This window comes from Telopea speciosissima, chromosome 8 (assembly GCF_018873765.1).
Source record: "Telopea speciosissima isolate NSW1024214 ecotype Mountain lineage chromosome 8, Tspe_v1, whole genome shotgun sequence".
Taxonomy (NCBI): Eukaryota; Viridiplantae; Streptophyta; class Magnoliopsida; order Proteales; family Proteaceae; genus Telopea; species Telopea speciosissima.
In genome coordinates this window covers 7,389,589-7,533,767 of record NC_057923.1, presented here as the reverse complement: position 1 = coordinate 7,533,767, position 144,179 = coordinate 7,389,589, and the positions used below count along the sequence as shown (strand labels likewise).

The 144,179-nt window shown below is 38.5% G+C and overlaps 9 protein-coding genes, 1 long non-coding RNA gene and 1 pseudogene across 18 annotated transcripts in view; 5 read left to right on the top strand and 6 right to left on the bottom strand.

Moving 5' to 3' along the window:
* LOC122670625 (plant cysteine oxidase 2-like) overlaps positions 1 to 122 on the top strand; it is a 3,670-nt gene extending 3,548 nt beyond the window's left edge. Inside the window, exon 5 of the mRNA XM_043867569.1 lies at positions 1 to 122. This exon is cut by the window's left edge and continues 143 nt beyond it. The gene's annotated coding sequence lies outside the window, so the exon portion shown is untranslated.
* Positions 123 to 1,066: 944 nt separating this feature from the next.
* LOC122670728 lies at positions 1,067 to 9,924 on the bottom strand (annotated as a pseudogene).
* A 17,815-nt stretch (positions 9,925 to 27,739) lies between these two features.
* On the top strand, positions 27,740 to 30,504 carry LOC122670766 (WRKY transcription factor 72A-like). Its single transcript, XM_043867746.1, has 4 exons — positions 27,740 to 27,838; positions 27,942 to 28,460; positions 28,554 to 28,667; positions 29,698 to 30,504. The coding sequence occupies exons 1-4, from the start codon at positions 27,794 to 27,796 to the stop codon at positions 30,463 to 30,465; spliced, it is 1,446 nt and encodes a 481-aa protein (XP_043723681.1). The 5' UTR covers positions 27,740 to 27,793; the 3' UTR covers positions 30,466 to 30,504.
* An 8,379-nt stretch (positions 30,505 to 38,883) lies between these two features.
* Positions 38,884 to 42,367, top strand: LOC122671247 (WRKY transcription factor 72A-like). The gene is made up of 4 exons (XM_043868372.1): positions 38,884 to 38,904; positions 39,005 to 39,457; positions 39,734 to 39,847; positions 41,726 to 42,367. The coding sequence occupies exons 2-4, from the start codon at positions 39,005 to 39,007 to the stop codon at positions 42,365 to 42,367; spliced, it is 1,209 nt and encodes a 402-aa protein (XP_043724307.1). The 5' UTR covers positions 38,884 to 38,904.
* Positions 42,368 to 47,641: 5,274 nt separating this feature from the next.
* Positions 47,642 to 50,101, bottom strand: LOC122671304 (pentatricopeptide repeat-containing protein At2g02750). Its single transcript, XM_043868436.1, has one exon. The coding sequence runs from the start codon at positions 50,078 to 50,080 to the stop codon at positions 48,239 to 48,241; it is 1,842 nt and encodes a 613-aa protein (XP_043724371.1). The 5' UTR covers positions 50,081 to 50,101; the 3' UTR covers positions 47,642 to 48,238.
* LOC122671307 (ubiquitin-conjugating enzyme E2 2-like) lies at positions 47,666 to 67,702 on the top strand. Of its 4 annotated transcripts, none has more exons than XM_043868438.1 (7): positions 51,474 to 51,671; positions 51,710 to 51,732; positions 53,082 to 53,212; positions 53,312 to 53,337; positions 54,095 to 54,184; positions 54,770 to 54,858; positions 67,431 to 67,702. In XM_043868438.1, exons 3-7 carry the CDS (start codon positions 53,088 to 53,090, stop codon positions 67,557 to 67,559), a joined length of 459 nt encoding a protein of 152 aa, XP_043724373.1. In that variant the 5' UTR covers positions 51,474 to 51,671; positions 51,710 to 51,732; positions 53,082 to 53,087; the 3' UTR covers positions 67,560 to 67,702. The 4 variants fall into 4 exon arrangements, with proteins under 4 accessions (XP_043724377.1, XP_043724373.1, XP_043724374.1 ...); XM_043868439.1 differs by having other exon boundaries at positions 51,475 to 51,671; positions 51,710 to 51,729; positions 53,087 to 53,212; XM_043868442.1 differs by lacking the exons at positions 51,474 to 51,671; positions 51,710 to 51,732 and adding an exon at positions 47,666 to 47,670 and having other exon boundaries at positions 53,079 to 53,212; positions 67,431 to 67,627.
* Positions 67,599 to 91,191, bottom strand: LOC122671308. The gene is made up of 3 exons (XR_006334333.1): positions 91,180 to 91,191; positions 89,674 to 89,686; positions 67,599 to 67,721 (listed from the first exon to the last, which is right to left on the bottom strand). It is a non-coding gene; the product is annotated as an uncharacterized LOC122671308 (long non-coding RNA).
* Positions 74,288 to 78,094, bottom strand: LOC122671306. The gene is made up of 6 exons (XM_043868437.1): positions 78,040 to 78,094; positions 77,850 to 77,955; positions 76,059 to 76,416; positions 75,361 to 75,838; positions 75,139 to 75,194; positions 74,288 to 74,350 (listed from the first exon to the last, which is right to left on the bottom strand). The coding sequence occupies exons 1-6, from the start codon at positions 78,068 to 78,070 to the stop codon at positions 74,315 to 74,317; spliced, it is 1,065 nt and encodes a 354-aa protein (XP_043724372.1). The 5' UTR covers positions 78,071 to 78,094; the 3' UTR covers positions 74,288 to 74,314.
* Positions 91,192 to 105,331: 14,140 nt separating the features above from the next.
* Positions 105,332 to 118,174, top strand: LOC122672356 (protein IQ-DOMAIN 31-like). 6 transcript variants are annotated; one of them, XM_043869845.1, is made up of 9 exons: positions 105,332 to 105,437; positions 105,605 to 105,644; positions 106,407 to 106,542; positions 108,179 to 108,469; positions 114,616 to 114,819; positions 115,368 to 115,448; positions 116,083 to 117,115; positions 117,838 to 117,914; positions 118,022 to 118,174. In XM_043869845.1, the coding sequence occupies exons 3-8, from the start codon at positions 106,453 to 106,455 to the stop codon at positions 117,867 to 117,869; spliced, it is 1,731 nt and encodes a 576-aa protein (XP_043725780.1). In that variant the 5' UTR covers positions 105,332 to 105,437; positions 105,605 to 105,644; positions 106,407 to 106,452; the 3' UTR covers positions 117,870 to 117,914; positions 118,022 to 118,174. The 6 variants fall into 6 exon arrangements, with proteins under 6 accessions (XP_043725780.1, XP_043725783.1, XP_043725782.1 ...); XM_043869848.1 differs by having other exon boundaries at positions 114,616 to 114,786; positions 117,838 to 118,174; XM_043869847.1 differs by having other exon boundaries at positions 114,616 to 114,786; positions 115,359 to 115,448; positions 117,838 to 118,174.
* A 5,203-nt stretch (positions 118,175 to 123,377) lies between these two features.
* LOC122672357 (U3 small nucleolar RNA-associated protein 18 homolog) lies at positions 123,378 to 125,549 on the bottom strand. The gene has a single exon (XM_043869849.1). The coding sequence runs from the start codon at positions 125,495 to 125,497 to the stop codon at positions 123,791 to 123,793; it is 1,707 nt and encodes a 568-aa protein (XP_043725784.1). The 5' UTR covers positions 125,498 to 125,549; the 3' UTR covers positions 123,378 to 123,790.
* A 4,702-nt stretch (positions 125,550 to 130,251) lies between these two features.
* On the bottom strand, positions 130,252 to 136,746 carry LOC122672355 (ABC transporter A family member 2-like; the record flags this gene model as incomplete). Its single annotated transcript, XM_043869841.1, has 16 exons — positions 130,252 to 130,583; positions 130,711 to 130,887; positions 131,351 to 131,431; positions 131,508 to 131,822; positions 131,906 to 132,049; positions 132,961 to 133,050; positions 133,178 to 133,254; positions 133,354 to 133,471; positions 134,030 to 134,256; positions 134,354 to 134,513; positions 134,662 to 134,862; positions 134,943 to 135,038; positions 135,175 to 135,360; positions 135,465 to 135,634; positions 135,726 to 135,957; positions 136,282 to 136,746. Coding segments are annotated over 16 exons (3,012 nt in total), but the record flags the coding sequence as incomplete, so codon positions are not given.
* Between the last annotated feature and the right edge of the window lie 7,433 nt (positions 136,747 to 144,179).

Below are 144,179 nucleotides of genomic sequence, written 5' to 3'. Positions count from 1 at the left end.
CCAATAGCTCATCCTCTTCCAATTTTTGTTTTTTCTTTTTCTTTTCCCCACTCCAATCCTGTGTTATCGGTAACTATTGTTTTTTCTCAACAGTTTCTTTGTACATAAATGGAAGAGGGAAACAAGAAAAGGAAAAAAAGAAAAGAAAAGAGTTGTTCTGAGTACCTTTGGATTTGTTTTACAAAACTGAATTTATCAAGGAAATATTCTGACTTTATAGCACTTAGCCACCCTTGTACAATCTCCATAGTAGCTCAAGCATTCTTGGACAATGTTCTTAAGCTTTCATGGCATGTCGGCTTTGATAATGTTGGCTCTGCAGCACACTTCACGATGGCTGATTACACTCCTTGGGCACTGAGCTCCCTGGAGAATAGCCGAATCCATAATCGCGAGAGTTCTCCCCCAGAAGGGGGGATTTTACAGGTTTACTTGACTTTCCTCTTCGCTGTAGGAGCAGGACGTTTCAGCTGATGTGAAACTAGAGGATTTGGGACTGAGAACTCAACACAAAAGTGTAGTTTGGGGCTGAGAGTTCAACACGCGGAAGATGTTAAAACCAACGGTTCCTAAGAACCAGCCTCTCAATTCAAGACGACTCGTTAATTTTTGGAAAGGAGGGGGGATATTCTTATTAATCTTATGACTCTTTAGATGTTGTTGATTCCAGTCCAACTTAAGAACCACTCTCTCAAGTAATAATAGAAATTCTTTCTCCATTCCCCAACTAAACCCAGGGAAGAGCTGTTTTTCTGCCATCCTCGTAAAATTTACAAGAGCAGAGCCAAGGAGACCAGCCTTCATTCCTAGGCCACTAGTTTGCCACCATTCAGAAACAGGGTGCTTCTGAGTTCTGAGTCCCCAGGGTTGCCCTATGGAGAATCTCTCTGTCTCTCTCTCTCTCTCTCTCTCTTGTATATACAGTATCGTTATCTTCTCTTCATAATTATTTCAAGCAAATTAGTTTAAAGAACTTCTTTCTGGAATTTAAATTGAACTGGGGAGGTGAAAGTATGAAAAATTCTATATACATCGTTGAAATATCACCAAAGGAAAAACAAAAAAGAAAAAAGATCAAACATATTACATCACCTAATGCCTAATTTATTACAAAAGTTGTGTTAGCAGCCTTAACACCTAGTTAGGTGGGTGGTGGGGTCTCCCAATTCTCAGGCAAGGGACCAAAATCATATATGATTTCTCTATGGCAAGACCAGACGAGCCTAATTGCACCAGGGGTCCCAATTCCTCCACCACGGGGGTCTCCAGCTAGTCCAAACCTGTAGCACACTCATCTCTCTGATTTCATATACCTGCAATTTTAATGCACCTGTGAAAAACATCAGTACCAACATTTGCTTACCAATGATTCTGTGGAGCTCCTGTGGTTCGTACCCGAAGTCCAGCATATGTAGTCCCATTCACAGTCTTCCCAATTACTTCCTGCAAAAGGAGTTTTCATGAGAATGTTGGAACTGGAAAAGAGGTACCCAAAACTTCAAAGCATTATGTCAAGGAGTTGCCAATAGCCACTGTGCTTCTATCTTCAAAATGATACCAGGGAAAATTTATTTCTTGCCATTATTTTTGTTCTACTCTTACCCAAATGTTTGTTGTTTAATGGCAAGTCCCACACCTATTTTGAGAATGTTTGATTGGCTTCTATTGATGAAAAATGCCACTCTATCAACAAAACTTGAATGGTTAAACCCAAGAGCCATGCCACAATGGATGCAAAGTCAAGGTAAAGGTTTGCATCAATAAACACTCTCCCAGTAGATGTCATATATGATCTATTTCAACAGTCTTGTTAAGGTCAGCTCCCTTCGAAAAGCTTCCAGACTTTCAGTGTAGGGATAAGTTGGTTTCAGTTGACATGCATGTGTCTAGGTATCTCTTAAATTGTGGTAAACGACACAGGTATTTGAGGATATTCAATGTATTTATATACACCATTTCCAATTAACTTGTGGTCAAGAGTAAAAGCCATGCAACTACTTATCACTACTTAACATAACTATGTTTAGAAACCAGAACCAAAGGCTGAACTGAAGATAAAGGATCATGATTATGGACTCTTGCCTGCAGAAACAAGGGATCATTTGAAACCACTGCAGCTGTTAAATGTGCATGCATCCTCTCAAGAACATCTAATACAATTGGGAGCTGATCCTGTTTATAGTCGGTAATAATCTGCAGCCAAGCACAAAACCATCAGTAGCAGATCTGTACTTCCCAGCCATGAAAAACAAAAAGAGATTTGAGGTACAATTAGGACAGAGAACTTCGCATTCAACAATTTTCCTTTATGTTTCAACAACAACCATTTGCCTTTTGTCGCCTTTTTTTTCTCCCCCAAGACACAACTACAGAGACAGCCTTTAAATTGTCCAGATGATTGAAAACTATCATTAATAATCTTTTCTCCTCTGAGATGTTTTTCCACTCTAGGAGTTTCAACTTCAAGAATCAAGAAATTTTTTTGTTACTTCATCTAACACAACATACAAAGGCCTAGATGGGCTCTGTCAACCAATAAAAAGTTTTAGTTCTTTTTTTAATAGGTAGAAAATATTTATTTAAGATCAAAATAACTACCAACAAGTACGGCCCAAGATTTAAATTTATCAAAACTATACTACAACTGTAAGTGGGTTTCTTCTCGCCAGGAAATCCTTCTAAAATGAGTGGCAGTTCATTTTATTGGATATCTCAACCAGATAAAATATCAGATATAGCTCTGATTGTTAACCAGGAATGGTCCAAAGATTTCTGTCGTGACAAGCTTATAGTTGTTGTACTACACTATTTCTTTAAGAGGAATATAAACAGCAGTTGGCTTTATAGCACCATAGAAATGTGGAATAGAATGGTTTTTTAAAGCTTCACCACCCAAGAGTAGCTTCGATCCTGGTATTTGGAGGAGTTTACTCGTGTGCTCTAGCATTGCTGCAGTTGTGAACAGCCAAAATAAAGAACAATAATTGAATGAGCATTCAAACTGAACCAATATTTAAGATAATCAACTGAAAGTTTAAGAGTATGTATAACAGAGATGTATCCCAAGGGGAATAAAATACCTAATTCAAAAACGTGACTTAAAAAATTAATTCCATAAAACAAGAGAACGTAAAGAAATACATCAGGAAGATCCTATCAAAACTCTCCTAACTGCGATTCAGCTACATATGGTGAACATGAAGCAGGACAGTTCACATCTGAAGATAAAACCTAAAAGGTTCAATACATAATTATTTCATAATACGGAGATTTAATAGCCCAGATGTTTGCCACCAATGAACTAAAGCAGTCACTAACCGGCCTGGAAACATGTTTCCTTGAATTATAGCAGAGAAGGATAATGAAGGATAACCACAAAAAAGTAACTTGCTTACAGTTAGAACAGGGCCAATGGTTAAATCCTCCAGCTTTCTTCTCACAGCAAGTTCTTTTATTTTAGAAATAAGTGAACTTTTACCCCAGTTCTGCCCAAAGATACAGGAACTATCAGCATAAGAAGATAAGGCACAAGATGTATTAAAAGTTTACTTCCTGGTAAAATATGAATGCATAATAGTATGCCCATAATAAATAACCACATTGGACAAGAGCAGGCAAAAAAACTAAAAAAAAAAACCATTTTTTATCTTGGATATCACAATGCATGAAGACAAGGTCAAAAGCGTAATTCCTGGTAAAATATGAATGCATAATACTATGTCCCTAAGAAATAATCACATTGGAGAAAAGTCGGAAAAAAACTTTATACTAACAGAAATCATTTTTACATTTTGGATATCATGATTTGTGAAGACAAGATCTGGCTAAATTGTGGAACAGATTTAGTCTCTCTCTCTCTCTATATATATATATATATATATATATATATATATATATATATATATATATATATATATAATCAGCAACAACAAGAAGAGAATATATTAGAAGAAAGTCCAATAGATGAGAAAAAACATAGGACTAGAATGATGGGCCCAACAGAAGGGGGAGCAGGATGAAACCTGCCCTCAAATCTCCCATCCATAGTTTGGAAATAATTTGGAAGGAGAAGAGTTCAAGTCTAACTCATTTTGCCGATTCAGAAATTCGGTCAAAAAAGCAGACCATTGACAAAATTTGGATTCAGAGTAATTCAGGAACCATTTTGTGTTTGAAAATTCCAGAACAAAAAATTTTGTCCATTTTATTGAACTTCTAAATGAAAATTTGAAAATATTCCAAAAAATTCATCGATTTTTTCTTTATTTTTATTAGAATTTGAAAAGATTCTGAATTTTTTCCAATGGGAAATATTCTCAATTAATTAATTCCGAATTATTCGCGAACTATAAAAAAAGTTGCGAATTTTTCCAAATTTTTTTTTTCAAACCAGTTCGGACTCGATCTGAATTTTGCCGAATTATTTGTGAATCGCTAACCATCTACAAAAAAAAAAAGTTTAACACTTGGAATCAGGCATCGGATCAGTCTCCATCAATTCCAATTCTAATATGCTAGGAATCGGCCAGAATTAGTCAAGATTCTGTCTAACTTGGTCAGAACACAGGTTTTAACAATCAGGGTAAATCGAAATGGAGGTGAGTTGATTCTGATTCTAATCACCCGGTTCCAGTGATTCCAATCCAATTCTTAAAACCTTGACCACCAAGCTCTAGAACCTGCATGACCACACTCAACACTTCAGTAATCAGACAGACTAGAACCAACAGACAAACTCTGACCCTTCTCCTAATTTATTTTATAAGTCTTTAGGCATCATGTAGTGGGGGTCCTTTTCTAATGAAAATCATGAAACTAACTCTTGACTTATTTTTTAAAATTCTGCCCATTTTACATAGAAACTTATGGAGCTTAAAGAGAAAAACTAAGACAAAACAAACAGAACAGGAAAAGATTGTCCATCCAGCCTGTGCTATATGCCTGGATATGAATGATTGTACAGAAATCACTAGGTCAAAACATCTGTTTAGAGTGTTATATTGATATAAGGAACATCTACCTCATGCATGAATAGAATTGATTGTGCTGAGCATTTTTGACCACTGCATGCGAATGCATCTTGATCACATACCCAAGCAACATAATCAACCTGCACTTCAAAAACCAATCTGATAAGTCACCTTTATCCAAAAACAAGTATTTGAATGTCTATTTTGTGATACAAGATATATATTATCTGAGATACCTCATGTACGTCTGGACCTAAAACCTTCCAGTCAAAACCTGCATCTTCCAATTTAATACGCCCCTTAAGATCCACAGCCAACTTATCTGCTACTCGAGAGCTTCCTGTAAAAAGAGTCATCCTTGGTTCTGCCTGTTAAAATGATTTAAGAGAAGAAAACAGAAGGGATGAAATAAAAAGGCAAGAATTATTGAAAAGAAACCATCAGATAACATGATCAATTTGAACAAATACTGGACATTTTAGTGCATAGAGGAGTCATGCTATCCTTCAAAAAAGAGTCGACCTCTAATAATAGCTTGTTCATTGTCTTCCCATCAGAGTTGATGAAGTCAACATCCTCCTTTGGCAAGCCACAATAATGAAGCAGCCGAAGCATTTGTTCCATCACAATGCTGACCTACATATACCCTTTAGCTAGTCAATACTACAAGTTGGGGAAAAGAAAAAAGGAAAAAGAAAAATACAATGAGTGATGATTCGAAATAGACTTGGCAATAGAAGTGGAAAATAACTCAAAACAATCATTTTTGAACTAATATATGTTTATGTTAACCTTCCTATACCTGAAGTCACAAATGGAGCTTCACTGATGGCTTACCCACCAATAGTGTAAATTTTAGCTTATTCACCAACAGTGTACGTTGAACCTACAATAAGTCCGATACAAATCCACGAAAATTCCCTTGTAGACGGGTAGTACAAAAAAATTCACTAATGCAATTTATCAACATATCAGCTCCCTTTTACAACTAAGGATTGATTGTGCCCTATGAACTATTTTATATGTAGATGTTGAGGTAAATGAAATTCTTACTTCCCAGTGAAGCCTACGTAGCTTCTACAAACATACCTTGCTATCAACTTTAACAGCAGGCTTATTGCCCATATACAGTGCACCCATCATTTGCAGTAGAGGGATCTCTAGAGGAAATTGAAGGGAGTGATAATTGCCACCTGCAAAAATAGCCCTCCAAATATGACTTTGCAAATATAGAAGGTAATAAATGGAAAAGGCAAAGGGTTATGAAAAACTTGCATCTCTAACACGTACACAGAGAGAGAGAGAGAGAGAGAGAGAGAGAGATGAGCATGCACGCAGATAGGTAGGCTCTGTGTGTATGAGTGGGTGTGTTGCATATGTTAATACTCTCAAATCAATTCAGCTCAATAAAGCCTGATCGTAATAGATGATTTGTAACTTGCATAACATTACAGAATACAACAGAACAAAATACATACTTATGATGAAATCATGCTAGTTCATCTACCTTCATTGAAGTATTCTAACGATACAAAAGAAGATACAAGATCATGCCAACTTTAAGAATTGTTGAAATGCTTATGACCAAACTACAGTACATTAAATAAATTTTAGATTTTTCACTTTGTAGAAATTTGAACATCAATTGCTCCTAGGATTGGTAAAGGAAGGTGGCGGGGGGCGGGGAGAGAAAAAAAGAGAGAATAAATAATTCAAGGTCTTGCAAAAGTGATGCTAGTAGATGAACTTGGTGCATGGTAATGCTTTTGGGCCCATTGCAGCTACTCTGGAAATAAGTACATAGAAAAATAGTGGTCTTACAGGACCATATGGCCAACGAAAACCATGACTTTGTTGTCCAAGATGATCCCCAGGTGCAGCAAAAGACCTTGCTAGGAAACGGACCTGCCAGTTGAGGCAAAAAAGGGGAAAAACATTACTTCAGAAGATCCATAAGAAAGGTTATCAAGAAAAGATGGTTATATAGTTTTCATTTTTCTGAATACCTCAACCAAGCTCATTACTTAGAAAAGAAAGATAGGAAACTATAAATCTTGGCGCATAAAGCTAAGGTGCCTATTTTGTGACCACAAATGTCAGACAATGCATACTTTGATGCATCCAAGTAACATCAATACAACCAAAAAGAATAATGGGAAGCTATAACAAGTTTTTGCAAGTCCATATCCATTATATGTTGTCAATTCTAAGCACTTACTGGTTGTGGTGTAAGTATTCTCTCTATGCAAGCATTCTCTATTTATGAAAACATGAAAAAGGGAGAAAGTTTGCCTCACCAAGGATTAAAAGGTGAGGAGATGGTACTTTATGACACTTTTGATCGATATGGCAGTTGCATCTGAACTCCAAAAGTACATATGCACTTTTATAGTGTAATTTTAAAAATTGACGATAAGAGATTGGTTAGGATTGATTGTTCACAGAATGAGTCATTGCAGTGCAAATGATTCAGAACTTCTCTCTTATCCTCCATACTATCTATGCGTGCAGTATCAATGCATTTATATAAATATCATCATAAAGATTTAAATATTATTTCATTACCTGATCACCACAGAAATTCTCTAAAAACTTGCGGCTGACATAAACTTCAGCTTGTGCCTGTTGATAACTCCTTGGAGAAACCCTTTGAATTAGCCTTGTGAAGAAATTTGAAACCTGAGAAAGGCAAGGTTATTGCAAACTAAGAACATGGAGATATCATGTGACATTAAATTGGTTATGGCTGCAGGCTTCAGAATATAAGAATAGGGAGGAGGGGGGAACATTAATGTTTCCCTTCCCTGGCACATTACCTCAGGCTGACAAAGCATCTGTGCAGCCCTCATAGATATGTCTCCAAACATAAGATACCTGAGACACAATCACTCAAGTGAAGTTCTGGTTGTGGAGCTTTTTTGGAGATGATTAAAATACCAAAATTAAATTAAACAGGAATCACACAATATAGAATGAATACACTGTCAAATATATCTCTTGATATAGTTGCATCATGGTGTAAACATGGAAGGCAGTTTGGATGATTTTTAAGATTTCATATTTGAGAGGAGAGAGATACTAAGAAGGCCAAACCTCTCTGGTGCTTTAAATGGATTATGAAGACCAGATTTTGGACACTTGGACAAGCTCTCCACAAAAGGCTACATAAAAAGTAAGTGGAAAACTAATTAGGGGCACATACCATATGAGAAGATTGACTTATGTATTGTTAATCCTTGTATTTAAAGGAAACTAGAGTGGAAATAAATGAGGCTTCAGTGAGCAGCCCATGTGAAGTATGACAAAAAATCAACATTTGATTGATCTTTTTGCAAAACCAAGAAACAGGAATACCATATAAGAAGATAGAAGAAACCCAGTGTTTCGTAAATGCATATATACCTCTAGCTTCTTTTCATCCACTTCAGCAACTTTAAGGAATGATTCTCCATTTAATGGATCCACAACTTTAACCCGAGTCGACGATTTTGTCCACCTACCCTGCACTAAAGGTACCAAAATCCCAAGTTCTAGTTATTTGAAAATTCATGGAGAATTGCCAAAAGAACAATGATCTAAGACCAGAACATCTCCCAAAGAACACCATCAATGAAGTAGGTTCCAATGACCAAGACATGGCAAAATGCATTGGGTTACTGTAAAATGTTGAGAAAACTAAACTAGGTTTTAATACCTAATATTAGTCAGATCCAATCCAGTAAACATACAACATTCTTTAATGTCTTATATCAAAAAAGGTTGCACAACATGAAAGGAAAATTTTATATTGAATTCAAAATAGAAATTAATAGAAATTATGATATAGCATGACCTGTGTTGTTCCGGGTAGAACTGCGATAAATGAGGGAAATATGCAGAGAGCTATATCTATATGTACTTAATAAATACAACCCCTCCTACACAAACAATATATAGAAGTCCTACAAAAGAATTGCATTTTCATTTTCTGCTTGCTTTGCAAAATTTGAAACTTTGGAGTCAAACCCTTCAAGTTGCTAGTTGCTAGTAATGCTTAGCATAGACAAGACATGCTACTATGGTTACGGTTGTGATACCTACCCAAGTTGTGCACCTCAGCAGGTTGAGATTCTGAGATTTTTTCAACATCAACTGTAGCAAAAGTCAGTGAATGTACAGATCTATAGTGATTAAAAGAAGAAAGTTGTTAGGAACAGAATCATGAGAATGAAAACAACCAAAATACGTATACAGAAATTTACATATTAAACACAAATAGGAAATATTGGTCCATTGAAGTTTGATAAATCTCTTAGGAAAGAAAATAAAATGGAAATTGATCCGAATCTGTTAATTTAGGTTTGCTCTGATTCTTAATACTGGTGAGGAAATGCAATAACACTGCTTCTACTGATTGCATAAGTAGCATGAGAAACACTGATAGGCAGAGCAGGTTGAGCAGGAACATATAAGAAATTCAGTAATCCAAATATTAATCTTGCATCAGACAAGAAACAGGCCATCCACTGAAAAAGTAGTGAATAACTGTATAGTGAAAAGTGAGACCAATCTGGAAACAAGAAGATTCCAGCACCTTATCAACTAAACCCCGGTTTGAAACTGATCAGCTCATATTTCCTTACATCAAAGAGAATAATTGAGAATAGCAGGAAGCCCAAATCATCTTCAGCCGATCATGATCTTAACAGTTAGAGGTAAACCATTAAAGTTATTGTCGATAACAAATAACCCATTAAAGGAAATCTAGTAAAGTTGCCAGAATCAAGTTGACACAACTTCATACCTGGAGAGATAAGATGAAGAGCTGAACCAATTAAAGGCCAATTTAGGAGCGCCCGCTCTCATCTCCCTACAAACTGCTAACTTATGCATGGCTTCAGTAGTTCGGAATTCAGAGTCACAGATAGAAACCCTTAAAACCCTTTTCTCCAAAGCTCAAACAAGAGGTGGATAAGCAAGAGTGAAGTGCTAGTTATTAGCAAGCCCCAGGGGATGGAAGTTGGAACTTCGTTGTGAGCTGTGTTTGGAATGACGACATTGTCAAGGAGGAGCTGCCGAGTAAGGTCCCGCCGATTAAAATCAAATGACAGTTGTGGGATATGCTGCCATCTCATGTTTGTTTTCACTTTTCATTAAAGCAAGCAAGAGCAGCTTTTACTTTAATGGGTCCTCGCATTTGTGCAGATCAAGTCCTTTGATCTTAATGTGGAGATTGATCAGATGGGGGATATCAACGGATACTGGCACTCGCGCTTTGGGTTCCCTAAATATTTTTTGTTCGATTCGGAGCATTTGATCTTGTTTCTTTATCAAATGATTGTTTGGAAAAATTGGCATGAAAGAGACGGATCTTTATCGTCTCGCCCAGTGCACCTACGTGGTGCATCCGGCGGTGCACAACACTTGAGAGGAGAAAAATCCATCATTCTCCTTGTGTGGTGTACCGTGAGATGTGCCACCTTGGTGCATTGGACAGTGCTAAAACCCCGACCCAATAAGTATATATATATATATATATATAACTTTATCCTAGATTTATTTCTAAGTAAAGTAAAGAAGCTCTAACTATATATCAATGTACTAGATTCTTAGTGTTTAAGTGTATTTTAAAGAGACTATCAACATAGAATCTAGTACCTTAATTGGGAGAATATCGAAGAAAAAGAGACTCCCTAGTACCTTAAAAATATCGAAGAAAAATAATGTTTGTAAATTGTTTTCAAAATTAATATTATTTATTAATAATTATTTTTACAAATATTTTTAAAAACATTTTAATGGTCCAATTGGAATTAAAAATTTGTGAAATTGCATTTTCATAGACTGAGGTTATGACAGTAAATTTATACATATCTTATAGCCTCCTATTATGTGATGTTGTATTGTAGAGGGACTAATGCGTAATTTTCTACTTAATTTGAGAGATTTTCGTTATATCTACTTGGTCTATGTACGAATTGATAAATACTACATTGAAAATGTGGCATTGACCTAACACATGGCATACTAGGTGAAATCCCAATGAGATCCTACCCCTTCCCATTTATTGTCTAACCTATTATGATAGCTTAATTTCTTCATTGACAACTAATATGGGAGTGTTCAGTAAGAATGAAATCATGAGGCATTGAATAAAGTTGCTATATCTCATATTAGGTAAGGGAGAAAGAAGCTAGGCAGTGAAAACTTGTCTCACTACTCTAATTAAAATTAATTTGAATTTATACCATATATGAGATGGTATCTCATAAGGCATGATATCAAGGATTTTCAATCGATTGCCATACTTAGGAAAGTATGAAAGTTGTCTATTGATAACTCAATATAATTCTATGGGAGAAAGAATGCCATCCGGTTGCGCCAGACACGTCGTCTTTGCGTCCTGACATAGGGGCACGTGACATGATCGCTGCATCTGTGGTCATTTTCGAGATTCCAAGAGGGTGCAACGGTCATTATGCTCGCCCTTGTCTAAAGACACAGGGGCGGCGTGCGTTATGCGATCGGGTGGTGTTCTCTTTCCCTTATTCTAATTAGTTAGAATATTGAGATATACATTTGGACAATAAAATCTCTCTCTCTCTCTCTCTCTCTCTCTCTCTCCCACCATATTTGCCTCTCCCTCCCCTCCATGTTTTGCTTGGTCTCTCCATCTCTCCTCTTATGTGTGAGTGTATGGGAGAGATATTGCTTAGTTTTGTTGTCAACTAAGCTTGTAGGACCAAAAAAGCAGAGTTCAGATCTGCTACCCACATGGGGACGGATGGGGACAGATCTGAACCCTCCATGTCCCACACCCCATGGAGGGGTCAGATCTGTCCCCACCCGTTCCCATGTGGGTAGCTGATCCGGATTCCCAAAAGCATGCCACAGTGATCTTAGCCTTTAGTGTGAAAAATGAAAGCCCATTTCCTTATGGACTGGGTGTAAAGGGCTAAGAATGACAACAACATTGAAACATGGAGGGCCAATTCTGGCTCATTGAACTCAATCATGTTTTCGTTCAAGAAAGAAGAACAATAGTTGTTCTCTATCCTCAACTGATCCCATTTTGGCCAAGTTTTTTTAACACAGCCAAGTTTTAGAAGTGAAGGGTTTTTGTTACATGAGTTCCATCGATCCTCTGCCGTACTGTACAGTGTGCGATGCACATCCTGCGGTACAACAGAGGCCACATGTGCCAACGTGGCACACATGGCCTTTGCTGTGCCACAGGATGTGCACCGCATACCTTGCAGTACGACGGAGGATTTTTATAAGATGTCAATTCTGTTACTTGGTTTATGAAATGTTAGAGCTCAAAATCATGGGCCAAAGGTTTTAATTAGGCCCAGCCTTTAGGAGGCAGAACTACTTTACAGCCCACCTCATAAATAATTGTTGCGATGCAAGAAAAATAAAAAGGAAGAGAAGTGAAATCAAATTAAAACTAAAATGGAAACTCTTGCAATCATAACCTAACTATGATTATATGACTGACTCCAAAACATTCAAAATCTATATCATTAAATGTTTTACCAAAAAAAAATATATCATTAAATGTAAAAAGAGAAAATAAAGATTCCATTTGTGAATATTAGTAAACTTTAAAAGAATTACACAATCATAATTACAAAAGTTTTCATTTTCATTTTTAAATCTGATTTCACTTCTCTTTCCTTGCAGCTAGGTGGAACCTGAATGATACAAGTCAAGCGCGTAGAGGACCTTGGGTTTATCTATTCACAAAATTTCTTTTGTTGTTTAAATTGTCACCCAATGCAAACAAGTTGGCCTGGTCATAGATTTCATAGTGGATGGGGGTCAAGAAAACTACAATTTGGCTTGTTCATGGATTTCATAGTTGATGGGGGTCAAGAAAACTACAAGTTGGCCTCTTCATGAACTGGAACTGAGCTGTTTGCTATTCTCAACGACCTTGATTGGGCTAAATCAAGAGATTTGAAGTTGAAAGAAGTTTGGTGCTCCAACACGGCGCTACCTAGACTTCTTCCAACTCCATCCCATTCTTCCTGGCCTTTCAAGTGTTGAAATATTTTTTGCAGATTTTGGATCAATCCAAAGATATTTTGTTCAAACCTTTGACGGATCCCCCTCTCCTAACTTGGTTTAGATCTTTAGCAAAACAACCTTCTACTAATGTACCCTGTGTCGTTGAACACTATACAACTTTACCATCTTTTTAATATATAATTTTCTGTTCTCATTAAAAAAAAAAAAAAAGTTGGCCTCTTCATAGATTTTATAATGGATGGGGGGTCAAGAAAACTATTCAATAGATAGAGAGAGAGAGAGAGATGAAAAGGAAATAGTTGGAAGGATTCAAGTAAAAAAAAACAAGAAATCTAACAACCATTCAAAATAAGCTTAATTAGAATCATTTAGCTTATTACATAGACCAATTAGTAGTTCAGCACATGTCCTGCCAGCCATTTAATTTTGTATGACCTCTTAGATATGTTCCCATGACTTACAAATGGACTTGCAAATATATGGGACAACTAAAAGAAAATAAAAATCCATAAGGACAGCTCATATATTCTTGGTGATGATAAGTTGTACAAAGTAACCAACCAGAATAAGCTTTTAGTTCCATAAAAAAGGAAAAAGAAAAAAGATTAAGCTTTTAGTTTGTTTCTTTTTCCTAATGAATATGATTTTTAAAAAGGGGAGTGAGGTTCTTATTGAAGTGATATTTTTTAACCATATGGTAGTGTTTGTTGAGACTTAAATTTGTGACCCGCCCTCAGGGCCATAACTCAGGGTAAAAAATTTTTAGTCCTGACCCGTCTTCAGGGCCAAATATCTTAACCCAGGCCCTATTCGGGCTCAGGGCAGGTTTGAGCCAACAGGATCAAACTTGCACCCCTAGCTTGTATATTGTAGTTTCATAAGTTTTAATTTTCTGAAATTAAAAAGGGAAGCTGTTTGGTAGAAATTGGCTTATCCACAAGTGAATTAATATTCTAAACAACACCTAACATATAATTTTTAGCTACCGTCGAAAGTAAGATATGACTTGCTGAGTTGGGATTATTTATAAATCATGCATTGGCTAAACATTTTGAATTTGTAATAACAACTAATTTGTTGTATTTTATTTAATATAATAACTGGTCTTCTAAATTTGGCCTTACCTTAAAATTTCTCTACGCAGATAATAAGTTAGATAAACTTACTTGTCTACCTAAGTTCGCAATATTTTAGGACCCAAACGTATTGAAGTAATTTAGCATTCTATTTTGTATTTAATTAAATACATAAATTGGTATATTTCATGTACATTTTTAATATACTTGTTACACTTGTCTACCAATAAATAAATAAATAAATAAACATGTTCTCTTTTTTTTGGTAAAAAATAAAGGAGGATGTTTCTTGCTTGGGAGCAGAGGGTGTGCTTGCACCTCCCACTCACTATCTCTCTCCTCGTCATAGGAATTGACCTTTTTGCCTTGAGGAGAGAGATAGAGAGCAAGACGTGCTAGCACACCCTCTGCTCTTGAACAGGAGACATTCTCCCAAAAAATAAATAGTACTCATTTTGCTCTTACTAGCTTAGCATCTTTGGGTCGCAAATAATGCTTAAAATGTAAATAATGTTGATGAACATCTCTAGATGTAGTCCTATACTATCTTAGCATCTTTGTGTCGAAATCGTGGTTAATGTGCAAATAGTGTTCATGAACCCCTCTGTCTCTCTCATCTACTATTCATGTTTTGGTCTCTCTATTAATACATTTGCTATTTTTAATTACATTTGCAGTAATCAAACATTAAAAGATATGGACTTGCAAGATAAATAAAGTTGACTTCTTGATAGTTGCAATATATATAAATATTAAATGATGTCATGTTATATAACTACTAAGAATATAGCTGGTTACAATTTTTTTTTTTTAAATAATAATAACATGCCCTAAGACAGTCTCATTTGAGGAATAAACTGAATCTTTATTTCCCACCAGAGAAAAAATCTTACTTTAAAATTGTTTATAATGCATTAAAAAAATTTAGAACTTACATCTCAACTATAACTACTCAATTCAAATCTAGATCAAAAGCATTGACCTAGTTCAATATATAAAATACAACTTGAGGTTATTTAATAAATCTAGAGAAAGTCTGAAGGTTGTGAGCTTTTTAAAAGTGCAAATGCCTTCTTAATCCACTACATCTGGGCCATCATATCTATTCATTCTTCATTTATGAATATTCATATACATATTTTTATATAATTGTATGGCATACTATAATGCAAGTACTTAATTAAGACCAATTGAGAAAAGAAAAATCTAGAGTAAACCAAAACAACACATTAAAATATACATACGTATTAGACTTAGTAGCATTTAACAATTTTTCTTTTTGGGTGAATAAATAATATGCATAAAAAAAAGAGAACAAAACCAAAAAGCAGGAAATAAGGCCAAATTAGCGAGAAGCTAAGAGGCACGACAAAGCCTTAGACATGGCGAAGGAAAAGGTTGTATGGGGCAAATCTTAGACGATGGATCCGTCTAGAATAGATGTCATAGCCATTTTCATCTTTTTTAGGACGCTTCGAAAATGTCATAGGGTCATACTGAAGGCAGGCTGAAGAAGGAGGGGTTGCTAATCAAGAACACGAAGAAAAGGAGATTCCAAGATTGGATCCACGATGGCATCACTCTGCATAGACTTTGAGAGCTCATCCAAAGAAGCGACAGATGAAGGTGCTTAACAAGTTAGGATAAAGTATTACAGGTATTGACCCATTTTTTTTTTATTAAACCAAGACAAGAAGATAAAGGTGCTTTGTTGCTCAAATGTATAAGAACCCAGATAAGCTAGCCTACAATAGATATGCAGTAACAAATTTGCTACAATATCATCAATACAAGATAGAAAGAGGTGCACCAATATCAAAGTTGAAGAGGATTAAGAACTTAAGGAATCAACAATCATAAATAAAAATATTGTTATTGTAATATTGCCCCGATATCAAAGTTGAACAAGCTTAATTAACTCATCAAGAACTTAATCAATAATAATGAATAAAAATATTGATACCTGATAAGGTATATGTTAGACATACATACGACATTTATTATATATGTATGTACCTCGTAAGTTGTTTAGTATCAATTATAATTATCCCAATCTACTTTGGACCGCACCCACATCGAATGTCTTGATTAGCCATACGAAGAAAGATGATCGTCGATAACTTAAATTAGTACATGAATATAGTTTTACATGTTGAAAAAAGAATTTGATTGGGAATTGGATTTCAATTCCTATTAGCAAAATCCGAGGCTAATTTGATAATATTCCATCACTTAGTACTAGGGTTTTACATTTTATCTCATAAATGTTCAATTCAATAGTAGAGGTTTTCTATCTTCGTCAGTGAATAAGTGCTCTCTCCGGCCTTCTCTATCATTCCATGATTAGGGTTTTTGTAAAAGCCTAATTGATTGTGGAGGAGATTGCATTCAAAAGAATGCAAAGCAGTACATGTGCATGAGACTCAATGTGAAAGGGCTAAGATCGCATGGAAACTTTACGTTTGTGAAGTTTTAGATAACGATCGAAACCCTAAGTTTCGTTATGAGATTGAATGATTTTTTCCATCGGTTGTAACGATTCGAAATCGCTTCCAATAAATCGTACCAGCAATTCTAACAATGCATATAGTTATGATTGATGTACCTCAGTTAAATAAAATGTTGCTTCTTGTCTTTGCAATGATTTTGGAACGTGAAAGGGGTCAAGTAACATATTTTTTTTTATTGGAAAAAGAAAGCTAACTAGTTGCGTGCTTCTTGTGCCAAACACAAGAGCACACGAAAAGATCGTTCAACCCCAATAAATTGAAAATTGTATCCAAACCAATGTCTTTGTGCATGCTCTCATTGACCCCTGCACTGATGCAGAGCCTACACGACCGGGTAATGTTCTCTTGCTTATTTTTTATTAATTAAAGAGCTTAACTAGCTACCTTCATCACGTTCTACATTAGCTTTAGAACTCTTAAATAAAAAAGGTTTGGGCAGACCAGCTGACCCTTTCCTCTACCCCTTCTCCTCCTTTTTTGTCTTTTTCAATGAGGACTGACTCTCTTTCTCTATCTCTCTCTCTCTCTTAATTAAGTCAAATCCATTCAGGATCTCCCTCAACATCTCATTTATTATTTTCAGTTAAAAAAAAAAATTAAAACTCATTTGTGATTTACTTGATAAAGCTTCACAGACATTTAGAATTAATAATCAAGAATTACCTCAAGAACCACCAAATTTTAGTTTTAAAATACCCATGGTGACCGAGTTTCTTTCTTCTTAATTTTTTTGGCAGATAGGGGCATAGGGAATTGATTTTTCAACCATTTGAAAATACCCAATTAACTAATCAACATTCATGTAGTGTATTTGATGGGTACAGACTTACATATGAAGGTTGAAATTTATAAAAACAAAAAAACCAAAAAACAAAAAAAACAAATGTTGAAGGCGTTGGGTTCCTTTGTAGCGCATATCCAACGGCCCTGTGTGCAGACCTGAATCTCAAGGAGAGTTGAAAAATGTTTAAGTTTGAATCGTTTACTAAGAAAGAAAACGTTTATGATAAGCATGGATAATGTTGAAGGCTTGATCTAAGGAAAATGACTCATAGAGGAGAGCCAAATCATCTATGATTTTACATGATTTCTTGATTGGAGGAGGAGAGGATGGTTAATATTCTTCCTTTGTTGTAGTAATGTTCTCTCATCCGATTTTTTTGATTATCCTTAAAAAAAAAAGTGAATATATCTTGTTGGAAGAGATGCATTTCTTCCATCTACAATGGAACACTGTACACTGAGCACACCGATATGTTGTTAGTGTAATTATCAAACCGGATACACTATAGATGCGTACGCAACTATAATGGTAATGACCTCTCAAATTAATAACAACTATTAGAGATTTTTATTACTATAATAAAAAGCTATATTTCATACAAGAATCACATTGCGAGAAAATCAATATTGCACATAAAATATTAATACAAATTAATAAACTCAATCTTTATTGAAATGGATTTGAATGATAAACATATAAATATATATCCAAAATCAGAAACATGAACCTGTTAAAAAAACAAGGAAGACAAGTAAAAGCACGAAACAGACCGGCATAAACTTGGGTTTTTATTTTTTATTTTTTTTTATAGGTCATATCAAATTTATTGAAAGAACGGAAAAGAAACTGTACAATGACGGATGGACCTATCACAACTTGGGTTCCTCGATCAATAATATATGTTCTAAGTCATTATTTTCGTCAAACTTTGAATGAGAAAAGGAAAGTAAAGAAAGACCACCTTCTTCATCAAACCTGGAAGCTTCAAATTTTCAACTCCTTCTAGACCTTGGGATATACTTATAAGAGTCAAAATTATTCTAGCTCCCTCAAGATTAATTCAATCGTCAAACTCTAAGACAACTTGAATCACATTTCATTGGTGGGTTTTTATTTTACTTTATAGTCTAAATTTTTTGCAAATTTTGCATCACAACATCCCTTTCTGCAAGTACCTATATATGATTTTTAAATATCACAAACAGTTCATGAATATTTCAATTTTTTTGCAATTACATAGATTTGAAATGTCATTTAGCTCTCTTTGTTTTAGTGACATATTGAAAATATTTTTCAAAATATGAGGAAGTAATGTCATTTTGAAATTGAATAACCATTATTTAAATAATTTTGAAGCGGTCGCACGTTCTGTGTCCGAGAGCGCATTTGGTCGCAGGTTGCACCCAAACACATGTGTCTAGGCATACCCTGCACTCTAGTGCAAAGAACTTTATCCTTTTTTAAGAAATTCTTCATTAAAAAACCTTTTATTTCAATTGTCTAAAATTAGGGAATAAGTTTAAATTTAGAAGCAATGGAGTTTTGCTCATCTCATCTCATCAGTGAGTCTGTGGAAGTCAAAATGGGTTCTGGATGCATTAATGTGGTCCAGGGGTGTGTTTACTTGACCTTGCAAGTGAATCAAAGGGTCCATGACAGATGAACAGTATTATAGAATAAGTCAAATTGGAATTCAATCAAGACAAGTTGGGGATCAATTAAAGATTGAAATCCATACAAGTATGCAATATTAAATCTTTAAATCTATAGCCCAATTGACGTGGTTTGAGGAATGGTTGAACAAGGAAGTCTCCATCTTTCTTCTCTCTCTCTCTCTCATCAATTTTTTTTAAGGGAAAAGGTAGTCTCAGCCGTACACTTCTTTTTCTATTTGTCTCTTTCCTTTAAATGACCTCAATGCCCTTCTATGTATAATATCGTTTTATCGCACTTTATTGGTGTACTCCTCTATATTGCTTGCTTAGATAACTCCCGTCCTCACTTAACATACTTGCGAACCATTTGATGGGTTTCTAGTAAACGTGGCTTCTAAAAATTTAGGACCCACATTTTTAAGAAACCAATCAAACGTTCAGCAAGTTAATTGCAAAGTTTGTATGGGAAGAGAAGTGGTAAAAGTCTAAACTTGGGAATGGAGCAACAGAGTAATATGTCCTAATATCACACATGAGATGGCATCATAGCAACAGTAAATAAGTATAATAATCTAACAGGAGATAATTTCAAACTTTGAATCACCAGAAAGCCAAAAAAATGGACTTCTTGATATAAGCTTTTTATTTATTTATTTATAGCGAGTTGAACTCATGATCTCTTAATTTTGAGTCGGTGACCCTTCTCAACCAAGGTTCATAATCTAGGTATCAAACTCAAGATTGGTCAAGGTTGATACCGATCTGATATCAATCCTGATCGGTCAAAGTTGTCCTAAGTCGGTCAAAAATGACTAAAATCCAGATTTTATCGGATCAATTATTGTATCGGTCAAAAAATATTAAAAAATTAAGAAAGATTAAAAAATCAAAAAACGATCATAAAAAAATGGTAATCACTTTTTTTACGTCTTTCCTAATCCCTAATTTTTTGATTGAGCTTATCTAATCCTATTTTGTGTTGAGCTTATCTTTTACGTCTCTTCAACTTCACCCACTACTGCCATTATCCAGGTTTAATTCTTAATTAAAAAGGGTAAGGACCCTCCAAACCTCTAAAGCACGGCGTGAAAGGCTGGAGAAGAACTGAAATTCCCTTCATATCGATTCCCCATTCAAAAACAGAAAGATCTCTTTTTTTTCTCGCGGATTTGAGAGTCTCAAATCTGTGAATCGCAAATTTAAAGGCTTGGGATGAAGAACCAAGGAAACAATATGGGTTTTAAAACCCTTCTTTGCAAGTCATACGAATCGGATCAGATCGTCTAATTCGATTGGGTTATCCATTCCAAGTACCGATTCACAAAACCTGGACAGGATCGATTTAATCCAAATGAAGATTTCAGACTTGAGATTATAGGCTGGCAATTGTAGTTTCAAAGCTTGAGCAAAAAACAAACCCATCCCAAATAGCTTCCACTTCCACTGCTAAATTCGAAACCCTAGGCTAAAAGAAACACTTTTAGCGATGAACTCCCCCGTGCAATCTGAATAACCACTCCTCTACGATGTGGAGACAGAAATTGGTGCCAAAACAGAACTTGGCTCAATAGTGTATCGAAACACCACCAGGGTACTGATCCGACACGAATCAAAATGGTTAAAGACGGTTTCTTATTTTCCAGATTTTCCATGAGAGTGACACCCAAATAAAATGCGAATAAAAAATGAAAATAGAGAAAGATGGCACAGAGATTTAACGTGGTTCACACACCAATATGGTGTACTATGTCTCCGGCGAAGATGTTTGACTATGTAAATCGGAGAAAGTTACAATAGATATCTCTCAAGAACACCCAAAAACGGCGTTGTTGTTTTCTCCCAAAAACCTTAAATCGAAAACCCCAAATCTCACTCACTTTACAACAAAGTGGATAAAAAATATAAATACTCTTCCATCGGATCGGGTTGAACCATCACAGATCTCAGAAAAAGTTCCATCCGGGACTCCACAAAAAATTTCGAAACAGGTCATTCTTCGAAACATAACAAACAAAATGGAAGTCTATGGAACTAGGAACCTCCAATGCAAGGTTGAAGAAAAAATCCATCAAATCAAAAAATGCAAGTGACAATACAAATGGACACCAAGACGAAGGGGTAATAAGCCAAAGTATTGGTGACCACTATTTTAATTAGAATTTCTTTGCCAACGGTAGAGAGAAGATTCCTTCTCCAACCCAAACATTTTGTTGAAGTCAAGCTCCAACATATTGGTAAAATAGAGCTCACTTTGTTCTTCAAAAGAAAGTTGGAAGACCAATGTATTGCAATATCAAGTTGAATGGCGTGAAGATTCTTCGGTTAAACACAATACTACATTTGCCAAAATTAACTTATTGTCCTAAAGAGTAGTTGTGTTGCGGCAGGAAATCGTTAGACCTTTTTTTCGAAAACGACTTGCATAGAAGAACAAATGAGAAGAGAGAGGTGGAATCGACTAGTGGGGGATTTTTCGATGCCTAAGTCAGATTCCATCGTAGAAGATAAGTTGCTTGAGAATAGAATGAATTTGATCCTTTTTGTTTTTTCTGGGACATACCTGGGTATTTATGGCCTATTGCAGTGGGTGAGACAGTTGTGGAGAGTCCCAATTTGGCAAGAGTTCCAGTTAGGTTATGACACGACACTGGGCCGCTGATTTGTTGAGCATGGGATTGGATTTGTTGAGTTGACAATCCAAGTATCTTAGAGTGTCATTAGGCGGTGGTTAGCTTTCAAATGCATCCAAGCAATTGATATCCGATTGAAACATAGAAACTATAGATTTGCGCCTCCTACTTGCTGAAAGCACAAATGGAATGGTTGATCATGAATTCTATGAAGTTTTTAAGACCTAACGAATCATTTATTGATGATCAGCTCGTCCAACGTCGATCTGATCTATAGAGGTCGACCTAGTCACTAAGGGGTCGACCTTATGAGATGACCCGTTTTCCTGTTCTCTGAGCTGGGGACAATATCGGAGGTCATCCTTACGGTTGGCCATTGGTGAGCTCCTAGACATCAGCTGATCATATTGGAAGGTCAGTTCAGTACCTAACCGTTCCCGATAGATCTGGTATTGTCCGATTATGTCTTTCTAACATGAGCCATAGGTTTATCTGACCTGTCCTTGGTCGGGTCATTCCATACCAGTCCTTCATCAATGCTCGACCGGCCTACCGTTGTGGTTCAACGATGGCTTGAGACGATTTGATTGTGCCACATGTTCATGCTTCATTGGATGGCAATAATTTGGTTCATCAAGTAAAACAAACATCAAATTGAGACTTGGGAGACTCTCATGTTTCCTTGCTCTAGAATATATGAGACAATCATCAACGAAAAGTAAATGTGAAACTCGGGGTCCTCTATATTGCGTACGTTAACAATTGCTTTAGTGGACTCCACATTCAAAAGAAGCCTAGATAAGAAGAAGTGCTTAGGGGACATTCGTGACAAAGCCCTCGTCTCGTAGAGGTGTTAGTAACACGTCACTAAATATACCTATTTAATGCAAATTGATCCAAATCTATTTCCACGTCACATAAATTGATGAGATTGAAATTTCTAAATTCCAAATATCTAACATCCAAGATGGAAAAGGTCTGAAATTCTAGATCAAAATTCATGTCAAATCTACCTCCAATTAACGTAAATGGTACGGACTTCCCAGTTGGCTGTCTACGTGTCAAATGGACTTTGTCCACGTATCAGACTCTTTGTCGTAAATGTTCTATGTCTTATTCAAATCTTGGGTGCAGGTCACTTGGTCCGCGTCTATTTTCCTTTAATAAATATAAGAAACTATTTTAAATTAGAGGAATGATTTAGCTGACGTGCATGGTGAGAAACGGATTGAAACCCAATATTTTGTGTGAAAATTATCTCTTTCGGTTCCCTTGTAATAAGGGGGGGTAGGCTCCACCTAGGCAAAGTGTTCGGACAGGGGTAAGGTGGTCATGCGGCCTTTCCTGCACTGGGGAACTGGTCGGGCAGGGATCTGAAGGGGACAAACATCCTATTTTATGTGTGTGTGTGTGTGAGAGAGAGGGAGAGACCCCTCGAGAATGGATCATTGCATGTGAATGAACGTACATGTAGAGGTAACCACTTGTTCTTTTTGTTTCCATTAATACCCCTCCTCCCCTTGTAAATGGAAAAAATGGGACAGGTGGTTACCTCACACACATAAGGAACTGGACTCAATTTCCTCTGATGCCTGTGTGCATTTTTGGGTGTTAGAGGGAGGGGTACGATATTACTAAAAACCCTGACAATATGGGGTATATGGGAATTTTAAAGAGGGGGTACTAAAAAAACACGTCGTGAGGATCTTTTTCACATATGTTAATCATTTCTTAAGTGAATTAGATGCAATGTTCCATATGGTTGACTAACTCAAGATCAGGGATTGAGTAATTGATATCGTGATCAGTATCGGTCTTGGATGATATCAATCTGGGTCAATCTAAATCGGACAAATTTACCCCTGATTTTTATTAAATATTGAATATTATAAATTTTTTACCTTTATACTGAATTGATATAAAAAATATGAATCGACCGATCCAGCTGATCCAATACCGATTCCTCAAACCATGGACCGGACCCTACACCAAACACTTAAGAATCATGGTTGACAAATCCATAAGGCCTCAGAGATGAGCTAGGCAGCTTACCCAATCAACCAACCCCCATTGCCAAACACAAGAATAAATATATATAGAGAGAGAGAGAGAGATGATGAGAACTAAGATAGACTTAAGACAAGTCAATTAAATATATTTTTAGATTGAATTTTTTTTAGATAAGTAGAGAGTGTGTGGGCAAATTGGCAATACAATATAGTTTTAATCAATGGGTCAACTTCTTGCATCATTTACATATTTTCTTATATTATTAATTTGTATCAATTTAATCCAAACAATTGAATATTTTTTCCTTTTTTTTTCCCCATAATTTTAGCTTAAATTTGCTTAAGGCTGCATAACGCCAGCCAGATTTCCAACTTTGCAACATGTCATGATAATTAGAAATCTAATTAACTTGCAATTTAAAATTGGAGCTCTCTCTTTCTCTTTAAGATGAATTAAGAAGGTATTTTTCTTCAACGAACAGAGGTTTTCCACGAAACCAGAGTGGGAAACCACACCAATGAGAAGGTGAAAAACGGTTTATTTAGTAAAAGACCCACATTTTATCTGAGGAGAGAAAGTATCGATGTAGACCCCATGACTCATAATGTGAGAGAGCATGGAAAAGAATCCCCCCTCCAGTATCTTGAGAATATTTTATATTGTTAATTTTATATATGATTCTACCAACTTATACAAAGAAGCTCAATAATGTTTTTATACTATCACTTGGGAGATACAATATATAGAGGTGGTATATGAAGCTAAGAGGGTGAGAAACTTAGGAACACCATTGGTCATGCCATAACCCTTCTTCATTCCTAAAACATGTTAAAAGTATTGGTCTATATCATGATATATTACCTTACAGGTCCAAATTGTCTTTCAATTTCAACAATCTTATATAAAATGTAAAGAGTTGCCCAAAAAGTGTATTACTACCCTATTGGTTATATCAGTTTTTTTTTTTTTTGTAAACATTGGTAATTATATCAGGTTATGAGTAATAGATTAAGTCATCTACGAGGGATGAACTTGAATCTTGAATCCATAAATTTGTAATGTTAGTTGTGATTGTTTGAGCAGGATCTTGGATGCTATTCTCTAGCGTGTCCATTTGTCATTCTCTTGTGTAAGCCTTTGAGCAGTTGTTTTCTGGAGAGTCCTTTAGGATCCTCCAATAGTTTCCGGAGTTAGATCTCCCTTCCCAGTATATTCTGTTTCTTCTTCTTAATAAAGGATCTTACTTATCAAAAAAAAAAAAAAAAAAAAACCTTGAATCCATAAATTAATAGGGAGAAAATTTTCATACACAGTCGTGTATGTGAGAGGGTGGGAGTTTCAAAGCATTAATTAATGGGTGGGTATTTATGAGTTTTATAATTCTTTGTGAGAGACCCACTCACATACACGGCTTACACAGCTGTGTATGAAAACTTTCCCCAATTAGTAGAGTCTGTATTCAATTCATTCAGGGCCCTCAAGCTCGAGTTAGTAGGTCTTTAATACAATAATTTTTTTTTCTGAGTTCAGTAGAGTATTTCATCAAGAGATATTATATTTCTACTCTTATATAGTAATTTAATATCCATTTAGTTTCTTTAATAAATAAAAATAACTAAAGATTCCTAAAAATAGGAGGAAATAGTATGATACTTATTAATTTAATAGTTATGGCTTCCCATTATGGAATTAAATGAATTAAAAAAATAAAAAAACAAGTGAACCTTTGTCTCTTGAAATAGTTGTTTATTGCATTAAATTTGAACCCATGATTTGCATATGGGTCACTTGAGATCCTCTGCTGCCACTCGCTTGGGCAGTCGGCGTACCTCTCACAGGCAAAGAATGAAATGATCGCCTTATCCACTGTCCGAGCACCCTGCCTGAATAGGATCCACGTAGGATCCACAAAGAAAGAGAGAGACACTATTATATTAATAATGGAATCAAGCAATTGGGTTTTGGGGTCATAAAGTAAGTCAACGATTGAAACACCAGCTTTGACCAGTACATTGTCATCATTAGTAAGTATGAAACAATGAAATACACCATTAGATTGGTAGCCTCTCTCTCTCTTAGATGAAGACAGAAAAGACCTCTGCGTGTAATCTATTACTCAAGCGTAGAAGTTGAAATCTTCTTCTCTCTTCTATTTCTTTGTTTTTATAAGGCAAAAAAATTTAATAAATTTAAAAAAAAATAAAAAAAAATGGGTCGGTTCACTCGGTTTGCTTCTTAGAGTGAACTTGGGTAGTTGACATTTTTTGGTTTTTTGGTAGGTGGATGTGTAATGGGAGAAAGAAAACCCAATTGGGTTTTGAATATTTTGAAAAATTAAAAGTCAAAAAATGATAGAGTGGACCAAGTTGAGCCAACCCTTATAAGTAAAACTAATAATGAAGAACTCTAAACAACAATAGTTAGAAGAGCAAAAGATATGATGGATTCTAAAAAATCTCTTGGCCTTGGAAACATGGTGGTTAAGGAAGGGAGAAGAAGAGTGGAATCTAATGATGATGCAAGCTCTGGAGAAACTGGAAAGGTAAAGCTTGTTTTGTTTCTTGATGAATTGAGGGAAAGAAAAGGGTTTTCTCTTTTTTTTTTTCTGTTTGGATCTTGCCAAGGATTTCGGATTTCCATGGTTTTCAGATTAAACTCTGATTTGAGCTTTCATTGATAGAAATTCTCGATCTCCTCAAGTTTCTTTACTAACACATTAATTTGTTTCAAGAGACATTTCAATCTTTTTTGAGAAATTTAGTCCATTGATGGATAAGAAAAATCTTGATCTTCTTCTAGTTCCTTCATTTCAAATTATTAGATTTCTATCTAGAGCACTTTCATTTTTAAAATTAAAACAAATTAAAATTCTCAATTCTCCAACCAATCATATTTTCATATCAATATAGTCAATGGGTCAATTAAATGTTTATATTTATTGCCCAACTGCTCAAGGATAGATGCTATATTTGTGTTTCAGGTCAGATATGGAAGACAAATCCAAGAGGACATTAGTTCAAAGCCATCCTCACCTAACCAAAAGGATACAACCGTGAGCAAACAGGTAATTAAACACCCAGGAATTTAGAGATAGAATGAAGAATTAAGCAATTTTATTTTAAGCAAGCAGCAAAGTCTGGAGTTTCGATTTCAGGGATTTTTTTTTGTCTCATATTTTGGATGAGTTGACGGCGGATGCCATGTCTAGGCCTAGATACAGATTTTCCTAGTTGCAGCTGGGTTCCTCTGCTGATGGCAAGGCCATAAGTGGAGATCCGGTTATTTCTGTTCTTGGTGTTTTTTGTTTATTCTTCTGGTTTCTTTTTTTTTTATGATATTATCCTTTAGCCCAAAAAAAAAAAAAAGCAATTTTATTTTGTTTAGTAATTTCTTTTTCAAGAAAAGTTCTCGATGCCTAGACATAGAGAGAGTGAAATAACCGTCACAAGCCCATTGATGACAACGCGGGCTCTCATTGGCCTTCACATGCGTAGAGGCCACGTTACCCCACAGAGAATACCGACCCTTTCTTTTTTCTTTAAAAACTAGTATTATTATCTCCACATCATGATTTCCTCTAGTCTCCAAATCCGTAATTTATTTATGGGAAAAGAATGGGCACACGGTTTGGGTGCTCAGCATGTTTCATTCTCTCTCTTCCCCTTTTGAAAAAGACCATGTTGCCCTCCTATGTCCAACCCTAGTGTATGCTGCTAACTTATTGAAAGCTGACGGCATACCCAACCCTTCTCATCAAATCTCATAAATTTCTTCCAGAAATTTGCAGACACAGAATGATGATGGAAATCATGTGGTCCAAAGTTCATGGTCATCAACCCTTTGGTATTGGTCCAAAATGACACCTTTTTTCCCTTCTTGTGGACCGAAAAGTTTGACTTTCAGCCATGGATCCTCCCACACAGGCCCACAAAGTCAATTTAGGTTTCCACCAATTATGCCACTTGAGTCCTTGACAGCCCTGAAACTTGCATGATTCTCAAATGAGGGATAAGCTAGCAATGATTTAAACCCTCTTCAGTGTTCATCTTGCTTCAATTCTTTACTGGGTTTTTTTGTTTTTTTAAATCCGAATCTCTCTGTTACATACACAGATTCCCACTTTGGCTTTGATTGCAAGAACATCAATGGATAGCACCTCTAGAGCATCATCTTCAACAAAAATGGATCAGGTAAGAAGCTTTGATTATTATTATAGTGGAAATTAAGTTATTAATATGTAATTAGTTTTTCGGTTTCTCATAAATTTGCTGGTTCTGTTTTTGTTTGATCTAGATGGATCAGCTTGAATCTGCTAGGGCTGAAATGGGTAAAGTGAAAGAAGAAAATGAAATATTGAAGATGACTTTATCAAAAATTATGAAGGAATACAGATCTCTCCAAATGCATCTCACCAACATGGTTCAGCAAGAAACCAAGAGATCTACAGATACAACTCCTACCAATCAAGAAATTGAAGAACCAGAAATTTCACTTAGCCTTGGAAGGATTTCAAGTGAACCCAAAAAGGAGAAGAGTAGCAACTCCAGTAATGATAACAAGGAAGATCAGCAATTAAAAGAAGGGTTGGCCCTTAGGTTGGATTGCAAGTTTGAAGAATCCTCTAACCCTTTGATGATCTCAAGCCCTGAAACTAGCTTTGAAGAACCGAAAAAAGAGGAACCGGTCGGAGAAACATGGCCACCCAGTAAAATTCTCAAGACTATGAGAAGTGCAGAAGATGATGAAGCTTCACAACAAACCCAAGTGAAGAAAGCTAGGGTTTCTGTGAGAGCAAGATGTGATACCCCCACGGTTAGTATTATTTCTTCATCTATAGGTTTGAGAACTTGGTTTTCTTTAAAGAAGATGAGGTTAATATATAAGTATCCTTCCATGTATCTACAGATGAATGATGGCTGCCAATGGAGGAAATACGGGCAGAAAATCGCGAAAGGCAACCCATGTCCTAGGGCTTACTACCGATGCACAGTTGCACCTGCATGCCCAGTAAGAAAGCAGGTATATATATCTCATCCTTTTTCTTTTTGTCAAATCTAAGTATAATTCTATTGAAATTTGAATTGAAAAACCCTGTCAAGAACCTCCAATAATTACTACAGATATGATTGTGAAGGACATCTAGGAAACCCAGCAAAAAACACTGATCTAGCCTCCTCTATCCTCCACTATTTAGTTTGCTTTGAAACACAAGGTACTCTCTTTAGACCTCTCTCATGTTATTGGTGAAGCCTGATCTCAGCTTAATCCAAGAAGTACCGTTGATTCTTCCCCAATAACGGCGGTCCAGCTCACCGATGAGTGAGTTGTGGGGGTTGCAAGGGGGACAGGCAGCCCCCTATATAGGTAATTTTGTATTGTCGGGAATTAGGGTTTCTTTATATTGTAACAAGGCAAAAATTCTATATATAGGGTGTTATCTCGTAAGGAGGTGCGCAATTAGGGTTTTATAATCTTTTCATCAAAATAGTGGAAGCTCTGGTTTATTGCTCGGCCGTGAACGTAGCCCATCTTGGATTTTTGTATTTTGTGTGTCTTGTGGCTCTTATACTTGATTAGTCCGCACACCCATAGCCAATGTGGGATTATTACCTCAATACTCCCCCTTATGTGCAGGCCTCTTCTGGGCAGAGGCCCAACGTACCTGCTCTGATACCTTATTAAGCTTCCATCTTAAAACCAATTGGTTCAAAGTGGAGTGGCATCTTATAGCTCTTATACTTGATAGTCAGAGCACCCACAGCTGATGTGGGATTATTACCTCAATACTTAACATCTCCTTTGTGTTATCTAGACACTAATCAGAGGTGGGAGATACAGCCTCCATGACCTATGGAAAACACAAAAGGTGCTGATCAGGCCAGCCATGATACTAGTGCAAATAAAATCTAAAGTAGTTGTGAATTAAAAACTCCATAATTTTAGTGTAGGGTAGGGAAATCACATTTGAGTTTGATAGCTAGGTCACTTAATATCATATACTTTAGTATTTCTTTCTCTTACCTCTCTATTGTTTATTTTGCAATTTCAGGTCCAAAGATGTGCAGAGGACATGTCTATCTTGATCACCACCTATGAAGGAAACCACAATCACCCCTTATCAGTTTCAGCCACAGCCATGGCTTCCACCACAACTGCAGCTGCTTCCATGCTCATGTCTGGCTCATCTAACTCTGGATCAACACTTGGGTTATCAGCAACCAACACTACCTCTGCTAATCTCCATGGTTTAAACTTCAATCTACCAGATAACACAAGATTAAGGCCACAATTCTACCTACCCAACTCATCAATCTCATCTTCACCCTCATACCCAACCATCACTCTTGACCTAACTGTACCACCACTACCATCACTAACCTCTTCATCTTCATCATCTTCTCAATTCAATAGATTAAATACAAGTTTCCATTCTACTCCAAGATATTCAACAAGTTTCAATTTTTCTTCTTCAGAATCCAATTCTTTGCCAACATCTTGGGGCAGTGGTTACCTAAACTATGGAACTCAATCTTACAATAGAAGCCAAGTTGGGTCATTAAGTAGTCTTGGAAAGCAACCTCAGGAACATTTCTACCAACCTTACATGCAAAAGAACAATCCAATTCCTCCTCCACAACAACAACCCATGTCTGATACTATTGCTGCTGCAACCAAAGCCATTACATCGGACCCTAGCTTCAGATCAGTTCTAGAAGCTGCAATTAATTCAATAGTAAACAAAGGTAGTAGTGGAGAGAATTTTGGGCAGAATTTGAAGTGGGGTGAGCACTTCACTTCCACTTCTCCCTACTCATGAACACCAAATGGGAATGGTTGTGTGTTGAGCTACTTGATGTTTCTCCAAGGTGAAGGTGATAGCAAGCAATGGAAGTTTATAAAATTTAGGGTTTTCTTTTTTCCTCTTATAGTTTTGTAATGATTATTTTATTATATTTGTGGATAATATGGGTTTAAAGAATAGGTTGAGTAGGCCATGAAGCCATATTTTGGAGGTTCTTATTGATCATTTGTTAAATGCATCAATGGAACTATGAAAGTGGTGCATATGTGGTAGTCCTGTGTATTTAAGGAGAATGAGAAGTTAGAGAATATAGACATTGAAGAGAATAAAGTCAAATGCTATCCAATTTTATCAATTATAATTTCCTGGTTTATTTCTTATATATCTATATTTTATCTCTTTTTTACTTTCTCTCTTCCCACCACCCTTGCATGCATCACAATTGATTTGCGGCTACACTTGTAGCTGAAATGTTCCTGCTATAAGACTAGCTCAGAAGGAAATGGAATAATTCACTTCCTCGGCCCTTTGGGCTTCGGGTTCATAAATACCTTCTTAGGTTTTAGTATTTTCTAAAATATCCTTTAAGATCGCATTTCCTTGGCTGCCAACATTGTAGTAGGAACAAGTGTAGCAGCAAAATTTCGCTCATTGGAGAGGATCTGGCCTCTTCCCCCAAATTACCCCAAAAAAATAAACTCATATCTCTAAATACCCAAATTACCCCTTCTTTTCCTTTTTTTATTTTTATTTTTATTCAACTCTTATCATTGCCATCTATTTTCGTTTAATAAACAAAATTGGAATCCACCTCTTCGATCTTCTTTCTCCCCAAAATGCAGGGACGAGGGAGCCATCCCCTACCGCTGCACCCCCTCACGTTGCCCCCCCCCCATTGCAACCCCTCACCTTGCACTGCAACCCCCTGCCCCTGCCATCACATACCATAAAGTAAGGGTGTTAAATGGTTCGTTTTCGGTGTAAACGGTTTGTTTCGGTTCAATGCAAGATTTTTTAGGTAAAACCAAAATTGAACCGTTTAGTAAACAATTTTGGTTTAAACGATCTCAGCTTTATTAGGAATTTTTTTTAAAAAAATTCAAACGGTTTCTTACTTTTTAAATTTTTTTTATTGAAATAGATGTGTAAACTTAGCATTGAGTTGAATTGGTTACGGTTTATCTTTAAGGGTGAAACAGGGCTGGGTTGCGGATTTTTTAAAACCCCAACCCAACCCTAAATCCTCTTAGCTCAGCCCAAGCCCAACCTTGCACTGAGGTCGGACTGAGATATCTCAACCAAAGCCCAACGCTGTCGGGCTTAGCCCAGCCCAACCTTGATTGGCCCTAATCGGGCTGGACTGAGTTGGCACTGATTGAACTTGATATTTGTCAAGATCGGGTTGGCCCTGATTGACCCTGATTCAATGCAATAAATAAAAAGAGATACATGCTTGACATCGCATCTCAAAAAAAAATAAAGCTTTGAGTCACAATTCTATTGAAAATGAAAGCCTTTGGTAAGAGGTCATCTTATAGTTCAACCCCAAAACTTAAAATGTTAATACTTTTGTCAAACTTCGTTCAATATACAATTACACTCTAAACAAAAATTGTAAAAGTTAAAGCATAATCTTACACAAGGACAGGCTCAAGCCAAGGCCTCAACCCTAGCCCAAGGCCAGAAAATTCAACCCTATCTTGCCCTCAGAGTTGAAAAATCCAGCCCAGTCCTTGCTCGGGCTCAGGGTGGGCTCCGGCCTACAGGACCAAACTTACACTCCTAGTTATCTTTTTCTTTTTTTTTTTAAATAATTGTAAGGTTATATGTTTTTTTTTATTCAAAATATTTGAATGTCTCTTAATTTTTTAGTAGGATTCGTTTTTTTCGTACCATAATTTTTTAACCATGAATGACTTAACTTACTATGTATATATTAATTAGTTTAAACGGACGATTTACTTAAATAAATGAATCTCTCTATTGTTTGGTAAACCTATCATTGAGGATATTAAATATCTATCCTCTCTTTTTGTTTGTTGATCTTTCACATGTATTCTAAAGGAGATTAATAGCGTTGTCGACTCTTTGGCTAGAAGGGCATACTGTCGTTAACATGTACAATTGTTTGGCCCAAATCACGATTTCATGATTTGGATGTACAAGACTCAATATTCCATTCTAATAAATGTTTTTGGTTTGATTTTGACACCCTTACATAGAACATCAGTTTTCAAGTACTCCACTTGCAGAACAAGTGACTAAACGATAAGTCCACACCGGCCGCCTTCTTGGGTTTTAGACTCGTCAGGAGCCACAGATTTGTTCTGCAAAGGTGTATATATCTTTGACTTTTGACTCATTAAAGAGTCCAAATGAGAAACAAAGAGATACAAAACGCAGGTGGGTTTGTCTGAATCTCCATCTGGTTGTTCTTCAGTGATGATTAAAAAGAACAATTTCTCTGAAACTTTCAGTCCCTATTCACGGAAGGACAAAAACAAAAAAGGAATAATTGGTTACAACCACTACTACTATTGTAGTAATAGTATTATGTTTTTGGCAAAAAGGTGGCAGCGCTCGAGGACTGTTATTGTTAATTATTAATAGTAACGTTCCATCAATCTTAATCGTTAAATTGTTATAATTTGATCTGAAGCATCCAATTATTAAATCACTTGACCTATTGTTTTTCCATTTAACTGGTGAACCACATAGTGTTTCGTCTCTTTCAAACACAATCCCCAATATCTTAATTTCTAACCCCCAACAACCAAAAAAAAAAAAAAAAAAAATTTCCCAAAGTCTCTTTCAAACACGATGCCCCAAATTCCCTTTCCCTTACTCTATATCTCACGAAGGATTCATCTTCTTGTTTCTTTGCTCTGCGTTTTCACCAACAATTCATCTTGTTCCTTTTCTCTGATGAGTGAAGCTGAAAACCTGCTGTGAACCTCTCTCACCTTGGGGGTTTTATATCTACATACCAGAACCATTCGATGGAGATCCAAAGCTGGTACTTGTAAACCGCCGATGGGTTTGCTGGGAAGAAGAGATCTGAGTGACTGAAATGGGTTTGTTTTGATGTGAATGAACCGGTTGATGGGTTTGTTTTAGGGTTTAAGGTGGTTCAAATAGATCTCTTTTGGTTTTCAAAATACATATGTTTATTCAGAGTTCTTCGAAACAATCATTCAATAGAATCATCCTTCATATTACCGGACTGATTAAATCGATTGAAATTGATCTACCCAAAAAAAGAAAAAATGATCAAACTCCTAATCATTTCGGTATTGGTTTTGATTTTCTAAAAACCTTTAGAAGACCAAAATCGGCCAATAATGGATACCTATAGGTTTTGATTTAATTTTTTTTAAACCAAACTTCGTATCGGCCCAAAACCGGATCGAACTGATATATGAAAAAAATTCAATCATTACCAAACCAAATTTTATGTTAAAAGCTGACCCCACTGCATGTGGTAAATAGATAAAAGGGAAAGATGGTATTAAAAAAAGAAGAAGAAAAGAATCATAAAATAATGCAATTAAGCCACTAAATAAACACCATGTAACCAAGACCTGCCTTCACTCGACAAATGTGATTTACTGTCAATCCATGTCTCTTAGTGGATCGAAGTCTCATAATGCTCATTTCATCATTCCTTAGATCGGATATGAATCGGATGTGATCGTCTCATAAATCTTATTTCATCCAATCTTAGAACTAGTTGAATCATCAAAAACCCCCTAATGATCGCGGTCAATGATTAATTTTTTATTATCACTATATTACCGGTTGAATTTTATTTTTCTTTCTTTTTTTTGGATTATTCATATTTTTTTCCCATATATTATTAAATAGATTGAGATATCCCTAAACGATGACGGATGCGAATCTTTAAATATCTACTTACGACGGTTGCTATACCATATAGAGCTATAAACGGATCAGATATGATTGGATCCGGATATTCTACGATCGAATATGGGTATCTCTAAATGGATACAGATGAGAAATTAACCAATATAGTGATTTTTTTGAATATTTTGACTTACATCCCTGATTTGTATAACCAAGACCTACTTCCACTCGACAAATTCGATTTACTGTCAATCCATGTCTCTTAGTGGATCGAACTCTCATAATGCTCATTTCACCATTCCTTAGATCGGATACAAATCGAATGTGATCGCCTCATAAATCTCATTTCATCCAACCTTAGAACTAGTTGAATCATCAAAAAACCCCTAATGATCGCGGTCAATGATTAATTTTTTATTATCACTATATTATCGGTTGAATTTTATTTTTCTTTCTTTTTTTTGGATTATTCATATTTTTTCCCCGGATATCCTGGCCGATCCCGTATCAGTGGGAATCTCTGAGACCAATGCAATCTAATACCTAACCGATGCAATCTAATACATATCGACCAATACCAACAAGGTTATCCTATGTTCTTAAAAAAATTACTTTTTTTTTTAAAATATATTTTTACCCTTGTCTATTATACTGACCCACCGATACAAGATCGATCAGAAATCGGTTTTGGTCTCAGCCGATATCGATCTAAATCGATCTATCAGTTATTCAATAACTCTTTTTCTTTTGTTCAAAAATGAGATTTTTTTTTCACATTTTGACCCTTGTCTGTACCAACCCACCGATAAGGGTTCGGCTAGGAACCGATATTGGTATTTGCTAAGATATTGGAGAGAGAGAAAGAGAGAGATCATAACCCTAATCGACAAATCGATTCACATCAGTATCTCTGAGACCGATGCAATCTAATATTAAAAAAAGTATAATACGTAACGGATGCAATCTAATACCTAACCGATGCAATCTAATACATATCGACCAATACCAACAAGGTTATCCTATGTTCTTAAAAAAATTACTTTTTTTTTTTAATATAGTTTTACCATTGTCTATACTGACCCACCGATACAAGATCGACCAGAAATCCGTTTTGGTGTCATCCGATATCGATCTAAATCGGTCTATCAGTTAGAAATAACTCTTTTTTTTTTTTTTATTCAAAAATTAGATTTTTTTTTCATATTTTGACCCTTGTCTGTACCAACCCACCAATAGGGGTTCGACTAGGAATCGATATTGGTATGTGCTAAGGAATTGGAGAGAGAGAGAGATCATGTAGAACAAAAATGCCCATCTTGGGATTTGGCTGAATTTGGCTGAATGATGTTCATTTCGGATACGGATATCGGATAGTAAATACGAATGTTCGATTGCCCGTTTGGTGAAGTCTAGTTTGTTTCTCGAGTCTCATTTCATCACCTGGCTGTTCACAACTTCAAAAGTTGAAGAGGATCGGATAACGTGGACTCTCTTGGGTTCCTTCACCATAGAGAGTGAAACGTGGACTTACAATGCACATACACCAAAGCTCTCAAATGCTGAAAATATGGAGTTTCAGGTGTACTCTCACTGCCCCTTTTACAATCTTACACGAAAATGGTGTGGGTGAATAGCTATTGCAGGTGATCTTCTCACAGTTGAACCCCACCCCTTTTAGAGACTTTGCTGTCCTAGAGACTTACATCAAAACAGTGAAGATGAATGGGTAAGACCATTTGCAGATTTGTGGTCTTTCATCTTTTAGGAAAGAAAAAGAGCAGGTGATCTTGCTGGTTCAACGAGAGAGAGAGAGAGAGAAATTCACACCAGGTGAGAGAGGTTCACACCAGGTTTTCAGCTTCGAATGGTTCTGGTATGCAGATAAAACCCCCAAGGTGTGAAAGGTTCACACCAGGTTTTCAGCTTCGTTCAGCAGAGAAAAGGAACAAGATGAATCGTTGGTGAAAACGCAGAGCAAAGGAACAAGAAGGTGAATCCTTCGTGAGACCGAGTAGGGAAAGGGGATTTGGGGCATCGCGTTTCAAAGGGACAGAGCGAAAGAGATTTTGGGAGTTTTTTATTTTATTTTTTATTTGGTATAAATCAGATTTTGGGATAGAGTTTGAAAGAGACACAACACTGCTATTATTAATGTAGTTCACCAGCTAAGTGGATAAACAGCAAGTAGAGTGGTATAATAAATTGGACGATCCAGATTAAATTTTAATAATTTAACGGTTAGGATTGATGGAGCACTGCTATTATCAATTTATAATAGCAGTGCTCGAGCGTTGCTACCGCTCGCCCTTTGTTTTTATAGGTGATATCAATTTATTTATAAAGGGTGGACCTTTGTGCAACCATAAGGTTGCTCCATTGTGATTAAGTGATCTTGGGTTCAAGTCTCGAAACAACTTCTCTACAAAAACAGGGCAAAGGCTGCATACATTATATCGCTCTCCAGACCCTGCAGTAGCGGGAGGTAAATCAATGTGGCATATGTATCATAGAAATACCAAATTGATCTATAAGTCCGTTATTACGGGGAGATTGTTGTTTCCTTGGAAGGTGATCGAATGATACTTGTTCAAAATGTCCAATTTAATGTCTCGGACAATGGTTGGCCTTGGTTTTGTTGTATTACCAGGCATATTGTTGGAGTTATAATTTTGTTATAATATGATCAAACAAAATAAAACATATGGTTACGATGATGATTAATTGATGCCCCCAACAACTCAAGTACATGACCGTCCAAATGGATTCCTCGGCTTGTCTCAATATCAGGGATTCTAATGCCAAAGTGATTGCTTCTTTTTTATCCTTCCTTGGTGTCTCTACCAACTTTGAAGCATAGTTTAGGGCTCTGCTCATAGGCCGGGTTGGATCATGCAAGAGAACTTTGTCTCCTTAAGGTTTGGATTGAGTGCAACTCAATTGCGGTGATAGTCTTGGTTTCTAAGTTGTTGTTGTCGTGATTTGTTCAGCAAGAGTGGTTGGGCCTCCAAGATTACATTGGGAGCATAGAATGGAAACTTTTCCATTGCTTTCGAGAAGCTAATCCAATGGCAGATTACCTTGCCAAGTCGACTGCTAACTTTGAATTATCTTCTCCTATTGATTCTTGACCAACTTCTGTTGAAGAAGATCTTAGGTTTGATTCTCAAGGAAGACCAAGATTCCGATGGCAATAGTTCTTTTCAGTTTTCTCTTTCTTAGACTGTTTTGCTTGTCTGTGGTTTGACCTCCTACTGATGGCAGTGCCGTAGGTGGGGCGTCAAATTGGCAGTTTTTGTGTTTGATGCATCTGGAGTTCTCTAGCCTTTGCTTGTATTTTTCTTTCATTCTTTAATATACGTGACCTTTGAGCGGGAAAAAAAAATTAAAACGCTACAAACTATCAACCAGAGTCGCCGAATGCGGCTTGAACCTCTCTCCTTGGGTGAAGACAGAAAATACATCCTTGTTAATCTATTTCTCAAGCTTTGAAGTTGAATTCTTCTTCTCTTTTTAATCTCTTTCTTTTATTTGGCAAATTTTTTAACTAAAATAAAAGATTGCTTCTCAAGGTGAACTTGGGCTGTTGACATTTTTTATGTGTGACAGTGTAATGGGCGAAAGATAATCAATTGGGTTTTGAATATGTTGTAAAATCAATTTGGGAAGCAGTTTTCTGTACAGGAGTGTGGCCTACGCCAGTACTCCCATGTGTCTATCTCTCTCCTTCTTCAAACAAGGGGGTAAATGTGTTTTTTCACATAGGGAGGAGAGAGAGAGACTCATGGGCAAAAGAAGATACACTACAAAAGATAGAGATTATGTTGAAAAAAAAGAGTCTGGTGACTCTTCATGTACGTGAGCGTACGTGAATGACTCACAATCGTTCAGATGGAATATTCTCACATATTGGATTCCATATGAACAACTCTGAGTCGTTCACGTACGCTTCTAAATTTAAACCCAACAACTTCCTACTATCTCAATCCTATAAACTTTTCGAGGGGGGTGAATGTTCTCAAACGTGAGCGTACGTGTGAACGACTCACAGCCGTTCAGATGGAACATTCCCACAGAATAGATTCCATCTAAACCGCTATGAGTTGTTCACGTATGCTCACGTACGTGAACATTCCCTGCACTCAAATTTTTCTACCCAACCAAAAAAACCCAATAAATTTCACCTTTCTAGAAATGATTTGCATGGAAGAATTTTGGCAGGAAGCAAGTGATTATGATAGATTGAAAAGTCCAAAAAATTGATTTAAAGGGGCCCCATCGTGGAAATCATGTGGTCCAAAACTTATGGTCATCAAACAACCTTTGGTATTAGTCTATAATGGCACCTCTTTCTTCTCTGTTGACCACAAAGTTTGACTTTCAGCCATAAATCCTCCCACACAGCTCCACAAAGTCTTATCCTTCGCTAGCTAGCTTGCATTAATATTCTCATGAAACAAGTAAACCCTCTTTTAGTTCATCTTGTTTCTTTGTTGGGTTCTTTTAAAATCTGAATTCACTTTGTCTCTAATTGAAAGAACATCAATGGACAGTACCTCAAGAGCATCATCATCTTCAATAAAAAAGGATCAAGTAAGAATACATCTCATTATAGGTGGAAACTTGAAAGTTATTAATTTTTCTTGGTCTCAGTTTCTCTTAAATTTGCTGCTTCTGTTTTTTGTTGATTTAGATGGATCAGTTTGAATCTGCAAGAGCTGAAATGGGTAAAGTGAAAGAAGAAAATGAAATATTGAAGATGACTCTATTGAAAAATATGAAGGAATATCAATCTCTCCAAATGTATCTCAAGAACATGGTTCAGCAAGAAGAAGCCAAGATACTTGCAGATACAGCTCCTACCAATCAAGAAATTGATGAGCAGGAAATTTCACTTAGTCTTGGAAGGATTTCAAGTGAGCCCATAAAGGAGAAGAGCAGCAACTCCAACAAGTTTGAAGGATCTTCTAAAACAAGACCTGAAACTAGCTTTGAAGAACAGAAGAAAGAGGAAGCAGGAGAAACATGGTCACCCAATAAAATTCTCAATATTATGAGAAGTGAAGATGATGATGATGAAGTTTCAATACAGACCCAAATGAAGAAAGTTAGGGTTTGTGTGAGAGCAAGATGTGATACCCCCACGGTTAGTGTATATTCTTCATCTACTAATTATCTTTGCTTACTTCAATAACTAAAGCTGTGTTTGGTATGCATTCTTCGAATGCATTGTAATCAATTTCTCATTCTCAGATGATAAAAATAATTGTTTTTATTGTCCGAGAATGCGAAATAAACCAAGAATGCATACCAAACACAGCTTAAGAGAGAGAGAGAGAGAGAGAGAGAGAGAGAGAGAGTAAGTAATCTATGGGTCTTGGAAGAAGATGAGGTTAATATGTAATTTTCCATGTATCTACAGATGATTGATGGCTGCCAATGGAGGAAATACGGGCAGAAAATTGCGAAAGGCAATCCATGCCCTAGGGCATACTACAGATGCACAGTTGCTCCTGCATGCCCAGTAAGAAAACGGGTATATATCATCCTCTTAATTCTCTTTCTCAAATCTTGTATAATTATAGATCACTTCGAAAAGTTGATGGAAGGGAAGCGCCTCTTGGTGTGGTGGTGACTGCCAGTGCAATAGGATGCTAGCCTAAATCCAAGGGAGAGGTCTCTGGTTTGACTCTCCCCCTACATACCCTAGCTGTCCTCTTGGGCTGTCACCCCTAGTGGCCAATGGCCAATGGGCTCTTGGTAAGATCTGATAAAAAAAATTAGGGGAAAGTTTTCATACACGGCTTACACAGCCGTGTATGTGAGAGGGTGAGAGTTTCAAGGCATTAATTAATGGGTGGGGGTTTATGATTTTTCCAACTCTTTATGAGAGGGGACACAACCGTGCATGCTTACACTGTCGTGTATGAAAACTTTCCCCAAAAAATTAATTGAATAATCTAAGTCAAGAACCTCAACATTAATTACCATAGAAAATAAGAAATGATTATGGAGGCCAGATCTACGCAATCCAACAAAAAACACTGATCTGAGCCTCCCGCTCTATCCTCCGCTGTTTAATTAGTCTTCTTTGATTGTCATTACACATCTCTCCTTTGTGTTATTTGGGGTACTAATCGAAGGTGGGAGACACAGCTGTCGAATCGTTATCACCTCCAATTCCTACCCGCTCCAATTCCCTCCAATCCCTTACATAGGAGCAGAAATGACCACCTTACCCACTGCCTGAACACACTGCTCAAGGTGGGGTAGGATAGTCATTTCTGCTCCTATGTGAGGGATTGGAGGAAATTGGAGGGGACAGCGAATTGGAGGTGATAAAAATTCCACAGCCGTCTTGACTTATAGAAATCACGAAAGGTGAATTAAGAGACCATCCAGCTGGATAGTTGTGTAAATAAAATAAAAAAGTGGTAGTGAAAACCTTACAGTTTTTGTGTAGCTAGGTAGAGAAATCACATTAGAGTTTGATAGTTATGTCCTTGCAAGAGAATATTTACCTTTTTTTCCGGTAAATGAAAAAAAATATTAGAAGAAGAAAACAATAGCCAAGCAGACTAACTATTAAGCTCCCACCATCAACAGAGGCTCAACGTACTCGCTTTGATCCCATATTAAGTTTCCATCTTAAAACTAATTGGTTCAAAGTGGGGTGGTCTCTTGTGGCTCTTATACTTGATAGTCAGAGCACCCACAACCGATGTGGGATTACCTCAATACTAGCCAAGATTGAGGAGTCTAATCAAAACAAACAAAACAACCATTGAAAGGAGCAAAGGTAACAATATAGACAAAGAATGATTCTATGGGAAACCAAGCATCAAGCTTTCTAGTATGTTGATCACAGATAGTACAGGAAGAACCTAATGCATGCAATGAGTCCGTCCCGCAGTAAAAACATTATGGTCTCTGAAATATCAACTTCTTCAGGAACAATCACACCAACCTTGGTGAGTAGCCAAAAGAGGAATGCCACCACTTATTGATATGGAGGAAAGAAAATTCCTCGGCTTGATCCACACTACCTTCATGTGGCAAATTAAAGTTTCTAGAAACTCTTCTGAAGAGGTGACAGAAGAGCTGTCAGCCTCTTCTTGTTTGGATCCACACTAGTTTTATGAGGCAAAGTTATGAGCGCAGATCGTGTCCTTATACAAGTACCATTCAAGGCTCTCCAAGGCCACTAACATGGAATCTACTGTTTTACCAAAAGAAAACATGGAATCCACTATAGGACCCACAGAAGGAGTGGATTCAAAATGTGATTGGAATTGGAGGGCCTTAGACGGTACCTGTATGGAGGGGATTTTTCTTTTTCATCGTTTACCTTTCATTACTTAATATCATGTACTTAGTATTCCTTTCCCTTTACATTGTTTATTTCGAATTTCAGGTCCAAAGATGTGCAGAGGACATGTCTCTCTTGATCACCACCTACGAAGGAAACCACAATCACCCCTTATCAGTTTCAGCTACAGCCATGGCTTCCACCACATCTGCAGCTGCTTCCATGCTCATGTCTGGTTCGACGAACTCTGAATCAGCACTTCGCATATCAACTACCAACACTTCCTCTACTGATCTCCATAGTCTAAACTTATCAAAACAGTTCTACCTACCAAACTCCTCAATCTCATCTTCACTCTCATTCCCAACCATTAATCTTGACCTAACTGTACCACCATCCTCTTCATCCTCATCATCTTCCCAATTCAATAGGTTAAATACAAACTTCCATTCCACCTCAAGATACCCAACAAGTTTCAATTTTTCTTCCTTAGAATCCAATGCCCTACCAACATCTTGGGGCAATGGGCACCTGAGCTATGGCACTCAGTCCTACAATAAAAGCCATATTGGATCATTAACTCTTGGAAAGCAACCTCAAGAACATTTCTATCAACCTTATTTGCAAAAGAACATCCCAACTCCTCCACAACCACCCATGTCTGAAACTATTGCGGCCGCAGCCAAGGCCATCACATCGGACCCAAGCTTCAGATCAGTTCTAGAGAGAATTTTGGGTAGAATTTGAACACCAAATGGAATGCTCTTTGTTTGGCTGCTTATGATGAAATTTCCGGCATGCTGAAGGTGATAGCTAGCACAATTTAGATTGTCTACAGCCCAGCTGCCTGGAGCGACCTGTGCGGTACAGACTGGGCCGAACACTCAAAGATCACCTTACCCCACTCGGGCAAGGTGGTCTTTGCACGCACAGCTCAGTCTACACTGCACAGACCGCTACAGACAACGCACCGTAAAGGATCTGGATCCTAGCTAACAAGGGATGTTTATTAAAGTTTCGGGTTTTACTTTACTATTCCTTTTCATGAAGTGTATGTGATGGTTATATGTAGAAAATGTGGGCTTTAACGAATAGGTTGACTAGATCATGAAGCCATACTTTGAAAGTTCTTTTTGATCATTGGTCTTATATTCAAAGGTATGATGAAGAATTTTTTGTACAAATGGAAAAGGACAAAATCAATTCATAGTTTTCATTTTTTTTATTTTCTTTAAAAGGGGGAAAAATGATGTACCCCCTGCTGAATTTGGATCCTCTACTGCCGAGTTGCCCGGCAGGACCGTGCTGCTCTGACACGGTACTGCATGCAATGTCCGCCTTATCCCTGTCCAAAGGCCTTGTCTGAGTGGGGGTAAGGCGGTAACTGTGCGCAGCCCCGTGTCTGGGCAGCACGGTCCTACCAGGCAGCTCGGCAGGAGAGGATCTGGATCCCACATTGTTAGGAGTGCACGTCATCTCATACTCTCTTTCTTTCGTGACACTTTCAGACACATTCTCTCCTCCATGATTATATGGGTCCTCTATATATAATTGTGAAGCACTTTCTCTCTTATGTCATTGACTTAGCATGGGAGATGCCAAAACATGTAGGCAACATTTAAATCATGGTTAGGGGTGAGGGTAGAGACTTACACAGAGGTAATTCAAAAGTTAAAATAGTTGTTCAAATCTTGACCGTAGGATCACACTAATTGTCACTCATTTAGGGAGGTACTGCTAGGGAACTTGTAGATTAGGAACTTGAGAGTATAAAAATCCGGGGAAAATAGTGGGGGCTTTTTTAACTATGGTAACGTGCCATTTATGTTTTTTTTTTTTTTCATTTTTTGGAATAGAAACTGCACAAAACATGTATGGTAGCACTGGTTCGTTTTTTATTTTATTTATTATTGAACAGGTAAAAAAAACAAATTTGGCACAGTCTTGAAAAATAACAAAAAGGAACTTCGAAAAAACAAACACATAAATTGAAAGCAAAAAAATGCATGATATAGACTTGATATTCACGAATCACTACCACCTCTACCACCACCACAGAATAGAAGAAATTCTTCTCTTAATATGGAATCCATACATGTTTTTTCTTCTTCTTTTTTTTTTTTTCCTAGTGCCAGAAACAAATTTTTTTTCTAATTTTACCATACAACATTTCTTGATACAGAATTACTCCAAAATCGTAGAAACACAACTTAGAAACAGTTTTTTGGAACCGAAATGTTGTCAAACAGAGCCTTAGTGTCGATGACTAAAACACTGCTAAATGCTATGTTTTTCATTTTATTTCATCCCCGTTAATCTATTTTAAAAATTAAATAAATACATTTAGTAATTGTAAAAAACTACTGCTATAGGTGTCACTTTTAGTGGTTGTACATTAAATTTCTGCCACTAAAAGATATATACACATGCAAAAACAAAAAATCGTAACATAGCAATAAATGTGACATATCTAGTAACAGGGACTTCCAACAATAAAATCTACAGAAAAACTTTAACGACAGCAAACGAAACCCTATCACTGTTAAGATGCCCAGCATGTATCATCCTCTCTCCTTCATCTTTAGAATAAATCCCTTGTCTTCCTATGTCCAACCCTATAATTGGTGTATGTCGTTAAATTATCAAAAACTAGAAGCATGCTCAACCCTCTCTCCCTTTGTTTATACACAAAGAGAGCAACTTCTACTCTATAATCTATAGAGCTCTAGAATGAGTAACTTATAATATATATAGCCCCATCTTAAAGGCCCAACCATCCAATTATCAACTGGCCACATGGATCCCTGCCCAAGAATCGTAAATATAGGTTTCATCAAAAAAAAAAAAAAAAATGAATCGTAAATATAGATCAAGTGAAACCCATGTGTGCGAGTCCTCTTCTTTAATGCATGGTCTTTTGTCTATTTCGGAATGCCGTTTCTGGACTCTGGACCAATGAGTCAACGACTCAGCTAACGGCCATAAATTCAGTTTCAATTTTTAGGTATATTTTATAGGACGGAGTTTTCCATACGGACGGTCAAAAGAGAATCCCTTACCTCCATCACCAACCAAATGCCGGCCTTCCATGCATCTTTTATATAGGAGGACCATGTCGTATGAACAAACTAACTTTTATTTTGAAGATTCAAGATAGACGATGTCTGAATGACTACTTTGTAGGCTGATTAAGAAATTATCACTTATCTAAATTATCACTTTTCTTTTAAGCATAGTTGGAAACTTGGGTTTTGACTGGGACTGAGTCATCTAAGTTGAGTCAAATTTTTTGAAATCTGGTCAAGAGTTGTGTAGACTAGATCAAAGTAAAAATTGATGAGACTGAGTCATAAATCGTCCAAATCAAATAAGACTTGATATTTTTTACTTGAGTCATGACAAACTCGATGAGTTTAGTTGTTTTTTGAAAAACCATAAAGTTAGTTCACCTAGAAATTGGGTTGAGTAAAATAGTAAATCTGTATTCTAAAACAGTAAGAAACCCTCAATTATTTGATGCTCTTCTCTTGTTCAATGGTATAAACTCAAAAAATGTATTGATATGTGAGTCCTTGATTTGTGTTTTTTTCTTTTGATTTTCCCATATTTTTCTATTTTTTTACTAATTTATACATATTTATTGCACTAAAAAAAAAAAACCCCATGACTCGCCTTGACCGGGATTAACAAGGCCGAGTCACTAAGTTTTTCTAAAAGATGAGTCGAGTCAGAAAACCATTTTCCAACTATGCTTTTAAGTGCCCTTGTCTTAGAATCCTTATCCCCTTCAATTCGTTGTCCCCTCCAATTCTTCACATGGGGGTGGAAATGACCACCCAACCCGCTACCCGAAAATACTGCCTAAGGTGGGGTCCACTCCCCCCTATTAGAGGAATTGGAGGTGCCTGCGAATTGGAGGTGATAATTATTCCCTTGTCTTACCCCTAAAGGATTTTCAAAAATAATTTAAAAGTAACATATCATTATGTTATTATCAAAAGATGTGTCACTATTAAACATTTGAAATGACACTACTATCATCATTAAAAAAATATTGTGCCATATCAAAAGGACAAAAAAATAATTAAAATAACAAATTATATGATCAATAAGAAAATCCCTTCAAGATATCATTAGGAAACAGCATGGATCGTTTATCTTTCCTTATATTTATAGCTAACATATTCATCAAGCAGAGTTTTAAAAGTCAGATAGGAATCAATGGAATCGATTGATTCGTCTTGGAATCAACCAATACATATTTGGATTAACCCCAAATTTTCGCCTACTCAATCTAATTGAGCTTGGTCTAGACATGCTGATTTCGGCCAAATCCAACCAATTTCAGGACAATTTGGATTTAATAGAATTATAATCAATGGAAACTAATCTCGTACCTAATTCAGAGATTTTAAACCTTATCACCAAAAGGGCACATTGCAGGTGAGCTACCAAGTTCAACCAATCAAATCAAATAGCACAAAAAAGGATCCAGGGTTATTTACATAAATTAATTATGGGGATAGATTTGTATACTTATTGACACCTCTATAAGTGTATTTAGAATTTGACATCATCTTTAAATTTCTTCTTGTTTTATTCTCAGAAGTTCTTTAAGTTAAGGATATAAAATGGATTTAAAAAATTATTTGAAAGTGATTTTCTTATGACTGCTAAAAATTTCAGTGAAGTTACTGCATATGCAAAATCATAAGTTTGGGGCATATGCGCTGCCTCTGTTGTTCAGGCCATCTCCTTCGTTCAGCCTCAGATTAATGAGAATTCAAAGCAAATAGAAAGATGACTGACATAGCTTCAATCTTTATGTTATGAGATTCATCTCACGTTCAATGGGAGGGGCTTAAAATATAGGGAGGGCTATGGCAAAGGCATATGTTGGGAGGGAAGCTTTGTCCACCTACAAATCCAGTTCTATAGGATGATACAGAATTTACTGGCTGAGTTTACTGCTTGTCTGCTATTAATATATTTTAGTGCTTTCCTCATTCATGTATGTCTGTGGACTGTAGGGAATGGATTTTTGTTCTTGCCAGTGAATAATTTTACCTTTGGTTTGACTGCTTGTTTCAGTTGAGGTCAATACTTCAATCCTTCCATTAGGTTCCTTTCTTCCATTGCAACTGAAGGTTCCATGTTGAGTGTGCTGTTGCTGCTATCAAAATATATAATGATTTTACCCGAAATTGAAACTGGCAAAAATGTCCATCAAGAACTTCAATACTCAAATGAGAAGATGATCAGTTGAACAGGGTTTTAAAGAGTAAGGGAATGGTTTGATTGCTTTTCTGCACCTCCAATCTCTGGTTTTGGATTTCCTTTCCTGTCCAATAATGAGGTGAGAATGCAATCTCTTGCACAGATAGTATGGAGTGTTCACCCCCCCCCCCCCCCCACCTCTTCCAAGCCCATGGTTTAAATGTAATGGTTAAATCTGCTACCATCTGTTAGTAAACCCAACAGTCTACATATTAAACAGACTCAAGCCCATTGCTTTAAATGTAATGGTTAATCTGCTACCATCTGTAAGTAAAACCCTCTTTTCTTGGGAGTATTTCTGTACCTATAACCTACTCATGGGCTATGTGTATTTCTCGTGTTATTTTGAACATCTTGAGAGACTTCTGTCTTTACAGAAGGCACATTGCATCACACAAACTTGCTCGTAGTCTTCTGATACTGAGGTTCACCCATTTTTCTTAAAGAGGGTTGGAGCAGACAATACCAACACCAGATGAACCATCTGTTGTGACGATGTAAAAAGGCAGGATAACAGTGCTGTAACAAAAACATGTTTTAGACTTCTAGCACTCACTGTAATGACAGAGGAACTCAGTTTATGTCAATTCTATTACAATCTTCATACTAAAAAGACTCAACAGTGATGAGCTGCTTCTGAAGGCTCGTAAGCGCATGAGAGAACCAAATTGGTGGACTTCCTGTTGTTGAGGGCCCTCGAAGGAAGATCATAGAGTAAGCATAGGAGACATCGGACAACTGTTTCTCAAACCTGGATTCTTCTCTAATTTCAGGTATTCTTTCATCCAAAAAGTTAAGACGTTTAACAAACATAATGAAAATTTATGGCTGTCACGCCCAAAGTAACCTCAGGTTCCAGTGAACAGTACAATTCAATCACAAAACTCGGATTGATGAAGAAATTTACTTATCACAGAAGTTAATATTGTGTAACCAATAGCAGCTATCTAAGATCACAAAGCATTAGTGTTCCAATTACCATTTCTAGGAGATCATTAGCTTGTTCACTACTTGCTGTTGTATTGGGTAAATTTTGATTACCCTTTTGCTTGTTTTTCATGCAGATAGCTCATTGCAAAGGACTTTGTAAATACCATCGCTTCAACATGGAAAGGATGTCAAACATTAATGTGCATGCCTGATGCCATTCACCGTGATGTGATTGAGACTCTTGTTTCCAATTCAGTTCACAGGGTTTATGTAGTGGCTGCCGAGGAAGATGAAGTTGTTGGTGTCATCCCTACTCTCGGAGAGGTGATTTCTTGCTTCATCTTTGAACCCCTAATAATCACTTCATTTGTTTCATGTGTGCTTTATCTGCATCGAGCTTAATTGCTTCACTCATAACAAACTATGACCTGGAAGTTTCCTCAACCCACGTTCCCTCATCATCTCTCTTACTCTTTCTACATCTGCAAACCTACCTTGTGTGGCATATATATTGGACAGAATAACGTAAGGAGTCGGGTTTGTGGGCTCTAATTCTGAAAGCTTTACAGCCATTTCTTCACCAAGTTTACTATCTGAGTGAAAAGAAGCAGCACCAAGCAGAGAGGAAAAAACTGAAGGAGGAGGTTCTGGCATTTCTTGAATCAAGTCCCTAGCCTCTTTGAGCAGCCCTGCTCGACCCAAGAGATCAACCATGCCACTAAAGTGTACGGTGGTCGGGCTCAAACCACAATCCCTACTCATCATCCTAAAGATTTCAAATCCCTCGTCAATACAACCGTTGTGGCTGCATGCTGATATAACACAAGTGAAAGTAACCAAATTTGGTTGTATTCCCTCTTTCTTCATCAGGTTGAATATTTCAAGTGCAGATTTGATTTCCCCATTCCTCCCATATCCAGAGATCATTGCATTCCATAATGCTGGATCATCAGAACTTTCAATCTGATCGAAAATATTGCGAGCCCAAGAAGAACATCCACATTTCATGTACAAATCAATGAGGGCAGTGCAGATCATTTCATCAGCATCTACACCAGTCCTGATTATGTACCCATGGATCTCCTTTCCACATAGGAGAGCAGACATGGTTGAACATGCCACTAAAAGACTAGTAATTGATTTTAAATTTGGGGTTACACCTGCTGATTGCATTTTATTAAAGAATGTATAAGCTTCATACCCTTTCCGTAGCTGTGCAAATCCACTAATCATTGAATTCCAAGTGGCTGAATCAGGCTCCAATCCATCAACTCCTAACTCTTCAAAAAGCTGAACGGCAGCATCACACTGATCATTCAACATTAGTCCTGAGATCATGGAATTCCACGTTATTAAGTTCCTACTGCTACCGAGCTCCTTGAAGATCTCATAGGCCGGGACCCAGCTCCCAAATTTGGAGTACATGTTTAGGAGTGCCGTTCCCACCATGACATCAGAACCAAACACATATTTCAAGGAGAGACAATGGACCTGCCTACCTAATCGGTGATCTGAAAGTTCTGAGCACGCTGAGAGAACGGAAGCAAAAGTAACTGGACTGGATTCCCTGCCCAAGGATTCCCTCATTTCGTTAAACAAATTAAGGACCAAACGAGTCAACCCATCCTGCAGGAAACCTGAGATCAAAGTATTGTAGCTCACAACATTCTTATTTGGAATCCCACAGAACATCCTCGTAGCAGAGACAGAGTCCTTACAATTCGAATACATTGTAACTGTTGCAGTGGCTACATAAACATCCACCTCAAATCCCAATTTAATCGCAAGGCAATGAATTTGCAAGCCGTGCTCTGTAATTTCACAGGCAGGTAGTACACTAGCAATGGTGACTGAATTTGGCCGCAACCCTGTAGCACAAACTTGTTTGAAGCCCCGCAAAGCTTCTCCCAAATACCCATTTCGCGAGAATCCGGATATCGTCGCGTTTAGAGAAGCCAAATTTCTCTCAGGCATTTCTTTGGACACCTTGATAGCATCTTCGAAGAGATGAAGCTTCATGTACATATCTGTGAGAGCTGTGCGAGTGTAAACATCGGCCAGGAAACCAGACTTCTGGACGTAGGCATGCATCTGGCAACCGAGGGAAGCATTGTGGAGCTTTCCACAGGCTTTGAGGATAAAAGGAAAGGTGAAATAGTCAGGGCGAAACCCAGTGGAGTGCAGTTGAGAGTATACAGACAGCGCTTCTCTGTTGAGTCCATCTGAAACCAGCTTTCTGATATCGCCTTTCATCAATTCATGGGATGCCTTGAGAATCCGAAGTAGCAGTCAGTTTCCCCCTAATCGTTGGGGAAGGGGATTTTACTTTTTTGTTTTTTGTAGGTAAAATTGGGATTCGGCCCGCGTGGCTCCTGCGCGGTGACACGCACAAAATTACCATGCTACCCCATAAATGGCAGAAATCCCACCCAAGGTGATGCGATGCTTGCGCATACACTTCAATTGACTAGCCCATATACAAACTCCAGAGGGCTAGACAGCAATCTCTCTCTTTTTTATTGGGTGTATCCATGTGTTATTGCAGTTTTCCCAGTATGGATATATCATAGTGAGAAAAGTATGCGTTGGGGTCCTCTACTGTAGAGCTGCCCCTACTGCCGTGTGCGCCCAGACACAGCAAGGTGGTGAAAAGACCGCCTTACCCCTACCTGAGCCCCTTTGCCCGAGCGGGGGTAAGGCGGTCTTTACCACCTTGTTGTGTCTGGGGCGCATGACAGTAGGGGCAGCTCGAAAGTAGAGGATCCGGATCCGATAAGTATTCCAACAAGAACGAAATTTTTCCAATCATCTGCCACAGATGAACATATTGAAATGCAAAACACTTCAAACCAAGGGTGGGCTTAACGGCTTACACAAGGTTTATGATGATCTAGAAGAAGTCACTTGTTCGTACACATGGAAGAGTAGGCTCACAATAATGACTTGACCATTTAAGGAACCATCGTTACAAATCATTAGGCATTTAGCACAACTTACAATTCAGTAGATCAGATTAGATATCACAAGTTTAAACAAACTTTTACCATAAACAACATTGTTTGTGATTACAAATACTAAGTGAATAAATCATATCTCAACCGCCACAACCTCCTCAACTGGTTAATCTTCAATCTAAATAAAACTCTCTATGTTATTATAAGAATTGGGTGAATGAATGTTACTCAGTCGCGCCATACACACCACCCTGTGCCTTGACACAGGAGCGTGTAAAATGATCATCGCATCCCCCTAGAACCTTGGAAATGACCATGGGTGCAGCAATCATTTCACATGCCAATCAGGGCACATGGGCGGTGTGTATGGCATGATCGAGTGGTGTTCTTTATACCCTAAGAATTAGAACATTTATTGAAAATATGACCAATGTTTGACCATGAGAATTGCAAAGAACATTTTTGAACCCTTTCTAACAGCTTGGTACGCCATGACAACTACATTAGGATCATAATGGTTTTGCTGGAGACCAAATAAAGCCATGCACTGATTTTCCTTAAATAATATTCTATCATATTATTAAGTAAGCAGATATTTACATATAAATACCCGGGAAACCGCGTCTGTGAGGGGAGGTGGGGGTGGATATGTCATCAACTTGCAAGGAAAAGGGCTAACAGAGGCAGTAGCCACTGAGTGCACGAGATTGGGACGGCTGACCCGTAAAGCATTACCAGTTTCCCATGAATTCCAAACCCTAACTATTCTCTCTCTCTCTCTGTAACCTCACGCGGTAGATCCATCTGTTTTCGGAGTTTTCCTCTGACTTCTCTCTTTGTATCTAACTGCTCTATGTGTTAAAATTTAGAGCTCAGAACCAGATTCCTCGCTCTTACAGCGACTGTGAAACCCTTGGAAACTGGGTTTCTCGCCGCGTCTACATACGGGTGAGACATCCGATCGATTTGTTTCTGCTGGGTTCTTTTTGTATTTTGGTCCCTTTCTGTGTTCTTAATTTCGGCATACCTTGCAGTAGGAGAAAAAAAGGAGATTTCTTTTTTTTTTTTTTTTCTGGTTTTCCATCTTTGGGCTCTGAGTTCTGATTTAGAAAAACGAAGGAATACGAAAAAGTTGTGTAACCATTAGATCTTTGAATTATTAGCCAATATTAGCTTTTGAACATTTTTGGTGGGAGTGGGGATGGAACCTTCATTAGTGATCTCAATTTCTGTGAGTTTGTTGCCAATCAAAAGAATAATCTTGCTCAAAGGCTTTTGAGCTGTGATGAGGTTTTGTGGTACCTGACGCCAATTAATATGTTTATTTTCCTTCAGATTTTAACATATTAGATTCTAAATGTTTGATCTTGCATGGATCTCACATGTTATAGTAACTTGACTTTTGGATTTTAGATCATTATCATATAATCAATTTGTCCTCCATAAATGTTTGTTATGGAGGGTTAGGAATAAAGAAAAGAGTTCATTTTTCTGCCATATTCCTATTTATTTTATTTGTTTTTGTTCCCACATATTCTGTTGTAATGGTCTAGATGCATGTCATGATCTCTAAGTATAAGGAAAGTAATAGTAATAAAGTAAATAGTAAATTTAAATTGTAAATAAAGAAGGAAAGTGGTATGGCCTATTCAATTGAGAGGCATTACTCTCTTATGGGCGACCGTATCCCACAGTATCCGCAAGCCGGTCATTGATTAATTTGGGTTAGCAGTACTTAATCCACCTTTTCAGTTTAGTAAATCCCCCGTCTGATCGCGGAGTTCAAAGTTCAGAAAAGGACATTCATTGTGACAAGTTGAACTTGGCCTTATGGGTTGCAATTATTTGTTCTAGGGCTTGGGTTGCAATGTTTTATGTTGTATTTTTTATGAATAAGCTTTATTAGTAGCCTCGGTGCAATGGTAAGGTTTCTCTATTGCAATCTGGTGGCCTTGAGTTCAAACAAGGAAATAGCTAGTCCATAAAAAGTGGGATAAGGAAGGCTGTGTAGATAAATGCCCCTCCCCAGACCCTGTAGTAGCAGGAACCTCATGCACTGGGTACGCCTTTTTTTAAGCTTTATTAGTAGCCACACTGAAATGAGAACCAGAGATTAGTTTGTTGTTTCTTACATTGGATCTTGGAGCCTTTGTGTTGGTGAAATTAATAGTTTGCACTGTTTCTTGAGTTTAGTTGGTGCAACTCTGTGGACTAAAGCTCAGTTTTGATTATTAGTATATCTGGAAAGACTATAATGAATTAATTCTGTTTTGATTGGTATCTGGTTGGATGTGTAGGCAGGAAGGATGTCAACTCCTGCAAGGAAGAGACTGATGAGGGATTTCAAGAGGTTGCAACAGGATCCTCCTGCAGGTATCAGTGGCGCACCCCAAGACAATAATATAATGCTTTGGAATGCTGTTATATTTGGGTAAGTTAAAGATTGTACATTTTTTTTCTGGTCTGCTTTGTTCTGGAATAGCATAGGCCAGGCCTGGTCTTAACACCCTTCTCTGGCTTTGTATTGCAGTCCTGATGACACTCCGTGGGATGGAGGTAAGCTAGTTCTTATATCCTGCGAGGTTGTTAAGTCATGTTCAAATTGTTCACTTATTTATGTTTACCTAATCACAAAGGGTGATTATTTACATCTGAATTGGTCTCATTTACAATTTATTCTTTTTCTGGTTTAGTGTATTCCGTATTTCATTATTTGTTCATAGTAGCCGTTGCTTGTGTTTTTTGATTCGGGTTAAATCTTTTCATACTTGAATAACACACATTATTGGTTCCCTACTTTTCACTGTTATGATACCTTTCAGTCCAGTCACTACACTCCATTTTCTTATGCGTATAATAGTGTCTAAGATGTTTGTACTATTCCATGTCTGGAGGTGCATTTGTTGCATGTGAAATTTTTCCTTACTGTGTGTTTCATGCATGAGGCGATCTTATGTTGTCTGTATCCATCATATATTTGATGCTTGCATGTTGAGATCAATCTATCGAATGATTTATGTATTGCATTCTTCATAGAAATGATACCATATTAATAGCTGTTCAAGTGTTCTGTTTATTTCATATTATACTTTTGAAACTCTGTGGTGACCAACTTTATATTCCAGATATAAGTGGCATTTTTTCCCCTACCTGTTGGCAAAAAATCTTTTGAAGTATATAATAGAGGTATCTGTGTTTCTTTTTTTTGGCAATGTGTATCACTCAAAATTTATTGCTTATTTTCTTTGTTTAATTTTACTTTTAGCATAATTTTTATACAGGCACATTCTGAATTTATGTTTGAGTCCTTCAGGTACGTTTAAGTTGACACTTCAGTTTGCCGAGGATTATCCGAATAAGCCACCAATAGTTCGGTTCGTTTCTCGAATGTTTCATCCAAATAGTAAGTTTCCATTTGCCACCAAAGTTGTAGTTTTGATAAGATTATATGGGAAACCTATTATATATATATATATATACATCCTGAAATAGTTTAAGAAGGCATTGTAAACCATTTTGTAATTTGGATAAAGCATATCTAACAAACCATTAAAGAGAAAACCTCTCTCACCTCTTTTTATAGCTCTCAGACCTTCAGAGCATAGAAAATGAAAAAAAAAAAAAAAAAAAAAGAAGGGGGGGGGGGGTATTCCCTAGAAAGACATCTAAATTGTGATTTTGGAGGCATCCCTTGCCATTTACATGATCTTACAGCTTAAGCAATGGGCTTTTGAATGGATTTGATAAAATCTTGAGTAGGGGAAGAGAAGGTGGTAGGAGGTAGGTGTGTTTTCTATTGGCTTGACAAGTATTAAAATTAGAAAATGGTTATCTTTTGGGTTTTATTCTTTTGTGAGGACCCTTATTATTAATATTTTTTTTGAAGATAGTTGGAACCCCTGCATAGTAGAATCAAAAGTTTTCTTTTTTGGTCTCTATTAGGAGCTTCCAACTTCTCACACCCTCCCCCCCTTTTGAACTCTGCCAGTTTATGCAGATGGAAGCATTTGCTTGGATATTCTACAGAACCAATGGAGTCCCATCTATGATGTGGCTGCTATACTTACGTCCATCCAGGTACGTGGCTTCTTCCAATTGTTACTTTTTTTTCCCCTAAAATTTTCTGTTCATATCTGATGTATTGGAAATTTAAGAGATTGAATAGATTAAGAATGATTTTCCCATTAAGTTCGAGCATTGCAACCTTACACCAACCAATAATTGTGCTGCTTTGGTGAGGAATAGAGTTTATTGCTGTGAGAACATAATATAAGATTTACTATGATAAACTTGGAATGCGGAGCATGTTTACCTGTGATCTATCTCTCACTGCTCGATTGTTAGACACTGATTTCTCCCAAACCAGATGGAAACATGACTGTCTTATGCAAACATATTAATCTAATCAATTATATATGTTAGCTAAACTGAGAATGAGAGAATGTGAGAATGACTTGACGGAGTTGTGACTCTCCTCAGCCCCTCTATATAGATTTCATTAATTAGGATAGAATTACAAGTATACCATCCATAGCCGACTATGATAGCTAACGAGAGAAATAAAGAAACAAAATAACAAAGGAAATGCCCAAAGCACCCTTATCGGGTTACATAACTTAACACTCCCCCTCAAGTTGGTGCATATATATCATGCATGCCCAACTTGACTAAACTAGGATGAAACAACTTTCCACTTAACCCTTTAGTGAAGACATCTGCTAGTTGATCTCCTGACTTCACAAAGAAATCTGACCTCGAACTTTGTGGTGATGACGGGGAAACAACATGTGATTAGCAGCTTTAACACTTCCTGGACAGAATTCTGGTGAGGCAGGAACATTAGGAATAAAGTCTTCAAGTCGTGGAGCCTTCTCTTCAAAGAACCAAGGTGGCATCACAAACTCTGTATCAATATCTAAAGGGTTTTCAATGTTAATAGCCTTCTCATCGAGCTCCACCTCTTCAAGAACAGCATCTTGAATGTCATTGCCTTCTTGTGGAATGCTCTCAACCACCTCTTCATCTTCTGCCACTTCATCCATCAAAACTTGAGTAATAACATGAACACCTCGAGCATCACCACCCAAATCGTCATAGTACCTAGCTAAGTCATCATCATCGGATGGGGGATAAGCAGATAAACCATGTTCATCATTATCATCTAAGGTTTCCTCTCTCTGCTTTTGCAGTCACATTAATAGGTTTATGCTTTTGTGGGCACTCCCTGGCATAGTGTCCAATCTCATTGTAGTGGAAACACTTGTGAGGATCACTATTGTCCATGGGGGCGTTACCCTTATGATCAGCACATGGAGGAGCTATAGGGCTGGGAGAACTACCAACAGAGTAGCCTGATCGAGTAGGACCAGCGGCAGAATTTCCAACTTGAGTGTGACCATTGGTAGTAGACTTGAATGCTGGAAAAGTTTTGTTGGTGTCTTCAGTAGAGGAATCAAATCTTCTATTTCTAGCCAATAATTCTTCAGCCTTCAATGCCTTCTCAAAACAGTCTCGTACATCTCTGACATCAGATACTCCAATACCTCTGACAATATCAGCCCTCAATCCCAATCGAAATCGAGATAACATCTGAGTAGTACTCTCTCTCGTGCCAGTGCGAGAAGAAAGAGCATCAAACTTTTGCATGTACTCAGATACAGTCATGGTCCCTTGGCGTAGGGAGTTGAATTGGTCTTGGACTTGTGATCTATAATGTCTGGGTAGATATTTCTCCCTCAAATCATAACTCATATCAGCCCATGTCGTGGGTGCATGGCCATCAAGCTCAATGTCCCTTTTTGCAATTCTCCACCATTCTCTGGCAGGGCCAACCAGCTTGGTATGTGCCAATCTCATCTTCCTTTCTTCAGGCAAGTCATACCAGTCAAAGTAACCATCAAGGGCAGCAAGCCAATCATAAAATACCTGAGGATCATGGTTCCCATCGAACTCCTTTAACTCGAGCTTCACCTTCTGAGTGTCATACCTTCGATTGGAAACTTCATCTGTAAAACAGGACCTCATGTATTCTTCAAAATTAGGCTTCCTAGACTCTTCTCTGTTTCTGTTCCTATCTTCTCTGGTCCCATCTCTGTCATTCTTGTCATATCTGCGTCTGTCTCTGTGATCTCTGTATCTTTCCCTGTGATCTCTGTGACCTTTGGAATGGTCTCTGTGAACTCTAGAGTGATCTCTGGAATAGTGTCTGTGAACTCTGGAGTGATCCCTTTCTCTTCCCAGAGTGCCATGTACTTTTGAATCCACTTGATATCTATCTTTTAATAGAGGACTATTGGTGTCCCTATTAGTAGTGTTTCTCTGCTCTTCTAATCGTGTCACTTTTTCATTCAATGTCTGCAGCGTCTCTATTATAGCAGCCATAGGATCAGGTGGGGGGTGGTAGTGCTGGATCCACAATTGGGTTGCCATGTTCATCCATGGCTTTGATACCACTTAATGTAGTCCTAGATAGGATAGGATCCTACTAGGAGCCAGGTGAACAGAAGTTCTGAAACTGCTTGCCGATTGGGACAGATTGGGGTATTTTAGGTCAAATCTAGGGTTATACTTGGGATAATGGAGTTGGGTTTTATTTGGTAAAACTAGGCAGGTTTTAAGGGTTTTAATGAACTAGGTTTGATTAGGTTTGAATGATATATTAAATTTCAGAAAATTTAGGTTTAGGGTTTAGGGTTTTGGAAAGAAGGGATGAGGTTTGTTTTAGGGTTTAGAGTTGGAATTTAAAGGAGGGGTTCTGATCGAGTGATATTAGCAGTGAGAGGGTAGTTCGAGTGTATTATGGTGTGGTTTTGATGGTGGGTTAGGTCTAGGCTGGTTTAAGGGCTGTAGGGCTTTATTAGGGTTTAAGGGGAATTATGGTTGCAATAGTGGAATGGGGCAGGGGCTGCTGTCGAGTATAGGGATGATGGTAATGGAGGTGTGGATGAAACTAGGTTGAAGTTAATGGAGGGAATTAGGTTTAATGGACAGTAGATGAAGCTAGGGTGTAGGGGATCGATTGGGGAATGTAGGTCTAGGTTAGAGGATAAGAAGAAGAAGGGTTATTTGCAGAATTCTGTAAATAACTTACTTGTAATGGAAGATCTTCAATGGCAGCAACCTTGAAGACAATTTTGAATACGAACCTCCCGATCTACAAGATGCAAGGAGTCGTAGGAGATCCACCTACTCTTCCACCTTGATATGACTCACAAGGTTGTCTTGATATAACTCACAAGACTCACTCTCAAAGGAGATAACCAGCACCAGCAGCAAAGAGATCGATTTTTTCAAAGCCTAAATTGTGGGGGAGCCTCCTACGTTTTCATTAATAAATAATATGGCCTAAGGCCCAATCGTATTACAAATCTAAAACCTCTCCCACTAAAAATCTTGGAGGGAGGACAAAACGTAACTTTAAAACAATTACTTAAAAGATGCTCTAAGAGCCATCAGGATTAAAACAAAACTAGCCAATAGAAAAGAGCCACTTAAATTGGACCGGTTCAATTTAAGAGCTCAAAAAAAAAAAAACTAAGTATAGAATGAACTAAAGCTAAAATAAACTAAGTATAAAACTAAACTAAGGCTCCAACTATGGCCCTATGGTTAGGGTAGCTTGTCTTCCTTACCGATGCTTGGATCTGCATCACATTGTAAATTTTGGGGTTGAAGCCTTGCCCTTTGGTATTTTTCTATTACCAAAGGAAAGCTTGATTTCTTACAATGAGAAAAGCCATACTTATAGGCTCAGAAACAAACCGTAGTTACAAACTATTACAACCTGAGTTACAAACCACAGTTACTTTAAGAACAAACCATAGTTACTTTAAGACTTTAGTCTGTCTCGGGCCCACTGTCACTTGAATAAGGGATGAAAAAGTCAAGGGCATGATCAACTTCAAATTCCACGTGTTCTCGCATAAGACGGTGGATGACTGGATGCTGGAGTTGATTGTTGACTTCCCAGGCAGTACTAGTGCTTTGGAGAAGACAGGCTAGCATAGTGCCAGGGTCGACATTATTGTGGGCGCACATGGTATTCATGAAAGCAAACCATTTTTCTTTGGTGGCTTCTGAGTCATCACGGTGGGTGAAGAGATCTTCTTGGCTGGTGCCATGGAGGAAGAAGATGGGGTCATAGGCCACAAGATGATGTTCTAGAACAGGAGGAGAGACAAGATCATGATGGATGAAGTCAGGGGGCGGTGAATGATGTAGGTGACGAAGGGGAGATCGTCAAGGCTTTCGAGCATAGATAGCCATTGGGGAATCGGGGCGAAGAGACGGAGGAAGCGGGCTAAACATTGAGGACGTTGAAGATGGAAATAGTAATTTCTTGCAGGGTTAGCAAAGACGGTGGAGACTGTGCTAAGATAGTGGTGGAGAGTTTGACGGTTAAAGGTAATTGCAATCCAATGGACTGCAAGTAAATGCCAGAAAAACACAACACAGTCTTTATCAAAGAGAGCTGGGTTAATGGTGAATGGGATGAGGAAAGGATAATCTGGATGACAGACAACCCAGTTATATTGAAGACCATTCTTGTGGACGATAGAAACAAGGACTGACTGATACGTGGAGATACTAATGGCTTGTAAGGTTCTGAGGGAGATTTCACATAGTAATGGTGGAGGGAGAGCTGGGAGTAAAGTGGTCAAGGGATCAACCGGAGGGGGAGTGGAGGAGGAAGATGCTCCGGGGGTTAAAGGCATGCACAAAATAGGGACGGAGGAGGAAACAGGAGGCTTTGTTCTTGAAAGGAAGTCAGCCAAAACATTGTCTTTACCCTTGATATGTTTGACCTTGAACGACCATTGAGAGAACCATTGTGCCCATCATAATAGTTGAGATTCGGGGAGGTGCTTCTGCTTGAATTGTAGCATTCGTGGGAAGGAGGTCATATCCATCTCGACCTAGAAAGTGTGTCCCACAAGGAAGAACTAGAACTTTTCTATTCCTCGACGTACTGCAAGGATTTCCTTAAACGTGGAGTGATGATGCTGTTCAAAAGGTTTAAAAGCACCACTTCGGTATCCACAAACTCTGCGGGTCTGATCCGGGGCTTCTTCAAGGAGAACTGCACCCCATTGGGTGTCGCTTGCATCAGACTGCAAGATGCGTAAACCTGTAGAGGGAATCTGCAAGGTAGGAAGAGCTTGAGCAAGTTGCTTCAGAGCCTGGACTGCTTTGGTGTGAACTTGAGACCAAGGAGGAGGGTCCTTTTTGAGTAGGCGATGAAGATGACTAGTAAACTAGATCTGGTGGGGAAGGAACTCCGTCATATAATTGACAATCCCGAGAAACTGCTGTAATTGCTGCCGAGTAAGAGGGCCATCTGAGAACTCAAGGAGAGAACGTCCGATATGAGGTTGAAGCTGGAAACTTCCATTGGTGATAGTGACACCAAGGAAATTTACAGTCTGGACCGTAACTTCCATCTTTGAAGGAGAGAGCATAACTTCGTGCTGCAAAGTAACGGAAAGGAACCTCTGGAGAAGCTCAGCATGGGCCTCTTTAGTCTCAGAGAAGAGGAGGATGTCATCAATGTAAATGAGAGCCTGGTCCTGAATGGACTCATAAACCTGGAGTATAGCCTGCTGGAACAGTGAAGGGGCGACCTTAAGTCTGAAAGGTAAGACGGTCCATTGGAAATGTCCACCGGTGTGAGACTCAGCACTGTATTGGGAGAGAAGTTGCTGCTTGACACCTGCAAGAGGAGACGTTAGGAATAAATTGGAGACAGTGGTCCAAGGGAGAAAACTTTTCTTATGGCTGAGACCATGGATACTCCATCGAAGATGGGGGAGACAGCAAAGTAGGTCAAAACCTATGAGGGCATCACGACCAGGGAGGGAGGAACCTAGAACAGGATGGGTAAGAGAAGGGAAAATCTTGAAACGGACAGGGCCTTCGGAAATAAGGTCCACCGAGAAAGTTTGGCCATCAGCAGCAGTGAAGTACTGCTTGTGGGGTTTCCAATACCAAGAGGGTAAGACATGAGGGGCTAAAATGGTCATTGAACATCCTGTGTCAAAGTACCCAATTATTTTAACAGGACGGTCCCAAGTCGTGGCAGAGATGTATAGAGGGGCCTGAGGCAGGGGTGTTTTGGTAAGTGCCAAGAGAGGTTGGGAGGAAGGAAGAACAGGCGGGTTTTGGAAAATAGCCGGGTAGATGGGGTCAAATTCATCGGACTCAGCTGAAGAACTACTGGAGAGGTCATCCCGATTTTCCAAAGCAAAGAGCAGATCAGGGGAGAAATCATCATCAACTGAGTAGAGGGATTCAACATCAGCATTTGGGTCATCTGCTATAGAGAACTGAGTGAGCATATGCATGAGCTTAGCCTTCTTTGTCTTGTCAGGGCAGTCCTTCACAAAGTGGCCAGATTTGCCACAAGCATTAACATTTGGTAGAAGTCTTGTTACGGAACTGCTTTCTTTTGAAGTACTTGTATTGCTGAGGATGCTTGGTCTTGAACCGCCGTTTAAAACGGTTAGACTTGTGAGACTTGAAGGGAGGTTTCGCAGGATGCGGATTGATCTTGGAGAAATGAGACTTCTTCTTTGAAGGGTAAGAGCAGTTTGACTCTTTGCACTTGATCTTGAGGTAAGAAGTGTCGCAAGCATCAGTGATTTTGTGAGTAGTCTTCTCCCACTGTTTAAAGAACTGCTGTTGATCACAAAGCTTTTGGAGAGCGCTGAGAATCTCTTGGTAAAGACGTCCAACTGGTGCCTGGTCTATGCGGAGACCGAGGTGTTGAAGGGATTTCAAAGCATCTTTTCCCAATGGTTCTGGGAAAGAATTGAGGAAGACCTGTTTCATGTTGGGGTCATCCAATCCGCCAAGGATGTAGAAACGGTCAAGCATTCTAGTATAGTGCTTTGCAAGATCAGCCTTCTGGAAAGAGCAACACTTCATCTGAAAGTATTCTTCTCTGGCTTTGATGCGGTTGTTTTCAATAGGGCCAATCATCTCATTGTAGAGTTGGGCAATGAAAACGTCAATTGGGACTTGAGTCCACTGAAGCTGGCGATATCCGCCAAGAGCCATAAACCATTCCCGCAAGGTACCATGGGTACGAGCGAGGAACTTGGTAAGAACAGTGTAGTCCGTCGAGCCTTCTTGTAACAGCTCAGCAGTGAGCCAGGCATGGAACTCAGAGATCCGTTCGGGCCACTTGTGGAATGGAAGACCATCAAAAGTGAACAATTGCTTGGGATCCTGATTCACAAAAGGGTGTGGAACAACCCTTGATGGGAACTGTTGTGGCTGTTGGGGGCCAGTAGAGCCATGGTCACTGTCACTGTGGACCAAAGGCTTAGTACCACCTTCAGTAGGATGTGAGGTTGGTGGGGGGTTAGTCTGGAAGACTGGGAGAGGTGTATCAGAAGAGTCGGTGTCGGAGAAGGATGATAACGAGGAGACCTTTAAAAGGGATAAAACCGGGATAGGACTAGGGTTGGACAAGGTTAACTGGGTGAGATAGGTACTCAAGGTATTAGGGTTTTGAGCTGTAGGGACGATGGTGTATGCAGATTCGGAAGTGGTTGGTTTAGTCATGGGAGGAACCCAAGGGACAAAACCAGGGGGTCCCTGTGGTGACTGACCTGGGAGTGGCTGGAAACTTGGCTGGACTGTTGGGGTAGGTGTTGATGTAAGGTAAGAAGGAAAAACTGGCTGAGGACTCACAAGAGGTGGTTGTGAAGGATGGAATCTTTTTGGTTTGGAAGATTTGGCCTTTTGGGCTGCTAAGCTTCTTTGTTGTTCCTGCAACTCTTTAAACATAGCAGTGGGGAAAGAGTGAGGAGCTGTGTGGGTATGATGGGTCGGAGTAGTAAAGGAATCAGAGAACAATGGGTAGTTATAGGAAGGGGGACTGGTAGATATGGGAGCCTGAGCATATCTGAGTTGATCCTCAAGGTGTTTCTTTTCTTTTTCCCGAACAGAGATAAGGACAGAGGCATAAGAAGAGTCCTTAACAGTCATAGCAATAGACATGAGTTCCTAATGGAGAGTCTTGATCCGAGTCTTGAGATAACGGATGTCAACCTCGTTCTGTTGGAGAGCAAGGGTATGGTGTTCCTGGTAGGAAATCAGTTTGTGCAGGTACTGATTCTGAACCATAGCATTTTCTGATTGCCAGTTAAGTTGAGCCTCAACAGAGGAGTTGATAGGCATCTGTCCTAAATTATCAATAATACTGGGAGGAGTCACTTTCCATTTATGGCAGCGGCGGTCCGAATCCTCATAATCAGCTGTAGGAGGAAAGTTCTTGCTAATACTATCGGAACCAGAAGCCATAAAACAGGGAATGGCCTGTTGAACCTGTGTCTGCCAGAGCATCAAAGGAGGAGATGCTGAAGGAGAAGGCGGCGCTGGTGAAGGGCCGGGCTTGCACTGTGCAGTCGGTGGAGAGTCGGTTGGCGACTGTGGGCTGGAGCAGGTGTAGAAGCACCTAGACCGTTGTAGCAGTCAAAACTGTGTAGCGTATTGGGGATAATACGAAACCTTGGTTAGTGTAATACCCCGCGGATGTAGGCATACTGCCGAACCACATATACTTGGCATCTTATGCTTGTGATTATTTTATTGTTATGGATATTGGAGTGTGTTTGCTGCAGAATGGGTGTGCACACCGAGTAGACCTTGCCACAGGAGTAGGTGATGTTTAGGCTTGTGGTTGAGAGGTAAGGTGTGTCACACGACTGTGTGTATGTGAGTGTTACTGTTTGTGCAGGTGACTAGTAAACTTGAGATTGCTCCAGCCAGTCAAATTTGTGCGTGAGACAGCCAATTGAGTGTGTCAGTGCTATTGCTGGGAGCCCAATGATTGTTGGGGTGTATACCAAAGTGAGGACAGTTCCAACCAATGTGAGTATGAAAGTCAGAGCCAAGAATATTATGTCTATGCCAATATTGCCTGATTCAGTTCACTTGCGTGTGTAAGCCTGTGAGGGTTGTGCAGTGTTGTTTGTGAGTTCCTGTTGACAATGTAGGGAGTGCTTGTGAGATAGTGCCAACAGTAGACTGTGGAATTGACAGCTAGGTACAGCTTGGGAAGAATTTTTAAAATACACTGATTCACCTCCCCTCAATGTCAACCTGGGAATAGCACAATCCAAGCACAAAGGAATGGGAGAAAGCTATCTATAAGATAGTTAAAGTGAGGTAAAGGAAGAGTAGAGATCTCGACCATGTTAGATGTATTAAAAGTGAAGATGGTAAAGTACTAATAAGGGATGAGGACATTAAGGAGAGATGGGAAGGTTATTTCAACTACCTACTAAATGAAGACACTTCGAGTAATAGTGTTCAAGGAGACTGCATTACTCATCAAGACACCACATGCAATAGATATACACAAAAAACTAAGGTGTCTGAAGTAATAGAAGCTTTAAAGAGGATGAAAGCAGGCAAAACACAAGGCTCAAATGAGGCCCCAATAGAAGTGTGGAAGAGCTTAGGAATCTGTGGTCTATCTTGGCTAACCAAGCTGTCTAATAAGATTATGAGCACAAGGAGAATGCCAAATGAGTAGAGGAGAAGCAGCGTGGTTCCGAAGTTTAAAAAATAAAGGTGATGTTCAGAGCTGCAATAACTATAGAGGCATAAAACCAATAAGTCATACTATGAAATTATGGGAGAGAGAGAGACCGAAACCCACTTGAGACAAGAAACTACTATTACGGAGAACCAATTTGGTTTTATGCTAGGATGATCTACGATAGAAGCTATTTACTTAGGAGAGACATGGAAAGATTTAGAGATTGCAAGAAGGATCTCCATATGATCTTTACTGACCTAGAAAAAGCTTATGACAGAGTCCCTAGAGAGTTAATCTGACAAGTACTAGAAAACAAAAGTGTCTCAAGTGAATGTGTGAACATAATTAAAGAAATATATGATGGTGCGGTGACAAGTGTAAGAACTTTAAGGGGCCAAAGTAGTGAATTTTCAATTACAATTGGGTTACATCAAAGATCAGCTTTAAGCCCATGTTTGTTTGCACTTATCATGGATGATTTAACCAGAGACATTCAAGATGAGGTTTCTTGGTGTATGTTTTTTGTTGACGATATTGTTTTGATGGATGAGACAAAAGTAGGGATTAATGCCAAGTTGGAGTTATGGAGATCAACCTTGGAATCAAAAGGTTTTAAGATAAGTAGAACGAAGACGGAGTATATGTTGTTTAACTTTGGTTACACTATGATAGATAATGAGGTGGTGAAAATTGATGAGCAAGATTCCACAAAGTGGTTATTTTAGGTATCTAGGCTCAATCATAAATAAAGAAGGTAATATAGAGGATGATGTTCCACAAAGAATTAAAATAAGATGGATGAAGTGGAGAGGTGCGTCCGGAGTGTTATGTGATCGGCGTATTCCTTTAAAATTTAATGGAAAATTTAATAGGACAATCATACGACTGGCTCTGATGTATGGTGTAGAATGTTGGGCAGTTAAGAACCATCGTATAGATAAACTCAGTGTAGCGGAGAAGAGGATGTTGAGATGGATGAGTGGCAAAACTAGGAAGGATAAAGTAAGGAATGATCGTATCAGAGCTGATTTGGGAGTAGCTCCGATACATAATAAGCTACGAGAAATTCGTTTGGGGGTGGCATGGCCATATTCAACGGAGGCCTTTGTATGTTCCAGTATGAAGGAGTGATTTGATTCAGATTGAAGGAACTAAAAGAGCTAGGGGCAGACCTAAAATGACCTTAGGAGAAGTGGTAAGGAAAGACATGCATAGCTTAGGCCTTGTATCAAGTATGACCTTGCATAAAACTAATTGGAGGGCAAGGATTCATGTAGCCAACCCCCTTTAATTGGGATAAGGCTGAGTAGTTTTCGTTATGAAAGACAGAGGATGAGTCAGAGATTGGGTTTCAGATTTGTGTTACATAGAAGTATAGAATAGAGTTAACGAGATTTTGGTTGCAATTGGAACTCTTGGTGGAGCATTTCTGTAAGGTTGGATAGCATGGTGTAACCGAGGAAACCATTTTTTATTTTAAAGAGTTTTACACTCCATATAAAATGCATGTTTCCATTACTATCCTGCATCTAGTGCTGAAAATATACAGTAAATGGTTTTGGAGATCTTATATGAAAGCATATGGACAAAAATGTGATAGGAGCCCCAAAAAAAATTAATTTTGGATGAATGAATAGGAACCAAAATTAAAATAGGGAAATTTCGGATTATTTGGTTGCCATTGGAATTGTTGCTTTCTTCTTTGGTAGCTCTTCCTTTGGTGGATTGAGGTTACTTTGGTTTATTTTAACTGCAAAGATGTTTACTAAGTGATATGAGGAGCAGAATTTATGAGTGTGTTGTGGTTTTACAGTGATTTTTATTCCTATAAATTGGGATGTAGTCTAACGTCAATATTTTGGTTCGTTGAAGGATATTCCATGGGAAGAATAGTTAATTGCAGGATGCATCGTTTTTATAGCACTTGTTACCTAGAATTTTATGATCATTGGTCTTATATGCCCACCCATTCATGTGAATCCCTTGTGCAAACACTTCTGCTAGGGAGCTTGTAGATCTTGGCCTCCAGGAGAATGAGATGTTCCATCCAGCCTCTGTGATTCACTTCCATTCCATGACATCCACTTGATTGCCAAAGCTGAGTCCTCCATTCAGTACCAAGTGACCATGATTGATTGGCATAATGATTAATTGCCTTTAGTTCCGCTGTATTCATATCCACCCTCTCTCTAGATCCAGAAAATGCCATCGGAATATTACCCAAATGGTCTTCAACACTCCTCCAATTCCTGTTGGTGCAAGATTTCCAAAGCTGCTTCGAACAAAATTTAGTTTAACTGAGTTGTCACTTGGCTGATTTCATCCCTGCCTTGCCACTTCCTTGCATGGGGTGGACATTGCCACCTGAGCCTATTCTCTAATTGCCCGGTCAAAAGGAATCCCTTGGAAACTATCTTGATTTGTGATCCAATGAGCCTGCCCAAAACTTAATTTTTCCCACATATCTTGTTGGGTGGCTTTCTTATATCCCTGAAGATCCGGTTATTTATCTCCCTTCCCATATTCTCCATAAGATCTCCATCAGCACTCATTAGTTAATAAGTTCTTGTTGTGTTTTTTATTATGAACGGTCAAATATTGGATGGTTTCATTTGTAACAATTAAAATATCAATGAGAACCAAATGGATTGTTGTGCTTCACTTCTCAAAGTTTTGGTATGAAGACAATGTTTTCATGTAGCGTCTGTCTGGGGAGGTAACAGTCGATCATGTGGTGGCCTGAATGATCTTAAATGAATCAAATAGTGTTCTTGTGAAGGAAAATTCCAAAATTATGATAATTCATTGAAAAGAACAATATTGGACGAAGTTAGGTCATGAGTAACTTATCAAGGTTTTCTAAATTGAGTTGTTGGATTGAATATGATTGAATATGTTTCCCTGCTATTATTAATATCAGATTACTTGTTCTCTCAGCAATTAGTTTTTATAGATCATCCGAGGTTGACCATCTTTATTGTTCCATATATGGATTATGAGTATTTCTTTGACGAGATTATTGTAGCTAAATAGAATCAGAAATATGTTCGTTACTGCATCAATAATAATGATGGTTCTATGTCACTATTTTTAATTGCAGTCGTTATTATGCGATCCAAACCCAAACTCACCTGCAAATTCCGAAGCAGCACGGATGTTTAGTGAGAATAAGCGTGAATACAACAGAAGAGTACGTGAAATTGTCGAGCAGAGCTGGACAGCAGACTAACTTATCATGGTAGGATGTCATGATATTTCTGGATGTTTTGAGGGCATGTTGGAGTAACGTTGCCACTTATAAACTATTGCATCATATACTACTTTAAACTAATCATATTATCTGTTTGCTTTCCTGGATGGATGCTACATTACTATCTATATTTGCCAACGGCTCGTGGCATTGCACATGTCCTTGTGTTCATGTACATACCAGTTAGACCTGAAAAAAAACACCTTATTTCTGCAACCTCGTATTGTGATTTTTCAATGTCTGATTGCAATAACACAAAATATCGGTGGTGAAATGGTAGTGAAGTTGCGCTACTAGCTACGAGAAGGATTTTGGGGCCTTGGACTACTTTAGCCACTCCCACTCCTTTGACTTGATAGTTGATATTTGCAGTGGATTCTTAGACACTCCTCCATTTTGAGCCATACAGATTTAGATAATGTTGCAATCCCAAGCATTAGATAGAGTGGACATTGTCTGTATAAGTCGTGTTAAATATCCGAACCCTATTTGATCAAATACCCTCTCTTGTATAAATTTCTGAACCCTATTTTGATCAAATTCCCTCTCTTGTATTAGCCAACGTACAATGAATCCAAATGCATGCCAAGAGTACTCTGGACACTATTTGCATTCTCTCATAGCCCTGGATTTTCTAAGTCTGTTTTATCACCTGGCAAACTCTTATTAGATTGAAACTTGACATTGAGCACGGGGCCTATGGGTCTCTACTTGTTCACATAATTTGGGTCTCATTTGATCTTCTACGTTACATGTTTAGGACTGCTTAGGGTGGGGGTGTTGGTTCGTATCTTTGTTTGGATTAGTAGGTTTTGTTTTTTTTTTTTTGTTTTTAACACAACACTATAATGATTTATTAAATCGGAAAATTCCAATAAGATGGTGAGTACAGTACAACAGGGATAGGAGGAGGGGGATTAACCACCAAACATTTAAAAGAAACAAATTTGAAGCTTGCACAACAAAATAATGAGTTTCAGGATTGAGCTTCCGGGGAATGTTACGGATTAGGAGGAGGTTGAGATGTTAATGGAAAACAATATGGGTATGGGTGAATGCCAGCTATAAAGCAGATCCAGTGGGAAGGTGACTGTCAAGGTTTTGGAAACCTTTTTTTTTCCCCTTGTGTGTGAGGCTCTACAGCATTTCTTGCCCTTCGTAGTACAGACCCGTAGTATCAAAGTATGTGTATGAGAGACGTGTGTTAAATACTCCATTACGAAGATTTAGCAGGTTACCTAACTTCCTATTTGAGATCACTCCTCTGGTTAGTATTTTAGCCAGTTTTGGTACTCCTTTAGTAATGTAAATTTATTTATTAAATCAGATTTCCTTGTCACATTTTTGCATCATCTGCCAATGTGCTACATGCAATTCATAAATCGTGTATAACCGCACTCGCAGTATTTTCTAATAGTGATCAGGCTTTCATATGACATGTCTTCCGTGATGAGAGGATTGGTCCCAATTCTAGGTTAAAGTTATCGGTATCAGCATCAAATTGTTATCTTCATCTGTTACAGCACGGTGTTGTACTGCTTCGTGTGGCGTTGCAGAGGTCATGTGGCACAGCGGGCCCCACATGGTGCACATGGCTTCTGCAACCACCGCACGATGCAATACAGCACCGTGCTGTAACAGGAGAGGATAAAAATGCTATCAGCACCTGTATCAGCAGAGTTGAATCAGTCTGTCTTGGTCCGATATGGCTGGTCTGAATCACTTTTTGGGTTGGCTATTGTATTGGCCGAAAAATGTTAAAAAGTTTAAAATTTTGAACCAAAAATAAAAAAGAAAAGTAAAAGTTTGGACACACCACTGGTGTACCATAAGCAGTGCCCACTATGGTTTTGGTAGATAGGAAACCCTAAAAATTGTGGGCTACTATGTTGTGTTTTTTTTCTTTCTCCTCGAGCTATGAATGTATAGAAACTAATCTCATAGAGTCTCATGTAGAGTGTGTCAGTTAAGTGGTGTGATCTTACAGGCTGTTTGTAAGTCCTTCCATTTTAACAACATTGCATAACGGATTTTTGGGTATGGAAAAAGATATCGTCAAAATCGTAATTCATCGTAACAACTAAAACAAAGAATCTCGACCATTGATTGAACATAAAATGCTTATAAAACCTATTGAAAGATAATTTTTTTAATAATAGTAATTTTAAAACAAATTACATAATTGCCACAAAGTTTGGAATTTCGTCGAATCGTTGTCCGATGTATGTATTAATCATTGATATACCAAGACAAATAAAGTATAATTGTAATGGTAGGGACCTCTCAGGTATATTGCATAAACAACTAACGATCATCCATACAAGACTCTCACTATGATCATGTGCTTATGTTTATTTAGAGACACATTTCAAAAACATACAATATAACAATCATATGAACATATTACCAACAACAAAAAAAAACATTATGAACAGTGTGCCCAATACTATCTCTAGTTTTGGGTATTTTATGATATGACCTTAGGACAACATATTGCACATAAAATAATGCAAATTAATATTAGGGAAAAAGAACATCGTCTGGTTGAATAACCTATGCACTAGTGTGAGGCTAATGAGAGGACATATAGGGGCATCGATCAAGGGGGATTTTTCATTTTTCAGGGGGCGAGGCAGTCAACTGTGTCTAGGTGCAAGTTGCATGCGACTAGGCAGTGCTCGTTTTCCCTTAAAATGATTTAACAAACTATAAATTGAGTTTGATGAACACCTGTATCCAAAAAGACCTATCAACAATGTAACAACAAAAGCTCTTGAGTTTGTGGGAAGCGTTGCACTTGTCTTGGGTAGTTTTTTTTATTTTTTTTGGGGGAGAGGGGGGGCGCTAAGGATCAGCGAAAGTGTAATATTAATTGGAGAAAAAATGGATGAATAAGGTTAATATCCAGACATACCCAGACGGCAAAAAAACAATGTATCTTAATGCTTCACCTTCGTAGAGCATAAGAAAACCACAAATTGGTTGCATTGATGTGCTTAAAATACATATAAAATTTCTACCCAAAAAAAAAAACATATAAAATTCGCAGGTCTCACATTTTCTCATTTCATAGTTTTGAACTTGTATCTTAAACTGTTTACTGAAAAAAGAAAACTTGTATCTTAAACTTAAGATTGCTCCTCAAACTCATAGCCAAGGTGACTGATTTGATTAGTAAAGCTTGCAAAAAACAAAAAAAAAACTGAGTTAAAGAGCTCATTATTGCATAAACCAATTAGGGAATCACCAAGGCCCCCACTTAATTTGGGATTTGGATCCTCTGTACTGCGACAGGGAGTGTAGCACACCATCCGATGGCCTGTAGTGCTTGGGCACGCAGCCCAACACATAGGCAGGGTGTTGGGTTACCTGCCCAAGCACTGTGGACCGTTGGATGTGCGCTACACTCCCTATCGCGCTATAGAGGAGCCCAACGCCCTATTTTGCTCTTGTCGCCAAACGGTAGCATTACTTAGCTTCCTAATCTTGGATTGGATCGGCCAATATTGACTGGGTTGGATCGGTATTAGTTGAGACTGATCTGATACATCGGTACGGACAAGAGTAAAAAGGTAATACGAACTATTTTTTATGAAAAAAACAAAGGCAAATGCATCTTATTTGACCCGATTCTATGTGATACACCGATCCGATCCCCATACCGAGATTACAAACCTTGGTCGGGGTGGGAGTTGGGGATAGGCGGCTAGAATCGTTATCCTCTCCTATTACAACACGGTGCCGTACTGCATTGTGCAGCGCTGCAGAGGTCATGTGGCATAGCGGGTCCCACATGGCCTCTGCAGCCACCGCACGATGCAGTACAGCACCGTGCTGTAACAGGAGAGGATAAAAATTCAGGCGGCTAGCTTTACTTAATGGTACAGCACTACATTCTTACATGAGGAAAATCCATTCTCCATGTCCGGCCATTTTGGGGAGGGGGTGTTCTATAAGTGATTTTTCCATCTTTGCAAAAAACAGGTGTTTTATTATTTTTAGGGGAGAGGTTTTGTGCATGATTGTGTATAGTGCACGACCATACATACAGTCGTCGGATAGGGGTGAGGGGTATAGTGTAGATCCTCATCCCATTCAATGGTCGTGTGTTTGATGCACGGCCGTGCGCAAAATCTTCACCCTAATTTTATTTTGAAAAAAAAAAAGGTATGCTTTATTTTAAGGGTAAGATTGCTCGACATCTTTGTTGGTGTCCTTTCTCTTTGACGTAGGTGTATATGTTTTGCGATTAGACTTTACCGAATAAGATTATCTTGGCTAATTCATTTGAGGTCTCAATAGAAGTGTGGAAGAGCTTAGGAATTTGTGGTTTATCTTGACCCATTTGTTTAATAAGATTACGAACACAAGGAAAATGTTAGATAAATGGGGGAGAAGTATTGTGATCTTGATTTATAAAAATAAAGATGATATTCATAGTTGCAATAACTATAGAGACATAAAATTAACCACATGAAACAAGAAAATACTATTACAAAGAATCAATATAGTTTTATGCTAGGAAGATCCACAACAGAAGCTATCTATGTAGGAGACTCATGGAAATGTTTAGAGATTGCAAGAAGAATCTTTATATGGTCTTTAATGACCTAGAAAAAGCTTATGACTGTCCTTAGATAGTTAATCTGACAAGTATTAGAAAAGAGAAGTGTTTCAACTAAAAATGAGACATAATTAAAAATATATATGATGGGACGGTTGACAAGTGTAAGAACTGTTGGGAGCCAATGTAGTGAATTTCTAATTATAATTGGATTACATCAAGAATCAGTTTTAAACACTTATTTTTTTTGCACTTATCAATTTGTGAAAATCGATGAAAGGGAGATTCTACAAAGTGATTATTTTAGGTATATAGGATCAATCATCAATAAAGAAGGTGATGTAGATGATGATGTTTCACAAAGAATTAAAATATAATGAATGAAGTGAAGAGGTACATCCGGAGTGTTGGGTGATCAACGTATTCTTTTAAAACTTAAAAGAAATTTTTATAGGACAATCATACGACCAACTATGATGTACGGTGTGAAATGTTTGGCATTTAAGAAGCATCATATGGATAAACTTAGCGTAACAGAGATTAAGGTGTTGAGATGGATGAGCGACAAAACTAAGAAGAATAAAACAAGGAATGATCATATTAAAACTAACACGGGAGTAACTCTGATACATGATAAACTACGAGAAAGTTGTTTAAGGTGCCATGGTCATGTTCAACGGAGGCCTTTGGATATCCCAATACAAAGGAGTGATTTGATTGAAATTGAAGGAACAAAAAAAGCCTAAAGGTAGACCTAAAATTACCTCAAGAAAAACGATGAGAAAAGACATGCATAGCTTAGGCCTTTTATCAAATATGACCTCGAATAGAGTTGATTGGAAGGCACGGATCTTTATAGCCAACCCCATTTAGTTGGAATAACGCTGAGTTGTTGTTATTGTTATTATTGTAAATAAATTGCAACCAATGTCCAAGAGTTTACTGAGGCAATGTTTGGTATGCATTCTATGTTGATTTAGCAGTCTCGGATGATAAAAATAATCATTTTTATTGTCCGAGAATGCAAAATCAACCTAGAATGCATACCAAACACAGCATAAGTAAACTGCAACTAATTTGAATCTTTAAAATAAAATGTTGAAAGAAATGAATAGGGTCAGGTTCAGAGGAGATAGACCTGACCTGATGGCAATCTTATTTTCAGCAATGTGTTACAACTTTAGTGCAACAATCACCTCATTTGGGGTGTTCTGAACGGGTGTGTTCAAGGAACACTTTCCCTCTTTATATTATGGCCGAATTTGGCTGTTGAGATCAATCCAAGGAGAGACAGAAATGCTCTCTTACCCCCATTTCTCTCAACATTCTCTCTTCCTTGTATATATCTCATTCCCTTGATGTTTCGTCATGTTTTATTAGAGATTGATAGATCACAATCCATTACCAAAAAAACCAAAAAAAGATCAACTATTTTGCTCAATCGGTGGGTGAAAGAAATCTAATCCCAAGTCACTAAGCAGGTAGCTAAAATCACTTCAATGGAGAAAGTTTCAAAACTAGTGAAAAAAAAACTCTAGTTTATTCTCAGTGCACAATCATCCAATGTGCAGAATTACCAGACATTGAGCCTCCAATAACTGGTATTACGGCCACAAGAACAGGAAGCATCTTGGCCCATCTAAAGATCTATTTTGCTTCTTGATGACATTATGCATTCAGAATTAATTGAATCTAAACAGAATACTCACCCGGAATAAATATTCCTCAGTATCACTCTGCTGAGAAGTGATTAAAATAGTGAAATGAGAAATATTTCAATAATCAACTTCATGACACAAGAAAAAACAGATCAGGCAATGATGCAAAGCTCTATATGATGGTTCAATAGCCCAACTAAGACCAATCATTTGAAAGTTATCTACAAAAGTAATAACCACACCCACAAAGATTATAAAAGTAAATAAATCCAGTTTGCCCAGAAACAGAAGGAAAAAGGGGGGAAAAGGGGGAGAAGAAACACACCCACAAAGATTATAAAAGTCACTGTCACACCAGGCTCAAACTCTTTACACTCCATCCATATCTCTACAAGCAAATTCCCACTGGAAAAAAAAAATAGCTATGAGAGAGAGTATGCACACATTTGAATCAACTTGATTTCATAATTTTCTTTTTCTTTTCGTTGTGCAAGATGCTTTTTATTGTACTTCTACGTCAAGCTGATCTCTTCCATCTGTTGGGCATCCTAAAACAAGCAGACAAATATATCAGAATTATTTATATTAAAACTAATAAATATGAAAAAATCTGCCACTTTCAATAATCAATGGAATAAGCCAAATTCTGTAGCATAGACATAGAGACATGCTACTCTTGGATAACAAGTCAAAATTCCGATCAAAGGATAAAAACGTTTGGGCATGGTTGGAGAAGGCTTGTTTGCTCCCGAGCCAAAGCATGGGTGTAGTCTTGGTTTCCAAGCCCTCTTATTTTTTTAAAGTCATGCATCTGAATGAATACTCAGTCATTCAAGATATTCTCCTCCATATGATAAAATTGAGCAATGCAGTTGAACTTATGAATTCTGGAGGATAATAGACTAGTGTGAACAACTCGCAACCTGCAAGGCGTTGAAGTGCAAATTGTTGTAACTGTTACATATGTTGCAAAAATTGCAACACATTAAACAACATAAACAATACGATTGCAATCTTGAAACAAAAGGCTCCAAGACTTCTACCATTTTGTGCCCAGTCATGCAGAAGCAGTGATGAAAAAAGGGCATATTTTCAACCATCCAACGAGGGCATACCGGGAGGGGAGAAAGTAAACTTAATACCCATTGCCGGAACTTTTGGTTTTGTAAACTTCCAATATAGTTCTAGAAGACAGGGCACTTTAGTGATATGGTTATTCTCTGTGTACTATTTAATATTTTTATCTTCATCTGAATATTAGTATATTTCCCCCCAAAAAAATTGCTAAAATGTTTTCATAATATTTTCTGAAGCATATTAGAATAAAATACTTTACCATATTTTCTTTATCTACTTGCAGTGCCCCCTCCGCAGGCAATGGATCAGCTACATCTGGAAAAAACAAAAAAAACAAGAATATGAATTATAAATTTGCCCAAATTTAACTATACCCCAACGACAAGGATATGAATGCATCCAAATACTTGGCAAGTATATGAAGGACTGAAATTAATCACAGAAAAAAGCTTCCCAAAAGTAATTATGTGGCTCTATTCACCTTTTTCAGTGGCAGCTTTCTTTACTTGGTCCTTGATTTTCTTCTTCTCTTGGTTAGATGCCTGCCTACTTGGCCTCTGTGATTTCTTCTTCTGTACATTGCCAGAATTAACATGGGTAACTGAACTTACATTTGCAGAATTTCTGTTAAGTGATCCCCTGTTCCTGCTAGCATGATTTTTTTTCAAATCACTGTCCTTCCTCGCTTCTTCAACTTTGGCAGCTTGAACATTTCCAGGGTTCAAGGATTTGGGCCTTAGTTTCCGAGCTCCACTGCTAGAAACAGAGCTCTGTGCATCTTCATCAGAGGATTGAGTTCCCTCTTCCGGCACCTGAGAACAGGTCTCCGAAACCTTTAACAGCTCAAAATCTTCCGGGATATCATAGCTCCCAAGTATCTCTTTCACAAATTCTTCAAGTTCACCAAGCTTGTGTCGACGCACATAGGATTTGAATTCATCCCGCATTCGTTGCAAAGGCTGCAAATTTGAAAGAAATAAGCATGGTAAGAGAATTTTATATGTTTATGATCTTGGTAGACACTGCAAATTGACTATTAAGCATGGATATTTTATACATAGCAAAGCTATCGGGACTTTATGCCTACATACAGTATTCAGACATAGAGACACTAAAAAAATGCAACACAATGGAAATTGGGAAGGGGGGGGGGGGGCACGATGAAATAAGGTGGCATACCTCACATCCAGCCTCCAAAGCAAGCTTGAAGAAGCCAAGTGAAATGGAATGCTTAGCAGCAGATTCAGATAGCTTTATCTGTGATAGCCAATATGATGCCGAGGATAAAACACTGAACTTCTTTCGGTTCAAAGATTTGGAAACCTCAGAAACTGGTGTTTCACTTTTCCCCTGACCATTACCGGATCTCTTTGATCTGCTTTCATATATTGGTGTCACGGTGCCTGCTGGTCTTGGAAGAGGACTGATAACAGACTTAGCAGGAATGGAGAGCCTTCTAGGTGGTTTGGTGGACTTTGCCTTCCCAGAAAGATTAAGGACACTCACACTTTTGCTTACATTTGATGCAGGTCTCCCTCTGAAAATATATAATCTCACAAGGAATCAATTTACATATGCTTTCAGAGAACAACAGTGGTATGGTTCTGCTGGAAGAAAATGAGAATATTGCATGGTATATTTATAATGTGAAAGCTGACTCAAAAAATGATCGTAAACACGCAATAGAATTAAAGCAGAAAATAATTCATATTCTTCAACCTGAGATTCTACTCCTTTGGTTGGCATGTGCTGTGCCTGATTTTATCTGAAATATAGGGCTTCATCATGTAGAAACTGAATAATGAAATCCAATTGATAACTCAACATTTTTTTTTGCCGTGCAATATCAAACAATATAAAAGGCCTCCATCTTATAATCATACTTCAAGCGTCAACAGATTGCTCTTTTCCTCAAGTGTTTCGAGACTCTCATCCAAATAGATTATAAATTCAAGCTTAAGGCATGTACTAATTAACAAAGGCAATGACTTGCCCAAAAAGAAGTACAGAAAGACAATAATACCCAATTTAACAATATGGTTGTTCTCTACTCTATAGTTGCCAACGTACTGAAATTATGGAGCCATCTACAATGTGAGGGAGACCTGACATTAAGTGACACAAGCATCCAACTGATTCACTTCCAATCACAATATAACAAAGGACCTGATTGTGAAGATACCCTCAAACAATATTTTATAGTCATGTGACCTGTATACAAAGCTTGATGTGACAGTGAAGTCAGGCTCAAAATTCAAACACAAAAAATTCTTTGTTTGTTTTAATCATCCACGGTTAAACAGTATATCTTGCTTGGCAATCTATGGTTTACCAAAAAATTAAATTCAGTAAAAAATGAAAATTAGAATAAGTAGCAACCTGTAAACATACTTGATAAGCATGGTACAATATCAATACAATTTCTTAATGAGGACATTATGAATTTATGATTGGAGTTCATTGTTTGATGACCACATCCCCTCAGCCATCAGTTGCCCATACTTCCACATCCGCTCTTATCATAGATCAATTGAACAAATTGCCCCATGTTTAACCATTCACAGTTCCACACAACAGAACTAACAAAATTGTTTTCTATCAAATCCACATTTGTAACCAATCTCACACTCTTCCATCAAGTAAAACAGCAACATTGACAATTAAGATTCTATTTAAAATTGGAAAAGGCAGAGAGAGTAGGCTTCTTTTTTGAGTTTTCAATTGGTTTACCCGCTTTCAGTTCTTACAATTCATAATGAACCAAAATCAATTATTAAAAAAAAAAAAAACTAACAAGAAAACCGGGGGATCGGCACTGAGAATAGAATGTATCTAGTTCTTCGACAGGATAAATTACATTAGAACATGTCCATATTGTAGTAGGAAAGTATAGAAAACAGAATTAAGGAAAATTAACTATTGAAGCAAGTGAAAGCATATACAAAAAGCGATAGGAAAGAAGGAAGGTACCTCTTCGGAACAGAAGCGATCGATATTTCCTCCATGGCTGTCTTGTCATCCTTTGGTTTACTTGCAGATCGGAGAGGATACCGAAGTTTCGACTTCGAAGTATCTCCTAAGACGATAAAACCAATAAATGTTTAAGAAATTTTCAATGGAGAGAGAGAGAGAGAGTGGATCATAAAAGTTTTGTAATTACCAGAAGACGATTGATCTTTTGCGGCGTCCATGATTCTGCTCTGAATTCTGATGATCTTGAAAGGTTAAACGGAAAAAACACAGAATGGAACCCAGAATATATATACAGACAGAAAGGGAGGGAGGAGTGAAGGAGAAGAGAGGTTACGAAATTAGTAAAGCAAAATTGGGGCTTTCGCCAGATGTCATTTGGGCGGGAAAAAACAACGACAAATCTCCAACTCAAACTAAAGATGTCTACGGTAAAATCAACGGTCCAAAAACGATTAAAAATAGGTTTGGGAAGCTCATAAAGTCTTGGGCCCACTTAATCGAACCAAAATTCGAATTTCAAAATTCAAAACTGTCTATTGAGTATCTTTTACTCTTCAAGGTTTTCAGTTCAGTTGCTCTTCCCCGTGGCATGGGAGAATGGGAGATCCAGGATTGTCTGATTAAAGAATATCTTGATCGGAGGCCTATGTGATACCCCATCATCCCATCCCGTTTCTCATGCACATACTTTGGTACTCCCAATTTTGTTTTCTTGGTGGAAAGGTACTCGTAATCTTCTGGTTTTAGAGCGATGGAGAGCTGCTAGAGATTGGAGTTTTGGTAGGGTGGACTTCTGGGTGCAATTGCATGAGGTGCCGCTGGAGGTTCTGGATCTCAAACTGGCATTACATCTTGGGGAGAAGTTGGGAAAGCCATCAAAAGCTATGTTGATTGATGGTATCCAGGCTGGGGCGCGTATTCGTTTCTTGCGAGTTCGAGTGAGCATCGATATTCTAAAGCCTCTTAGGCAGTCTGTGACTCTCAAAAGAAGGAATGGTTCACAGAGCACCATTGTCATTAAGTACGAACGTTTACCGGTGTACTGCTATTTTTGCGGCGCTATTGGACACGAGGAACAGCGATGTGTTACTCAGTTTGAAACTCACCAGCAACACCATAGCAGCCATGGATGTGCGCCATATCCAAAATGCCCTCAGTTACCACCCAGTCTTTTTGGCCTGATACTACGAGGAATCCCACCGTCAGTGCGACTGGTCGAGCAGGCTACTACTATTCTGATGGAAGAGTTACAACCCACCACCACCGCTGCACATTCCGGCATAGGAGGGGTAGTCGACGATAGAAGGGAGGAAGCTCGCATGGGGAACAATTCAGACAGTCCACAGTCTGCTGGCACACGTACTACTGCAGAAACCGTACAGGCATGTAGCCCAATATCACATGCAATCAGGGGGGATCTCTCTGTCATGCCAGGTACACCGATCCCTTAGTATAACCTTTTCCCTCAGCCATGTCCTTTATCTATCATTGCCAACCTTCCACCCCACCCATACATATCATATCCACATCATAAACATCCCCAAGACCAATCAACTCCAACTAATCCATTCCCATCTTTCAACATCTGATGGGTCACAAAGAAAGAAAAATGGGGAAATAAAGAAGAACTTGAGAAAAGAAAACAGAGTAAAAGAAGAAGAAAGAAAAATATGAGAAACTTCTCAACTTCCGACCTATCTTTCTTTCTATTGATCAAATGTATTTATACAAGTACATAACCAATTCTGTTATCCATTATTCTACTTTCTTAGTATTACATTTAAGTCCTTCCTTTCACATTTTATATTCTTGATGCCAGGCTGGCTTCTTAACTGGTCTACTGTGTCTACCAGTTATATTAGTGGCATCTGTTGATGACACCTCCCTATTTGAGCTGGTATCATCCCTTATGTCTTCAAAAGACACCTTGTCCTCAAGGTGGAATGCTGGGTAGAGAGTATGAAATTCCCGTGCATCCTCCCAAGAAGCCTCTTCCAAGGGTAAGTTTTCCCATTGAATCAAAACTTGAGGGACCCATATTCCTTGTCTGAGAATCCTTCTTTCTGCTATCACAGCCAAGGGTTCAAATTGAGGAGAATTGTCAACATTTGCAGCAGGTAAAGGGAGGGGTTGAATGAGGTCGGTGTGATCCCCTCTGAAAGGTTTAAGAGCTAAAACATGAAACACCGGATGTATTTTGGAATGCTCTGGTAATCTGATTTTGTAAGCCACAGAATTAATTCGCTACTCAACAGGAAATGGACCAAAAAATTTTGGAGCCAGCTTATTGGAAGATCTATTGGCAACAGTAGTCTGCCTATAAGGTTGAAGCTTGACTAACACCAAATCACCCACTTGTAACTGTAATTCAGTCCTGTGTTTGTTAGCTTGCTTCTTCATTGCAGCTTGGCTCTTGCTCAAATGAGTTTTAAGCCGCTGTAGAATGTCTTCTCTAGTGCCCAAATCCTGATCCAATAACTCCAGATTGCTAGTCCCTCTGCAATAAACTAGAATGGAGGGAGGAGCTCTCCCAAAAACAGCTTGAAAAGGAGTCATTCCAATAGAAGAGTGAAATGCAGTGTTATAGTGAAACTCGGCAAGATACAAGAATTGAGTCCATTGATGAGGCTGATTTGTTACAAAACTTCTGAGATATTGTTGTAAACATCTATGCACAACCTCTGTTTGGCCATTTGTTTGTGGATGGTATGAAGAACTCATCCTCAACTGTTTCCCTTGTCACTTGAACAGTTGCTGCCAAAACTTACTAAGAAAAACAGGATCTCTGTCACTCACAATAGATCTTGGTAAACCATGATGCCTACAGACCATAGCCATGAACAACTCAGCAACTTTATGAGCATTAAAATGAGATCGCAATGGACCAAAATGTGCAGCTTTCGTCAATCTGTCCACAACCACCAAGATGACTGTAAAACCACGCGATTGAGGTAGACTAGTGATATAATCCACACAAAAACGCCAAGTCCCATCTTTTTTTTTAACAAGCAACACAGGGGAACTAAATGCACTGGTGCTAGGCTGTATAATGCCTTGTGTCAACATGTCATCCACCAATTTTTCAATCTCATTCTTCTGATAATAAGGATATCTATAAGGTTGAATATTGACAACCTTAGTATTATCCTCTAACACAATCTTATGATCAGTTACCCTAGGTGGAGGCAGAGATTGTGGTTCAAAAAATACCTTCTCATATTGGTGTAACAGCTTCTGGATAGCACTAGGAAGGTCAGTAGTACAAGAAAACAACTGGGCAGATGGGAAGGACTGCTCCTGAGGCAATAATTGCAAACAGAATATCCTTCCTCCATGAGAATGAATAAATTGCAAATTATTGCTAGAAATAAGCCCAGCAGCTGAACTATTTACACCCTGTAGATGCACTCGTTTGCCTTCCCACTGGAATTCCATAGTCAACTTAGCATAATCTGTGACAATAGGGCCCAATAGCTGCAACCATTGAACTCCCAAAATTATATCAGCTCCTTGCAACGGAATGATAAAAAAATCTATCCAAAAGGAATGATCTTGGAGCACCAACTCTACTCTGGAACACATTCCAATGCAAGTAATGTACTCCCCATTTCCCACCAGCACCCTAAAATGAGGGGAAGGAGTGATGGTTAAGCCAAGAAATTTAGCCACTTTTTCTTGAATGAAATTGTGGGTGCTACCCCCATCAATTAACATTTGCAGCTGTTTGTGTGATATCTGGCCCTGCATTCTCAGAGTCTGAGGTGTTTGATGACCCATAAGTGCATGAAGACTGATGACTGGACTAGCATCAACAGTCTCCATAGCCCCTGCATAAGGATCTATACTAGCTTCCTCCTCTAATACAGGTATGGAATCCTCATAATCCGCTCCTTCAAACCAGAAACATGCACCTTTATTCTTACACTTATGGTTTGGAGCATATTTTTCATCGCAAGAAAAACACAAGCCTTTTTCTCTTTTTTCTTAACTTTGCATTTGGGTCAATTTTCTTCCAGGTCCTCTATTCGTTTTTGAAGGTGATGGCAATGCTGCAACTGGTCTTGGATTCAAGATTGGGGATGATACTCCAATTCTTGGTTGCCACGACCTAGTAGCCATCCGCATGTCTTGCAACCGATCTTCTTGCAGTCTAGCCAATCGTATAGCATGATGCATTGTGAGTGGTTGATGTGCTATGACTTCTCTCCGGATCTCTGGTTTGAGCCCAGAAATGAAACAACTCTTGAGAAATTGTTCTGATAACCCAAAAACCTTGTTGGATAAGGATTCAAACTGAGTCTGATACTCCAAAACTGAATTAGTCTGCGTCAGTTTAGTTAATAAACCCTGAGAGTCTTCATACAGAGAAGGACCAAATCTATACCTCAATGCCACCTCAAATTCAGGCCAAGATCGCAACTGTCGGCTTTGTAAGACCCATTGGAACCAACTTGAAGCTTCACCATCTAAATGAAAAGAAACCATAGGCAATCGTTGCATATCAGGTACTTGATGAAATGAAAAAAATTGGTCTACCTTAAACAGCCATTCCGTTGGATCTCCTCCTCCAAATCTTGGAAAATCCAGTTTCACAGTCCTGATTTGAGACACCGGCATTATAGCATGCGAAGAATCTGTTCCTTGCGCAGAATGTTCTTGTGAATTGACCCTCTGTGCTTCCACATCTGCAGTTAGCTTATCAAATTTTTGGGAAAATTCCTTTTGCATTGCTGCCATCTGAGCGGCCATCTTCTCTAGAGCCAACTAAGTCTGTCGAGCTCGAGTTCCTTCCGTCATGGTTAACAATGAAAGCACCAATGATGGGTCACAAAGAAAGAAAAATTGGGAAATAAAGAAGAACTTGAGAAAAGAAAACAGAGTAAAAGAAGAAGAAAGAAAAATATGAGAAACTTCTCAACTTCCGACCTATCTTCCTTTCTATTGATCAAATGTATTTATACAAGTACATAACCAATTCTGTTATCCATTATTCTACTTTCTTAGTATTACATTTAAGTCCTTCCTTTCACATTTTATATTCTTGATGCCAGGCTGGTTTCTTGACTGGTCTGCTGTGTCTACCAGTTATATTAGTGCCATCTGTTGATGACACCTCCCTATTTGAGCTGGTATCACCATCCCATCAATGAGTAACCATATCACAACACCACATCAAAACCATGATATCAACCCTCTGAGCTACCTTACAAACCAGCTTAGCCAAAGGCCAGACCTCACCAATGCGCTTTTGGCTCTTTTACCCCAATTCTCATCATTCTCCCTGTCCACCATGGGCCCACATGTTCCCTCAACCAACTTACAATCTGGTTTCTCTCTCCCCTATCACCAATCATCACCTGGTGGTCTAATCCCTTTGCAATTACCTGGGGGGATAGTGCAGTCGCTAGGTGTTTCCGTTTTGCCACAAATGCTGAACCATATTCCTGCTACCAACCAGCACCAACTTGATCCCTCACGTCCAAAGCCACATAGTCCTTCTAACACCCAACAGTCACTGGTCCAACCTATACAGAACCCTCTTGTGCAACCAAAGAAGACTCATCCCCCACCTCCTGAGACATCTAAAGAAAGAATCAAGGTGAAGCGAGCAAGGAAAGCAAAAGCTACTTCTCAGTCTGATCATGGATCGGCTATTGTTGAAATGGATGAGGAGCATTTTTTACAATATGGCCCCATGGCGGCTGGGGGAGAATAGCCCCAGGGGTGATCATGAAGTTTATGAGTTGGAACTGCCAAGGGTTGGGGAGACCTTTGACAGTCCGATCGTTACGTAATCTCTCGTCAAGGGATAAGCCAGAAATAATCTTTCTTATGGAGACCAAATGTGTGGCTGGTAAAATGGAGAAAATCTATAAGGCTTTAAACTTTTCTTCTTGTTATGTTGTTGATCCAATTGGTTCGGCTGGGGGTTTGGCTATACTTTGGCAAGCCCATGTTATAATGGAGGTGTTGTTCTCAGATAAGCATATTATTGACTGTTCAGTGGAAGTTAACAAAGAGCCCCCCTTTTTCCTATCGTGGATTTATGGTGACCCAGTCAGTGTAAGGCGCCAACAGGTGTGGGATAAGTTAGTCAGCATTGGTGAGCACAGGATGGAGGATTGGCTGTGTGCTGGTGATTTTAACTCCTATCTAGGATGGCACAAGAAAGTAGGGGGTTCCATCAGGAATGGGCATGATGCAAAGAAGTTCCAAGACAAATCCAATATTCGTATTAGGCTCGATCGTGCTCTGGCGAACAGCTCATGGAGGAGCCGTTTTGTTGATGCAACTGTTTTTGTGAGACCGGCGGTGGGATCAGACCATAACCCACTCATTATCGACTCTGAGGGTGGTAGAATCCGTGGGGCTCGTCCTTTTAGGTTTGAGGCGACTTGGCTTCGACACCCACAATGCAAGGAGGTGGCGTGCAAGGCGTGGAGCATCCCGTCTATCGGTACTGTTGCGGTGCAAATTCAAAAGAAGATGGGGAATTGCAAGTTTGTTTTTAAAAAGTGGAATGTTGAGGTCTTTGGACATATCCAAACAACCATTAGAAGGCTACAACAGGAGATGGAGCATTTACAAAGCAAAAAGCAATCGGTGTACTCCCAGGCTAGAATCAACTCAGTTAGTCAGCTGCTAGCGGAAGAGTTGGCAAGAGAAGAGGTCCTTTGGAAGCAAAAGTCTCGGAATGTGTGGTTGAAGGAAAGTGACCTAAATACGGCTTACTTTCACAATTCTACTCTTCAACGGAGGGCCACAAATAAAATCTTGAAGCTCAAGCACAAGGCGGGCAGGTGGACAACAAATCAAGATCAGGTACATACACTTGTTCAGGAGCACTTTACAAATGCATTTACATCTGAGGCTATTGATTCTGAAGCTGTTAATTTAGTCTTAGACTCGGTGGAGACGGTGGTTACTATTGACATGAATGCGATGTTGTGCCGATCGCCCTCCATGGAGGAGGTTAAGGATGTTATTTTTTCCATGGGCCCTCTTAAATCACCTAGGCCTGATGGGCTTCCACCTACCTTTTTTCAGAATTTTTGGGATGTAATTTGCGATGATCTATTTGCCTTTGTGAGTGATTTCTTGCAAACATGTATTATCCCTACGAAAATGAGCAAGTCCCTGATTTGTCTTCTCCAAAAATCCCGCACACCTGAGATGGTTGAACAATTCCGTCCCATCAGCTTATGTGGGGTGGTGTTCAAAGTGATTACTAAGGTGATTGCTACTCGTCTCCAATAGATTCTTAGTGATTTAGTGTCTCCAACCCAATCGGCTTTTATCCCAGAGAGGTCGATTTTTGATAATATATTGGTGGCTCATAAAGTTTTTCATTACATAAAGAAGCGAAAGAAGTGTTTACTCGCTCTGAAGCTTGATATGAAAAAGGCATATAATCGAGTGGAATGGCCTTTTATTGAGGCGATGTTGCACAAGCTGGGTTTTAATGGGCATTGGGTTTCCTTGGTTATGGCTTGCGTCAGATCCGCTAACTACAACCTTCTTATCAATGGGGCCATTCAGAGTGTTATTACTCCTTCTAGAGGTATTCGCCAAGGAGACCCTCTATCCCTTGCTCTATTTATTCTGTGCTCCTAAGCTCTGTCGGCTGTGATCTCTAAAGCTGAAGTTGGCAATTTGATCAAAGGGATTAAGGTGCGCAATCGTGCCCAACCAATCTCCCACCTAATGTTTGCAGATGATTGCTTACTGTTCTCGGAAGTCAAGCTTACTAAAGTGTGTAATCTCAAAGCTTGCCTGGACCTTTATTGTCGTGCATTCAGTCAAGCAATCAACTTGAAGAAGTCGAGTATCACTTTTAGTCCAAATACCCACTCGAAGTTTAAACGATGGTTCTCCAGAGTTCTCAAAATTCCTTTTGGGGATGGACCAGCAAAATATTTGGGCTTGCCAACAGAGTTTGGGCTATCCAAGGCATAGGTGTTTAGAGATATAAATGATAGGGTATCGAGTCGCATTCAGAATTGGAAACAGCAGCTACTTACTCATGCGGGTCGTGAAGTGCTCCTCAAGTTGGTGGCTTTTGCAATGCCTAACTTTGCGTCTTCCCACTTCAAAATTCCAAAGGCCACTCACAATGATCTGAGGAAAATGGCAGCAAATTTCTACTAGGGGAAGTCGGAGGGTGTTTCCAAAATTCATTGAGTGGCTTGGAGCAGGATGTGTAAATCCAAAGAGAAAGGTGGATTGGGTTTTAGGGACTCAGCTACGCACAATTTGGCTCTTCTTGCGAAAGTGGCGTGGAGGTTCTGGGACTAGCCAAACTCCCTGTGGGCTAGATTTATTAAGAGCATATATTTTCCACAGTGCTCCTTCTTGGAAGCTACTCTGGGCAACCAGCCTTCGTGGGCGTGGAGGAGCCTGTTGGAGGGGAGAAAAGCTCTAATGGCAGGGTTGTTGTGGAAGATTGGAAGCAGTACCTCAGTGCGTATCTGGGAGGATAACTGGATCCTGTCCCTTGTTGGTTTTAAGCTTCAATTTCTAAGGCCCGAGGGGTGCTCTCTATCCACAGTTGCGGAGCTTATCGACCACGATAATAGGACCTGGAAAGAGGATTTGCTTTCATCTCTCTTTTACCCGTCTGATGCTTGTGCCATTAAGAAGATTGCGTTGAGTTTCTTTCCAGGTGAGGACTCTTTGATTTGGGGTGCGGCGAAGAATGGGGTATTTTCTGTTAAATCGGCTTATCACAATCTTACCAATATTCAAGCTCACCTTGAAGCTGTGGGCCCGTCCATGTCAACTCCAAATTAGAGAGATCACATTCCTGATGGTGTTTGAAAAAAGGTTTGGGGCTGCCAAACCCAGCCCAAAATTAAGAATCTCCTTTGGCGAGCATGTGCAAGAGGCCTAGCATCGGGGGAGGCGCTCCAAAAACGCAATATCCTTGTGGATCACTCGTGTCAAAGATGTGGAGCTCAAGTTGAGAGTACTGACCACATCTTCCTTGGGTGTGAATTTGCTAGACCTGTTTGGTTTGGTAGTGCCCTCTCTTACCTTCCCCCCCAAGACATCGAAGGTAAAGTTCACTATTGGATCCACAGCTGGGACGCTATCCAAACGGGTTCAAAAGAGGATAATAGGGTGTGGGTTGGCTTCCTTTATTTGTTGGGCACTGTGGAGGGCTAGGAATGATCTGGTATTCAATCGGCGGTGCTGGAATCCAGTTGAGGTTATTCAGTTCGCTCAAGAAACTCACAGTGAGTTCCTAAATGCTGTGGGGGTGCACAGGCCTCACCAAGCTACTCAGGTCAAGCCGAAGATATCATTGTGGACTCCTCCCGCATCAGGCTGGCTGAAGCTGAACACTGATGCGGCTCCTTCTGATGACTCAGGTAAAGGAGGTTTGGGCTATATTGTGAGGGATCACCAAGGTATTTGTGTAGCGGCTTTTTCGGAGCCAAGCTACTTTGGTTGGGTCTTAATGGGGGGAAGCCCTTGCTGTTCGGGCCGGCATGCTTATCTGTATAGGAGAATGTTTCAACAAGATTCTGGTGGAATCAGATTGCTTGGAGCTCATTACCTTACTGTCCAACACAGGCAAACCAGTGCCAGTGGAAATTTCTCCTATTGTTGATGACATATGCTACTTCGCAACTGGCTTTGATGAGTGTTCTTTTTCTCATATTTCTAGGGTGTCTAACTCTGTGGCTGACACCTTAGCGCGGAGGGCCCTGTCCATTGGATGTAGGACAGCGTGGCCTTTATCCTCTCCTTGGCTCCAGGACTGTTATAACTTGGAGTCCTCGGCTTTGTCATCCTTACTTTCTGAATAAAAGTTTATCTTACCAAAAAAAAAAAATTCTCAAGGAGTTCCAAGTCCCAAGTACCATGGTTTTAGGAATCGGTACAAAATCGGTTGGATCGACTAATTCGTATCAATACCAATTTCTGACTAATCCCATATTGGTGGATCGCTATGGATAGGAAAATTATCCTCTCAGGTTCTCTGCCCGCCTGTCCGGTACAGTTCCCTAGTGCCTCTAGTAAGAGTGAGGTAGACCCCACCCGGGCAGGGGATAAGGTGGTCATTTCTACCCCCTATGAGAGGATCTGGACGAACTGTACCTGGCAGAGAACCTGAGAAGATAAAGATTGGTACGGATCAAGATAAAAATGTAAAAAACAAATCAAGTTTTTTGAAGAAAAAATGACCGATCGAGATCAATACGAACAGATTACTAAAACCTTGGCCCAATCTATTCGGCTCTCCTTCAGTCACGATGGGAGCTGGAGGATCGCCAACAAAAACAAGGGTGTCTAGGTCATTTCACAAGTGGGCCCCCCTAAGAAATGACCAAAACCACTCCAGCTCCCGCCATGGTTGGAGGAAAGCCAAGGTCCTGTCCCAATTCCCAAGTCCAACTTTCTATTGCATAAATCCTGTCCCAACTCCAAAGTCCAACTTTCTTTTGTGCTCTATCAACTTCAACTTGCATTAGAATTTTTGACCATCCTCTCTCATTTTCATTTCTTGTTGCAAACACCCATATAGAGCTCTACTTGTCCAAACCTTGAGAAAACAATGATGAAAAGGCTAAGGATTTATAAGTTGAGGAGAGAAAATTGCCGCCAGGTTGTGTAGTATATGTTAGCGTCTCCCTATGTCTATCTCTTCTTCCTCATAAAAAATACATATGTATCCCTTACTAAGGGAGGAGAGAGATAGATACAAAAGGTGATAGCATACGATACACAACCACAGAATGTTTTTTCTCCCATAAGATGATTAGTTTATTTCAACAAAAGAAATATTTTTAAGATGATAAAGTTATATTTTATTTGTATATTTATTGGATGACATGAAGACCTTGACGGTTTGATATATATATATATATATATATGTTTTCACTTAAAAGAGCAAGCACTTCAAACAAATAGCTATATTTTTATGCGCATATTTGGGTTTGGAGACATATTATTATCCTCATTGATTTAGAAGGAAGTAACGTATCAGAACAAAGCTGAACTTAATGGGATGGGGTGGAAATCCCCTTTCTTATGGGTCCTTTTAAGCGTCACTATACTTAATGAAATATAACGCTTCACTATTTACCACTTGATAGTACATGGATTAGTCCATGTTATAGAGAATCTCACATACATCTCGATGGTCAAATTTTAGTCTAAAGTAAGCAATGAAAGTTGCTCAAACTATGATTCAAAGTTTTAGTAAAATTATCAAAATGCCATCAAATGGAGATGAATATAAAATACAAATTGGCATCTTTTGAAATTTTAACCATCTCCTATACTCATTTTAAGTTGAAATTGTACAAATGAGATGCTTGTCTGGTCCTCTATCTCATGGATTATCCCATCTACTTAACTAAGCATGTGTTATACTTCACTAAGCATGTGTTATTCTCAAGATCCTTTTAAGTTTGGGGTATAAAAGTGTTTTCCAACTAATTTGAAAGTAATACATCATTATGTCATTAGCAAAAGGATTCATCATCAATCACATATGTCAAGTACACATGTGAAACTACAATATTTACACTCATTAACAAATATTGTGTAATACTACAAGGGAAAAATAGTAAAATTACAAATTATTTGACACCTTTATAGGTGTCAATAAGAAAGTGGGTTTACATTCTTTGTGAGACAGCGTGGCCCCTACGAGTGCACGAGGGCCAATGAGAGCATACAGATTGACATCATGGGGGGCGGTGTGGTCATTATGCCCTCTTTATATCTTGGCGTGGGCGGTACACTCCCCCACAGAAAACTTTTCTCCTAAGAAAATATGTTGTTAAAAATATGGGAAGAGGCTGACCACGGCGCATGAGTGTCTGGCATGTGTCTTCCTCTCTCTTTCCCCTTTGGAAAAGACCTTCTTATCCTCATGTGTCCAACCCTTTGATTGATTACATAAAGTTGGTTGTGTGCCCAACCCTCTCCCTTCAAGAATATCTCCAAAGCTGACGTTGCTTGTGCAACAAAACCCTGCAAAAAATCTAGAAGTTGGCAAAATGTTCCTACACTTTTTTTCCCATGGTAATAAATGAACAAATGGATCTCTTCTTGATCCTTGCAAATCTCTACCACATGTAATCTCTGTCACTCAGCAATTCTTTTTTTGGTTTTTTTGTGAAAATCACTCAGCAATTCAAGTGAAGCATAGACTTGTTTTACCCATATCAAGCGATACACTGTGTCTCAACTAAGAAACAGGGCGAAGTTTGATATTTATATGATTCTCTTTAGGGATAGCTTGACCCTTTTATCTCTTAATAAACCAAAGTTTTGGTTTGGTTCAATCCCAACTAGTTAAGGAAGGAAAGGAGTATGCCTTGCAAGCCACATTCACAGAAAGGGAAGGACCTGAGTATTAGTTAAGTGATTTTTTATTTTTTTTGGATTAGGTTTTCCTTTATTTCAGATAATCTCTTCACCATTGGTGATGTGTTGCTATGATTAAAGTCTTGGTTCGTCATTAACTCCTCCCCACCCCCCACCCCCCACCCCCCACATTGTTCAAGATCCAAATTACCTTTCTCCAATCTAATCAATAGGTCATATGTAAGGGTGCAAGTTTGACCTTGTTTGCCCGAACCCGCCCTAAGCTCAATAGGGTCTGGGCTGAGATACTTGGCCCTAAGGGTGGATCAAGGTTAGAAAATTTTGGCCCTGACTCAGGGTCGATTGGGTTAGGGTTGCGGCCTCGAGCTGAACCCGGCCCAACCCGATCCTATTTTTAAGTCACACATATTTTATTATATAATATATTATATATGAAGATAATAAATGTTAATATATTTTAAGAAAATTTACGAAACACCCCCTGAAAATGGGTCAAAACTCGGATCACCCCATGAAATTTGAAAATACTCAGATCACCCCCTGCATTAGAGCCCTATACTCAAATTAGACCCTATCGTTAGTTAAGTGATGAAGTCAGCTAGTTAAATTTTTTGAAAACCCTAAACTACCCTTTGATTAATGTGAAGTTACATTTTACCCTTGGATCTAAAAACCCCAATTTTTTTTAAGTTTATAAGGATGAGGGGAATATCCCCTCTTCTTCCCCAAATCAACAGAAAGACAAATGAAACCCTTAGGGTTCTGCCTCAAGGAACCACCGTGAATGGCGGCCAAAACACCGTGACGGCGGCCCAATAATCCCGGCTAAGGGTGGTGACAGGCCGACGACCAATCGTATGGCTTTAGACGCCGTGAATCTCCAACGATCTTTGCACCTCACGAAGATTCTTGAACTCCAACGAAGCTGGACCCAATCATCTCATACGCCATGAACACCTAAAGGAATACAAAATGCACAAACTGAAATCCCTGTTTCTCCCACCACAAAACCCCAAGACAAATCAGGAAGTTCACCTTAGGGGTTCGATTCCACTAACCGAGAACCCTAAACAGAAAGAGAGATTTAAATTTTCCTTTCACGGCGGCCCAGCTATGTCGGGCTCTCTGCTGCAATTTTCCTCTTTCACGGTTCTCCATTTCTAGATCTTCTCATATCTTCTCGATTTAATTCAGAAATGGCTCCGATTTCTAGATCTTCTCATATCTGCTGAATACGAAATCCACTTAAACCCCCAAATTTTTTGTTTGCTAGTTTGGATTATCGAAGAACGAAGAACGAAGAACAAAGAGTGATTGTTCTATTCTCTCTAGCTCTTCAAAATCTCTGTTGAATCTCTAAAGCCATTGCTGACCTTGAAGTTTTCACCCTGATAACTCATTTTGCTGTTGTATTGGTGCCATTTGTGAACCTGCGAAGGATTTAAATTCAAAACCCTAGGTTTAAATGCCGTCTTAAATGGAAGATTTTGTTTGTACATTTCAAAGCTAGAGATGCTTCGGTGAGTTCGGCACTAAAATGTGGTTAAAATTCTCATATCCAAATTTAACCTTTTTAAATCAGGGAGGACTCTAGTAAAGCAGAGGAGGATTGTGCAGTACTCTCGAGATTCCTCCTGATATCAATTGCCGACCTGAAGAAGTGGAGCTTCCATTACTGGTTTGCATTCCCTGCTATTGTGCTTGAGCCTCCAGCAATCTTAACTGATTGGCGTCCAGCTGCGCAGTGTTTCAGCCCAGAAGAGGTGCCCAAGAAGATAAAATTTTCCAATGGAGACCACTGCCTCCTGGTTTTTTGTTTTTTTAACTTCTCTCTGGCGACTCTCCGGCAAACTTACCGGTGCGAGGAAGAGGATGAAATTAGGTTGAAGATGAAGGAAAGGGTAGTATTGTAAATTTAATTCTAATGATTTAGTACAAGGGTAAAATAGTCATTTTACATCAATAACTAACAGCAGATTAACTCCGTTAGTGCAGAGGGAGTGATCTGAGTATTTTCAAATTTCAAGGGGTGATCTGAGTTTCGACCCATTTTCAAGAGGTGTTTTGTAAATTTCTCCATATTTTATTATAATATTATTTTATGTAAAATTGATAATTTTCTTCTCGACCCAGCCCAATTTAGTCCAGTCCATGTATCTTTAGCTCCCTTCCCGCATTCTATGATCAGAGCCAATCAAGGTCAACCCAGCCCAACCCTAAGGGCGGGTCAGGGTTGGATTGTCAGGCCCTGAGTCGGTATCGAGCTGGGCTCTAAGGGAGTCAAGATTGGGATGAGGTTTTAAAAAGTCCGGCCCAATCTCACCCTGTTGCAGCCCTAATTATATATGGTGATGAAGAGATTCTTCTCATTAGTATGGGTGGAGAGAAATTGGATTCTTTTTGGTTAAGCTTTGAATGGTTGCCAGATTTCTGTCATCATCACTTGTGTTGACAAAATTTTAATCCTTCAGTTACTCTTTGTTAACGTGGCAAGTTCAGCAATAAAACGTAATAAAAGAACTAAAATAAATAAACCAATAACATTGAAGAATTAGCATTAAAATCAACTCTAATATAAAATGAGCCATGGGACGATTGACGATTGACAATCAAAATTTTTTTTTTTTTTTTGGGTAGAATTGATTGACAATGAAATTGCACCTAATAAGAAAGGGAGGTTGCATCCATTGATACTTCATTGATGTGGTGGGATGAGTGTGACAACAACAACCACACGACCCACCCCAGCGGTGGCAATAGACTAACAAAATTTAATGCATTTCCAAGTTAGAGGCAAAATGGTCCATTCCATTAAATAGAAATGGCGAAGGGGGAGGTGCAGAGGACCCGGATCCTCTGGCACGGAGGGCATCCGGTATACATCGGATGGCCAACAGCACCTAGGCAGTAGGCACTGGATGGGGCTGCGTGCTTGGGTGCTCTGGCCGTCTAATATGCATCAGATGCCTTGCCACGCCCCAAAGGAGCCCCGGCCATCAGTTTATTATTGTGAAGATGAAAAGTGTGGCCAATGGTTTGAGGAATTGGTAATGAATCATCCGAATCAGGCCATTTATCAGGCCATTGATTTGTATTGAAATCAATCGAGTAGAATATGCCAACTTGAACAATGCTGAAGTCAGTCAAATCACAATTTGGGATAGTGCGATCGGGTGATCCCGTATCAGTGGATCAATACAAATTAAGAGTTAAAATTTTTTATTTAAAAAAAAAAACATCAAGGATAAATTCGTTCAATTTAAAACGATTTAATCAATATCGACCGATCCCAATACCGATTACTAAAACCATGGTTACGATAACACTTGGGTGTTTTTTTTGTTTTTTTGAAGCTGCTAGATAGGTAGATTGGTTGAGAACGGTAGATGAAGCTTTAGCCCCACCCTTTTCCCAAAAGCTTTTCCTCCTACTCTCTGTCTCTTCCCTTAATCTCTCTTTCTCTGCATTTGTTTAATGGACCTTTTTTGTTTTGTCTTTTAATATAATGAAGAAGGAAATAACTGGAGGGGCGGTGACAAAACCTCTTTATTGTAAAGAGGGAGATGCTATCCTAAGTAAGAAATCAATTATAGCTTCCTTCCACTTTAATAATAAAGCTTTTCCAACAGCAATTTGGGAATTGGAATTGGAATTGGAATTGGAATTGGAATTGATTCTATGTCTCCACTCTCCACCGTCCTTCATCTCATACTTTGCTTATTTGAGTAATCGAAATTTTTATATATTTTTCTTTTTTAGTTGAGCCTTGAGAATGACACAAACACGAACCTGGGTTAGATGCCACGGCCTTGTCGGTTCCACAAGTCACTAGCAGTGACCATATCTCATTCTCATAACTACTTAATTAGTTTATATTTTTTCAAAACCGTCGGTGTAGGGTATGTTGTCATCTCTCCCTGTCTCTTGTTTATATGAAAGGATATGTTGGCATCTCTGTCTTTTGAAATGACTTAATTGTTCTTCTATATACGATATCGTCCTCCTCTAAACCGCTTAGTCAAAGAACCATTTTCCTTTTTTAACATACATATTATCTTTAGGGAGAGGGTTATCTGAGTAAGCAACATAGGACAATGTATCAATCAAATGCGGTGTAATAATTTTGTACATAAGAGAGCATTGATATCATTTCATGCGAGAAAAAGAGAGATATACAGAGAGACGGTGATATTGTACCCTCTCTTGGCAGCTTAGAGAACCTTTTTCTTTTTTTTTTTCTTTTTTTTTTTAAGAAAAAAAAATCCTCACGCCGTTGTGGGGATTCTTTCCAACGCTCTCTCACATAACAAACACTTTTTATTCTCTTGAGATTTTCTCTCTACTTTCTAACCTTGTGGATCTTCTATTGATGAAATTGATTCCCACATGTTGATTGGTATGTGTGGGAGACCCCCATATAGAGAGTGTGGACTGTGGAGACCCTTGCTCCTTTTTCAATTTAAGAATAACATAAAATGTATATTTTGGGGTGGGGTTTTTTCTTTTCTTTTTTAAGGGAAAAAAATCCTCACGCCGTTGTGGGGATTCTTTCCAACGCTCTCTCACATAACAAACACTTTTTATTCTCTTGAGATTTTCTCTCTACTTTCTAACCTTGTGGATCTTCTATTGATGAAATTGATTCCCACATGTTGATTGGTATGTGTGGGAGACCCCCATATAGAGAGTGTGGACTGTGGAGACCCTTGCTCCTTTTTCAATTTAAGAATAACATAAAATGTATATTTTGGGTGGGGTTTTTTCTTCTTTTTTTTAAGGGAAAAAAATCCTCACGCCGTTGTGGGGATTCTTTCCAACGCTCTCTCACATAACAAACACTTTTTATTCTCTTGAGATTTTCTCTCTACTTTCTAACCTTGTGGATCTTCTATTGATGAAATTGATTCCCACATGTTGATTGGTATGTGTGGGAGACCCCCATATAGACAGTGTGGACTGTGGAGACCCTTGCTCCTTTTTCAATTTAAGAATAACATAAAATGTATATTTTGGGGTGGGGTGGGGTGGGGTGGGGTGGGGGGGAGCACAAATAGGCAAGTAGGGAAAAATATATTTGACTAATGTTTATAAATAGGGATGATATTCTCTGCGCCATAATGCAGCCTGCGCCTAGACACATAGGCTGGGTATTTGGGAGGTAGGGTGGTCAATTCGCCCACCCTCATGTATGTGGGCATAGTCTGCGCCCTTGACGCAGAGAAAATTTGGCCTTTTGAATATAATGAGATTCAAATGGTAGATTATAGTGAATAAGTAACCCTTAATCCCTATTTCATGACTCTACAGATTTTTTAATTGGTGTGAGTGTGTGTGTGTGAAGAGATCGTTGCTTGGTTGTGTGGCCCTGCATTAACTTGAGTGCCAATGTAAGCACGTATAGAGGGTGAGGCAATGATTTCACGCGCCCTTGTGTGTAGGCACAGGGGCCACACAAACAATCATCGTTCTTTTTCCCATAGTGGGGATTCCTTCCCGTGCTTTCTCTTTTTTTTTTTGGTAAGACCGTGCCTTCTCACATAATAAACCATGAGACCCACATTTACACAATCTCTCCCTCTTTCTCTTCAAATAAAATGTGAGTCTCCTACTGAACAAATCTATTACCACTCTCTCATTGATCAAATTTCCCAATCAACATGGTGGGGAACCTTTACCCTATATTTTAATAGGTTTTGTTTTTTATGTTTATGTTATGTTAAAGTAAAAAATGGATACTCATATTTTGTGGCTCTTTTCTTGTCTCTGTCATTTCTTCTCTCCCTTTTAATATAACATTTTTTATATTATGATAATAAAATTGACTAGCAAATAATGGATATTCAAAGATATAATAATAATGTTCATTAATAAATAAATAGAAAATGAGCCGATTTTTAGTGCATGATTGACAACCTGTAAAACCTATTAGAGAGATTTAGTACATATTTTAACATTAGTAAAATATAATATCAACTATTAGACAAGGCTATTCACTTTTCTAATAAAATAATTAAGAGCTATAACTTTTGTGTGTACATACAAAAATAATGAATTGATATAATAAATCAATTTGAAAATGAGGTTTATCGAAGACCAATTGATCTATTTTTACTTCAAAGTAGAGAACATTATGAAGTATAAACTATTAAAAAAAAACTGTCCCTTTCATTTGGTGGAACACATATTCTTTTCCTATTACTATTTTCCTTGTATATTTGTTTTTCTAAAATTTTTCTAAGGACTTTAAATTTATTTTCCCCATAATAGTTTAGTTATGTTTGTAAAATTTATGTGTATGATCACCTTTCAAGTGGATATTTATAATTGGAATAGTTTTATAAAAATAATTAAACATTGTAAACTTAATATCTTTTTCTTATGAGGAGAGTGGAACCTAATATTTAATGACCTTGATAACTACTACTTTTGTCCCTACTCCAAATCATGTATGGAAACCTTTAATCCAACTCGCCAACCTATATTGTCCAACAAATGTTAAAAAATTTAGTTTTAAATTAGCACCCTAATCACTTGGTGGATAAGAATAATGACTTTTATATATATATATATATATAGTAAAGGTCAGTCAATTGAGTTTGCTCTAAGTAATTCCTTGGCATTGCAACAATGAGACTAAAAACTTTTGCAAAGACAAATCTCTCTACATGTGAAAATTGGAAAAAAAAATAAAGCGAAAAAGAAAAGGAGTAGCAATGAAATATATATGTTATGCAAAACCCATTATGCGATTAGATGAGGGACCCACTGAGGAGCCAAGAGGGGGCCCAAGAGGGCCACTTCTTGTTACACTACTTAGTAGGTACTACAATTAATTAGAGAGGCTCTTTTTTTTTTTTTTTTTTCTTGGGGAGATGGGTCAAACACTCGATCTCTTCCTGGACTTACGCTTAGATAGAGATTAGGTTGCGAATACACAATGCATGCTAATGATACAAAATTCTAATGCAACAACAATCATACCCTTGTAGATGGTTTCTTTACATCCTTGTGATGGCATTTACAAAAGACAACTTTGATAGAAAAATTGTGTTAAGAACTGATAGGTAGAACATAATCCCACTTGTCTAATGAGGCAATCAAATGACTAGTGGACCCAAATTTTTAGTAAAGTAACTTTACATATTTATTATAAACCTAATTTATGGGTATGAAAGGAATACAATTTTTTTTTGTAATGTTAGTGCAATATGATAATGATGATGATTTTGAAAGGGAGAAGACAATGATTTTTCTAGTTCATAGTGCAAATAATGTAGGTAAGATATCTCAATTACTTATGAGAAAGGTGAAACATAAACAACCTAAGAATGATTTCGAATGCAACACCCATTTTATGCTTGTGTGGATCAATGATTTGGACATTTATAACATTAGATAGATAAGAAAGTTACCAACTTAAACTAGTGGTAATATATATTTACCATATATTCATAAAGGAAAAAAAATATTAATAGAGATAAAAGATCTTAATTGTATGACCCAAAATTAATGAGTTGGAGAAATAAACAAAGATGTTTTTAAATCATTATCCTGTGGAGGAAGTCACATGGGATCTTAGCATTGAAAACTGTATAAAATAGGGGAGATTAAAAAATAAAATTTTTTTTCTAGGATTAAGACTGTCATTCTTAGATAATTCGTGGGATTAGAATTTTTAATTCAAAAAATTAATTTATGGGTCTATGACTAATTTATGGTGTGGTCCATGTCAGTTGAATTAGAATGCCAACAAAATGATGGAAATTTGACAAAAATTACTAACATTCCTTTGCAAGTAATGGCTATTTTTGGAAAAAGAGGGGTGAGAGGGACATTGAAAAAGATTGAAAAAAGACCCTTCTTTTGGTAATTGAATGTTTTTTTTTGGGAGAATGTTCTCTGTGCCGCAACGCAGGCTGTGCCTAGGCACATGGGCCTGCCACTTAGGGGGGCAGGGTGGTCATTGCACCCACCCCCATGTGCCTGGGCACAGCCTGCGCTACGGCACAGAGAACAACGCCCTTTTTTTTTATATAAATTTTAAGTTCGGACAAATCACCCATTCAGAGATCCACGCAGTGCACACTTATGTCATGTGAAGCTATGGACAATGCAACATGCACCATAAAAAAGGGGAAAAGGTTCTTTAAGCTATCATGGAGGTTACACTAGCACCCTCATCTCTCTCCTTTTCACATGAAATGAATTTTTTTTTTTTTTTTTTTTTTGTTGAAAACATGAAATAATCTTTTGATCCTTTATGTATGAAACATTTTCGTTGCTCCTTATTGATACGCTCCCTATACTGATTATTCAAGAACCCTCTTCTAAAAAATTAACACTATATACATTAATCACATTTCATAATCATATATGATTTTCCCTTTCATCTCTCATGGGTGGGTCACAAAGGCATAAAACTAGATGATCCACTAAAGTAGGGTATGGACATATCTGGTGTGTTCCCAATTGAAAGAGGACGTAGTCAGAACAGATTCTACTGAGATTGAAAAGCCGAAGAGGCAAAGAGAATAAATTAGAGAGAAACCTTGAAACTTTGACGAGAAAGATTTGCATTACTAAATAGTTAAGCCAAGCCAATTCCAGAGGAGTAGGTGGTAGTAATATGGACTAGTTGCTAAGTTTAACAAAATGTCCCAATTAAATTTTTTTTGACTTTGCCATAAAATTTTGTTCACAACTAAACCCCATCATTCCCTATCTACTTATAAAATTTGAACCCAATCAAAGTTTTGTACATACAAAAATAATATAAAAATACTTGGAAAGTAAAATAAAGAGCCAAAATTATCAACCACCCAAAATACATATGCAAAAATGAATACAAGTTATGCATATGATTGAAATTTTGCTCATAATTTGACATGTCTTTAATCCACATGTTCGTACTACTACCACCTATCTGTACGGTTAGAAACTCACACATTATTAACCATGTGAGTAAAAGAGTGGAGACGGATTCTCAATGGCCTCTCTTCAGCCTAAGAAGCAGAGCTCAGGCAAATGTCCCGCATTCGGTGGCTTACGCTTGGTGATGGCAACACCAAATTCATCCACCGCTCGCTTTCAAACCGTCGGAGCTTCAATTGCATTAACTCTATTAAGAACGATCTCGGCGAGACGTTGGAGGATGAGGATGCGATAAAAAATGAAGCAGCGAGCTACTTTGGCCGCATCTTTGGGGGAGCCCCCTAGATCATCTCTGAGCCCTTGCAACCTAACACCATCCGGATCCTTTCTTCGATCGAATCTAACACCATGATCCGGCCTTTCATTGTGTTTGAGATTAAAGATGTGGTGTTCAACTATGATGACGACACAACGCCTAGCACTGACGGATTTGGCCCCTGCTTCTTTAAGTCCACTTAGGATATCACCGGCCCTGACCTTTGCAACGTGATTCTCGACTTCTTCCAGAACCACCAATTGCTATAAGAGATTAAGGGTCCCGTATCGTTCTCATACCCAAGTCTCCCTCTGCAGAGCACTTCAGCGACTACAGACCGATCTCGATCAGCCCCATTATCTATAGGTTCATCGCCAAGCTGCTCAGCAACAGGCTGCAGGAGGTTTTAGGGAAGCTGGTCGACCTTAATCAGGTGGCTTTCATCAAGGGGCGCAACATCACTGATAACATCCTCCTCTGCCAGCAATTGCTCCATCAGTACCACCTTGACCGGGGGATGTCTCGCTTTGCCACCAAGCTTGACATTCGTAAGGCATTCGACTCCCTACAGTGGAGCTTCCTCTTTACTCTCCTTCACAGCCTTGGTTTTCACCACCTCTTTATCTTTTGGCTTGTTTAGTGCATTACCAAACCAAGTTTTGTAGTGATGATTAATGGCTCCCAATTGCAAAAATTCTGGGGGAGTACAGGCCTACGCCAAGGTTGTCCGCTCTCTCCTCTCCTGTTTCTGATAGCGATGCAGCATCTCACCGACCTCTTCTCTATGGGACTTGACTCTGGTCTGATCGAGCCCCACCAGGATTGCCATACCCCCAAGCTGGTGAATATATGCTTCGCAGATGATCTCTTCATTTTCAGCAAGGCCACCACCAGTTCGGCACAAGGAATTCATGGTATCCTTCACTCCTTTGCCGCCATCTCTGGGCTCCATATTAATAGATCCAAGTCTGATATCTTCTTTTCCAATTGCGATGGGCAGACGCGAGCTTCCATTCGCCATCTTTTTGGCATTGGAGAAAACTCCTTCCCTATCCGTTATCTAGGGGTCCCGTTATGTTCCAAGAGGCTTTGCCATGATGACTTTAACCCCCTGCTCTCTCACCTGTCCAGGCGCCTTACTTCTTGGAGGGGAAGATTACTCTCATTTGCAGGTAGACTTCAGCTTATCAAGTCAATCCTGATGGGTGTTGTTTCCTACTAGATTCAAGTGTTTCGTCTGCCAGCCACGATTGTTAGCAAGATTGAGCCCATCCTATCCAAATTCCTCTGGTTTGGGCATAATGACAAGGGAATCCTGAAAGTGGTCTGGAATGATGTTTGTCTGCCCTTTAAAGAAGGGGGATTAGGCATTCAGTGCATTCAAGATAGTAATTCAGCTGCTCTAGCCAAAAATCTTTGGGCCTTGATCACTAACAAAGGCTCCTTGTAGGTGCATTGGGTGAGACAAAAGTGGCAGGGTAATAGCTAGATTTGGGCCCTCGACCCTCCCCCGGCAACCTCTCCAACTCTCAAAAGCATCCTCCTCCTGTGCCTATTTGTGAAAGATAATTTAGCCTACCTTATTCGGGATGGCCAACTTGCTTCTCTTTGGCACGATCCATGGCTAAACCATTGGCTGATTGCAGGGCAGGGAACTCTCCTCTCTCCTGCTTTAGGCAGATCCACTTGCGATAGGGTCACTTCGCTGATTTCTTGGGGTGACTGGCTCCACATTCCCGCTACTGATCTCGCCATTCGTGAGCTTTGGGATGACATTAAGCAATGCAAGCTTTACCCCAGGCTTCAACATGACAGCATGGTATGGGCCCCGAATCCTAAGAGAAATTTCACAAGAAATTCCTACTGGGATGTGATTAGACCCAGGTCCACCATGGTCCTTTGGATGCCGCGATATAGCTTTATTGCTTGGCTTGCCCTCAGGAATGCTCTCACAACTAAGGACAAACTCTTCAGGTGGGGCATCACTTCCAACCAGCTTTGCCCTCTTTGCCACTCCACCACTGAGTCCTTTGAACACCTCATGTGCTCTTGTCAGTTCGGCTCGGTTATTTGGAAGGCCATTCTCCAAGTCAATGGCTACTCCTGTTCTCCGTCAAGGCTTTGGAAGGACGAGCTTTCCTGGCTCACAAGCCATTTTAGAGGTAATAAACTCCCTCAGCTGGTGAAGAAATATAGCCTTTGCGCTACTATTTACATGATATGGAGAGAGCGCAATGCCAGAATCTATTCCACGACTTCAGAGAGATGCACCAAAGGATCACTCAGCGGATCATCAACGATACAAAGCTGCACTTTAGTGGATATATGGGTAAAATTCGGAATACCAACCTTAGTTAGTAAATTCGCGTATCATACGTGTCCCCATATTTTTAAACGTATAATACTCCCGTCCCCGTATTTTCCCGTATGTTTATAAAAAAAATGCATTTTTTAATCGATCGAGTATTATACGTTTTTTTTTTTAAAAAAAATTACCCAAAAGATTAGAATTTAGGGAAACGATTTCACTTTCCCTTTCGTCCCTTTCGATTTGCGTTGAACATCCAACCGTAGCAGGCAACAGTAGCCGCCCTCCATCTCCAATCATCCTCGCCATCTCTGTTCAACAAAGCGGCACTTAAGTCTTGTACTCTCCTCTTGTTTCTCTGGTCTTTGAACTTTGATGGTGGTAGTGAAGCAAATGAATCTGGTGTGATATTGGCGAGAACGGCTCAATCTCTATTCTATTTTATTCTTGTTTTTCTGTCTCTTGTAGCTAATGTGTACAGTGGAGATCCATATCTGGAACTCTCCCTCTTGTCTTGTGTTGGTTAATTAGTGGGAACTCATCCCCCTTCACAAGAACACATCTGGTTAAAAATATATGGTTATCTCATTGTAGATAGAAATAAATGTAATGTTGGAAGAATGATTTAATGATAAGGTAATCAACTTGCTCGTCTCATTTTCAGACAATCCACATTCATTTCTTGTAGATTATTGATATTTTGGTATGTTAAATGATAATCTTAGAGATGTTATATAGCATATTATATTATTGTGTTTATTTTAGTTCATAAAATCATGATATTATTTTGTTTATTAGGTGGTGAATGCATGTTATATAATGAATATATGTCCCTTTTTTTAAAAGTATTATTACCGTCTATGCAGTATTATACCCGTATTAAATGCGTACCATATTATTACCGTATGCGTTTTATGAAGCCGGATTTTTGAAAAGTATTATTACCGTCTAGTCCGTTTAATTGCCGTACGTATCCGTTCCCGTTCAATTGCCGTTCCCGAACTTACTAACTAAGATACCAACTACAACAGGTGGTTCCTCCATCATTGGGGCATATCGATTGAGTTTTACCAGCGTCATATCACCTTCCACAAATGGTGGCCTCCCCCGCTAGGGGCCATCTCCATCAACTGTGATGGATCCCTTTGAGACGGCCTTGGGGGCTATGGAGCCATAGGTAGGCGCTCAGATGGTTCCCCTATCTTCGCCCTGGCGGGCGCTATCCAATCCAATAGCATCTATCGGGCTGAGCTGCAGGGTATCTTGCGTGGGATCCAGCATGCTGCGGAGCTTGGGTACACCAATCTTATAGTCATCTTTGATTCGAAGTCTACCATTGATGGCATCACGGGAAGATCGGCGACACACTGACAGGCCTGGGACCTTCTTCACCAAATAAAGTACATAGCCCACCACCACCGGTCTACCTCCTTCCATTTTAGACACAGGGAGGGAAACCACTATGCAGACTGGCTCGCCAATTTTGCTCATTTGCCTACGGAGTGCAACTTCTGTATAGACGCCCTCTCCCAACCCCTGCTGCACCTTATTACTAAGGACGCAACAGACAAATTATACACTAGGATGTAAATTCCTTTCTTATTAATTAATTCTTTCCTTTTCCAAAAAAAAAAAAAAAAGAGAGTGGAGATGGATTTTATTTGTGCAATCCATCCATGTTACCACATTTTTGTCAAAATAAATGATACGTCTTTTGTGTGATGGGGACTTAGGTGGGGTGGAAAAAATATTAAAGTAACTTCAAAATCCTACTCTAATCTTATTTTGTTAACTGGAGGTGGTGAAATTACAAAAGCTTAGGGAAAATCATTAAATGTTTTGTTTGCTAATGTGACACTTGAAAATTACATCTCTATTCTATCCAAAGTCCCACAAAATTGATGAGATTTTGATTACCATTCACATGAAAAGTAAAAATCCCACCCCTATTCTTCAATCCACTACACAGTGGAATCTAGTCTCACAATATTCCCACTCCATCCTCCCCGTCAATCCAACGACCCCTAAATTTTTTTTCGTTTCTTAATGATAGCCTAGGTATTCAATTTTGGGAGAGGGTTAATTGAGTAAGCGGCATAGAAGGGAGTTCACTAATGAGGTCCCATACATTAATCTTATACATGAGAGGACAGCAAGGTCATTTCATGTGAACAAAAGAGAGAGAGAGTGAAGATGCTAGCGTAGCCTCCCTGCCGTCTCTGATAATCATCTCTTCATTTTTATTGTTTGCAGTTTACACACCAACGGAAGGATCACCCCCTCACTGCAATTGCCGCAAAGGAAAATTTTAATGGGGCCCGCTTTAATCTCAATTTCCACTTGCATGGTATCACCCGTTGGATTAAGTGATGTATGATAAGCTGATGTACTTTTAGCTCTTTTCATCGTTTTCTGATCCTGGCCCAGTTGTCATTACCCCGAAACTGGAATGTGGGCCCCATAAAAAATTTGGGAAATGATCCAAAAAGGATGTGGGCATGCTTCTCTTAAATCTCATCCCTATATCCATTGACTTTATTGTCATCATAATTCCATTTTAGCAGATGTGCTGATGTGGAGATCCATAGTTCTCTGCCCGTGTTCTTAATGTCCTTAAATTTTTATTTATTTTTGCTTTCCATCATGGTACGGCCTATAAGTACACGTGGCATGTTCGTACTTCTTCTAGTCGGTGCCAAAAGCGCATTTTAGAACTATCCCTCCGCGGACCGCATCTCCGCATTTCACTTGTTTCTGATTTGCCGTTGTCTGAGTAAGACCATTGTTTGGTTCCTTGTTTTAAAGACAACAATGCCCTTTGTCAGTAATCGTCGGTAATGTAGATTTTGAAGGACAATTTAGTCATTTCATATTAATCGTTTCCCGACAAAAGACATCTGATTCTCCAATAGAGACCAGCCGACGGAAATCCAGTTTGTCTCGTTTGGAGAAAATATGTCAATTTATCAAACTAACCCTCTACAAAAGTACATTTACACGATAACTGATCACGATCGTTAATGTAGAGTTTCGGAGGCAATATAGTTATTTAATCAAAATCTCATCCACGACAAAAAAAAAAAATCTGATTCTCCAGTGGAGAGGGAAAATTATCACCTCCGGTTTATTGACCGGCTTAGTTTCCCAGTTCTTCTAAATAGGGGAATGGTGGATCCCATCTAGGCACACTATTTGGACATGGGTAGAGAGGTCATTTCAGCCCCCCTTTGATAGAGAAACTGAGAAACTGAACCAGGCAACCAACTGGAGGTGATAAAGATCCGGAATTAGACCAGACGACGGAAATCCACTTTGCTTCTTTAGGAGTAAATATGTGAATTTTCCATAATACCCCTCTACAGAAGTACTTTTATTTGATTACTGTTCACTTTTTGGTAAGTTGGGTGGTATCCTTATAATAAATATCTGTAGATTCCCAGCCACAGATAACACCTGTAACCCGAAATAAATGCACGCTTCAGTCTTGGAGTCCACCTGCAGTCTTTTTTATTTATCCCATTTTTTTAATATTTGCTATTAAATATTTAAATTTTAAATCTTAATTCTTAACTAATATATTTTTTTAAAAGAAAGTAAATAAAAGCTTTTTCTTTCTGTATTTTCGTCGTCCTCCGTCAGTGGAGTGGGAGTGAAAGAGAGAGAGAGAGAGAGAGGCGGAGAAGCGAAGGAAATGATGATGGAGTGAGTGGTCCATCCCTTCTTCCCCGGTAGCACGCTTCTCATGGTACATTTACTTTGCTTCCATCTCAAACCAAAACATACATTCACAGACACTCGAAGAAAATCTGATTTTTGTTGTGATTTCTTTAACTCATAATATTTGGTGACCTGTTCTTCAGATCTCTGAATAGTACCGTTTGTTTTGTGTTTCTTGTTTTTATTGGAGTCCAGGAATGGTAGATTTAGAGCTCCTGAAGAGTACATTTGTCTGGTTAGTTTCAGATCTGGTGCGCTTTCTGTTACCTACTTTGGCACTTAGTCGGCAAGTCCTCACCACCAATATCTTTTTTTTCCGCTGTTCATTTTTTTCTGGTTGAGGTGGAAGATTCGTTGATTTTTGGTAGGAACGGATCATTCTAGTTTTGGTTTTGTTTTCTTCGCTAATACATTAAAGCGCACTTTGTTTATTGAACTAATTCCAGTGGGATTTGAGATATTCTAGCTTTCTTTTTCTTCTGTTATAGCTTTGCGTTTATTTTTTGTTCCATCCGGATTTTTTTTGGGTTGGGGGACTTTTTGTTTTTTTTTTTTAATCTTCAAATTTCACTTTAAGTACGTTGAGTATGATCATACCAGGTTTGAAGTGTCTGTTCTGGTTAGTTTGGAGTTCGAAAGTTATCTAGTATTTACTTTTTTTTTAGCTCTGGTTCACAGCTAGGGATTTCCCCAACCTTACATTTTTTCTTAAATAAAACTTCTTCTTCTTTTTTCTTTTTCTTTTTTTTTTTCCTGGTCTAGACTTTAGATTTGCTGAAATTTCGGTTTTTCTTTTTTATTTTTTTAAAAGGAGTTTTCAAGCAGGTGAAAAGATATTTAAAATGTCCAATTTCTAGAGATTGGATGAGAGATCGTGGCAGTGGTAGTTAACATGATCAGATTGAATCGAGCTTTCTGATGTAAAATTCAGAGATCATGATGTAACTTGTATGTAGTTGTGCAATTCCTGAGCTGTCATTTATGTGAAACCATGCAGGGCTTGAAAATTAGGTTTCAGTGGTTCTGTATCTGAGCTTCCTGCAATGGGAAAATCCCCGGGTAAATGGATCAAGACCCTACTTTTTGGAAAGAAAGCATCCAAGTCTAATTTGTCAAAAGGAAGGGAGGTTTTGGTAAGTTTTCAACTCTTTGGTGTCGTCAGCATTTTTATTAATTTGAACTACTGCTGCTACTTGTACTACTAGTGTCTGTTTTCCCCCCATTTTTGTGAATTATCATGTTTTTGTAAAGCTTGTCAATTAGGCTATTTGAGAGATGCTTATTGAATAGGAGAAAATGATTTATTGATATTAAGGATTAATTTGTGGTCCATCAAATGGAACCAAGGAAGTTTGAGTAGTCAGCAATTTTGTTTTTCTTCTTTTGCCACCTTTCAAGTATATTCGAAGTTTGAGTAATCAGAAACTTTTTTTTTCTTTTGCCACATTTTCAAGTATATGCACTTGTTCTCGAGAAAGATGATTCAAAGTCACCTCAACCCCTCCCCCCCACCCCCCAAAAAAGGATGAGTCTAGCGCCTAAACATCTTACATTTGTTTTGTTCTTGTACATCACAACAATGATTTTTCTGTTTCTACACAGCAACTTTGCCTGTTAAGTTGATCAGACATGACGTAAGTGAATTTTCAATCAAGCCTTTATTTTAAAAGGGTGTGTGTGTGTAATGGTGTCCAACCCAAAAGCCCCAGCTTCAAGGTGGAGAGGCCCTTCCAAGGTCATAAGCCAAATTGCTGCACACTACCCGACCGATGTGGGACTAAACTCCCCTCCCATTCCTGACCATGGAGTGCATTCACTACATCACAGAGAGAGAGAGAGAGAGGAGCTTTTTGTGTGTTATTTTTTTGGGGATAAGTAGAGGAGCTTTTTGTGTTTTCCACGGATCTTTGGAGAGTAGTTGACAGTAGAAGTGGCAAGAATATGCTAAGCATTGTTATGTAATAATAGTGCTCTGGTTTCTACACCCTACATGTGTTCACTGATGCATCAATTTGGACCAACCACTAGGCAACAATTGGATGGTGCACCAAACTTACAGGAGTCTTGGATCTGATAAATCCTTTGGTGATATTGTTGATGGATCCTGTTTATGGGAAACAGATTTTCTTTTCTCATTATCAAACAATCTCTTATTCACAAAACTTGTGTGGTGCTAGTAGTTCTCATTTTCGATCTCATGGAAAACGTGTTGCTCCGCTTAGACCTATCTCTCTAGGGATATATTGCTGTTAGGTTATATAGGATTTGGATTATCATATTTGGTCAATTGCGTGGTGAAAACTCATTGGCTCTTTTCATTATGGTATTGCCTGACAAGTTCCTGGATGTCAACTGTAAAGGTTATGCTATCTCACATACTGATGATAGTGACAATATTGATTATGTTCTTGACCTGAAGGCCTGTTATCTATAGTGACAGTATTTAATATGTTCTTGGCCTGAAGCTGTTATCTATGACTTTAAATGGACCAACTTTGTATCAACCTTTGATTTGAATTAGCAATGGCAGATGAATCCTGAATAAAAATGTTTGGGGGGCTGAAGTGTGGAGTCTCTTTCACATTCTTGCAACTCATATACTGATACAACTGTAACTAGTTTCCATTGGTTAGCTACTTCTTTTCTGATCAAGGAATATTATTTAAATTGAAGGTTTTGCATTCAATTTGATGATTTTCTTCTCTATGTATGATTAGTATTAGAGTGTGAGAATGTGAAATTCTAATTGTACTTTATTTTTATGTGAAGCGGACTGCAAATGAGAATGAGACTTGGGTGGCTGCCAAGGCCCCAGGTGTTGAAACTGCTGTGGATCCTTTGATTTCGCATGCAGCATCTGGTATGACTGATGGAAATGGGGGGGACTTAGCATCAGAAAAGGGGGTTCCTTCTATTGGACAGCATGGCGGTGAGGTATTGCCCAGAAATCAGGATCCAGGTTTCCAAGGAACCACAGGACCTGAGGCAGCAAATGATCCAGAGAGAATCAGGCAAGATCAAGCTGCAACGAAGGCACAAGCTGCTTTTAGGGGTTATTTGGTAATTTACTATTGCTGCTTTAAAGGGTTATCTGGTGATTTTACTTTTTCTTGGTAATTCTTAGCTGCAGTTCTTGTGCAATCTCCCATTGACATTCTAATCTATTTTTAGCATTTCATGTATGTCATTGCTATGAATTTTATGGAGCAACTGTTTTGTGGCTTTGACTGTCCCTTGTTACTTTAAGTCTTTAATCATGTATCTTGAGAATGTCAATGTCTTGTGGCATGAGCTGAGATCTCGAGCATAGGCACATTTGTTTAGCTGCATTGGATTAAGTTTGGTAGTGTAGGCTTGGCTTATTGAAAAAAAAAAGGTAGATAAAACTAAATCAACTTCAAAGAAAATAAACAGCATGTATGTTTGTTTAGGGAATCAAGGAATTAGTATATGTAATCCATTCATTAATTGTATGAATTATATAGTAGAATCAACTTCTTAGGAGAACAAAAGATGGCATTATATTTATTTTATCATTAGGGAAGTCAGAGGTCATTATACTACAAAGTGACTATTTTAAATATCTGGGTCAATCATAAATAAAGAAGGTGACATAGAGGATGATGTTTCACCCACAGAGAATTAAAGTGGGATGGATGAAGTGGAGAGGTGCGTCCGGAGTGCTGTGTGACCGACGTGTTCCTTTGAAGCTTAAAGGGAAGTTCTATAGGACTGTTGTATGACCGGCTGAATATTGGGCAGTTAAGAAGTGCCATGTTGAGAAACTATGTATAGCAGAGATGAAGATGTTAAGATGGATGTGCGGAAAAACTAGGAAGAATAAAATAAGAATTGAACATGAGCTGACTTGGGAGTTGCTCCGATTAATGACAAGCTCCGAGAGAGTCGTTTGAGGTGATATGGTCACGTTCAACAGAGGCCTAGGGATGTCCCAGGAAGGAGGAGTGATGTGATCCTGGTTGAAGGGGCTAAAAGAGCTAGGGGCAGGATTAAAATGACCATAGGAGAAGTTGTGAGGAAGAACATGCATACCGACCCCATTAAGTTGGGATAAGGGGATAAGGCTGAGTTTTTTTTTTGTTGTAGGGAAGAACAAAGACAGGAGATGTAATAGCAGAATTTGGGATTTAAAGAAGGAAAAAAAATTCAAGAGAGAGAAATGGGGTGGGGGGAAGAAGAAGAAGATTTAGAATCCATTTTTTTTCTCTATTCCATCATTCATCCCCCTCAAAGAGGCTACAGTAGCTCTTTTAAAGAAAATTAAGTTGTTGTTGGGTAGTAATAACTTCCCACCACTCCAACTAAAAATGAAAACTGAAATACATGTCACAAAAAAAAAGAAAGAAAAAGAAACTGCTCCTGTAAAATAAACTGAAATATGTCAGAGATGAGGATGTTAAGATGGATGTGCGGGAAAACTAGGAAGGATAAAGTAAGGAATGAACATGAGCTGACTTGGGAGTTGCCCCGATTAATGACAAGCTCCGAGAGAGTCGTTTGAGATGATACGGTCATGTTCAACGGAGGCCTAGGGTTGCCCCAAGAAGGAGGAGTGACATGATCCCGATTGAAGGGGCTAAAGAGTTGGGTGCATGCCTAAAATGACCATAGAAGAAGTTGTGCGGAAGGACATGCATATTGACCCCATTAAGTTGGGATAAGGCTGAGTTGTTGTTGTTGTTGTTGTAGGGAGACAGGAGATGTAGTAGCAGAATTTGGGATTTAAAGAAGGAAAAAGAATTCAAGAGAGAGAAATCGGATAGAAGAAGAGGCGGGGGGGAGAAGAAGAAGAAGATTCAGAATCCATTTTTTTCCCTCTATTCCATCATTCATCCCCCTCAAAGAGGCTACAGTAGCTCTTTTAAAGAAAATAAATGTTGTTGTTGGGTAGTTATAACATCCCACCACACTACAACTAAAAATGAAAACTGAAATATATGCCAAAAAAAAGAAAAGAAAAAGAAACTGCTCCTGTAAAATAAATTGAAATATAACTACATTGCGATAACTGAAATAAAAACTAAATGCAGGGCTGGTAGGGCTTGGGCTTGGGCCTGAGATGGTATTCCTTGGAGTATTTAATTGGACCTGGGCTAGGGCTAGTAGGAGCAGCCCCCAAATGTCCTGCATCACTCACTATTTCATTCTCAAATCTAAATCCCCATAGACATGCATATAGATAAAAAAAAGGAAACCCAACTGGAAACGAAACCTATTCTAGTTTAGAAACTCAAAACAATTAGGAAACTAAACCCACGTAGCTATCTCCTCCTCAACCTACCTAAATAATATAAAAGATTACCTGTTAATCCCAAAAGAAATAAATAAAATCCTAAAAGTATCCTACTAAACCAAACACTCAAATTTTGACTCGGTTCTTGGTCTGGGTTCCCAAACGGGTTCGAGCCAGTTCAATCACGAAGCTGCATCACCCCTGCTCACATGTCAAGTTTCAGATCATTTGGAGTTGGCGTTGTGGCAAAACAAAACATAGAAAAACTCAGTACTACCAAAAGCTTATGAGGGGTGCATGGACATATAGGGGAGTAGATGGGAGGGTAAATGATTGAAGTTGAGGTTGAATTTGACTCATGGTCTATTTTGACTCCTCGATATCCAACGGTCATCAGAATTGCCACACTGCTCTTCCATGTGGTGGAACAGCCACACGTACCCACCAATTTTTTCCATGGGTTTGCCACCATAAAATGATCACCTTTTTATTTTTATTTTTACGCCCTGAACCACCTTTTCCTCATTATGTTGAGGCCCAGTGAATAGTTTTGGATTGAGATTGTGCATTTGCATTTGGTCACATTTGGACTAGGCATAGGCTCAAGACAGACCAAAAGACAGAGAACACATAGAACTTGTTTATCATACAAGACATTCAGGATCATACAACACTCAAGCTGAGCTGTGTTGAGAGAAACTTGAGGTGTTACAATTTTTAATAATTATGTGCTTTATGTTTTTTGGTTTGTCGTGAGCCTATGCCTAGTCCAAAGGTGACAAACCCATTTTGTGCTGAGTTGAGAAAAACTTGATGTGTAAGCCTATTATATTATAATAACAGAATGATGAAAATTTGTTAAAATCTAAGAGCAGATAAAGTATAATCAGTGCTGAAAGTAATAAAGAATAATATATGTGTAGCCTGATATCATAGCTTGATTGGAATACTGGTCTTAGGGATCAAAGTTTGTCCTAAGTGCGAATTCGTGAAATCAGAATTGGATTCCTTAAAACTAACTGAAAATTTTCTATCATCTCCTTGCTTGTCCTTATTTTGCAGAAAACTTTCACTATATTCCATGACTTGTTTTTGGGCCCTAATGGAATGAATAATATTTTCTGAAAGCTCTGGAGAGAACATTTAATCTGAAGAACATCTCTCTAACTTTTACACCATATAATTGGCATTGCAATAAGCACAATGCTTTTGATGTTGGACTCTTCAATTTCTTTTCTCTGCCAAAACTGTTCTCTCTGTTGCACCCTTGTTGGCTTCTTTTTCTCCCCATTTCGCCAAATCATTCACAAATTCATAGTAACACAGGAAACAGATTTGGAGGAGAGACGAATTATTAGTATGAAAATGTTCACCTCAAACCTCCATAGAAGTTACTTCTTTTGCTTTGACTTGAGTTTCATTGAAGGATGAACTCTATTAAAGCTAGTTTTTGCTGTTGAAATGCCTGGATTAAGATCCACCTTCCGGACGACATTTCTCCTGTTCGATATGTTGTAAGAAGGTTGAAAATGTAGTTCCGAAAAAGGACTGGTGTCTCGTGCACCTAGGGTCTCTCCTTGTTTCCTACTGGTGAATTGGACAACAACATGACTGGAGACCAGGTGTTTTGAAATCAGGTTGGAATGTGGGGTTATTCAAAACTTCCTCATTGACTGAGGGATTAGAATACTGAGCATCTCAGTCTCCACTTCATCATGTTCAAGTCAACTGAAGATCAGTCATACATCTGCAGAAACTGTCCTTGAGTTGATAAAAAAAATGAGTTTACATATGTTATATGGGAGAAGGTTTTCTGGTCTGGTGGTCCATATTGCCAAGCCATGGTAGGGTGCTTGCTTCTACCACAAGGCAGATAGGAGTGGGCTGAAATTTTGTGGACAGGTAGACCTCAAGGTTCCCTGCTGACATGTCTAGTTTCAGTCCAAACGGAGTTGGCCATGTAGCAAAACACATCATTAAAAATCTTGGAATTTGACATGGAGGCAAGGCACTACAGAGGGGGTGCATAGACAGAGATGGGAAAGATGGCATTACAAGGGTAAATAATTGAATTTGGGATTGAAATTTGACATGTGGTCTATCCAGACCATCTCCTAGGTACCCAACATTCAGATACCTTGGAAGAAGGGAGGCCAAAAACTAGATTCCCGGGTATAAGGAATAAAGAGGGTTAGGATCACGAGATTTTAGGGAAAATGAAGAGGAATAAAGAACCTTATTAGGCATAGGCTTACAGCAGGAACTTGAATATCACCGGACTATCTCGACGAAAACACTTGTCAAGCAAAGGAGTGAATACTTGAAAGCCAGAGATCTATTTCATTCCACATGATGGAATTGGATGTCCCGATGAGGGAAATTTTTGCATACATTAGGGCCTTTTTGGTATCAATTGCATTTTTTGACAATTTTTCATTTTTGAAACTTATTTTTATTTAAAATAAATGAAAACAAACCCAAAATCATAATAGACTAAAGAGTCTATGTATTATGGCCAAAAACGTCTTTCCCTTATTTTTTCGCTCAAGTTTAGTGAGCATGTGCTCATAAGATCCAAATATGAGGGGTAAAATAGACATTTGCTTTTATTTTAGAAAGGTAAGCCCCCTCCTCCTCCTCCTTCTTCTACTTCTTCCTGCAACGAGCCTCATCCATCTACGGATTTGGATCCTCTGCGGCCTGGGATTGAGTGGAATCAGGGCCCCAAAAATCAAATCAAATCCCCACAAAAAGCGAATACACCCAAAGGTCATGATTTGGCTTCTCAACTACCTACCCTGCTGTTCCATGAAGATTTCTGCCTACCGCAATCAAGTTATACGAAGATTTCTGCTATCAACTACATTCTGGAATTTATGTTTGAAGAGATTGATATCTGCAAATTACTTTGCATCTAGCCACTTGGTGCTGCTCAATTTTTAAGGGCTACTTACTACTGGTGGAAAGTACCCTCGATCCAATTTGTGGGCTATCTCTATCTCCTAAGTTGCTGCAGTTTGATTTCTCCAAAACAGTAGGCAATACTCTGTTTTTTTTAAAGAAATCTCCCCACATCGATTTCTTAATTACTCAAGATCTAGCCAGCAGATCTGTTCAGGCTTTAAGGGCATCATTGCCCTCTATTGGAAGAGCACTCGACAGTTATGAATTTGTCTTCTTGGATGATCTATTGGGTTTAATTTTGTTAGAGTGTCAGGGTTTTCTATGATGGAAGAAGTCGGTTTTGTTGAGTTTCAATTGATTTTATGATTTTTTTGGTTTTTTGGTTTCTGATTAACCTTGAATTGCAGTTATCGGTTTAGGTGGATGGTTTTGGATGGTGATTGTTTTACTGGTTTATTTCCCTGTACGGTGTGCGCATGAATCACTTTGGAAATTTTTTGAATTCATCTTTGTGGAAATATCCCTGTACGCTGTGCACAAGAATCTCCATCCTAGAGTACAGATTGATGTTGTATTTCAAAAGAAGAATCCCCATCCCTTAGGGTTTAGAGTTGATTAGGGAAAGAAGATGGGTGATGAGAGAATTTCTTCACCTACCACTAAAATATATATGGGTTTTGGGCCAATCTCTCTAAAAATTATTTACAGGTAGGTAGTTACCAAACTTATTTTTCATTCTACAATCTATTGTGTTTTGTAGTTGCCAAGCAGTTTTTATTTTTTGATCAAAATAGTTTTCAGTAATGATTTTTTTTTTTAAATAGACCAAAAACTTAATGAAAAATGATACCAAAAAGACCCTTATTCTCTTCATTTAATTTTGTTCTATTTAAGCTTTATCTTTTTTGTTGTTTTCCATTAGAAAATAAATAATTACCAAACCCTTCTTACCCCCCCTCCTTTTTCTCTAAACTTCAGTTTTTTGTATTAATTCTGCAATTTGGTCAGTTATATTGTGTGACACTGATGTAAGCAATGTATTGTGAAGGCTCGTCGGGCATTTCGAGCTTTAAAGGGCATCATAAGGCTGCAGGCACTTATCCGAGGGCACCTTGTGAGGAGGCAAGCTGTTGCCACTTTACGCTGTCTGCAGGGAATTGTAAGGATTCAGGCGCTAGTTCGTGGTCGTAGAGTCAGAATTTCTGATACTGGTCTTGAGGTGCATGGCAAATGCAATGTAAGGAAAACTCAGGTAATTTAAAGTACTGCCTGGTAGTTTCATTGTAGCCGTTGGGTTGGCTGCCATTGTGCTTATTGGTAAAATGGAAAACTGTCTGCAAGTTGTTTTCTTACCTAAATACTTCTAGTAATAAATAGATTTATATAGTGTCAGGTTTGAATAAGTTGATAATGGCCTGCAGGGGGGAGAGATCATGGAAAATTTCCTAATTTTTTAATTTATTCTGAAATCAGTTTCTGACTGTTTGCAGTTTTCTTTCTTCTTTTTGTGTGATTCTATTACACTTGGCCCCATTTTTTCTTTCTATATATGTGGATTTATTTACTGCTAGATATGTTACATCTTTGGAGTTGTTCTTCTATGGGAACCCTTATACAACAGCTGGATTGGAAAAAGTGCTGGGCTCCACTACGCACTTATGCTACATCCAGCAAAAGGTGGGGTGTCCCATGGTTTGAGCATTCCTGTGAGAAAACGTCATTGCTTCTTCAATTAATTATTTTGCTAGCTGTTCTGTTACCTTTTATTTTTGCTGGATAACATGCCTACATTTCCATCAGGAGGCTCAGCGTTTGGAACCAATTAAAGCGAATTCAAATCTACAGACAGAGGTGCTGTTAGCAAATGCTTTTGGTATTAAGGTAATTTGTTTCTTGCCCTGCTTTAGATATAGTTCTTCTGAAGTAAGAACTCATCTTTATTCATATTAGTATGCATACCTGGAAGCTTTGCAATGCTGTTCTTCATTAGGGGCCTCCTTGAACTCAATATTCCTTCATTCCCATGCCTGGTACTGTGTGGAGGATAATATAATGTACTTTGCGACAGGTCTGAAGAGAAATAATGTGAGGATTGCAATGTTGGGGCTAGTCCTTTCTCATGCTGTATATTTTAGCTCCCAAAAAGGTTTTGGGGGCAACCCTTCAGCTGGCCCAATATTTGTTCATTGAATTATTCCAGTGACATCTGATATGGTTGACTTTTGAGCTAGCAGATCTCCTTGATGTAACCCTTTTAATGTCTTCTAAGTTCTCACGCTGCCATATATGTGTCAAGGACGGCTTTGTTCCATACTTTCCCCTACTATGGTGATTTTTTATGAACCTGGCATTTTCGTACCAAGCGTAAAAATGAATTTTTTTCTTGGTTTTACTGAATTTGGATGGTGATATTATTTGATTTCACTTGCCACTCTGCTGCTTTCTGTTCATTTTGTTTTATTTTGGCTGCTTGTTAGTACTGGGTATGTGATTTTTCTTGCTACTTTGGTTTTAGCTTCTTGCTTCTACATCCACTGCATTGCCGCTTCGTCTTCAATATGGCCCGGGTGAACCTAATTCAGCTTTGAACTGGCTTGAGCGTTGGACTTCTACCCATTTTTGGGAACCACTTCCAAAAGCAAAGAAGAATGCTGATGCAAAACCTCAGGCAAGGCAAGGTAATCTTCAAAGTGCAGAAACTGAACCAGCTCGGTCAAGACGTACTTTCAGGAAGCTTCCTGCTGCAAATGTTGACAATGGGTCAATCCATTCTAATTCTGAATCTGAAAAACCAAAACGCAGCCTAAGAAAAGTTACAAGCCATCCTGTAGATTCAGTGCTGGATCCCCAAACTGAGCTTGAAAAGGTTAAGCGAAATTTGAGAAAAGTTTCTAGCTCGATAACTGAGGCTTCTGATCGGATAGAGGCTGAGATTGAGAAGCCAAAGCGTGTTCCACGAAAAGTGTCAAGCCCCGCAGCTGCTGATGCTTCAGACCAGGGCTTGGGTGATTCTATTGAGAAGATGAAGAAAGATACAATAGTAGTGGAGGCACCAAAGATGCTTGATGTAGAAGCAACTCCAATACCATTTACCTCAGATGCGCCAGTTGAGAATATTACTGTAACTAATCATGATGCAGGTGTGCAAACTTTGGAGAGAAATGTGCAAGATGAGAATATTCCTGTAACAAATTCAGAGTTGAATTCCAAGGAAGATCACACTGGCAATGTAAACCCGAAAAGCAGCAAGAGGAGAGCTTCCTTTCCAGCAAAGCAGGAATATCCCGAGAATGGATTACGGAACACCCCAACAGTGCCAAGTTATATGGCAGCAACTGAATCTGCAAAGGCAAAGCTCAAAGCACAGGGTACCCCAAGGTTCGGGCAAGATGAGGTTGAGAGGAATGGTTTTACAAGGCGGCATTCTCTGCCTTCTTCTACCAATGGGAAATTGAACTCAGAATCGCCACGAACACAGAGATTGGTTCATGGAAGTGGAAAAGGAGGTGTTAGAGACAGGTCACTGTTGTCTTCGAGGGATGGTAATGGTAAGAAACCAAAAAACTTGTGGTTTGCCTGCCAGTGTGTGTTTAAGATGGGGTTAGCTTCCTGTTTGGGTTGCATTGTGCTTCTGCAGCATAATGAAATTCCACATAGAAATCTCTAAGATATTTATATAGTGTCAATCACTTTTGTTTATATTGATAGACTTGGGACTTTTTCTGGATAAGTGATTCATTGTCACGTGAGTTTTCGCTGTTCAGTTGTGGTTTTGCATCATAGTCTTCTCACATGGCTGATTGCATCATAACCTAATTCTTGCTGTCTTCAATAAATTGGCTATGACATCTTTTCTTTTAGATTGTTCCTTTCTTGTTGGTCTAGAAAATAGCCAAGAAACTTGATCATCGATTAAATACTCATAGTTTTTTTGGTGATTTGACTCAGGAAATCATGCCCATTTATTTTACCCAGTTTCATTGGGAAGAACTGCTATTTAGATGGGATTCCTTAATGAGTCAAAATCTCATGAAAATTGAACAATCTTTGGTCTATATTCGATGGCCAAGGGACTTCTGACAAATACAGGGTCAAACAAATTCAAATAGGATGTTGGGATTCATGGTTTGAGTTGGGAGATACATTTCCTTCTCCCCCCCTTTTCAAAAGCTTCTCTAGTTTCATTCTTTTCCAAAGTTATTCATGGAGTTGCGTTGTTTTTGAATTATTTGGTGATGTATCTCATACCTTGTGTATGGTTAATTTTCAGCTAAGGTTGTGCAAGCAGAGTGGAGGAGGTGATCCTGCAGAAATTGGGGTTTCAAGGAAAGAGGTCACATCAAGCAGGTACACTTGGCTCCTCGTCTGTATTTTTTTTGTTTTTGGTTTTTTTTTTGTTTTTTTGACCGAGTGTCCGAAGTTTTATAGTTTTGCCCTTGTGGTACAAAATTCAGTTGTAAAACTTGAAGCTGGACTGAGAGGAATAACTGTTGTATGGTGTGCCTGGAGACTCTACCTGTCCATTGTTATCGTGGTGCTTTCGGTCTGTTCTGTATAGTCTTTAGGATATACTGTATGGTGTGTTATCATTAGGGATTGTTTATGCTTTTTTGTTTTCAAATTTATTTTTAATAATAGAATTTCAGACTCTGTAAGAAATGTTTGTTATACGGTTTCTCACAGATTGAATGTTTGGCTTGTCAGTGAAACCATTCCATAGTTCTTTGGTTTATTCGGTGAGCAAGTTGTTCATAAGATCACGTAAAGCCTTGTTGGTTTAGATTTGGAATTTTTGTCTTTAGAGTCCGAGGTTGTTAAATTAGGAAAGATGGTGGCATTGTCAACCAAGTGTTTATCAATTGGTTCCAGTATGATTGCTTTCAGTGTTTTCATGTCTAGGTCGTGACATTGAATACAACAAACAACAACTCAGCCTTATCCCAACTAAATGAGGTTGTCTACTTGAATCTTTGCGCTCCAATCAGCTCTATTCGAGGTCATATTTGATCATGTAAAAAAGTTTGGCTAGGATGTTTTTTTCTCCTACTTGTCTCTTTTGTGTGTGTTGCATTTTCTGCCGCTTGTTCTGTGCTCCAGCCCATGGTTAGTAAATATGTGTATGATACACGTATAATGAATGTATCCGTACGTTTCAATAAAAAACATATTTTTTCCGGATTATTCCTATGATATAGAAATAATTGTGCTTTTTTTTGATGATCTGTATTTCACAAGCATAACACCTGTTGTGTATTATATGGCGAAAAAACTGTCTACCTTCTCCCACCCAATCACTCTCCAATCTTTCTTCCTTTTCAGTAATGCCCTACGAGCTTTAATCTGCCGGCTCAACGCCCATGAACGGAAGCGTAGCCATGAGTTGCAGTGGTGGTCTCACTGCCGTTCCTTCTTCCTGTTTCGTTAGTCGCAAAGATCACCGCTGGTTTGTGCAAAATTGTACTGGTCGGAAGAGCAGTGCTGCTGCTGTTCATGTGGGGTTTTAAATGAGGTTTTTACCCCTGCTCAATCAATACGTCTAATAGGGTTTTCACCCGTCAGTTCATTGCTCAATCTATCAAAGTTAACTAATTAGACAAAGAAATCAAATAAACTCACCTTAGAGCAACTCAGCCTCCAAAGTTTTAATTCACTCTATCAACCAAATTTTCGTCTTAAATCTTTGTTTTGCATTCTCTTGTTCAACCTCCCACTTAACTAGTAAGCCCAGGTATCCAAATATCACCTCCTAAACCATACAACCCATAATTCAACAAGATCGCATCAAAATCTTAAATTAATTACACAATCTAACAACTTTTTCCTTCAAGTCAGGTACAACCAGCAAGAAATCTTAACGAAGAACATCAGCCAAACTTTTACTCTGTTTTACCTTGTGTAGTCAAATCCTCATGTTCTATCCCTAAGATTAGTACACCATGTGCACGCACAATCCAGCTTCTGGAACTGTACCTACCCCTATTGTGAGAGGAGAGAGACAGATACAGTGGTGCTAGCATACACTATACAAGTGGACACCGGACTCAATCTTTTACTTATTTTGGATTTAAGTAATACTTAACAATTATACATTAAATAAAGATTTTGTTGTAATTACAAAGAGAAACTAATGGTCGTGTGTAAAATTTTATATTTTAGTGTTTTGAGACTAGGTAATGTTGTAATTATAAAAAGGAGAAGAGCTTTCTGTTCTGGAGCGTTGCCTTGCCCATGTGGCAATGCGGGGACCAGTGGGAAAGTGTGCGGAAGCAACAATAGAACGGGATTTTCACTTTTCATAGGGGGTGAGGGCCGTGAGTACGGATGTAAACGGATCGGATTTGGCTCGGATAATGCTATATCCGCATCCGCATTCGATTAGCTTTCGGACAGATTCGGATAATGCTAAACAGATATGGACACGGATACGGATCTGATATTTTATCCGTTTACATGTAAATATAGTTTTTTGGATAGCTATAACCTATCCGTATCCGTATCCGTTTAGCTTTCAGACGGGTTCGGATAGTGCTAAACAAATACGGACACGGATACGGAAATGGATTTCGGCTATTCATTTTCATCCCTAGCCATGAGGCGATCATTTTACCCCATCCTATGTCTAGTGTAAGAGCCGTGCTCTCGGACAAAGTCCATTTTCCCTTACAAATAAACATTGATATTTGAGTGTTTGACATCGAATGCCAGAAATTACCAAACCAGCCAATAATTAAACAGAACTGAATCTTAATTTTGAATCTGTTTAGCATACGGACCAATTCTGGGAATGACGCCTCTGGGGTCTGTAACGGAACAATCCTGATTAGCCAGAACCGTTCCATTTGACAGTGGATGACACAATGCTGGGGACGGTGTAAAATTAAAAAGGGCTTCATTTGACTATTTTCATTTTTTCACCTGAATAGTGCAAATAGAAACAATTCATTGACCGGATCGACCGATTTGTATTGGTATTGATGGAGATTGATATCGATTCATATCGATATCAATAGAGACCGATCACGATTCCTCACCGATCTCATATTGCTGGATTGGTACAGACTAAGATAAAAATGTATAAAAAAAAAAAAATCTAATTTTTGAAAGAAAACAAGTGTATACGTGACTATACGGATCGATACATTGAATCAATATCGACAAAGACCGATACCGATTACTAAAACCATGCTCAGTAGTAGTAGGAATCTTACTACTCCATAAGTATTAGTTATAAAAATGTAAAATACGATCAGGATTCCAACTTCCAAGTGAACCGCTGCATGATAAGTTTGTTCCTTGTATATCAAATGTTATATGCCAATATGATCGATCCCATGAGAGATACAGCCAGATTTTATATCCCTCTTTGATAAGCTGGTAGATAATAATATTTGTTGCATTAATTCTTTGATTGATGCAACATACAAATATTCAGTTATGATACCAAGTGAATATGTTACCCACATAATATTAGGGGGAAAAAACACTGCCCGGTTAAGTGGATTGTATGCCCAAACATAGGAGCACACAAAATTACCACCCGACCTCTCTTAAAATAAAAAATTTCATCCATATTGATGTCCCTGCATGTTCTCTCATTGACCCCCGCACTATTATGCTAGGGCTACACGATAAGACTTCAACATTCGCTCACCACCTACTCGTTTTACCAAAAACTAACCAGTTTACAACCAAGAAAGAGTAAAATGAAAAATCTAATTATAACCGCATGGGTTAAAATTAGATTTGAACCATGGCCTGATTCTATCACATGAAAGAATGATGTGGCAAACTTGACTATTGAATTTTTTAAGGAATTACCTAGCTTGACCACCTATCAAGTTTCAGCATCCAAGCAAAATCATTCTCTTTCCATCAAATGCCATACCCTCATTTTATAAGCAATCACCCTCTTGTAATCCTGAATTTTCAGTCCTCATCTAAGTTGACACATAACAGAATCAAGGTTTAACTCACATCCAATGTGATTACGGCTGTGTTTATGCATTCTAGGTCAATTATGAATTCTCGAATGATAAAAATAGTTGTTTTTATCACCCAAGAATGCATACCAAACACAGCCTACAACTAAAGGTCCTGTAAGTAAATGTTGCTCACATAAGGTTGAGTAACGGAAGATTTAGAAAGCATTCAGAAGAGGACGTTTGCTTCATCTGGATTTGGTGATAATACCAGACCCACATATTATTTGTTTGCAACATATGTCACAATGATGAGAAATGCAAGTTGCAAGGGAAATAAAGGAAAGGAAACTAAAATCAAATCAATACTGAAAAATATAAACTTTTATAATCATTACTTAACATGATTGTGTAAATAATTCTAAAACATTCAAAATATGGTGCTTAAATTTTCTTTTACTTGGCAACCAATTTAATTTGAAAAATTAAATAAAGATTACGTCTGAAACTGAGGGGTATAAGGTCAGGGGATCGACAAGCCGGTGTTGGATGGAATTTCCCATGCACGCACATGTCTGGGAGGAGAGACTGTGAAAGGGCACATGATACCGACAGTGTGGACATCAAATTCCCAGAATATAACTCCATTTTTTAAATCAATTTCACTTCCCTTCTATTTACTTCCCACAAGACAGCCATAGTAACCACTGAAAAGCTTCCACACCGAATGTTTTAAGCTGAAGTAGGATGCATTGAGTATTTAAACTGCTTACTAGGGGTATACAACTTGGGCGAAGTATCTTGTTTGTAGAAGGTTATGTGTTGGATCCCACTACTGTTTTTGCAGTAAACTAGTTACCAGGCTTGCACAGATTCCAGTCCTTTTCACTGTTAGTAACTTCTTTTGGTTTCAGAGATCAATTCGTGTTATATCATTACAAGTAATTTTATACAGCTCCACCTGTTTGATATCCCCTTCCCAGCAATTACTAAATTCCTTGAATGAAGAACTGATGCATATACAATCTGTAGCCCCTAAGATAGAGAGTTTTGACAATTCACAAATGAAACTAAAAAACTTCAGGAGGACACCATCCACAGTGCCAAAATAAATTATTCATGATGTAAATCCACAGCAGCTAATTAAGGGCTGTTAAAGACATTATTATTTAAACATGAGACAACACAGATAATAAAACCACTGTGGTTACAAGCTTTGACAACCAACCTATTCATTCAACTATAACAAGGACCTTATAGAATGTGTTGAGGTAAAGTTGGTCGAATGTTGCTATCCAAGAAGTCACTTAACCTTACTGTCATCTACATTATACATATACGATTGAGAAAGCACTACGTCAGTTTATTTACCCTCCTGATTTAGGAGCTAACAAGGCTAATCTCACGCCCAATCCCTTAAAAGTTGAATTATATGATCTATGTTTAAGGCTTTGACAAGCCTGAATGAAACACCTCAAACTAACATGTAATTTGCACAACAAATATCGAAAATTATTCCGAAGGCTTCACAGAACACACTTCTCAAAGCTTAAACAAACCAACTTACTACACCGAAGTTACCAGACACACTGCACGTGTGTGTGTGTGTGGAAAACTCTTCAAACAAAGCAGAAATTAAACCAAGACAAAAGATACAGAAGAACCACAACCACGTCATCTGTACATTATATTTAAACCTCTAAAGGAGTTAGAATAAGGTTTATGCTTATAAGTGCCTAATGAGCAAAACTTGTTGAAAAGACAGTTAATTTAACGTGACTAAAATTTTTTCCCCTATTGATGTCCAGAAAGCTTTACAGATTTCATAAACTCAAAAGACACATGAATGTCAGAAACAATTAAAGGACATTTCAATAAACTCTGGCTACTATAAAAAAGATGGTCACCTAAACCTATTACTTGAGACGCTCAAAATTGTCTCCCTCATAATAGTGCCACCCATACAAAGTTATACAATGAGCAAACAAAACTAATAAACTCCTTGATTAAATCAAAATCCACAAGTTCAAAGTAAGGTAATTACCAGGCATAATCCTCCATCATCAACAAAAAATGATGCTCTGCTAGTATCAGAAACAGCTGTCGCAACTTTTGGCATCTCATATACTCATACAGGTTAAACAGTCAAGACTTTAGTTGAGATTACATCACTCTATGAAGCTTGTACAAGATCTGCCGCTGTGCCACGGCATTTCACATGGCTACCAAGCAGCTTTTCAAATTTGGCATCTGGAATACCAATCATAAAAGACAGCCGAGATGTTCAGTTACATTCCCATCACTCTATGCATGTTGGTAATGATGCAACTTGTACAAGAACACTTTCCCTGCAGCGTTTCCCATGGCCATGAAACCTCCACCAGGACTGAAATCTAAACACCTAGGATAATGAAGAGTCCTGTTTGGTGGGGGCCAATTGGAGAATACAGTATAAGATGGGATGTGAATTAGCTTTAAGCTATTCTTCTGCATAGTTGAGCAAATAGCCAATATCTGAGCATCATGATTGAATTTTAAATAATCCACCGTAGTAGTTATATTCTCGACAGTCTTGATCGGTTTTCTCTTGTTCCCTAAGAACTCTTCTCCGTTGTAAATATTGACAATCCCACTTTCTGAACCTGCTGCAAAAAGACTTCCATTTGGAGAGGTACAAAGAGCAGAACCATAAACACAACCTTCGTCGACACCTTTATGAAAGCATGTCCTCCTTCGCAAGTCCCAGTGGTAGACATGTCCATCCCCACCAAAACTCAACAGTTGCCTTCCATCATCAGCGAAAGCCAAAGCTCGAGCAGTCCCGTTCATCTTCAGTGTGCCAATCAGCTCTTTTGTTTTCGTTGAAACCAAGAGAATATAACCTTCATTACCCACAAAAGCAATAGTACTAGAATCAGGGGATACCTCAAAAACTTCCAAGCTTTTCTCCTCCCTGCCAGTCAAGGGTCCTATCTTATCGACACTTGCTTTCACCAGATCAACACTGTAAAAGAACTTACGCCTTCCCCCAACAATAACCTGGGACCCATCAGGTAAGAAAGAAGCTCTGCGAATGGGACAATCCTCGAGGAAGATGCTTTGTATCTTAGTGTTCCGTTTCCCATCAATCTGGAAAAATCTTAGCCTTCGATCTAATCCTGCTGCAAGTAACAACTGAGCATTTCTGTGGAATTGAACTGAATTTATGGGGCCATTGGAGGGATCCATGGCATTTGCATCTACCAATCTTGAGTGCTCCACTAATCCAGGTAACAACTTTGCACCGCTCTTCAGAACAAGGTCTTCATTTGACTGAAGGATATCATCATGTGCTTCAATATTCTTGTAATCCCGGGCTATCACAACACCATTTTCTTCATCCGATTCATCATCAGAAGGACCATAATTACTTGATCGTGGGCCAAGTTGGGCCCACTCTGTCCCTGGATTCAGCTTGGCATGCTGAGCCCTCAACCTTGACACATAATCTGAACCAGAAATCAAACGCTCATCATCTTTCTTCCTCAATTTCCTCAGTCTGTTGACTTTCACGATATCTACAGTTGTTTTTTCCTCTTCGTCATCCACCCATACAGGTTTCTTCTCCCTTGTTTCCACTTCACTATTGCTCTCTTCCTGAAATTCCACCTCCTTCTCATAAGCTGACACAACCTCATCTGCAGATCTATCTGTAAAGAACAAAGCCGGATCCCCATCGGTCAAATCTCTTACTTCTTCCTCGTCTTCCTTTCCATATACAACTGGAGAGTACAGAGACCCAAACAAGAAGTTCTCCAGCCTGTTCATTTCCTTTTCATGCTCAATCTCTAACTGCTTCCGATCTTCATTTTTCTCTTTCCTTCTCTTTTTATTCTTGAAACCAGCAGAGTTGGGTTCTTTTGTAACTTCAGTTGCTTCATTCCCTTCCACAAATACAGGTTCTTCAGACTCCTGCTTTTTAACCTTATCAACTCGGTTTTTTGGAAGCGCATTTTGAGAAATTAAACTCATCGCTTGATCAGAAAGCTAACTCTGCAAAATCAACCGAAATCAAAATGCATTAGCACAAAGGACTGCAACTGAAACTTGAGCAACATGAGGTTTCAACAATTAAAAATAAGTTGAGTCTCAACTCACAAGCTAACTCCAGTGAAGGCATCCTATAATTAGAGTCTTCAAAGTTTAAAACATGATATAATGTCAACAAATCAATATACACCATTGAATCTGAGGAGAACTCATGGTCTGAGGTATTCCCCACACCACCCCCACCCAAAAAAAAAAACTTGCTTTCTGCAAAACTCAATTAGTAACTGAAACTGACATTACATAAGCTCCAAAAAAAATCAGTTTTCAAAAATTTCATTTCCTTTTTATCCATAACATTTACTGAGTGTACAGGTCCAGCATTACCATCATAGTAGAAAATAACCAAACTGATATATGCAGGAAGCAATCAATGCAACTCAAAAGCATGAAGAATAATGAAACCCTGCTGGAGCACCCCCTTCCCAACCAAGCTGGGAGGACAAGAGAGTATTTTAGAACCATCAAAACAAACCAATTAGTCTAGGGAGGGGCAAAGATATTCTTTCAGCCAGCAAAGCATCAAAACAGAAGTCATAAATTGTTCCAACAGGAGTGAGAAATGAGTTACCTCCTTATTTCTTCAAATCGATATGGGTTGTAAATTGTAATCTGGTGGGATTCACACCTTCTCACTGGCCTCTAGCTAACTCTCTGTGATCCCTGCTAACTTGCTAAGGTAGTCTGTCTGTGAACGATAGTTGGTAAAAATGGAACATAATGCAGGGGCTACCAGAACAGAACTCATAACGACCTAACTAAGGATTAGAGACCATCTAAAACCCACAACCTCTTCTTTGACTGATCAAATTAGTTTCAGGCAGCGTTGGACAGTTTATTGCTGAAGATTCTGACATTAGGGGTAGATCAGCTAGACGTGTCTCTAAAGATTGCAACTCTCCAACTCCACTCATCATTCAAATTATGTCTGTTTATTTAAAAGTCAATATTTTGAAGATGCCACAAATATTAACAAAGTGCAAATAAAACCCTAGAGAGAGAGAGAGAGAGAGAGGGCAGCCAGTACAAGCTATCGGCCGCACTAGGGTTCAGGTTCGTTCCAGTTTATCTAGAACAGATATAGAGGGGGGCAAAGTGAGAGAGAACCGAGTTTCTCCTTGAACTAATTTTTTTGACTCTAGTTGCCCTCCTCAAAACCTGGTGAATCGGACTGTCTTAATTTCTTTATTATTTATAAGGTAAATGTTTTCCTCACCCATGGTAATGTGGGTGTTAAATGGTTCAATTCCTGTTAATCGATTTGATTTTGATTCAGTTCATGGTGTGAATAAGGAACAGAGCAAGAAGAAACACTATGATCAAGAACTTAAAAGTAAAATCAATAGGAGAGAGAGAGTAAAGAGTTGCAGAAATGCCAAGAAAGCGAGGGGAGTTCGTAACCTTAGTAAGTTCGGGAACGGCAATCAAACGGGTAAGGATACGTACGGGAATTAAAAGGACCAGACGGCAATAATACTTTTTACAAAACCGGCATAATAAAACGTGTACGGCAATTATACGGTATGTGTTTAATACGGTCGCTCTACAAACAAAAATACGGGCATATATTCACTATATAACAGACATTGACCACCTAATAAACAAAATAATAGCATATAGACAATTATTTTATCAAAAAGAAACCCTATTACATCTCATAAGATTATCATTTAACATATCAGAGTCCTATTAAAAAGTTCAGCAAAACTAGTTAAGTAGAGCACATGTTACAACAGAATCCTAGTTAATAGCATCCAAAGAATAAAATTGTGAAGAAACTGGCATTACCAATGAGGTAGAGAGAGAATGCCCAATAAACTCAAAAGGAAACAAAGAAAACACAGAAACAGATGCACTCATATTGTTATATCAAAATATCAAAATTTTAGCATCCAAGGAATAAAATTGTTCCTTTCTTGTTGTGGAAGTACCATCCAAATGAAGATGGTCACTGCTATATCAAAGTCAACAAAAAAGCACCAATACCCTCATATCACCCTTTTTCCCAGTAAAATCAACAACCAATGCTGAACAACAAGAAAGAGAACATTCTTGCTAAAACCAAACCACTTTCTGGAAATTCAAGTTCAAAGAAACAAACCAAAGCAGGGAAGAGGAATAAGTGAATGACTAAGAAATAGTGGTAATCCATTGTCACAGAGATGGATCAAACAGGGAATCACCAAGTTCGATTTAAGATGCCAGTGAAGAGAGAGATGTTTGAGAGGAGACCTTACCTATTCTTAATTCATTAATCAATTGGTTTAGGGAAAAGAAGTACTGATTCTTCCTTTCAAAACTAGAATGAAGTAGAGCAGAGTGCTACAAAGTACAAACACAAAATAAGATATTCCATCTTCTTTAGCTGTAGAATTAATGAACCACCAAACATTATAACCATTTACTCAGAGCAAACATAATCAATCACAGAAAGCTGATCCAAGCTGTTATTCCCAAAATCAAATACCAAAACCAAAAACGCAGCAGAAAAAACAATATAAGAAGATTAAAAGAAAAGTGGAAGAGACAGAGAGAAAAGGTCGACGAACCTGCGATTGCAATGGAGTCCAGAATGAAGAGAAGAGGTGGAGGAGCAGATGGCGGATGAATCGTAACAGAGTGAGGAGAGAGTCCGAAGCACTTCTCTATACCTATAAAAACAATGTTTTATAGTTAGCACCCTTTTCAGATTTCACTTCAAATCACGGATTCTTCACAGTGCTAGCGAGCAGCGAGCAGCGAGCAGCGAGCAGTGGCTAGGGTTTGTGACTTAGTCGATTGAAGAGGAAAATGGGCAAATGAAGACAGAAAAGGGTCAGGGGCTTAGGGCCAGGGTTTTAAAACCAGGAATCGGTCCCTGCCTATTCCCGATTCAGACCGGATCGGAATCGATTGGAATCACTCCGCACAACCCTAAAATCGGCCTAAAACGGCAGAAATCGGGGAATCTTGGGCGTGAATATTTCAATTTAGGATGCCAAAAATCAGAATCAGTCCCAGTCGATCCCGATCCGATTCACCGATTTTTAAAACCCCCATTAGGGCCCTTTTGGGTTTGGGCAGCTTAGATTATAGATTAACTTCGCTTTTATAGGGACGGACTTGGATGGGCTTCAGGTCCGTAAGCAGCCAGTCTCGTTCAGAGGACCGTTGAGCCGTACCCTTGCACCGGAAATGATCGAATGTTTTGGATCAGGATCGTCTCCAGGGAATCCAGCTTCCAAGGGATATCTAGCGGTTGAGCTGTGCCGCACACATCTCGGTGCACGCCTATAGATGTGTGCGGCACAGCCCAATGGCTGGCAGCATCCTAGGCGTGCTGGGCTCCTTGGAGATGAGCTAAATTTGAATGTTTTTCGATCTGAGCTTGAACCCGACACTTTTAACAAATAGGCCAGGTGAGTTTTGGGTTTTGCCCCGGACCTAGAATTGCCACCCTTAACTATGAGTTTCAATGTGAGATTAAAGAAAAGAAGAAAAAATCTATCAGGGGTTTCAGGTTGTGCAAATGTTTTTGTTGTGAGTTGTGATTTTGTGCAAAAGGTGACGGTAAACCTTACGGAGAATTTTGGTTTCGAGCAAAATGCTAATCGGTTTTAGCATATATATATAAGTGGTTCAATGGTGTACTAGTTTTTAATGGATGATCTAACCGGTTCAAAACCAATATTTTAAGGTTTTGAAACTGAATCGAATGGTTTAATAAACAGTTTCACTTTGTTAAATCAAAATCGAATTGAATAATAAATGATAGGGGTAGTGTTCTTTGTGTGGGATCCAGAGCCACGTCGGTCATTTCCACCTCCCATGTGTCTGGGCATGGTCTTGCGTCCCATGTAAGAACTTTGGAATGATAATTTTGTTTTCAAGAAGCCAAGATTTTAGAGCAGAAACAAGAAAATAAACCAATAGGATTGGTTCAAATGGGAAAAAGTAATCCATAGGCTTTCACAAGCCCCCCCAACCCCTTGAAAGACAGACAAATAGAGACAAATCAATGTATGAAGCCACAAAATAAGGATAAAATCAAATAAATGGAAATAACCTGTTAAAACAAATAAATTGGAAAGGAAATTAAAACCTCATGAAATACAGTCCCACAATTTCAAATCTGGTATCTTTAATTCTCTTTGCACAATTCAACAAAGAAATCCAAAGTAGGTAATTTCTCACAACTCAACATTGACAAATGATTGTAGGGTAGGTAGTTTCAGTTCGATTTATTCGGGTTACACTCTATTCGGTTTGGTTCATATCTATGGTTTTCAAAATTTAAAACAAAAATCAAACCAAATCGAATGAAATTTCACTTTTCAAAACCAAATCCAAACCAAATCTAATTTTTTGGATTAAATTTGGTTCGATTTTAAATGGCTGGTTTCGATTTCGGTTTTTGGTTTCAATTGTAAATTGACACCCTTTATCAAGAGGACCTCCCAATTGGATTGATCTCGTGGAGTTAAAAATTACTTTGGAAAAAGTAATGAAGCAGGAGATACCATGTAGTGTAGCTTTGAGAACAAAGATTTTAAATTGGACTTGGAACATGGATCAACCCTCATGTAAATTTTTCTAATAAACTTTCATGGAGCAAGCTCAGGCGCAAAGAATGTCATTAAATAAAGCCCCTTGGTGTCTATCACAAATAAATAAATAAATAAATAGATAAATTCTTAGTGTCAACAATGTATTTTACATAACTGCTTCAGTCAACCATAGAATCGGTTTGGGCATCCTTTCAGGTCCTTTGATTGCCTTCAATTTGATTTTCATCAATCACAAATCCATGTATGTGTCCGGTTCGTCCGGTTCGTCCAAAAGTTGCATGGGTAGTGCCTGCAGAAGAACCCATAGGTTGAACGTTTGGTGGTATAGAAGTTTCAGGTGAGTGACCAGAAATGCAGAGTCTGCCCGAATCATCCTGTTCCCAGTATACTTCAACCATGAGACCACTAGGATTTGCTGCGGACTCGGTACCAGGGATCCCAATAAATCTTGCTCCAATGGGTATCTGCATATTAATCATGAAGGTTAACACGTTAAAAGCATTTCCTACAGTTCCCTGTATTCAACACTTTTCTTAACATAGTTTCATGTAGTCAGCTATGCTAGAAATTACATTAGTTCATTGAACCTACCTCAAGTGAGGTTCCAGATGTTAATGTCAGAGTTATCAAGGCCCCTTCAGCAATAGCACTTTCTAGTTCTGCCTGCTTGGCTATATTCAAAAACACTTCTTCGAGAGTTGTAAGGCCAAGTTGGATGTCTGATATGCCAAATTCTCTTTCTCTTTCTTGAAGCTCTGCAAAGAAACTCTGCACAGCAATTTGTTTGTAAGGAAGAACAGAAAAAAAAATCTTATAATTAAATCTTCATTAATAGTAGCGTCCTATTAGTGGCACATATAATATCAAGTAGACAAGCAAGATCTGTGGTCAGAGATATTTTATGATTCATCGAAGAAGGTGTTTCGTAAATTAAAGTTTATTGAAAATAAAAATGATCATAGTTACTACTGTATTTATGAGACCATTTACCAAAACCATTCAAAGGATATAACAGATCGATAGGTCTACTAAAATCCATTAGACCATGCTGTTGCAATCTACTTCAGTTTCAACTGTCAATGTATGTCCACATGCATACATGCGTATGTTTTGAGTCATGAGTTCATAGCATGGCCCTTTGGCATGTCAGCACTCAAAAGTAGGAATGCAAAAGTTATGATGCAAGACAACCAAAAGATAACAACAATACAAGAGTGGGATGAGTACTTACTCCCAACAAGTTTTCTTTTTCATGAGGAATAACGAAAGTCAGGAAGGCCTTGTTCTCCTCTTTGGGCACCACATTCAAATGCTGTCATATAAATCCATTGAGTCAGATAAAGTATCTTTAGTTAAAAAGATTCAAGAGCTAAATATATCTGACATACATGTTTGAAAAAATTCTTCACATCTTCACAATGAGGTTCGGTCATATCAACAGCGTCCTCGTTAGCATTAGGAGTTTGCCCAGGATTACTCCCAAGGAAGCTCACGTTAGCAACAAAACCTGTTCCAAACCGGGACTTCAATCTGATTGAGGTACCTATGCAACGGAGCCTGCCTTTTGCCATGATAGCTATGCGGTCACTTAAAATGTCAGCTTCCTCCATTGAGTGAGTTGTTAGGACAATGGACCGACCTTTCTTTGCATCCTCTATGATATCCCATACATGCCTCCTTGTGATTGGATCCATGCCAGTTGTCTGCATGCATAAGGGAGGCTTCAAATACAATAAAATAGATAAAACGAAAGATAAAAGGTTAAGAAAATTTCTTGAGTGCATACCGGCTCATCCAAGATGACCAATTTTGGATCACCAATGAGGGCTATTGCAACACTAACCCGGCGCTTCATTCCTCCACTATAACTCCCAGCTCTCAGTTTGGCTGCTTGAGTAAGTTTAACGTGTGTTAACGACTCCTGAACAACCTGGAATGCCAGTAAAAACATTGGTTCTAAGAACAGATGGATAAAATGGAATTTAAGGCATATCTATATTTTTTAATTATTGGAGAGCAGGTGTTGGGATTCTCAACCCAGCGAGGCTCAAAGTACATTTAATATAGTGAAATGTAATGTTGCCATATGCAATCATAAAAAAAAAAGCTGCCATTTGGTATAATAATAACTACTAATATTAATATTCTACAATATGCTGAAACTAAATATTGTGACAATTAAATAAATACATATTGCATGCTTTTGCATAGACTATCTATGTAAAATTTTCAAGTTTTAATAAACTAGGCTTCTTAGCTTAGATATAAGGAGTTTTCCTTGCAGGGAGGTCCTATCCTTAAATAGTTCTGAACTTTATTTATTTTTGACTTGGTAATCAATTTTATCCTATTGTCCAGCCCTGCTTCCATTCAGGGCTGGAGGAGATCAATTCCTGGCCCAAAGCACAGGCCTAGGCTGGGCCTTGTGCCTCATATGTTGTGGTCAGCCTGTAAAATCGCCACTCTTATTGGGGAGTAAAAATGTTGTTCATATTAACTCAGTGACACTCAGTCAAAATTTAGGCTTCATGGGGAATTAAACTGAATGATAAGATTCCATTTGAAAGGCTCTCAGATGAAATATCTGAATATTTCAGATGAAATTTTGGAATTTTAGCCAAGAAATGGCGTACTCCTTTATTCACATACTTAGTATGTAAACTGCAGTTTTAAAAAATTTCATCAGTTTATTTCGTTTCTTTAGCATGATGCGAAAAGAAACAGACAGTCATCCAGCTTGGGCTTAAACAACTGCACTGGCCGAAAAATTGCAAACAAGAAATAATGTTTATGAAAAAGCAAGTAAGTATGCAATCCTTTCATGGGCTGTATAGCACATACCGACTTGATTGAATTAGGGGGCAGGCCTTTGATGTTAGCAAAGAGATGGAGGTGCTCTTCACCGGTTAAGGCATCCCAAAGAATGTCAAACTACAAAAAGGAAAACACAAAATAGAAACGAAATTTAGTTTCTCCATTTTCTGCATAGATTGCTGCAAAATGTCAGATGAGATTCACATATGTATTTGAATAAGATATGAAAAAGAAAAAAATGTACCTGAGGACAAACTCCTATTAGTTTTCGGATACTTGACATACCAGCACCACTCCGAATGGAATATCCATAGATCAGTGCTGAAAACAGAGCAGTTCATCAGGTGATTAAAAACCCACACTGTATCTAGAGCTATACTGAGATTGATGAACCGAGGAACATAAAGCTAGCGGTATTACCATCTCCGCCTGTCACTGGTGTGATGCCTGTTAAACAATTGATCGCAGTAGTTTTTCCAGCCCCATTCGGTCCAAGAAGACAAAATAGTTGATCTTTTGCAAGGTTTACCGATAAACCCTGGAAGTAATAAATAAAAAATGAACAGAAATAATCATATTCAAGGCAACCCCATGCTATATTCAGGCATCCTACTTCTTTCAACTGTATAAACTCACATTCACCTATGATTAAGTGATGAGTGAAGAAATGGAATCATCCATGTCTAAGAGGACTAAGACACAGAAAAACTTTATCCATGTGTAAAACTAAACACATGATTGGATGCAGAGGCCCAACACTTGCTAGGGCCTCACCTAGGACTAAGAGGAGGCCTCAAACCACATGAATTCATCAGAATGGATGTTTGCAGCAATGAGGCTACCCATCCATCTACATGTATGATTAATTCATTGCATTTTAAAAAAAGAAAATTTCAGAAACTAATATAAAGCTGGATTGGTAAGATTGTCCAGTCAGGTTGATTTTGCTGGTACGATCTCCATAGTGAGACCTGATTCTGGCTTGATTCCCCTACATATGTACGATTTGTAAGAACAGATGAGGTAGGACCAGTGGCTTCTGCTTCTCCTAGTGGAGAGTCACTCCTCAATATCTGAAGGCAAAATGGTTATTTACCTTAACAGCATGGTAAGGTGGAGTCTTTTTGCATTTACAGCAACCCATATTTGTTGTCCCAGGATATGTCTTTGCAAGACCGCGTAACTGAACTGCAACATTAGGATCAACTTCACCTTCATTGACTTGTTGCTTTACAATATTTTCCTCTTCAAGAACATCTTGATCCTCCTGAGTAACATGGTCCACTGGTGGAGTTGAACTAGTGCAACTACAAATGCCACCCTCTGGAAGAAACAAAACAAATAATGGTCATAAATTCGGGAAATTTGGGCAAAGAAGAATGCATGGATATTAAAGATTGAATCCTGAAGACTCAGTTACCTTTAACCTTGTCTCCATCTTTTCCTATCCAGTACCCAGGCTTGAGGAAATAAAATAATGATTTCCTCACCCCTGATGAATTTGGGATTATATTGTCGAAGTAGATAGCCAAGAGAAACCACAGAAAGAATGTTGACAAAAGCCATCTATATACACCATCCTGACAAAAGCATATACAAGTAAAGATCTGACTTATTTACCTTATCTGGAAAAAGAAAAGGTACACGGAGATGATTATAAGGAAGACAATATAATTATGGACTGAATCATTTAGTTTAGGCACTCAAGCTGTAAAGGCGTAGCCATACGATAGTCAACACACAATTTGGCGTTGTTGGTGGACACTTTGCTCGTCCACTCCAGCTGATCCCGCTGTCTTCAGAAGTGTTTGTAGCATTTGAAAGCAAATCAAGAGCTTTGGCCAGAAGATTAGGTGGGAATAAAGACCAAATGACCCTGTATACTACACTATAGGAACCACCGTAGGGAAATCCAAATGTTGTAACAAGCTGCAATGACAAAAAGAGACCTCTTAATGTGACTATATAAACTGGCCATCCAGAAAATTTACAACTTGGGGGAATCTTGCCTGGGTCAGGAAGCCAACGATAAATATGGAGAAACCCACAGTTGTAGATGACTCTGCCTTAGTAAGGAAAGCCGACAGCATGAAGGCGAAAGCAACCTAACATTTCCAGTAGACAATATTAAAAAATATTAAATTGAGAAGGGGCCTTGCTTTAGAAGAACAATAGAGTCTTCCATGCATATAGAAGCAACAAGGATCAGGATCAGGATGCAGACTGCAGGAATAAACTTACCATATTGAATTGGAAAAGAAAGAACACAAGGAACACAACTGCAAAACTATTGTGCAAGAAAAAGGTGAACTGGAACATCATGCCAAAGAGAACAGTGAATAGTGATGAGAGAAGTGTGATCAAGGACTCCCAAGTGAGCCACGAAAGCCAATATGCAGATTCATAGAGACCCATTATAGACATTGCCTGCAGTTTCAAAAATAACAATGAGTAGGCCGGAAACAATGACCTGCAAAAGGCCTAACATAATAAAGTTTTGGTGAATGATTAAAGTCCAGAGGAAACAATACCTGGCGAAGTTTGAGTTCTTTCTCTGTAACCAGAGAACTAATTTGGAAGACAAAACCAAACATCGCAATCGCAAGGCAAAATGTTGGTCCTATAGTCCCCATGGCAGAGAAGTTATCTATGGCAGGATGCGCAAATTCCTTGAGGCTGACGACCCAGCTAAAATTTGGATCTGTAAATGAAAAGAAGTAAAATTGGTGGCAAGAGAAAAAGCAGAACAAAGTATTGATTATTGAATTCCAGAGAGAAGAAGGTTTGAGTACCTCCAATCAAAGACCTAGCAATTTCACGTTCTGCAGCGATTTGGAGTGGTATTTGAAATTTAAAAGTAGGGTCCTCAAAGTGCCCTCGCTTTTGTACAGCGGTCGAGTTTGTTTGAATACCATAGCTTATTACAGTAGAATTCTCTTCAACGAAATGCAGAGCTCCTGGGCAACGCATAGGTTCACTGAAAAGCCAATCATCGACTTCTTCAGGTGTTCCAAATGATTTAACCTACACAAACAGGGCAAATAATATGAACTATGAAGTCGTTAGTTAAAAATTCTCATGCAACATACGAAATGGGAGGTAACTGAAAGCTTTTTTCAGATAACAGAACTGTAATAATAAATGAACAATGCAAGAGATCAATATAAAAAATACAGGACATCATGCACTGCAATTACCAGTCTATGAACCCTAATTTTTTATTTTTTATTTAAGTAAGCCCGGATTCAACATAACTTCAAAGAAAATTCTACTTCTAAAACCTCGATTTCGTAATAAAAGAATCCTAAAACCCACAGAAAAAAACAAAATTGGAATCCAAATTCATACCCTAGTTGAAGGAATAGGTCTTCCTGGATTATTAGCCATGATGTTCGACACAATTGTTCGGATCCTGGAGCTACTGTTCCCACTCCAAACTAAATCGTAGCACGGAGTCTTAATGAAGAACTTGTCCTCGCAGGGAGGAATTGGGGGAGAGACAAGGGACTTGGGATCAAAGACGTTTTCATAATTAGTCGTAGAAGAGAAACGATTTCTAACGGCTCTATCGATGACGAAGATAAGAAAGATGAAGAAGATGGAAGAGAAGAGTTGCATAAACGTAGATCTCCTGTTCCTCCATGCGAGGAGGAAATTCTTCTTCAAAAGAGCTTTGTATTGCTGAATAAACAGAGGAAAACCCTTCTGCAAATTCACCATTTCTCCCTTCTTACTCCTCCCTCTTCTCTTCCTTTCGAGTTCCTTATACTCTTCTTTCTTTTCAAGAAAAAGGTGCAGTTCTAACGGAAATAGCAGCAATGGAATCCGTCAGTCAATTCCTCTTCTTGCAAAAAATCTATTTATAATATAGAAGGAACAGAGGAGGAAGGCCAAGAAGAAGAAGAAGAAGTAGAAGAAGACATTAAGAGAAATTCCGAATAGTCAGCTCTCTTTTAAAATTCGCGGGGTTTAAACTGCTATGCCCCATCCGATCAGAGTCTTTTCAAAATTACCAGATACACCACCAAACCTCGATCTTGATTTTTCACTATTCAATTCCTATGTGGGACGCAGGGCACCCTCACGCACATTGGGTGACGGAATGACCGCCATGCCCCCATGTACGATGGAAATTTATCGTCCATTGTGTTGTCGCAAGTGTTCTCATTGGCTGGTGCATGCGGCGTGGCCCCTGCATCCCACGCAGCGAATGACTTCCCTAAAAAAAAGTTTTCCCTATATGTGGATAATGTCTGTTTGGGGTGAAATGTCTTGTGATCGGGTGGCATCTCCCAAGAAATTTTTTTAGGGCTAAATGAGTGTTTGGTCAATATGTGCCTATGATTGTTTTTGTGTGTGAATCAGCATCAATGTAGGGTTTTATTATATATATTGTAGCTAAATGGTTTTCTTTGTAATATGAGAGAAGTGCGAGGATGAGTAATTGTAACCCTATTCTTCATTGACGCTGAAGTAGATTTCATCTTACTCTGAAAGTATGTAATCTTGTTGAACCATGTAAATCCTTTTGTGTATATATTATGATTATTGTTTGCAATTTCCATTATTTTCTTCTTCGTTTATTGTTCAGAGCATTCTAGTCAATGTGCATCACGATGAAGGGACAGTTTGGGTAATAGACATAAATATAAAAAACTGCAGGAATTTTGGAATAACGGTGGTCCTTGACAATGGCAACTGGAAAGAGAGAGAGAGAGAGAGAGAGAGAAAATATCCCATATTTGTCAATAAAATCTTAAGAGCTAAGCATAAGGCTGCCTTCTCAGTTGCTTCCTCTGGTCACTGTTTTCTATTACACGGTTGACCGTTTGAACAGATAACCGTTTTGTGGAATATGAAAATTTCGTGGTGGTCACCATCTTCCCGAACTCCTCCTTATGCTGAATTGTGACACGTGGCTCATTCCTCACAGTATCACAAACAAAGTTGAATATACTAACCCCCAAAAAAGGACAAAGTTGAATAAAATTTCACGAGGTAGCGGTCTTCTTAAAACGTTTGTGCCTTTATGCTTTGTGGAGAGTAATGGACTAATGGATTCTAATCCAATGAAGGAATGAAGGAATGAAGGAATGAAGGAATGAATATCAAAGCCAGATGGCATTTGTTCATTGGATTGGTGTTTGGGTTTTTTCAACGAATTGATCATATTTTCCACTCCTTTACATGTTGAATGCAAATTGACTTAGTCAATCAAGATTTATTGCTCTGATTACCATATAATAATAGATCTTCAAAAGCTTATATATGGGTTAATTGAAGAATGATATCATTTTTATACGGTTCATATGGGTCCATATTATCACAATATGAGAGAGAATGTCAGTGTAAACCCCACTGTCTATCATGTGAGAGAGATATTAAAATTTGCACTAGGATGGTTCATGCTTCCTTTTCCCATAATCAAATAAAAGTTTTATGTAATTATAACCGAATCGAAGTATGTTAAAGAAAAGAAGAACATTGCAACCAATTTTGCAATGCTACCTTTTGACAATTTCATGATTGGTTAAAGCGTGGACTAGAAATAATTGTATACATGAAAAGGGGAAGAAAACATTACCTAGTTTCGTTCGGTATGCAACTCCTGCATCTAGACACAGGGCCGCATGAAATGACCACCACAACCTCATGGATTTCTGCCTTTTAATGGGGTGCGATGATCATTTCATACCACCCTATGTCTAGGTGCAAGAGCCGCATGCCACATGTGACCAGGTATCGTTCTATTTTCATATGAAGAATCTGGGCTGTGTTTGATATGCATTCTTAGAATGTATTATAGGTTAATTTTGCATTCTCGAACGATAAAATCAATTATTGTTATCATCCAAGAATGCGAAATCGACTTAGAATGCATACCAAACGCTACTTTAATGTAACGAAGGTTATTTACAACTTGATTGTGATTTTACTTTTTTTTTTTCTTCGTTTTAATATAGCATATTTTTATTCCAATGCTGGTAAATCTTGGCATTTCACATAAAAAACTATATTAAAATAATAGGAGAAAGAACATTACCCAGGCGTGTGCAATGCATTGTCCCTATACCCCAACACAAGGGTGCGTGAAATGACCGCTGCACCCCCTGGAAAGGCAGAAATTCCTACGGATGTGACAGTCATTTTCATGTGCCCATATGTCTGGGTACAAGGGCAGCGCACTGCACATGCCTAGGTAATGTTCTCTTTCCTAAAATAATTTTCAACTTTTCTTCCTATTTTTAAAAACCTTTTTCTTATCCTTACATTAAATAAATTTTTAGAATTAGACAATGGACTAGAAGGTTACCATTTCTTAATTCATCACTTTAGTGACAATAAATTGTTTCCTTATATATTTTACATAAAAAAACTATATATGGGTCAACATAAATATCTTAGAACTCTTTTAATGGAGAATGTAAGTGGAATTTTTTTGACAAACGATGTAAGTGGAATTATTCTACTTAAAAAAGAAGATGTAAGTGGAATTATACCATCCATTTATAAATTATGACAATTCATGAATAATTATCACCTCTAATTTGTGGGCCCCTTCAATTCCTCTAATAGGGGGGAGTAGACCCCACCTTGGGCAGTGTTTTTATGATAATTTCTACCCCCATGTAAGGAATTGGAAGGGACAACGAGGCTCTGGTGGTTTGGTACTGCTCCCTTAGGAGAATGCTCAAGGTCTTGGTTAGTGAAGCAAATCAATTTTGATGGCATCTAAGTCATAGTATGTTATGTACTAGTTTAATACATGTTTAGGAAATGTGATTCCCTCTATTTCATCTAGGGCAATGCTTACGCGCATGTGCAGGCTCTAGAGGCCCAGACAACAATTTCTTTGACAAGGAAAAAAATTAGACCCATTTCACATTATCAATGTTTGAAAAAGTGGAAAAGTGTATGAAATGTCATGGTTTTCTTAGATCCATTCTTATGAAATATTTTAAGGAAAAATGAATGTTAATCGGTTGCGGTGGCCCTGCACATGTGCAGACACTATACCACCAGACAACAATCTCTTAACCATATTTTAAATAAAATATTTAATGCGAAGGGATGTGAAAAACCCTACGGTGCATTCAATCGTTAACCTTGAAAAATAGTCAACATTCTTAATTTGCTTATAAATTGGAGGTTAAATAGTCAAGGCAAGTAGGCTTCAATTCATAGAACATTCTTCTTACCAACCACCCCAAAAAAAAAAAAAAGAAAAAAAAAAAAAAAAAAAAAAAGAAAAAAAAAAAAACTCAAACTCGTAGAACATTCTAATCATTTTATATTTTTTTGGTAGACAACCGATGTTTCCCTTATGTACCTCATCTAAATCTACAATAATTAGGGCCATAAAACTGTTAAAGACTAGTCCACCGTTCACACATTTACATCATCTAAATTGATAATTTGTAAGGGCATCAAACGGGTAGATCCGTACCACGGTTTTTAATTTCGAACAGATCAAGTAAATCAACTGATTTCAATTTAAAAACAGAATCGGATTATGTGAAGCGGCCGACTAGAGGCTCGAGTTGAGGTTCAAGGCTCAAGTTGAGGCTCGCCTCAATGCATTTCCACATAATGATTTGAAGATGGATATGGTGAAAATCTGTTTAGTGGGGCTGTGCATTAGCACAACGGTACTCTATGATCAGTTTACTCAAATAAGGGAGGGGGGAGGGGGGAGGGGGGGGGGGGGGTTCATCCCTTGCTTGCTTGTTTTGGTGCGAGTCATTGACTACATATGATGGGTTAGTAAAGGCGAATCAACAAATTGAGAACGTGATTCACACAAACACTCTCCCTAAGATTGAAAGCAGAACTACTCTAGGGACGAGTGGGACAAAGAAGCCCTAATCAGTCGATTCAAGTTGCTTCGAACTGGCCTCTCCATATAGTTTTTCTAGGGAGCCGCCCAATCGTGGCCGATTTTGACATATTTCAGACCGATTTGAAGGTCGAATCTAGCTTTTAAAACCATCCGGAGCAAAATTATATGTTTAATACAACCCTGGCTTATTCACATCGCAGGGCTGCAAATCACGTTCCTTCAATTAAGGTCTATAGTTCATGGCCTATATCAAGATAGATCTTCGTGATTAAAGGCCTGGATCATGATTCATCATAAAAGACCTCCCATGAAGGATGGATCATTATCCTCTCAGGTTCCTGCCCGGTACAGTTGTCCGGTTCCTCTTATAGGGGTCAAAAATGACGACCTAACCCCCTGCCCGAACACACTGCCCTAATGAGGTTAAGTCGTCATTTTTGCCCCCCTTTGAGAGGAATCGGACAACCGTACCGGACAGCAAACCTGAGAGGAAAAAAAATTCTTAAAGGATAGTGTTGTTTAAGGAAAAATCAGTCATCTTTGTGTCTTATTGAACTAATCAAGGTGTCCATGTAACCATTACGGGGCGGAACTAGGTTGGGCTGGGCCTGGGTCTTTGAAGCCCTTGGACAAGCCTGAGGTATCTTAACCTTGGCCTAGACCCCGGATGTAAGGTTGAGATGACCTTAGTCCAAGCCCAACCCACCGGGTTTTGGGCCAGATTCGGACTTTGAGTAAAGCTGGACTTGTAGTTAATTTTAAGGGTAATTATCTGTAACAATGGAAGGTGAATAGGCCTTTTCGAGAAAAAGACAAAAAAAAATTGGCGCATAAGTTTAAAGAATAATATAAAAAAAATAAAAATAAAGGACGTGAATGCACATATGTTGAAAAATACCGGTTTCATCCTCATCATGCATCATTCTTCCCTCCTTCCAATCAATTAACTCCTTGGTTCATTAGATGGGTTCGACTCTTCTACTTCCGCCTGCCCTTACACACAGAAGCAAGGCAGAATGTATCGCCTTACCCTTACCCTTACCCAAATGCCTTGCCCGAGCGGGGGTAAGGTGGTATTTTTTGCCTTACTTGTGTGTGGGACACACGACAGTACCGAGCAGGCGGAACTAGAGAAGTCGCATCCTCATTAGATGGCCCACCATCTGTTGCAGATACTGACAATAATATAATGATAGAGAGAGACTTATTTTAATTACTTGTCCACAGTCCACACTGCTACCAACTTGAAATGTTCCTTTTGTGTTCTATCAAAAAAAAAAAGGGTTTTTGTCAAATGCCCCCTAAAAATTCCCATTTGTCCAAATGTTTTTTTACAATTTTTCTAATTGTAAACTCCTTCCTATTTTCAACAAATTATAGCATTTTGGTCCAGTCCGTTAATTTAGGACGTTAGACATTAATTTTAGGAAGTGTAATGACCAAAATGCCCTTGTGACAAAAATCAACAAAAATTAAAAAGTAAAGTGATCAAATTGCCCTCATCTTCCCCGAATGGTTTAGGGTTTGAAACTGGAAATCAAACCCTAAACCATTTGGAAAAGATGAACCCTAAAATCAAACCCTATAATCACCCATCAATCCAATCGTAATTTCTTCTGTAAATCGAAAAATCAATGAGAGATGGGATCGAATCCAAACTTTACTGTAAGTCATCACCATTTCATTCTCAGCTTAGATATCTTATTACAATATTTTCAATTAGCTACCACTGGCAGCCTTTAATTAATAGCTACCTACTGATAATAAATCAAGTTAGAGAGAGAGAGAGCAATTCAAATTGGATTGGAGTCTTATTGTTATTACATAATTCTGCTGTCGAGGTAATGGAAGAAATGGAGAGACTAATTTCCATTCCATGCTTCAAGATGAGTTGAGTTCAAGACCCAAATTTAAGCTAGAAACGGGGATGGAATCTCCTCCAACACATCAAGTCCAGAAGGAGTGGAGCCCCAAGAGTAGTTTCTCCGATGGTGGTGAAGATTCCACCTCTTTGAATCCATTTAATAAGCAAATAAATCAGGTCTTCCCTTTGGACCATCATCAGCAGCAGCGGTTAAATCCCAGTTCTGGCGACTGTACTGTGAGCAGCCAAGGCATACCCTCAAGTTTTCCCTCTTTCACAGGCAATTCAGCTTCGTTATTGCAAGGCCTATTCGACCCATCCATTAACAATCCATCTCTCAATCTTCCAATGTCGAATACCCATCCATCCATTAACAATCCGTGGTTTCTTATTTGCAGAAGAAATTACTATTGGATTGATGGGTTTGATTTTAGGGTTCATCTTCCCCAAATGGTTTAGGGTTTGATTTTCAGTTTCAAACCCTAAACCATTTGGGGAAGATGAGGGCAATTTGGTCACTTTATTTTTAAATTTTTGTTGGTTTTTATCACAAGGGCATTTTGATCATTACACTCTCTAAAACTAACGTCAAACATCTTAACTTAACGGACTGGACCAAAATGCTACAATTTGTTGAAAATAGGGGAGAGTTTACAATTAGAAAAATTGTAAGGGGACATTTGGACAAATGGGCATTTTCAGGGAGGCATTTGACAAAAACCCAAAAAAAAAGAAGGACAAATAAATTACACATCACCTCTTGGTTTTCAAACGAAACTCAGATCATCCTCTAGTTTTTGAAAAAACTCAAATCACCTCCTCAACAGTAACGGGGTTAGTCTACTGTTAGTTATTGGTGTGAAATGACTATTTTACCCTTGTACTAAAACATTAGAATTAAATTTACAATATTACCCTTCAAAATCTATGTTTGGATGTCAAGGGTAGTTTAGGAATTTAAATTTATTTAACGGGTTGATATCATCATTTAACCGCATAAAACTAAAGGTAGGGACTAATTTTTCATATTGGGGTCTAAACTAGACGGTGATTTGAGTTTTTTTAAAAACTAGGGGGTGATCTGAGTTTTGTTTGAAAACCAGGGGGTGATGTGTAATTTACCCAAAAAAAAAAAAGAAGAAATGTTCCTTTTGTGTAGGAGAACATTTCCAAAACGATCAGCACCCTCTACTGCTGAGCTGGCCGTACTATTGCGTGCATCCCAGACACAACAATGCGGAGTAAAGACCGCCCTACCCCTGCCTGAACTCCTTGCCCAAGTGGGGGTAAGGCAGTCTTTACCGCCTTGTTGTGTGTGGGGCGCACGGAAGTTCGGGCAGCTCGGAAGTGGATCCGGATCCGAACTTGAATGCACATATGTTGTAACTAGAAGAACTTAGAAGTTATTAGGAGAAATGGTGAGGTTGAGTCGTATCACCAATCACCCTCCTTAAGACTGTAGACACGAGTTACGATGTAATCCGGGTAATGGGAATCAGCCTCCAAGATGAAACTACACCCAAATCCTTCTGGTGTTGTTAC

Coding starts and splice junctions, on each gene's coding strand:
- LOC122671306 (XM_043868437.1), bottom strand. CDS start 78,070: ATGGACGCCGCAAAAGATCAATCGTCTTCTG. Junction 77,956..78,039: donor AAAAGATCAATCGTCTTCTG/GTAATTACAAAA, acceptor TTATCGTCTTAG/GAGATACTTCGAAGTCGAAA. Junction 76,417..77,849: donor ATCGCTTCTGTTCCGAAGAG/GTACCTTCCTTC, acceptor ATATATTTTCAG/AGGGAGACCTGCATCAAATG.
- LOC122670766 (XM_043867746.1), top strand. CDS start 27,794: ATGGATAGCACCTCTAGAGCATCATCTTCAACAAAAATGGATCAG. Junction 27,839..27,941: donor CTTCAACAAAAATGGATCAG/GTAAGAAGCTTT, acceptor TGTTTGATCTAG/ATGGATCAGCTTGAATCTGC. Junction 28,668..29,697: donor CATGCCCAGTAAGAAAGCAG/GTATATATATCT, acceptor TTGCAATTTCAG/GTCCAAAGATGTGCAGAGGA.
- LOC122671307 (XM_043868438.1), top strand. CDS start 53,088: ATGTCAACTCCTGCAAGGAAGAGACTGATGAGGGATTTCAAGAGGTTG. Junction 53,213..53,311: donor TGGAATGCTGTTATATTTGG/GTAAGTTAAAGA, acceptor TTTGTATTGCAG/TCCTGATGACACTCCGTGGG. Junction 53,338..54,094: donor TGACACTCCGTGGGATGGAG/GTAAGCTAGTTC, acceptor TGAGTCCTTCAG/GTACGTTTAAGTTGACACTT.
- LOC122672356 (XM_043869845.1), top strand. CDS start 106,453: ATGGGAAAATCCCCGGGTAAATGGATCAAGACCCTACTTTTTGGAAAG. Junction 108,470..114,615: donor CTGCTTTTAGGGGTTATTTG/GTAATTTACTAT, acceptor TGTATTGTGAAG/GCTCGTCGGGCATTTCGAGC. Junction 117,116..117,837: donor GTCTTCGAGGGATGGTAATG/GTAAGAAACCAA, acceptor GTTAATTTTCAG/CTAAGGTTGTGCAAGCAGAG.
- LOC122672357 (XM_043869849.1), bottom strand. CDS start 125,497: ATGAGTTTAATTTCTCAAAATGCGCTTCCAAAAAACCGAGTTGATAAG.
- LOC122671304 (XM_043868436.1), bottom strand. CDS start 50,080: ATGAAAGGCGATATCAGAAAGCTGGTTTCAGATGGACTCAACAGAGAA.
- LOC122671247 (XM_043868372.1), top strand. CDS start 39,005: ATGGATCAGTTTGAATCTGCAAGAGCTGAAATGGGTAAAGTGAAAGAA. Junction 39,458..39,733: donor CAAGATGTGATACCCCCACG/GTTAGTGTATAT, acceptor ATGTATCTACAG/ATGATTGATGGCTGCCAATG. Junction 39,848..41,725: donor CATGCCCAGTAAGAAAACGG/GTATATATCATC, acceptor TTCGAATTTCAG/GTCCAAAGATGTGCAGAGGA.